The 144,179-nt window shown below is 35.7% G+C and overlaps 4 protein-coding genes across 16 annotated transcripts; 1 reads left to right on the top strand and 3 right to left on the bottom strand.

Moving 5' to 3' along the window:
- Positions 1-26,323: 26,323 nt before the first annotated feature.
- LOC128996790 (exosome RNA helicase MTR4-like) lies at positions 26,324-53,917 on the top strand. Its single transcript, XM_054422256.1, has 19 exons — positions 26,324-26,602; positions 27,206-27,316; positions 27,765-27,831; positions 28,592-28,767; positions 29,706-29,880; positions 30,713-30,802; positions 31,926-32,150; positions 32,761-33,007; positions 34,695-34,826; positions 35,667-35,827; positions 36,384-36,660; positions 38,609-38,781; positions 42,432-42,626; positions 43,141-43,251; positions 43,964-44,152; positions 51,090-51,253; positions 51,523-51,685; positions 52,766-52,928; positions 53,732-53,917. The coding sequence occupies exons 1-19, from the start codon at positions 26,493-26,495 to the stop codon at positions 53,887-53,889; spliced, it is 3,087 nt and encodes a 1,028-aa protein (XP_054278231.1). The 5' UTR covers positions 26,324-26,492; the 3' UTR covers positions 53,890-53,917.
- Positions 53,918-54,937: 1,020 nt separating this feature from the next.
- On the bottom strand, positions 54,938-66,880 carry LOC128997377 (trichohyalin-like). The gene is made up of 11 exons (XM_054423014.1): positions 66,741-66,880; positions 65,663-65,709; positions 65,366-65,490; positions 65,129-65,245; positions 64,678-64,785; positions 62,604-64,440; positions 60,345-60,395; positions 59,220-59,575; positions 58,145-58,258; positions 57,432-57,527; positions 54,938-56,928 (listed from the first exon to the last, which is right to left on the bottom strand). Exons 2-11 carry the CDS (start codon positions 65,687-65,689, stop codon positions 55,035-55,037), a joined length of 4,725 nt encoding a protein of 1,574 aa, XP_054278989.1. The 5' UTR covers positions 65,690-65,709; positions 66,741-66,880; the 3' UTR covers positions 54,938-55,034.
- A 1,281-nt stretch (positions 66,881-68,161) lies between these two features.
- LOC128996359 (DNA ligase 1-like) lies at positions 68,162-74,289 on the bottom strand. The gene is made up of 4 exons (XM_054421640.1): positions 74,205-74,289; positions 73,435-73,518; positions 70,500-70,601; positions 68,162-69,931 (listed from the first exon to the last, which is right to left on the bottom strand). The coding sequence occupies exons 1-4, from the start codon at positions 74,225-74,227 to the stop codon at positions 68,245-68,247; spliced, it is 1,896 nt and encodes a 631-aa protein (XP_054277615.1). The 5' UTR covers positions 74,228-74,289; the 3' UTR covers positions 68,162-68,244.
- A 7,207-nt stretch (positions 74,290-81,496) lies between these two features.
- LOC128996636 (serine-rich adhesin for platelets-like) lies at positions 81,497-124,046 on the bottom strand. Of its 13 annotated transcripts, none has more exons than XM_054422042.1 (18): positions 124,010-124,045; positions 121,295-121,462; positions 120,013-120,080; positions 119,132-119,200; positions 118,121-118,201; positions 109,344-109,424; positions 108,735-108,803; positions 107,700-107,780; positions 107,101-107,169; positions 105,896-105,976; positions 103,305-103,367; positions 102,774-102,863; positions 97,757-99,457; positions 97,122-97,208; positions 94,741-94,818; positions 87,450-87,604; positions 86,166-86,265; positions 81,498-82,410 (listed from the first exon to the last, which is right to left on the bottom strand). In XM_054422042.1, exons 2-18 carry the CDS (start codon positions 121,444-121,446, stop codon positions 82,331-82,333), a joined length of 3,105 nt encoding a protein of 1,034 aa, XP_054278017.1. In that variant the 5' UTR covers positions 121,447-121,462; positions 124,010-124,045; the 3' UTR covers positions 81,498-82,330. The 13 variants fall into 13 exon arrangements, with proteins under 13 accessions (XP_054278021.1, XP_054278017.1, XP_054278018.1 ...); XM_054422043.1 differs by having other exon boundaries at positions 94,750-94,818; positions 124,010-124,044; XM_054422046.1 differs by lacking the exon at positions 119,132-119,200 and having other exon boundaries at positions 81,497-82,410; positions 124,010-124,046.
- Between the last annotated feature and the right edge of the window lie 20,133 nt (positions 124,047-144,179).

Below are 144,179 nucleotides of genomic sequence, written 5' to 3'. Positions count from 1 at the left end.
AGCTCATTAATTCACTCTTTATTGATTTAAATTTAAATTTATGAACATAAATTTATTAAAATATTGAAAATAAAACACATAAAATTGAAAACCGGAAAATATGATTTAAAAATCTATATCTGTACATTTTAAGCGGAGTCAATATTGTCATAGTTCAGCAGCCAATCTTTCGTAAATACAAACATATCATTAGCTGCTTCCAAACAAAACGCTGTTACAACACCACTTGCAACGTTGCCAGTTCGAAGGCCGCGACCTGGAGTTAAAGGCGGCCGTGGCTACTGCCTCATCTATGAGGATGGACTTTAACTCCCTTCTAAATTTTACCCGCATCCTGTTCAGACTGTAATGGGAAAGGAAGGTTATTGGAGAGTTTCACAGCATTGCAGTGAAAATGCTTCACAAAATAACACAATAGCCTAAAACCATAGTTAAAAACTCTTTTTTTAAAATAATTATTCTTTTGAATTGTCCAATTAACTTTCTATTCTGTTGTAAATTTAAAACTTTTAAAGTGTGATTCATGTTTTTGTTTTTGTGGGCCAAATGAGAAGAACATGTTTTTTATCATTTTATTGTAATTTTCACGAATTGTGCTTCACTCTCTAGAACACATGAGCTTAGTGAAAAGGGATAAAATGTAGCCGCGGCATTGTGTATACATCTTCCAAAGTGTATAATCAATGGCAGTGATTTCGGAGCACGAAAGGTGGTCGTGTTTCGTGGTACGATGCCATAGCTTATAATGTCATAGCTTATAATTGCGAATATGTTGCATAGCTTATAATCTTGAAAATGTGGCATAGCTTATAATGGAAAATTTAAAGTGTTCCATAGCTTATAATCGTAGAAATGTGGCATAGCTTATAACGGTTTTCTTAAAATGTGGCATAACTTATAATGGCATAGCTCAAATGTGCTGCAGCTTATAAAATCTCGTTTGTTCTATAGCTTATAATTTTAAAAACGTGGCATAGCTTATAACGCGCGGGAATTACGTCATAGCGGATGGGACAGCTGATCGATCCTGAGTAGACAAAAAAATTATCGTGCAATGGTCCTCAAATTATCGTATGGACTAGCAGCCGCTACTCGGCAATAAGAAGTTGCGTTAAGTGCAGCCAACGTAGCAAAACCAAAAGTATTTCAATTTTTATTTACTCCTGGACGACATATGTAATAGATGTATATATTAAATGGTTTTTTGTTGAATAATAGAATAATTTTTTGTATCTGCTGTTTTACTTTAATTATGTAAGCTGAAATATATTATCATAAGTTTGATATTGCTCGTGTTGCTTATTTATGCTATGCATGATAACTATTGTATAATATTTATTTTGTAATATTGTGTAATACCGGTGTAAAAATACTTTTTCATAGATAAAACAGTAGACTATGCAACATAAGTAGACTTCTCATCCCATTGTTGATTTTTAAGCTTATTTTTCGTGTCTAGTTCATGTACATCGACACTGATCGCTAGTGTAAACGAAATCTTGTTTCTATTATATTAGGGTAATTTTAAGATTTGTGCTTTACTGTTTGGTTATATAACTAGGAGACCAGTTATTTTTTATGATTAGATAGTTTTATTTGGTTAAATTAGGTTTTAAATAACTGAAATAACAATTAAGAAACATATTGTAAAAAAACACAACCTCTACAGTCGGCATAAAATAGCAATAAAATTGGCTTCAGCTTTTCAACAAGAATGACAAATCTTCTAAGGGACTGTTTGATCTATGATCAAAACATATTTAGTAGATTTGTCATACTTATTATGGAACAGCTTAAGCTCAAATTTTAGTTTTATTTCTGTACGGTGCAATGTAGATTATCGAGGTCATGTTTTGTTTACAATTTGTTTCACTGTTTACGCCTTCATTTAGCCAAATAAAACGATCTTGTCATAATGTCATGTAGCGGTCAGTGTCACAGGACAAGAACTACAGTAGACACAAAAACCGAGATTTAAAATTTACAAATTTACAGTCAGAATTCTGTGTTTAAATTTAGAGTTATCTAGCAGGTGTTCACCTTTGAGATTAAAGTTAAATTTAACAAGCTGGCCTTCCTCTCTATGGAAAATTAGAACTGTGAGTTTTAAATAAGAAAGTGCAATGGTGAGATATGAGACCTGATTATGGTTGTAAAGTATATTTTTATGGGAGCGCGTTAAGGTGCCACCATGGCACACAAGGATAATAACGTCGATAAATCGTTGGTTAGTTTCTTTAAATGGTAATGCAGGGAGCCAGAAAGTAGTATTACTCTTCATGCAATATCAGGATGACTTTACCTTGCAATTTCTTAGCTATGGACCACTCTACTGTCCCATAAATGCAATTTTTATCCACTGACAGTTTATCACTCCTCCTCTGGAATGAAATTACCTTTGGGTCTACAATTTCACGCCACCCACACAACCCGTACAATATATAAGATAGTATCAATAAGAAATAATTTAAAAATTTATGTGATAAAAGGATTTCCCTCTGATTTCGTAATGAAACGTTATATTGCAAAGCATGACATGATAAAAGAAGAAAATCAATTTTAAAATCAGAAAATAACTTGCAAGTACTTACTTGGTAGAATTTAGTAGATCCCAATAAATGTGTTTTGTTTGAAATACAATTTAGTAAAACGGTATCAGCATTCTGACACATACTTCCTCCCATAAGTTTGTCAACAAATACATGTGTGTCGATTATCATGTGTAAGCGGTGAGAGTAAATATACGGAAATAGGATTTGTACAATTTTGTTCAGAATTTAAAGGACTATAACATACTAAATTTTTATCAAAATCGTTTGGGCCATTTTTTAGAAAATCAATTTCTTCCGTTATTTTACGGAGCTTTTATGGGAAAATAACATAATTTTCAATAACTTTTGAACCATAATTTTTACAGAAATGGGATTTGTACAATTTTCTTCAGAATTTAAAGGGCTACAACAAACTAAATTTTCTTCATAATCGTTCGGGTCATTTTTGAGAAAATCCTATTTTTCCAGTTTTTTTATGGGAAAATCGGAAAATCTCCATTAAAAATGAAAATTTCAAAAAATTACAAAACGCCTGGAGATACCATGGATTAGAACCTACATACCAAATGTCATCGAAATCGGACCACAGCTGTAGTCCCTAGCTCTGTACACATCCAGACACACAGACACCACTTCGAAAACCACTTTTTTGGGTCCAGGGGGACCAAAAACGAATATATCCACTCAAAACTCAAACTCAAAAATTTTGACGAAAACAATACTTTCTCCATATACTATGGTATAGGGGGAGAAAGTAAAAATGAACAGCTGTTTTATTAAAAAGTATTATTTACATGGCCAAAATGTAAACAACTCTATAAAGGCTTCTGGGATAGAGTCTTACCATAGTTTTATTTTTGATAACTCATCTACAGACCAAGATCTTTCTTTGGACACCTCTACCAAGTTTCTACGCCCAGCCGTTCTCTCAAATTAGTGGGGACAAAATTTCCAATTAAATATTTAGATTCCCCCATGTTAATCTTATGGGAGAAACTCCAACTTTGATGGCCTGTGGGGCAAAGCCCGAGGATTTTTATTACAGGGAAAGGGGGCGTCTACACAAATAATACTTTATTTTGACACGTCGTTTGTAAAAATCCGTCCATTATTAACGGAGGAGTAGTGTTTCGTAGAAATCGCCTTCACGTATTATATATAAGGATAGCTCAAATTTACGTATTTCACTAAGGTTTTTAGACCAAAACATATAGGGCAATGTAATTACTGCTGGAATACATTTTTAATTGAAGTAAAAAATAAAATTTATATTTTTTCGTTGAGTAGTACATTAGATAAATTAATGATGATGCTTGATGACAAATATGTGCTTGCATAGCTTTATTTGAAGACCAAAATTATCAAAATCGAGTGGGTAGAAAAGCCAAACGAACTCGAAAACACAAAATTTAACTCCCATAAATGTACTGGTAGTACACATTTTGTGCATATAACCAGAAATATACGTCAAAAAGAATGTCGATGCTTGATGGCAAATGTGGTGCGTCCATACCTTTAGTCATTATTATCAGTTGTAAGTTTAAAGGAGAAAAATAGTCTTAATCCCAAGAATATACTGATGATTTCATTTGAATTACCCTCTGAATTTAAGCAACTACAATTTCCTTTGTGTCTTGCTTTTGCAATTACCATTATTATAAAGGACTAGGGCAATCTCTGACTATGGTCGGCTTAAATTTAGAAAATTCATGCTTTTCACACGGACAGCTGCATGTTGCGTGCTCACGTGGTGGTAGTTAGGCATATGCCTAAAAACTTATATATATAAGTTGTATAAATTCATAGATATACAGGGTGTTTTTTTTAAAACTTGCATCTTTATTTATGTAAAAACCGCAATAGATAGAAATATGCAGTTTGCCAGAATCATCTATTTACGTAGGGGGCCAATTGTTTTGAATTCAACGTTACATTCACATTCCCCCCTGCCCCCAACTTATTTTTTTTTAAATACCATGGTACCCCTTGTGACATATCAAATGAAAGAGCATGAAAAAAGAAAATGTTTGATGATAAAAAATTGAAAATCGGTTCATAAATTTGCAAGATAGTCCCCCCCCTCCCCGGAACTTTTTTTTTTAATAGCAAGGTACCCCTTGTAATATATCAAATGAAAGACCACATGGTTAGGGTAGTTATCACCCAACCACAAACTGTCGCAGTGGTTGCAGTGTTGTGACATAGCAGACCGATGTGTTAAGGAGCAGACGATTGTCGGTGCAAAAGCGGATAGCTTGACCTTGAAGCCATTGATGGATATTTCTGTCTTGCTTCAATTTCATTTTTGTCAAATGAACTGCGATGACAATACACAAATTGTAAATTTAAAACAGTTCCAATTACTCCATTATTATAGTTTGATGTTATTTTGTATTGTTTTAAATTACTTTTCCTTCTATATAAAACATTTCATTTTGATTGTCAGCAAGTTTGGTTTTGTTTGTTTGTTTGAAAAAAAACCAAACAATTTTGATTGAAATTTGTCAGTAAAGGTCCTTATAATTCTACACAAAATAGTGCAACCCCCCATTCCTGTAAAAATTATGTTTCAAAAGTTAATGCAACATTTCTGTTAAAAAGTAACCCAAGCATGATTTTTTATTGCAAGAAAAATTAAAATATTCTTCCCAAAGATCGGAAACATACGTTTGACAATAGTTTTGTCCATTGATGTAATTTCTGTAATATCAAAAATGATATATCCAAGTATTTATAAACAGTACTAAAATTCTAAAATCCATACTGAACTCTACGTCATTAGCAAAACTTGACACAAGAAGGCACTTAGTAACCAAAATAGTCATAATGTAATAAGGAATAAGTAATAAGTTCATTTAAGATTTTATTTGTATTGATCAAGTGATTCAGTACTAAGTAAAAGTGTAAAGAAGAAAACGGATTTCTAACAACATATTTAAATATAAATATTCAAATATATTTTTACTGGTAAATACTCTCAAATACCTCTCGACTGACTGGTTCTTTACAAATTGGTTGCCCCTGGGTTGGAAGAACTAAGTGAACAAAAATATTACAACAGAGCGTTGGCAGTGGAAGCTTGATGTTAAATAAAAATTTAGTGGGCCCTGTGGAATAAAATTCCCCCCAGAAGTCCTTAGGGGACGTTCTTGGTAGTGTTTAGTTCTTCCAAGGCTGAAAACAATCAAAAGACTACACTAACCTTGCACACTACCACACTAAACTTAGTGTTGCACTCAAGGTGTACCTTTTGTAGTGGATTCTTATTGGTTATAATCACGACTCTTTGAAAGAACTATGTTTATGCTAGGATTGAAATACCAAAGGTTAATGATAATCAGCAAATAAATCACAATTCCATATATTTAAAAATAACTTCAGTGGAGAATATAATTATAATATAACTATGACAAAAGGTGATGTGTTATGAAATGTATGGACTTTTTACCCTAATATATTTGCCATTAATGTTATCACTACTATATATCGAACCTCTCGGTAGAAGAAGTGATTGGCGCGGTTACAATATAGCCGCAACAGTGACATTAAGGTGTGAAATTTTAATGTTTGAGATGATCCAACACTCACAAAATCCAAAGACGGCTAGTGAAATCACATTGAAAAATTCCCGACTTTTCCCTGACGATTCCATGATTTTTTTAAACATTCCCTGATCGACAAATACAAAATTAAAATTTTAATACTAACTAAATCTTCAAAAGGACTAATCTTTATCTGAAGAATATCTATGTTTGTTGACATGAAAAAAATACATAAAATCTATAGATACAGGCTTGTAGCTTATATTCAAACTTTGCAGCTTGCTTTAATAAAATTAAACAGAGTTTGATAAGATGATACACAGTTTATAACAAAATTTAATTTGTACAAAAACACAAAATTTATTCGTACAAACATATTTTTATAGTTTTCCCCGACACTGCATATGTACTCTCACCAGATCGACCTTCACTAACAATTATTTTAAACATTTTACAATTTTCCCTGACTTATGACAAAATTCCCTGACTTTTCAAGATATTTAATATTCTCTGACATTTCCAGGTTTTCCAGGTCACTAGCCACCCTGAAAGACTATAAAATTGAAGTGTAGATCTCGTTGTCCAATTTGTTACACAGTATAACTGTACGTAACTGAAGGCAATGGTATGAAAGATTATTTATTATTTATAGCTAAAGAGTGTTATGGCGGATACGTCTATATTGGAATACACTCCCACTAACTACAATCGCAAGCCAGAATCGAACCTGCAGCCCTTCCAAGTCTATTAAATTTTCAAATTAATTTCACCATTGGCAATTATACTCTTGTAACCTTTTGTTTGGAATAATACTGTGTTATGGGAACAATGTGTTTGCAATGACGATTATAATACAAACATTTTAATCAAATTACGTTAATTTTATCACAAATAATTGAACATTTATTTATTTTTTAGAATAATGATAATATCTATGACTATGTATCAATACCAATTAATTAGATCAAAATGGATACAAAATGTACTTATTAGTATCTGAATCTGAAAACATGTGCTCAAGAACAGGAAATGACAAAACATAACATAAAATGTAACGGATTGTACGACCCACTAAGAGTAATTATAACACTAATACAATAAATAATATATAGTTACTTACAATTGGACGTCAGACACAAAACACTTAAGGAATCAGAGAGAATACGGATGAGTTTTTTTCCAAAATGCGGAAAATTGAATTTTGGTTGAACTAAGACGTGAAATTTCGGGAGCGGTACGTATAAGTTGGTGAGGATGAAACGAGTTTTCCTAACTTAATTTAATTCCAAACGCGTGGCAATTATATCCCTGCAGGATATAGGCTTTAGGGTTTGTTGAAAATTAAATTTTTGCCATCTAACACTGCAAACTACGAATTGATTTGCACGACTCCACTTAACAACTCACCCCACGCATAGGAAGGTTGGAGACACACTGGTCACTGAGACAGACCCTTGGCTAGAAGCTTTCCCCACCACGTCGTAGGGCCGTTGGGTAAGTCGCCTATGTCTAATCAGCTGACTGGATTTGCGTTTCTAATTTGCTGTTTATATTGCATCACATTCGGTACAAAAGAATGAAATTTAAATTTTGCTTGTCGCTTGTTTTGGGCGACACACCAAGCCTTAGTTGCAACCCAAACTTGAGCATAAATGGGGCCTAAGGTAAATATCAGGGCTATCCCTAGGGTTGGCAGCGCCCGGAGCAAACGTGGTTGTGGCGCCCCCTCCCCCCCAGTAATAATAGTCGCATTCACATATTTTAAACAATTTTATGTATATATAATGAGAAAAAAGTTATAAATGAACATAATATTTGAATTAGCAAGCCTATTCTTTAAATATAATAATCTTAAAAATTTGGTTGTCCGGATGCAGATTAACTCCTAGGGAGGAATTTAGAAATCCATTATGTCTTACTGGGATAATAATGAAGTACTTTTATTTAAGGACTGGTCTTGGTTGTGTTACTTATTTTTTTTAAAGTTGAAAATCAATATGATTAGGCTCAATAATGGAGTGTATTTTAATGTTTCATAAAGAATAATAGGCGAACAGCATTAAACATTTTGGTTTATAAAATATTTTTAGATAAGGGTAGGGACCTTAATAAAACACAACAATGAATCATAATAGGTAGTCTATAAATTGGAGAAAGTTTTACTGTTTAAAAAATACTTCTTACAACACAATTGAAATAAATAAAGATTATAAGGCGAAGTTAATAGCTGAGCAACCCTTCTGCATTCTTCTGTCATGCTATCCTGAAACAAATAAACAATAACTCAAAATTGTAATCAGAACTAAATAGAGAAAGGGGTGTCTTGTTAACTTGGTGGTTAATTTGTCCTGGACTTTGCTGCAAGAGAAATTGAGATTGACTTAAAGGATCCTTGCACAAGAAGAGAGAATTCAACATAATTTTTCCATGGATATTGCACACACTTGCCCAGCACAGCACAAACCTGCTAACAGCAGGCTACTATTACTATTAACATTAAAGTAAAGTAAAGTACTGTAGAACCAAATCAGATTACGCTCTTGTGTCCACCATAGCATTATAGAACACCATAGAGCACTAAACGGTTTTCATAGTCTTTTATCAATTATGTATTAAATGTATCCATTCAAATACATACAAATTATAACCCAGTGAATGATTGAAATACATGTCATGATGAAACCATACAGCGGTAGCCCAAGTACGGCTTCATCATATAAAATCATATGCTAGTTGGTCTGACCATACTGGGCAGGAGTAGAGTGGCCAGCTGTGCTGCGGTTAGCGTATATTCCGGCGCCGACCGCCAGGGGTAATGTGTAGTTACAGCGCACACCGCTGCAGCATCAAGCGCTAGCGACCGTTTCTATAACAAATTGGTAGTTGGGAGTAGTGTTGCCAACTTTGGAGGAATCCCCTGGAATTCGAGTTTACTGACTTATTTAATAATAAGCAATAAGTTAATTTAAATGCCATCTTTTAGTGTATTTTTTTTAAACGTATATTTGTTATACTTTTGTAGTTTCATTACAATGATTCAAAGTTTTTCTTTATTAATCTATAATTTAAGAAGTGGTTTATTGGAAGGTTTTGTTTTATATTTGCAAGGTCAAAATAAAATTTAACCAGGATGTCTAGTAGTCGGGGAAAACGGGAAAGTCACGTATTAACTTAGTATTGAATTTCAAAATGGTCTTGAAAAGTTGGGATTTAGTCTTTATTTTCATATCAAAGTCGGTAAATTTCATGATTTTACCTCGATCGCGCTAGACAACGATCACGTTTCCATGACGGCGCAAGACGATGATGTGTCTACACGACCGCGGGAGATGTTCTTAAACCGCAACTGTGCTAGACGACGTTTTCGTGACCACGGACCACGGGAAAAATGATCACGTCTTTTCTGCGATCGCACACGGCGATTGTATATACGGCCGCTGAAGATGTTCACAATTTTGCCGCAATCGTGGACGACGATGACGTTTTGTGACCACGGCATTCAATGATGATGTCTACACAGCCGCAGAAGATGTTCATGATTTTGACGCGATTTTCCCCATTATGCGTAATTTTAATATTTAATTCCCTTATTAAATGTTCCCTACACTTAATTTGTCCTCACATATTTGTAATTTGTAAATAAACCTAATATTGACAAATATTCTTTTCAAGCCAGCACAACACCAACTCCCAAATATAAGAGCCCCCATAATTATTTTAAGAACCCCTGAACATCTTAGTAATAATCCTACAGTATATTAATTACTAGCAGAGTACCCGTCCTTCTTACGGGGCTGGCGTAAGTATGAAATGCTTATTGCAGTTATACTCGTAAATAATATACTACAGTATTTCGTAAATTCGGTAAATTCCGAATAGGTAGGCCTAAATATAATAACAGTTAAAGCAAAGTTGGAGAGGTTAAATTATAATTTATTTTTTACATTTTAAATTGACATGTTTGCTTTAATATTACGGTTTAAACTTCCGCGAGGGCCACGTACATTTCCTAATCATGTACTTTTCACTGCTTACGCTTCTTCGAAACTGACCAAAGTATACATTTCATTATCTAAATCATCGTATAACATCATAGTAGCCACTAGTTATCTCTCCCGTGAACTTATTTTACGCACCGACCATGTGTATTGTACGCAGTCTAGGAAACCACTCACGGCAGCTGCATTTTGGGACCTGGATAAAAGCCCTGCGGCACATCTATTACGCGTCTAGGAAACCACAGCCTTACGACTACGATCAGAAGGTGCAGTGTTTCCCATTTCGTTCGATGTTTGGATTTAACTTAACCTAAAAAAATGTTTGAAGGACTAACTATTTATATGATTTGTAGGGAAAATATAATGTGTAACACGAGTGCAAACTACCTCTGCCGCACTCGATAAACTTTCAACACTCGCCCACGGAACACGCGTAAACATTTCTCTCGCGTGCAACAATGCGCCACTTCGCCCACTAGTTACACAAATAGGAATAATAATAAGCCTATAAAATGATCTATCATCATGCGAAATTTCAAACCCAATTCGAGTCATTTCTTGATTGAGTCCTAAACAAATAACGAACACACACACTTACAGCTTTATAATATCAGTACGGTATATAATGATGTTTCGATTGCCAATGTACTAATGCTGCCCAGGTTCTTTAATAAAGTCCTATAACAAGTACAGTTGGATTTTTTTTAGCTAGAAGCAGTTAAGGTGTGGTGGAATATCTTTGAAGATGAACCTATTTGGCAGTAGTGTGATCATGTGTTCAGACCTGTCAAATTTTGAGGTTAAATAAAAACAAACAAACTGACACAATAATTCTTGGAATTGACAATAGTTAAATATACTTTAAACTTACTCTAGCCTACTTTTATATAACTACTTGGCAATATACAGTATAGAATATTAAGGCCTACTGTGAAATAGAGACGTGATTCCTAATTCCAAATCAGCTAATGAATAAGTTGATACTTAATTATTTCCGCCAAATTATAGGTGATGGTTGCTTTGATAATAGTTAATTATATGAGTTAGTATTAAAATATTGAATCTTCTTGCATAAGTTTATTAATTTCGATCATTATATTAATAGAATAATATGGTTGCTGTGACTGGGATACACATAAAATAACCGTTGGGACATACAGTAATTATGATTTACGTCTAGTTTTGAAATATCTTAACATCTAAACATAGACTCGCCTTTTGGGTTTCATGCTAGAGATCAGAATTAAATACTCTAGAGATGACGAGATGAACCTTTATAGACTCACGTTTTGACCCATTTAAATTATAATTAACAGCTAATTGTATTGCTGATAATTCATTAATGCAATCACTAATCAAATAAGTTCACCTCATACAAACAGGATAACATTATACAATAGGCCAAGGAAGCAAGCATAAATTAAACAATGAAATATACTAAATCATTTCATTTGATCTTAAATGGCAATTCTTTCGTAAGTAATACAAAACGGCCTCTAAATGCTTAATTATTAATTGCCAACATGCCAGTTTGTTTGTTTTGATTTAACCTCAAAATTTGACACATATAAACACATTATCGTACTACAGCTAAATAGGTTCATCTTCAAAGATATTCCACCACACCTTAACTGCTTCTAGCTAAAAAATCCAACTGTAGGTAAGAATATTTTTGTATATATACGCTTCATAGGCTACACATATATTTTTAAAATTATATAACAAAAAAAGATCTATAATTTTAGCATTAGTATTAACTTTCAAACGCCAATCAATAGATACTTTCTTGGAAGCTCTGTTTTCTGTTTAGAAACTACTTTGCATCTACTTGTAGTGCATACAACACACGGCCACGCTCTCGTGTTGTTCTCCTCTCGCCACAGCTCACATTCACCCTCTCTCTCCTTCTTCCACCCCTCTTTACTCGACCACCCCTTTCTCCCAGCGAAATACCCGGTATAGTACTGTTGGGGAGAATAGGCTTATGTCAGGTAGTCTTCTCCACTCGCCTCGACACTCTAATGACCCCTTAATTTACGAGTTCGATAAGCCGGGTCGCCAGCGCTCCTACACTCAATTTATATAATAGCAACTGTCGGTTTTGTTTAGTAGATTTGTACATTTTTGTGTATTTTATTTATATTTGTTTCTATCACATTGTTGACAATGACAGAACAAACATTTCCCTGAACCGGAAGCGCTCCGGTGAACTCGAGAGTGTTTATGATGGAACAGACACGTGACTTTAACAAAAAGCAGTACAAGAAGAGATTGTAATTAAAAACGTAGTACAGTTATTTTATTACGTATTGCTAAAACGCCGTAATGCCTTATTGCTGTACCGTAAAATACTGTACTCTTCACCTTCAGCACCCGCTCGTCCTGAAACCACCCCCTCCCCTCCACCGATAACTGATCACACAAGCCAAAGGTGATGATGACTCTCCTACTAGTTGGTATTATAATACCTTGTACAATAAGGTTTCTATACACCTAGAAACTATCTTGTAAGATTTATTAATTGGTAAGATTGTCGCTAGATGTACAGAAAAAACTTACTGTACATGCTTGTTGGTACTAGTGTATTGTCTTAAAACCTATATTAACGAATCTTAAAACCTATATTTAGTATTATTTTTAGTAATACTTCTTATGCTACAAAGTGTCAGTTTATTACAGTAAAACAAATATAATCAACAACAATATTTTAAGAGTCCTTGGAGGCTAGCGGCCATCTTGGATAGTTTTAAACAGCTGCTGTAGAGTTAATGATCCAAAAATAGTTTTTCAAACACCAAAGTGATCATTTAAATATCCTCAATACTATGAGATTAAAAATTGTCTTGTTTGTTTTGAATTTATTTTCATTTTTCAAGGGAGATCATGGAAGCAAACGGCCATATTAGATTTTCCCGCAATAAGAGCAATGTTAAATGCGTTATTTTTAAATAGCCACTGAAGAGTTATTTACCACCTCAAAATGTTTTCAAATACCAAAGTGATTGTAATTTAAATATACAGCACCCTGTTAAATGGAAAATTTCCCAAATTGTTTTATGAATCAGAACGTCTAGGCTCCAAGGACTCCTAGGCCTAATGAAATGTAAAAGTGGAGCTTTTCGACTGTCTTATCTTCCGAGTGTAGCCGCGATGTCAAACTGTAAGTTGACTCGTCCCTATCATTGTTTGAAGCACGTCCAAGTATGCCGGTGTCAGAATTGGTACTGTTGTCCGTTCAACGGTGAACCTCCGCCGCAACAGTGAAGCACACAGCACACAGTCTTGACGGGATAGGCAGGAAGACACATCTCCAATGTCCCCACAGATCAGCAGTAATCGCATATGTAACAATAATGACAAGTATTAAAAACAAATTATGTTATTGGTAAAATGTTATAAATGTTTTTCCTGCAAATGAAAATGTATCAATATCAAGTGCATTTCACTATTCTTCAGCTAGATTGCGGCTGCCGGCCGTTACCCTCATGGCAAGTGCTACTAAAAAGTTAATTGATATCATTAATAAGCTCAACAATATCCCTAGGCATTTTTTAACATTCCAGTAACCAATACAATAACAAAAAATGTAGTTATTGAAGCACAAGTTCTGACAAAATACATACTGTAATAAGTTAGCCCTTAATTTTATTTTATGTGTCCATGTTCTGAAGTTTAGTTTACTTTTTATTTTTAAAGCCGTAAGATGTTTTATTTCATAACAAGAGTAGAAAGTTATTAATTAAATATTTGAGATCACGTCTGAAGTGGAAGATTAATCGAGCACTTTAAATGGCAACATGAATAGATTAGCGACCACATAATTAAAACTTTAATTCTATGGTCGCTGGTATGGACCCACTTTCATTGTGTTTTTAACATTTCAAACACATAAAAAATTTCAGGCCATAACTTAAAATTAAAGTTATTATTTACTTTAGCAGTAGTAAACAATGTAATTATGAATTTTTGCAGGTGATAACCATGTAACGAAAACAGGTAATTTAACAGTATTGTAATGAAAATATTTTATCCTTATAGGAATACGTATAATAAATCTATAAAAAATCCAAATGTACTCGTTGGTATGTATTTATAATTGGTTCGGTTACAAATACTTGGTAATGAAATATTGCACTCATGAATAAAGCACATAGGCCTATACAACAACGCAGATCTCAATCGTCAAAGTAAGTTAATAGATTACCTAGTCTAGCAAACATCATACTATATAAGATTTAAATGTGGAAGTTTGTGTGTGTTTTTTTTTTTAAGTTCAATCACGCAAGGACTGGTCAGATTGGGCTGAAATTTGGCTTGATAATTGATCACATTCTATGGGGTAAAAATTGGTTTTTCTCATTTTTGACACTCGATATATAACTATTTCCCAATTTCTCTCTAACCCTTTTGGGATTATTAAACAAATAATTTCGTATTTTGAAGTGTAGATTTCCCATGTTATTCTTATTGAGAATAAGGAAACTGTTGTAGAGACTTGTTGTGAGACGACAATAGATAAAATCGGCTAAGAAATGGCGGAGGAGTTCAACCGAAAAAATTTCATGTAGCGTATTAATTATATAGACTAGTGTACATGTTGCTCGAATTCGAGCAATTCCAAAGTATTACAGGAGTTATTTAAAAACGAATAACAGTCATATTTACAATGAGTTTAAAAGAGTCAACTCAAGGATTAGGTACCGGCGTGTAACTCAGAACACGATTATCTTCGTTATTGATAAACCTAAAGAATTCCGGCCGGTTTTCTCCTTCTCAAAATGCCTCGATGTACAGGCACCACAGGTCATTGATAGATGGCCAATTGAAAACGAAAAGTCGTTTTGGATTAGTGTTAGGGTGCATTTGTAACCTAATAGTTGAGATTGTCCAGGGTCAGGTGCTGACTGTGATGAGTTAAGCCTATTACGCGTTACTGTTCTGTAGCTGCGGTCGTTATCACGATTACGCCTCCTGTCTACGTTTCGTTGTTGTCACGTCAGAGGCATTTAAAAGAAAAAAAAACAAAAAAACAAATTATAGCTACACAAAACAACGATAAATGCAGACATTTAAGTTACAATCGTGCTAACACGATCCGTCGTAGCGGCACAAAACGACGATAAATATTCAAATTTAAGATACAACCATACTAACACGATCCGTCTTGGGGGTTATGTTTACACAAACTCAAATAGTAAACATTGAATTGAAAAATAAATAACAGCAATTAAATTATACAGCTGATCAAAATGTAAACAATTATGTTCTTCATAAAGATAACATGGGAACTTTCTAAGCCACTGGGACAGAGTCCAAGGGATTTTTCAGAAATGTAAGGCCAGTTTGCAAATCTACGCGACACGCTCTTTCCAATGAGACATCAACGGATAAAATCGGTTAAGAAATGGCGGAGGAGTTCAACCGACAAAGTTTCATGTAGCGTATTAATTATATAGATACTCCAATTTGACAGGTATTTTAGTAGGTATTAAGGGGACTTGTAAATTGAATAATTTTCACTTTGGAGTCAAAAGTTAGCTTTCACTTTGGATGTTGAGGGTTATGTCTAATTGCACTTGGTTAATCTTTTTCAGGTGTTGTTGAGGCGTGTGCTCTCGCTATCCCCGGGTCCCGCCACCTCCGAACCCAAATCTGTTCCTTATCCTCTGAATTCTTGAGTGACCCTTGTAATCCCCTGTCACCCTACTGTATTCCATTTTATTTTTAAATGCTGAATTTGTGTCACAAACGCTGAATGTTTACAGCTGTTACGTTAAGCAAATGGAGTTATAGCAAAAGCTTTAGTCTAGAAGGTTAGCGTCGGCTCCTAGACTTTTTTTAAAATTAAAACGTAATTTCTAGAAAACTGAAACCCTAAACTAAAATTATGCCTTTGACATTCCCTAGTTCTCAAAATTATCTTTCTTTCGACACAAAAATCGTGTGGTTGATTCAGTATCGTGAAATAAAAAAAACCCTGTTACGTTTTAATATATACAAGCTATTGGCCCGTCATACGTACGGGAATCGAGTAGTCAGTTAAAATTGTGTTTAATTCAGAACAGCTCGTTATGCATTTTAAATTCGATAATTTGAAACCCCTGAAACAGTTCTCGGGAGCAGAGCATTCGATTTGTATATACATCAATGGTCTTACTTATCTCTGTGGTCTACTCATATCAACTAATCTTACTTGTTTCCTATAACCAATGACAAAATCATAGACTAAATCAAATAACCTCATAGTTCTATAGAATATTTTACCATACAAATATTTTTTAAACAAAGAAATTATACAAACTGGGTATTTTACTATCAATTCTTAAACAAAATAGTCAATATTGATTTTGAATTGAGTTTTGAAGATAAAAAATAGTACAGTTATTTTTAATGCGTATTTCAAAAAAATTCTTTCAAAACCCCTAACATGGGTACCCTTAAAACGGTCCCAGGGCTAGGCTAAGTTATCATGAAATCGATGTTTTATAAACACTCCATACACGAAAATACAGTGATCAAACCTTTCTGAGTTAAATTATTGTAATCAAACAAAAATTATAAATGAATGTGCAAGCTGGAATATGTTGCTACAGAGTTGTGTTTACAAACCTTATCAGTCTGAGTATAAAACTTATAAAACTGAGTTATATCGGAATTTTGGTAGGAACAGGAAGCCGGGTCCAGGCTGATTGCGAGTTTCTCGTTGTGTGTGTGATTGTGATTGTGACTGTGACTGTATGGCTGTGTAGGTATGTTGCCATGCCAACCGCCACGAGCCACGTGGACGTACAGTAGTTCAAACATGAACCAGTAGAGCGCGGCCCAGATCAGTCAGTCAGTGGCAATGGCAATATTTAAAAATATTATCCAACGGTCGTTTCAGAGCGATCTGTTGTGTTCTTGTTCTTAATGGTTCTAATGTTCCATTGTGAGTGACTGAATCACAGAATTGATCACTAACGTTGGCCAGGGTGCTATCGCAGCATTCAACCTTCACCCAAAAATGGTAGACAACAATTTCATTATTGAACCGTATGTTGTCGCCTTAAAAGCATGTATTGCTTGTAATGATTGGTAAGGATATATTTTGTATCCCGTTTCCAGTGATATGGGATACAAAATATGTCTTTACCAATAAAAGATATTAAAATAAAAATTAAACATAAAATTGGTCAGTCACCGTGTTGTTTATGATGTATTGAACTACTTTGAGATAAGTTCAATTCTTGATAAACTACTTGATTTTGATTTTTCATATACAGTAGTATCAATATTGAAGTTTACACATAGTACATCTATCTATATATATAATACGTGAAGCCGTTTTTTGTTAACGCAACTTCTCCCTTATTTGTGGACCAATTTCAACGTTTAAGGTGTCAAAAGGTTCGTCTCAATGTGTAGTTTTGCAATAAGGTTTTAGAATTTTAAAATTCCTACTCTTAAGGGCGTGAGACCCTCTCAAAGGTCGGGTTTTCCCCATAAGAAATACATAGAACAAATTGAAAAACAAAAAAACAGCTGTTTATAAAAAGAAACTCATTAGCTTTTTGGGAGTAAATTAATGTTTGTAATATTCAGTAGGTTAAGACCAAGTTAGTTAAACAATTAATCAGTTTTGTTGGAAGAACAGAAAATGCCTCAAGTTCAAAGAAGAAATGTTTAAAACGAGACAATTAATAATAAGATATCTTATGCGTATGAGGCTAGTTGAATTATATTTCAGTAACTTATTCCATATATATCAATATTTCCAAACGCAGCCTATTGCTACCGGCAAAAGTTACGTTGGCATTGTTTTCGTCAAAACCTTTTAAGTTAGTTTAGATATTAGTTACTATTCTGAATCCTGAGCCCTAAAAGTGGTTTATATACGAAGTGATGTTGGTGTTCACCAACCTAAATAAAACGACTTGATTGAATTTAAATAAATGAATTAGTTTTGTTTTTATTTAATTACAGTTAAATACGAGTTTGATCGTACAGAGACTGGTCAAATGTATTCAAATTGGGAAAACTGACAAATCTTATATATTAAAAAAATTTGGTTTTTCTTTTCCGAGTTCGTTTGGCTCTTCTACCCGACCGATTTTCATGATTGAGGTCTCAAATTGAAGGTATGCACGCTCAGATTTGCCATCAAGCATCGGCATATATTTGTCTATAATCCTACTCGGCTTATACGTAAAAGAAATTTGCTCCCCATGTTATTCTTATGGGAGTTAAATTTGGTTTATCTTTGCCGAGTTCGATTGGCTCTTCTACCCGACCGATTTTCATGATTGAGGTCTCAAATTGAAGGTATGCACGCACAGATTTGCCATCAAGCATCGGGATATATTTATCTATAATCCTACTCGGCTTATAAGTAAAAGAAATTTGCTCCCAATGTTATTCTTATGGGAGTTAAATTTGGTTTATCTTTGCCGAGTTCGATTGGCTCTTCTACCCGACCGATTTTCATGATTGAGGTCTCAAATTGAAGTTATGCACGCACAGATTTGCCATCAAGCATCGGCATAAATGTATCTATAATCCCACGCGGATTATACGTAAACGAAATTTGTTCCCCATGTATTTCTTATGGGAGTTAAATTTGGTTTATCTTTGCCGAGTTCGATTGGCTCTTCTACCCGACCGATTTTCATGATTGAGGTCTCAAATTGAAGGTATGCACGCTCAGATTTGCCATCAAGCATCGGCATATATTTATCTATAATCCTACTCGGCTTATACGTAAAAGAAATTTGCTCCCCATGTTATTCTTATGGGAGTTAAATTTGGTTTATCTTTGCCGAGCTCGATTGGCTCTTCTACCCGACCGATTTTCATGATTGAGGTCTCAAATTGAAGGTATGCACGCACAGATTTGCCTTCAAGCATCGGGATATATTTATCTATAATCCTACTCGGCTTATAAGTAAAAGAAATTTGCTCCCAATGTTATTCTTATGGGAGTTAAATTTGGTTTATCTTTGCCGAGTTCGATTGGCTCTTCTACCCGACCGATTTTCATGATTGAGGTCTCAAATTGAAGTTATGCACGCACAGATTTGCCATCAAGCATCGGCATAAATGTATCTATAATCCCACGCGGATTATACGTAAACGAAATTTGTTCCCCATGTATTTCTTATGGGAGTTAAATTTGGGGTTTCTTTGCCGAGTTCGTTTGGCTCTTCTACCCGACCGATTTTCATGATTGAGGTCTCGAATTGAAGGTATGCACGTACAGATTTGCCATCAAGCATCGGCATCAATGTATCTATAATTCCACGCGATTTCTACGTAAACGAAATTTGCTCCCCATGTATTTCTTATGGGAGTTAAATTTTGTTTCTCTTTGCCGAGTTCGTTTGGCTCATCTACCCGACCGATTTTCATGATTGAGGTCTCGAATTGAAGGTATGCACGCACAGATTTTCCATCAAGCATCGGCAAATATTTATCTATAACCCCACTTGGTTTATACGTAAAAAAAATTCCTCTCCATGTATTTCTTATAGAAGTTAAATTTTGTCAGGAAGTTTGGGAAACCTGACCTATTCATAACATTTACCTGCAATCCGGCATGGCCTGAAATAACAGGGAGTATTCATACTTGGGAGACGCCAAATAACAGACCAGACATTGTTGTAAGGGTATTTCATACTAAGGTTCAGGAACTAATACGTCTACTGTGTACAGTTGGGATATTTGGAGCAATAAAAGCATTTTTGTATACAGTGGAGTTCCAAAAGCGTGGATTGCCCCATGTTCATTTGCTTCTAACGTTAGATGATGATTGTAAGTTTAGGGGTCCAGAGGACATTGACAAAGTTGTTTCGGCCGAAATTCCCGATCCCATAAACCAAGATTTGTATGACTTAGTTAGTAAGCACATTAGTGCATGGGCCGTGTGGTATATTAAATCCTTCCTGTGTATGTATGAAGGATGGAAAATGCAAAAAAGATTTCCCTAAATCCTTTATTGAGGAAACGCAAGATAATGTTAATGGCTATCCGATTTACAAGCGTAGAAATAATGGGAGAACCATAACTAAACGTGCAACTGGAGACGATGTAAATGTTACAAATCAGTTCATTGTACCATACAATCCATTTCTTCTTCTATATTTCCGTGCACATATTAATGTAGAGATCTGCTCCAGTGTACGATCTATAAAGTACATCCATAAGTATGTATATAAAGGTCACGATTGTTGCAATATAGAGGTAGCAAGGGAAAACGATGTACTTGATCACGATGAAATTAATTTATTCCTGAATGCTCGATATGTTGGACCAAGTGAATGCACGATCAATCTCACACTGTGGTTAGATTGCCAGTCCATTTACCTGATTCTCAGAATGTTTACTTCAGAAACGATGCCCCGGAGGAAGGTTTAATCCAAGCACAGTTAAAAACTACCCAATTAGTAGCATGGTTCAAGTTGAACAGCAATCCTTCAACTAGAAGTCCTTATGTATATCCCGAAACACCAGTTCACTATGTATGGAAGAAAAATGAATGGCATAAACGTAAACACTATTCTAGAACGATTGGCCGAATGTATAATGTTTCACCTGCGGATTCCGAGCGATATCATTTACGTATATTATTACTACATGTAATTGGTGCTACCAGTTTTGAAGATTTGAAAACGTATGAAAATTTCACACATCCTACATTTAAGGCAGCAGCAACAGCACGAGGATTAATATTGGATGATATGGAATGGCAGCGAGCCTTACAAGAGGCCTCTTCTTTTCAAATGCCATACCAGCTTCGACAGTTGTTTGCCTACATCTGTATATTTCAGTGTCCATCAAATGTTCTGAATTTGTGGAATCTCTTTAAGGACTCAATGTCTGAAGATTTCCTTAGATCATACCCGACCGAAGTAGCTTACCAATTAGCTCTGAAAGATATTTCAGAAACGTTAAAATTACATGGTTTCTCTCTGAAGTCATTTGATTTAACATCTATTGATGAATTGCCTCAAAATACATGTATAGAGGAAACTATAGATGAAATCCAACATGATCAACTAGCGAAAATGATCGCTTCATCAAATGAAGAACAACGTGTTGTGATTGATGAAATTCTAAACTTACTTCTAAACAATGATGAGTCTGCAAGTGTTAAGGCATACTTCATAGATGGACCTGGTGGCACCAGAAAAACATTTGTATATAAATGCTTAATCCAGAGCTGCATTAATATTGGAATGCCAATCATATCCGTTGCATGGACTGGGATTGCTGCTATGTTACTTCCCTTTGGCCGCACAGTTCATAGCCGATTTAAATTACCACTGAATTTGAATGAACATTCTGTCTCCGGCTTAAAAGTCAACAGTAAAGAGGCTTCTATCATTCGTTCTGCAAAATTAATAATTTGGGATGAAGCACCTATGGCCAACAAATATGCTCTAATGTGTGTCAACCGGCTACTGAAAGATATAATGGATAACGATGTGCCATTTGGTGGGAAAATCATTATCTTAGGTGGAGATTTCCGGCAAGTGTTGCCGGTTGTGCCTCATTCATCTAGAGCCTCTACTGTTCAGAATTCAATTAAGTTTTCATACCTATGGCCACTATTCAAAATTTTTAAATTAACAAAAAATATGAGGGCTAAAACTAATGAGTTAGATTTTGCTAACTTTTTGCTCGAAATTGGCAATGGGGAATACCCAACAATTGATGACAAATCTGTGGACTTACCCCCACCACTTATCTCTGATTCAGACATAGTTTCAGAAATTTATGGAAAAAACCTACAAACGCCTATGGACTCATCGTACTTATCAAAATGTGCCATTTTAGCACCAAAGAATGAGCATTGTGAGGAAATCAATAAAAGAGTTTTAGACCTCATCCCAGGCTCAAGCAAAACATATATAAGTGTGAATAAACTAATTACAGATGATGACAGTGAACTATTGCAATTCCCTATTGAATTCCTCAACAGCCTTGAGATGACTGGTTTGCCTTCTCACAAATTAGTCTTAAAGGAAGGTGCCATTGTGATGTTATTAAGAAATTTAAACTACACAGCAGGTCTTCTAAACGGAACAAGACTTATTGTCAAGAAAATGTATGAAAACAGTTTAGACTTAGAAATCATAACAGGCACAAATATTGGACAACGTGCACTATTACCCCGCATTGATCTCTCTCCATCAGATTCTACAGTACCATTTTCTTTCAAACGAAGACAATTCCCCATAAAGGTTGCGTTCTGCATGACCATCAACAAGGCGCAGGGCCAAACGATTGATCGAGTTGGTGTGTACTTGCCTGAACCAGTATTTAGTCACGGTCAGTTGTACGTCGCCTTATCGAGAGGAAAATCTTTCGATACTGTAAAAGTAGAAACTAAATCAAAAGGTGGACGAACAGCAAACATTGTTTGGAAGGAAGTATTATAAAAGTCGTAATATTAATAAAGATTACCAGATGGAGGGAACTACTCCTGAGAATATGCGTACATGCAATTCTACCGACAGAGATGTCTATTTTACAAGAAATATTGTTGTTAATAAAACATTCTTAATAAAGCCTCATTCACGCTGTGTTACATATGAGTTAACAAATGTACGTGCTTTCTCTGTAGGTGCTTTTAGGAAGTGTGTGGATATTGCTCTGGATTAATTGATTTTCAAAACGGAAAAAAATACATCGGGACGATTTTCTCTGTGTTATATGGAATGTGTTATACTTTAATTTGGTCATAAGGCGAAATTAATCCAGCAGCCCTATAAGAGTTTAATTAAAGTTGTACCGCCCTTATTAAGTTTAGTATTTCATTTTTTTATTATTAATTTCAATGCTGCGGAGCAGCACGGGTCATCTAGTATTCTATTATTTTGTCATGATTGCAAAAACTGTAGTGACGAATAAATCAATGTGAATTTATATTTATAACCTTTTTACCGACCTCTTCTGATGGACTGAGAGCTGGAGGTCGTCTTTGGAAAACGCCGAAATATGTCTGGGGTTGTAAATTCTTGGCTAGCAGCTACGAAGGTCAACGAACGTCAAAGAGATGCCACTGTCTCGGGTTTTCCTTAAGGATTGGTTGGTAACAGGTGTTCGCACGGTGACACTATAGGGAGAGAAAGTAGGGACGGGAGCGGCACCATGTCGGTCAGCGCTAGATCAAAGCTGTGAGACGGCCCCGTCAGCCCATGTATTTCATACTTTTTTTGTAGTCTCGGGGAGAAATTCCAAGCCGGGCGTGGCACCGTTTTCAATTTCAACACTTCCTTATGAAGCCCCTGACCTTGGTTGAATTAAATCGTTTTTCCCTACGCTAAGTTTGTTAGTTTATGGTAATATGTTATAAACAACAGACGAATAAGACGTTATACCATAATAATATTACGATGGACTACCATTAGACATTTAAGGCTTCCTTGAGTAAAGTAAACTCACTTACTTACCTCAATGAACCACACGATCACAGGCGAGAGGATAGATGTATGTGTATTCATCTATCCCATCTATCCTATCGCCTGTGATCGTGTGGTTAGAGCATGATTATTGAATAGTTAGGTCAACCATATACATTTTTCCATATAACTTGGTAATTAAGGGGACTACCTCCATCATATTTATACTTACTATTCTACACATTGTATATTACCATTAGAATACCTCAAATTTGATGTGACGGGCTTAGGAAAAAGATTGTGCACTTTTCCTGACGCGAATTCCTATCAACCATATAGATTTTGCCTTATAGCTTCGTAATTCACTGGACTGCCGCAATCATACTTATACTGATTATTCTACACATTGTATATTACCATTAGAATACCTCAAAATTGATGTGATGGGCTTAGGAAAAAGATTGTGCACTTTTCCTGAAGCAAATTCCTATCAACCATATAGATTTTGCCTTATAGCTTCGTAATTCACTGGACTGCCTCAATCATATTTATACTGATTATTCTACACATTGTATATTACCATTAGAATACCTCAAAGTTGATGTGATGGGTTCGGGAAAAAGATTGTGCACTTTTCCTGATGCGAGTTCCTATCAACCATATACATTTTGCCATATAACTTCGTAATTTACTGGACTGCCGCAATCATACTCATACTGATTATTCTACACATTGTATATTACCATTAGAATACCTCAAAGTTGATGTGATGGGCTTAGGAAAAAGATTGTGCACTTTTCCTGATGCGAGTTCCTATCAACTATATACATTTTGTCATATAACTTCGTAATTTACTGGACTGCCGCAATCATACTCATACTGATTATTCTACACATTGTATATTGCCATTATAATACCTCAAAGTTGATGTGATGGGCTCAGGAAAAAGATTGTGCACTTTTCCTGATGCGAGTTCCTATCAACCATATATATATTTTGCCATATAGGCTAACTTCGTAATTTACTGGACTGCCACAATCATACTCATACTGATTATTCTACACATTGTATATTACCGTTATAATTCCTCAAAGTTGATGTAAGTGGCACAGGAAAAAGATTGTGCACTTTTCCTGATGCGAGTTCCTATCAACCATATACATTTTGCCATATAACTTCGTAATTTACTGGACTGCCTCAATCATATTTATACTGAGTATTCTACACATTGTACATTACCATTAGAATACCTCAAAGTTGATGTGATGGGCTTAGGAAAAAGATTGTGCACTTTTTCCTGATACGAGTTACTATCAACCATATACATTTTGCCTTATAGCTTCGTAATTCACTGGACTGCCTCAATCATATTTATACTGATTATTATACACATTGTATATTACCATTAGAATAGCTCAAAGTTGATGTGATGGGCTTGGGAAAAAAGATTATGCGCTTTTTATGTTAGGAGTTTTAATCGATCGCGTTATGTTAAGCCATAGCTACGTATAATGTACACTACGGTCTCAAATATGCCTTTTAAAATACGTCAATTAATTAGTTTTAACTTGTATACACGTTTTATCAATGTATAATTGACATTATATAAATAAAAAAACATCATTTCGCACCGTATTGTCATTGAATTTTCTTTCCGACATCCCTGCAAAACACGTTTGTGGCGTCCGCAGGCGTACCAACCCACATCTATTACAAACCGAAAAAGCGCCGATGAAAAGAGCCGCTAACTTCACGACGGTTACTCGTTTCTACTATTGAGTACTGGTACTGCTAAACCTTCAATCCAGTACCAGGACTCGTCTCGGGTATCAGTTCAGTAGTAGCCTACTCGTTTAAACTTAACTGAGTATTATAACTGAAAATACATAATCATTTGTTAGTAATAACAAATTCCACAAATATGAAAACTGCTTTCATTGATCACTATAAATCAATAAACTGCTTAAGAACACATAGTAATCATTATGTAAAGGAACTGAGTACTGTCAGTGGTATCACTAATGGTATTTGGTATTATACTGATACAGGAACACTCTACGGGTACCAAATCCCATCGGCCGTGATGAGTACTCATGAGTACAAAGTAATCATCAAAAGTAACTGATACTCGAGAGTACCAGTACCGGTAGTAATCAGTATTTCGATGTACTCATTTAGCCCATCTCTAGTATAAAAATCGTGTATAACATTTAAATAAATAAATGTTTAGGTTATAAAATACCATATTACCGCCGTTGTCAGTCGTCAGTACGGTGTCGGTGACGGCCAATTACAATTACAATAATTATCGTATCCTACCATAAAATATCGTATATATGGTAGACCTGACTGAAGCGAGCAGCTGATGCCATTCCCACAATGCAACATTCTCCTCAATTATAAGCTATGCCCCAAAATCAGAATTATAAGGTATGACTCAAAATCAGGATTATAAGCTATAGAACAGATTCGGAATTATAAGCTGTGCCACTATTTGACCATTATAAGTTGTGACACTGAAAATGTTTCATACCTTATAACGTTTTAGAGAAATTGTGGCATAGCTTATAATTTTTCGTGAAAGTGTGGCATAGCTTATAACTGATTATAAGCTATGCCACATTTTCAACATTATAAGCTATGGAACAAATTCACGATTATAAGCTATGACATTATAAGCTATGACACCCCACGTGTTTGGTAGGGTCTATTGGAAAAAAGAAAAGAGATGGTAAGAAGAAGAAATACGCCCTATTTTGAGGTTAGGGTTACGCTGCGTTACTTTTACTTATTTTGTTTACCTCATGTGAAAAAATTTAGCCCTAGTCACTACTCACTAGTGAGTGAGTCAAGTCTAGCTCATTTAGGCCATGCCATGTGTGTTTGAATTTAATTGAACAATGACTACACGACCAGACAATTTTGTGGTTTAGGTAATCTGCAGGCACAATTCAGCTGCGTTGGTAAAATATTAGTTATTTGGCCAAGTTATATCTCACGTAATCGTTAAATACACAAAACATGGCTGATTTTGATGACGAACTTTTCAATGTTTTCGATGAAGAAATTCAGTCTTCTGTCAAGGATGAAACTCTTGACTCTTCTAAGAGCCCTGAACACTACCCTCAAAGGTAAGGCGAACCGAAAATAGAATTTTTTTAGTCATAATAGAACACACTTTAGAAGCTTTATGAACTTGTTTAGGCCATAGGCAGGCCTGCTGTTGCATGTAAATGATGTGTGTGGCAGATCAACCTAACCTTACATGGGTACCGCACGTAAATTTGACGTAGGGCGAGTAGTTTTTAGCGTCCCATCCTGCACCCCCTCAACCGACGCTACCTACCCTCCTTTCAGCAGTCATTCGCTTAGTGATGGCTGCCTTGGTTGGGTCTTAGTGAATTTCTTTATGTTCCTTACTAAGTTAGTCGGTTTCTTGGAACGCATACGTCAAACTTACGTGTTAATACCCTTTGTGTATAGTAAAATGGCTGACTTTTGTAGCCTATAGTAAAATACCCTGCAGTACGGTTTGGTTGTAACTGCATAGGTACAACAAGTTACCATTTAAGTTAATGTTTAAACTAAAAGATTGACAAGCATTTTGCCTAGGTCTGACAGGTCTATGTAGCTGATTAGTGTAGGTAACTTACTACTAATTTCTATTAAAAGACTAAGGATAACTTGGTACTCGCAATTAGTGTAGTAAGTCTGGTTATTTTATTATTTTGCAGTTCTGGAGCTGACGAATCCTCTGATGCTGGAGTCAAAAGAGAACATTCTGACGACGAATCTACCATTGAGTCAAAGAAGAAGAAAGTTGAAACAATCCTTGATGACATCAAGTAAGTGTGTACTAACGTTAAATATTAGCCTAGTTCAAAATTAGTTGCATGTGTCAAAGTTAACAAAATTGCTAAATGTACACACCACAATCGATAAAATAACAACCTGTCTGCTTAGTTGCCTACCTCAAGATCGAAGTGAATTCCCTTATTGTTAATTTAAAATCTGGAATTTACTAAAAATCTGCAACTTATGTCTCCATTCAGGATAATTATTTATTGTTGTATTTACTTCCAGACAAGTGAGAATTTTTAGTTCGGACTTAAGTCTGGTCACAAGGCATCTGAAAGAGGAAAAAAAGTCAATTGAACGATGAGACCCTTTTGGATAAAAGTTAATTTTCTTATTGTGCTACCTACAGAAAAAAGTAAGATGTAGCTTTCACTAGCCTAATCAGTTACCGAGTTTTCTTCATTGAACCATTGATGAAACATTTTACTTTTGCAGCATTCAGCAAGTGTCCCATAGGATATCTGTTCACACCGTAGAAACACTGGAAGCCTGTCTACATGAGGTAAACATAATAGTGTAATAACATTTGTAATATGAAGCACAACAAATTGTTACATTGCCAAATGAAATGTTTAACTTATAAGGTATAGGCTAACTTATAACCATAGACTTTTGGATAGGCCTACTGAAGTTCCATCTATATGGGCCAGCTGCACCAAAAACGTTATCAAAAAGAATGTAGTTATGTGAGCCAGTCACCGGATGCGCTTGTGTCTAACATTCTATTTATAACTGTTTTTTGTTGCTGACATAGTTTTTGGGTTATAATAGTTGCTACAGGCCTAGCTGACAAGAAGTCGTTCAATCAGTTTGACTTGGTAAAACGTTTGTGTATTTGAAAGAAATCAGTAATTTACATCAGCAAAATCTGTTGGTGGCTCACTTCAACAATGACGATTTTGGTAAAAGAAAACTAGCAGCTTTAACATGGGGATGGAATGTCTAGTTGTATCAATATCAATATAGTCAAAGATAACAAGATAATGTAAAATCACTCAGTTTAAAATGGTATTAAGTTAAACTTCCATTGACATTCTCTCATCTTTAACTGGATTATATGCTCCATACTCCGTTCACAAAATTTAGACTTTTGGAGAAAAAAATCTATAGGCCTACCCCTGCACCTTTAAAACAATAGCTCAACAGCTGAGGTTTGCCAGAACGTCAATCAACCGCAACATATACATTAAGCAAAAATGGTGGGGGAACTTCACCTCAAACAGCCTAAATTTTGTAAACACTTAATACTTTCCTTTGTCTAGGTGGCTGTACCTCCAGGTCAGGAGTACGTGCCTCTGCGGGTTCTCACTGGTAAACCAGCCAAAGAATACCCTTTCATACTCGATCCGTTCCAAAAAGAAGCAATCGCTTGTGTAGACAACGGACGGTCTGTCCTGGTCTCGGCTCACACTTCGGCTGGGAAAACTGTGGTTGCAGAGTAAGTATCAGCATGTGAACTATTTTTTAGTGAGTTTACTGTGCCCTCCCTGAAGGGGACGTCTCTTGGTTCATGATCTAACTTTGTAATAAATTTAAGTGTTGTGTTTTTGCCATCAGTATGAACTAACAGTTTGACAGATGGAAATATTAAATATTTTTGTAATTTTACTTAGCCTACAAAATTAAATATTTTTTGTTATGTAAGAAGATAGGCTGTTTCTTCCTACATAAAAAAGGTTATTTTTTAATAGACCTCTGTATTATTTAACAAACTTTTCATTTCTGATATTTGCTATACTGATTTGTTGTTTTAAACATAAAAATTCATTTCTCATTTAATAATCACCAATTGTTGATATGAATGGCTTCTAGGCTTGTTTAGTGATGTATCTTTTTTATTAGCCTAATGTAAATATCAGTATACATTTTTGATTTAGTTGCTATGTGCACATCCCACCATGTAACGGCAAAACACCATACATTTTTAAATAAACAGCGGCTACAAAACATCACATGATCCACTCCACATAGGCCTACATCATTACGTCCTTCCCTTTACCACAGTAAACCTACAGAATTCCAAGTCCAACAACTTGTGTGTGGCTGGTACACATAAGTGAACTGTTATTCTGTTCACCCGGGTAGACTTTCTTAAGTGGGGCCAAAAACAACCAAATGAAAATATCGTATCGATTATTTCATTCGGTTTGTTAGGTTAACCTAGCCTAACCGAACTTGATATATTGATTGAAATAATCAAATTTTTCAATCAATATATTCATTCAGTTGTTTTTGGCCCAACTTATGAAAGTCTATCCTCCACGCTAATAATATAAGTGTCCTAAACTAAACTACAAACACAACAAAGTATTTAAATCTTTGTAATAGCGCGTTGTGTTGTTGAAGGACCCTATTGACTGTAGTGTGATCCTGTAGGTACGCAATTGCCAGATCTCTAGGAGATAAACAGAGAGTGATCTACACCACACCGATCAAAGCTCTCAGTAACCAGAAGTACCGAGAGTTCTACGAGGAATTCCAGGACGTGGGACTCGTCACAGGAGATGTCACTATCAATCCTGACGCCAGCTGTCTCATCATGACCACTGAGGTTGGCACCAATGATAATACAGTGTAGCCAATGTAACATAACTAGTTTACCAAACAGTAGCTCAGCACAGTAGCATTAAGGACTGGAGTCATACGTCACTGGTTCGAGAACGGTTGCTTGCTCTGAATAATATTTGCAAGCTGGGCTTCTGAATGGTTATAGTGTTCGTAGAAGGTTCAATTGTGAGAAAAAAGTCAAACTTTTACGGTTCAAAACTGTAACCTGGCGGTTTTTATTGGGTTTTTAAATGATCCTGAAAAGAAAGGATACATCGATAATCTTTTTTTAGGCTACATTTTTCATCTACCCTGAATTAATATTCTGCCTTATAAGCTTACAACTGTGTAGTGCCGTATCAAAGAATTAATATCTTGTTATTAAAATCACCCTAGTCTATAGTAACAACAGGCAATTGAGGTTTTTTATAAAGACATCTACCTAGAGCTGTTTGTTTGAAGTTTATTGTTGGTGATGGTCTAGAGTTATAAAAAAGGCATTTGAGAAAACTACAACTTTGTGTTGAGAGACGATTAGTTGGTTTTTGGTTGTTCAAGAATTGTGTGAGTATTTTTTCAAATGACTTACTTTTAGATGAGGTATAATTAATCAATTAGTAAATTTTTTGAACTCACAGTCATGGATATGAATGAACAAAAAGTTAATCCCTCAAAACATTTACGCAATTGATTGGATAGATAGGCAAAACCACAAATGAGTGTAAACCTATCTATTAACTGACAGTTTTAGGCCACTAGGTGTAGGTGTACCAATTGTGCAGTATTTTTCAACCTATATTTTTTGTAACACTTTTTTAACATGTTTTTTTTTCTAGATTCTTCGTAACATGCTTTACAGAGGATCAGAAGTGATGAGAGAAGTAGGATGGGTCATATTCGACGAGATTCATTATATGAGAGATAAGGTAAGCATAGAAAAAAATGTAGTCTACCCCTGATTCTATTGTACACATTTTTAACATAACTTAGTTTTATCTTTGATTATTGGATACTGAAGTAGACAACCCATATATATAGACCAGCTGTCACCAATTTTTTTATCAAAAAATAAGTTAGTTGTGTTAGCCAGTCACAGAATGTGCTAGTGCCTAAAATTCTATTTTCTGCCAATCTTTTATAGGTGACTAAGTTGTTGGGAGTTGCAAACTTTCCTTGGCTGCAAATGCTGTCAGTGAGTGAAAGTGAAATGTTCTTTGTAACTTAAATATTTGAGTTTCTTGCGTCAGAGTTGACTCTTTCACATCTAAGGTCTTCTAAAAAAAACCTTAGGTTTTCTTTCCAGGGAGGAACATTTTTCCCGAATACGAAGGAAAACCTTTAAAGCGGTGTATTGCCTTAATTATTCTGTCATGATAGAAGTACAGTACACTTTCGAATGTCCACTAACAAGTGGCTGAGCCTAACCTAAAACGCTTGGAAAATAACTACTAATGTCTTTGAATGCATAGTTAAGCTGTAATACAGGCTAAGGTAGTAATAAAACGTTTAAAATACAGTGTAGATAAGTTAAATTTAGGGCCTAACATTTTTTCACACAGGTCTAATAAAAAATAATAATAAATACGGTAAATAACAAAAAAATAAAAATAAAAAATAAAACACCCACACAAGAACTTATCAACTCATTGGTTCTGTGAGTGTTGACTCTACAGTGAAATAAACAATAGCAACTCTACAATCTGACCCCAAGATGATGGGCCTCCTCAGGCTAAACATTTTAGTCTTCTCTGGATGAGGAGCTCATAGATAGGATGCTGGTGTTCATAAAGCAACTTAGGTTTCCCGGGCTCTGTCGCACAAAGCGGGGAGCACAAAAAACCCATCTGTGGCTGGACTAGATCCGCCCCGACAGAATCAATCAAGTCTTCTCTGTAACGTACATTTAACTCTCATAGTATGTTTTTAATTTGTTTTTTTTTTTTTTGCAATCGTGGTTAATCCACAAAATGGTTAATCCACAAAATGGTTAATCCACTCGTAGATAATTGGGATTCTACTGTAGTTTTATCAAATGTCAACTGGTTACAGGAAAGAGGTGTGGTGTGGGAGGAGACGCTTATCTTACTCCCGGACAACGTCCACTACGTTTTTCTCTCCGCTACAATCCCCAACGCACGACAGTTCTGTGAGTGGGTGTGTTACCTTCACCATCAGCCTTGCCACGTCGTCTACACGGACTACAGACCCGTGCCTTTGCAGCACTTCGTCTTCCCTGCGGGGGGAGAGGGGATCCACCTTATAGTGGACGAGAAGGTAAGAGGAGTCAGTGTATGTATATTTTTCTGTAACATCACCGTGTTTTATGAGAAACTGCTATGACGGTACACATTCTTTTAACCGACCCTTATGGGACCGAGCATAGGCCTGCTCAAATTAATTTGAGGTTAACTTTAATTTTGTCTTGTGACTCCTTTACCTCCTCTAGGGTGAATTAAGATTGTTTCTGCGGATCCTCGTCAAGAATATCTATACATTTTTAGTCATATCTAGGTCGTCAAAACATTTAAAATGAACACAAGAACGAACATTGTTTAAACAGAAGATACAATTGAAATTTTTGACTACAACTGTGGCCAAGACAAAATTAAGGTGTACCTTAATGTACTCATTAACCTCTTTTATATGTTAAGTGACTAGAGACTACACAAAAATGTAACTGCTCAAAATGTTGGTTTTAAAAGGCAACTATGTTTTAACTATGTTTTAATCTACTTTTAAGATAAACACTTGTACCATCAATACCTATATTTTTGCCTGAGCACAAATGGTTGATCCAAGTGTCGATTGATCCAGGGTTCATTAAAAGATGGCCTGCTGGACTGAGAGGTTGAATTTGATAGGTAAAAATGTTTTTGTCTTTCAGGGTAATTTTAAAGAAGACAATTTTAACTCGGCAATGGCAGTACTAGCCAACGCTGGTGACTTGGCTAAAGGGGACAAGCAGCTCAGAGGCCGTAAAGGAGGCAGCAAGACCGGAAGTGATACAAACTGCTTCAAGATTGTCAAGATGATTATGGAGAGAAACTTTGCCCCCGTCATCATATTTTCATTTAGCAAGAAAGACTGTGAGCTGTATGCGATGCAGATGGCTAAACTTGATTTTAATACTTGTAAGTTAAATCCCTTTGGTTGATCACATTTTAGTGACAAGTCAATTCAAACACTCTTTATTCATTGAGAAGCGGATGATGAAATTCTTTTTGCTAATGATGCAAGATTAGGTTTAGGCTCACTTTAAGATTAGGGGATAGTAGGTCTACTTGAATGGAAATTGTTTCTTGGTCACAAGAAACTCAAATTCCCAACTAGAACCTTTGTTGGTCGAAAATACTGTCAGTGACAGTGAAGAGTGATATATTCATATTTGTTAGTATAATTTAAAGTGTTTGTGTTTATTGTGCCAGGATTTAGGTAAGCCTACGATGCAAATTCCATTATATCTTGTTACACAAAAAATTAAGCTTAGAAACTCAGAGTTTCAAGAAGTTGATCATAAAGTAATTTTGCTTTAATATCATTGTTATAATATCAATGGATGTAGTTCTATGTAGGGATGGACAGGTCCCGAAATTTCGGGAATTTTTCGGGAAAAAAATATTCCCGATTATCGGGACGGGATTACATTTGACTCGGGAATTTTTCGGGACGGGATTTGGTCCGATCGTCGGCGATTTTTCCGCTTCGCGAGTGCCGATAACGCCGTTATTGCGAGCGATAGGTCCGCGAACGCAGGAGACGACGTCATTTCGACGATTACGCCGTGACCGCGGAGTCCTACCGACGACCGCGCCGTGACCGCGAGTCATACCGACGATCGCGCCGTGACCGCGAGTCATACCGACGATCGCGCCGTGACCGCGAGTCATACCGACGATCGCGCCGTGACCGCGGAGTCCTACCGACGATCGCGCCGTGACCGCGAGTCATACCGACGATCACGCCGTGACTACGGAGTCCTACCGACGATCGCCCTGTGACCGCGGAGTCCTACCGACGATCGCGCCGTGACCGCGAGTCATACCGACGATCGCGCCGTGACCGCGAGTCATACCGACGATCGCGCCGTGACCGCGAGTCATACCGACGATCACGCCGTGACTACGGAGTCCTACCGACGATCGCGCCGTGACCGCGGAGTCCTACCGACGATGGCGCCGTGACCGCGAGTCATACCGACGATCGCGTCGTGACCGCGAGTCATGACGACGATCGCGCCGTGACCGTGGAGTCATACCGACGATAACCCCGTGACAGCGAGTCATGCTGACGATCGCGCCGTGACCGTGGAGTCATACCGACGATAACCCCGTGACCGTGGAGTCATACCGACGATCGCGCCGTGACCGCAAGTCATACCGACGATCGTGCCGTGACCGCGAGTCATGACGACGATCGCGCCGTGACCGTGGAGTCATACTGACGATAACCCCGTGACCGCGAAGTCATACCGACGATCGCGCCATGACCGTGAGTCATACAGACAATCACCTCGTGACCCGCGAGTCACAAGTTTCTATAGGTACCTGTAAATTGTTACCCATTTTTTGGTTTTTATAGATCAGTGCCACAAATGGTAAAAATTGATTTTGTATGTCTTTTTTGGTAACTGCAATACAGTACTTTCTTTTTATGCACAGAAAAAAATCCCATCCCGTCCCGTCCCGTCCCGAAAATCGGGAAGGAAATAAAAATCCCGTCCCGTCCCGTCCCGAACTAAAAATTCAATCCCGTCCATCCCTAGTTCTATGTATAGTCTGATATTTTTAATCAATCTCTATGTTCTCTTTGTTTATGCAGTGGAAGAGAAGAAGTTGGTAGATGAAGTGTTTAATAATGCCATGGATGTTTTATCGGAAGTAGATCGGACTTTGCCTCAGGTGGAGAACGTAAAGCCGTTGCTCAGAAGGGGTATCGGAATCCATCATGGAGGTAAGATATTAAACAAACAAATAGTTGTACTGATGACTGTAACTCAATCCATGGTCAACCTGTACTAAGAATACTATTTACCATCCCAAGACTACTGAATTTAGAAACAAAGTCACATTTAGTGTGGCCTCGCTAACATTTCTCAAATATTGTCAGTTGCAAAATAGCACAAATGGTTTACCTGATTAAATAAATTTGCTTAATGCAATTCATATGATTGCATTAAGCAAATTTATTTAATCAGGCATTTCAATTTGTGTAATCATCTTCTTCGATAGCAGCAAAATATTGACCATTTCCTACGATTGTGGTTACTTCAAGTCTCTTGCAGTCACATTGTGAAGTCAAAGTCAAAGTCAATCATTTATTTGAACTTTTGGCAATTCATTTAATTGTTTTCTGCACAGTGATAATATCTTGAGATCCCAGTAAAAAAAATAGCCTGAAATAATTCAACCGACAAAGTGTCTGGTTTGTTATTCCAAGAGCTTACCATTGAACTTTTGTGTAACAGTATTTATTTTTAATAAGTTCGGATTTTTGGCTACCAACCATGCTTTCTTAAGCTGTTAATTCTTAGCTGTCAATGTGTTATCTCAATGAGGTGTCAGGAATCCTCCATAAAAATGTTTTGAACCCTGAAAGATTCAAACTATTAACTATTTTGCAGCTTTAAAAAGTCTGCACATTTCCATATGCAGTTTTGATGCCACTTTTACTTTCGATGAAGAGCAAATGGGGATTCCCTATATTAAAAATTGTGTCAACTTTTTTACGCTTAATGAAATATTTCAGTGATTAATTACACCTAAATACTCATTCATAATCTGTGGTTTTCAGGTTTATTACCAATATTAAAAGAAACAATTGAAATCTTATTTGCTGAAGGACTTATAAAGGCTCTTTTTGCAACTGAAACATTTGCGATGGGTTTGAACATGCCTGCCAGAACTGTCCTTTTCACTGGAGCAAGAAAGTTTGATGGAAAAGATTTTAGATTTGTAAGTACCTATATTGGTTTATAATTGTATTTGTTTGTGGTATTGGGGAGGAATTTCTTACCTGCATTACACTGATTCTTGTGACTTTAACTTTTTTTCATACACTGGTTTGTATCAGAAAAGTCTGTAATCTATAATTTATTGAGGATTAATTTCTTGTGTCGTAGTCTTTTCCAAATCATTGTTTGACTAATGTTTTAAATAGTTGTTTAGCTGTGTTGTAGTTGTAATACAGCTGTTGTGTGATCTGTTAGAACCAACCAATAAATTATTGGTAATCGCTTCTGTTATTTTGAAATTTGATTGTCAAGTTTAAAAATTCAAAACTCAAAAGTATCAAAATTTATTCTGAAATTTGTCAAAACCAAAATCACAACAGTCCATCTTTTCTCTTTCCCTCTTTCAAATGATTGGGTAATATCCATTATTCAAGACTTGACATGTAAACAATTTAAATTGCTTGCTTTGCTATTTTACTATTCACAAACTAAATGTCGAACAAAATATTTACTAATCAGCTGTTAGCCTCTGGATTATTTTAAACTCTTGTTTTTAGGTGACCTCAGGAGAGTACATTCAGATGTCAGGTAGAGCGGGCAGACGAGGTTTGGATGACAAAGGCATAGTAATCCTGATGATTGACGAGAAAGTGAGTCCGCAGGAGGGTCGGGAGATCATCCAGGGTAAACCTGACCCGATAAACTCAGCGTTCCACCTAACCTACAACATGGTGCTGAATCTGCTGAGGGTAGAAGAAATCAACCCTGAGTACATGCTGGAGCGGTCGTTCTTCCAGTTCCAGAACCAGGCGGCGATCCCGGAACTGTATCAGAGTATGTGAAATTGATCAATCCGTAACTTGCAAGACAAAGGGCCGTAAGTACATATTGCAGGTTTTTCAGATGTACTTACTCCTCTTGCCTTCCAAGTGACGAACTGAGTCTAAATTTTCATTGTTAGGGAAGCCGAGTGACTGGCTTGGAATGAATTTGTTCAACCCACTCGAAAGAAATTTTATAATTGTAGTGTGAGTAGCCTCTGGATTGTAAAGAAAGGAAGTTCATATGAAGTAACCTGATCAGCTGTATATCCTACAGTATAGACGCAACTTCCGCATTACCAACACCGGTCCGCTCGTAGTGTTTAATGTTTCATTTTATTGGTCGTATGTATGTGCGCGCTAAGTGCTTGTGTGTAAAAAACTGTTGATCCTGATGACTTTCATTTGAAGTAATCATCCTTGTACTCACCTGATGATGACCTCTTAGTAGGTTTCCTCAGGCAAGCAAGCTGAACTATCCCTTGTGTCTTAGTTTGTTTTCTTTCAACAGAGTAAACCTTTTTTATACAGGGAGCGGCAAAATAATCTGACGGTTTTCTTTGCCTCCCTGTCGAGCGAGTGAGTGGCAGAGGGTGGTGGGAATAGGGGCATTACAAAACCAACGTGCGGACATTTTTAGGAGCCATAGAATTGTGGACGGCAAAGCACCATGAATTTGTAGTGGAAGTGTTTTTAAAGTGGCTATTCCTGTGTACCTGTTCAGCAGACGTTTGAATGTAAGTCAAGGAAGAAAAGTCCCAACTCAAAACACCATTTTGCTGTAGGTTTGTAAGGTCAGCCCAGACACCAGAGAACGTCAAGAGAGTGAGGAAGACTGTGTGGTGTGGTTGAAAGTGCGATTTGTCGCTCATAATGACAATTTTGTCACGTGTAAGCAAATCGATCACTTGTTCTGAAAATGAGATGTGCTTTGCATAACCACTGGGCTTCAACTGTTGCATTTTGTATGCATGAAAGTGCAGGTCGTATCGTAATACTCTTCCACCAAGCGGCCAGACATGTGCAGAGCTGCAGTTTATTTACGTGCTGGCCGCCGAGGACTAGCTTCCACAGCCTATCTCTCCACTCTCTCAACGTTCTCTGGCTTCCGGGCTTACCTTGGCCTGTTGATTATTTTTTCAATGCTGAACTAGTAGTTCTGAAGTTACCCACTCACGGAAAAATGGTATTTCGAGTTGGGAATATTTACCCTGGATCTATATTGAAACGTATACGGAACTGCCGCTTAACAGCTACATATAATTGCCACTTTTAAAAAACACTTCCACTAATAAACGGTACTCTGCCATCCACATCTCCATGGCTACTAAAAATGTCCGTACATTGTCTTTAAAACGCCCCTATTCCCACCACCCTCTGCCACTCACTCGCTCGACAGGGTGGCAAAGAAACCCGTCAGACCATTTTGCCGCTCCCTGTAGTTTGTGCTAGTGGCATTTAATGTGAGAGAATCACAAGTTTGTTGAACTAACCAGTCACTCTCAAACTAAAGTTTGTGACAATAGCTAGGCTAGCTTACACCCTTGGTGGGCCATCATGATTCTCAACATTTCATCTGCTTTGAATGAATCTTGTAGTAATATAGAATCTCTAGTAGTTATTATTTATCTTTTAAAACAATGAGCGGTTTTCCCCCTTTATAAACAGTAGGCCTACCTACCCCTGTTATTTTGTCACAAGAAGAAGAAATGTATACTCGATAAGACTGATCTGGTATTTTACCATCCAAAAGAATATTGCAAACATTTGGTATATTTGAGTTTTTGGTTTGAAATATTTAAAGATAACGCCAACAGCTTGCTCGCAGAAACCTAAATCAATTCAAAATAGTTTCTTCTTTGAAATTGTTCTTAATGTAAAAACAAAAACCACACCTAACATATCTTAGGATTAGCGTTTTTACCAGCAAGAATCTGTTGAATAATGTTTTGTTTCCGTAGAGGTGCAAGAGAAGCAAGACCTGTACGACAGTATTCAAATCCGCAACGAGAGCGAGGTGGCTTCATACCACCACATCCGCGACAGGCTGGACCAGCTCAGCAAACAGTTCCAGGAGTTCCTCACCAGACCGCAGTACCTGCTGCCGTTCTTACAGCCGGGCAGATTGGTCAAGGTATTTCAATGTTGAACAGTCATTATCATTAATAAAGGATGGAAATTAAAAAATTTTTATGGGATTTAACATTTCTGGGAGCTTGGATTATTGAATTTATCCTGCATCTGTGCAGTGTGTTCGAGATGGTTCACCATTGCATATTTCATCTCACTTCTAGTGGTGTAGTCATATACTGTTTAGTTTGGGAACACTCAATCGTCTAAGAACTGCCTAGTTCATATGGGATTAATAATATATAGGATTAATGGAAAAGGCAGACTCCACTACACCACTGCTTACTTCAATCCAATCCTAGCTGGGTATATTTGGTGTTTTTGTGATTGCAGTAATATAGGCTATAACAAGATTTACAGTCAAGAAAATGCATGAATTTTATCGAGTTGTGGTTAGTCGTTTGACTGTGTGTTGGACAAATATCAAGTTTTTCACCCCGAAGAAGCAGGTTGTGGGTTATGTGTGTGTATCTTTATTAGGGGTCTGCGGGTCCCCGATTTTTTCGGGTCGGGTCGGGCCAGCGGAAGGCCCGAGAGACCGGGTCGGGTCAGAGATTTGTTCGGGCCAAGATCGGGTCGGGCCAAAAAAAAAATAATTAAATTATTATTTTCAAAGTTATAATAAGTTATTTTCAAAGAAACACTCTTATATATATTATTACAGAGGAATTAAAACATTAAAATTCGAATTAAATATTAAGTTTGCTCACGATGGTTTAAGAACAAAGACACAACAGAGCAATTGCCGTACTGTCACTAGCCAGAGCCAGTCGTCTACTGACAAAAGCTGTGACGCAACAGTGCAAAGAAAACGAAGTCAAAAGAAAGACTATTTATCCAGAGGTACCAGTTTAATTATTTATTGTTTATTCCATACCTAGTTTAAAATATATTTTAGTATTTTACATAATAAATTATAAAAAAAAGAAATATCTGATATAGTGTACAGATCTGTATCTTGTTCTTTTATTTTCCTATTGTCCTTTTTGTCATTCAGTTACAAAACAAAACAACACTTCTGATCGTCTGGTTCTGCATTGTATGGTCACCATTTCATTTAAAAAAAAGTCAAGTATCAGCAAGTCTACAAAGAGGTTAGGGCTAAATATTTTATAACTTTTATGAAAGTTTTCATTAGTAAAATTATTTTTTCTTAAGTTAGATTGAGTTTCAAAAAGGATATTTCTAAGATCCAATACAATATTTACAAGACATAGACTACCATGAATTAATTTCTTTGGAAATTATCTGTAACAGTTTTATATTTTTTAATAAAGAAATAATATATCTTTTTGTCTCTACTTGCTTGTTTCGTTACTTGCATTTTGTCAGCAATTTGACAACCGGGTGGTGTAATAGGGCGGGGGAGGGGGAGGGTCTATGACCTTGAGTGTCCCCGAGCCGGGTTGTGCAAGAGGGGAGGGGAGGGGGAGGGTCTGTAACCTTGAGTGTCTCCGGGCCCGGACCTGGCTGTGAGTGTGATTCATGGTTTTTTGTTTACATTCTACTACCCTTCCTTCCGAGAAAAAGACCTTACAGTTTCAAAAACATTGACTTACAGTATAAAAACATTGAGTTGTGTTGCTAATTAGGGCACTATAATTTCTGTGCTGTCTGCTTATGTTACCAAATTAGCATTTAACTTTCTATTCTCTTGATTTAATATAATTTTCTATAATTATATTAAGAGTTCCTTTTCGGGTAGGCTACCTAATTAATTGTGATATCGTTTGACTTGAGTTTATGGATTTTTAATTCTTTATTATTCTTTATTAGCTATCAAAATCAGTTGTTTTAGGACTTTAATCTCTTGCAATACCGTAGGTCTATACTACTGTGTATGACATGATATGCAATTTTTACAGCCTTTACTATAACTATACGATAAACAATGTATGTGTGTTATTTACTGTTTTAGAGTGTTATAGTAAATTAGTTTACACAATATCTTTTCTTCAATGAGTTCTCCACTTGTCATGTTGCTTAGCCTATTACTATAAAAATTAATTCCTATGTAAAGCTGTAGGCCTAAATGCCAATAATAGATAATTCTTTATTTATGATGATGTAACTAATAATGCTATTGTAAATGTGAGGTTTTTATACTTAGGAGGTTAGGAGGCAGGGAATGAATGATTCATATTGCATGGTGGAAACATAGAATTTTTATTTTCTTCTTGCTTGCAGTCTTGAAGCCAGTCCACAGGCCCTAAACTTGTGATAAGGTTAATTGATTTGTTTATGATCCTTTTATATTAAGTTCCATTTCAAACTTGTTGTAATATAACTATTTAGATATTTAAACAGTTATGAAAATGGGAAAGAATGGCTTGATAAAAAAAATTATTTTCTTCTTTCTTGCAGTTGATTCAACTCCTAAGCTGTAAATAAGTTATGAACATGAAATAATATACATAAATACAATCTTTTTTCATATTTTATTTTCAAGTAATATTATAAACACAGAGTTAAAAGAAAAAAATCTGGTAATTAATAATTTTTGGCCCGACCCGATTTTGGCCCGAAACCCGAGGACCAAAATTATCGACCCGACCCGAACCAAAAAAGTCTGACCCGCAGACCCCTATAGTCCTCGCCACCCTAAGTTGAGGCAGCCAAAGGCCGCACTAGATATACGCCGTGCGGCCTTGGGCTGCCTCAACTTAGGGTGGCGAGGACTATAATCTTTATGTAGGTATATGACGAGTTCTGGATATCACCAGACAATAATTAAAGTTAGTGAAGCCCAGCAAAATATTTACAAATGAAAATTTACTAGATTGGTTGGATAGTAAAAATTCAATACCACAGATTTTAAAGTCATAGGACTATTGTTTTTGTACAAGTCTTGGTAAACTTAGGCTTATATATTTTTAGATAGTCTTCATACTCAAGGAAGAGAATATTAGAATTATTGTGATCGTCTCTCGTGATTGTGGCAAAATCATAAACTGAACATGGCGTAGAAAACACATGAAATAAAACAAAATAAAAACATCTTCCATGATGGTGGCGAAATTCCCACTCTCCACCTATGTACTAAAATTAGATTGAAGTGACTCTTGATCCAACTTGTCCCGATTTTTAGGACCCAATCCGGTGTCCACATTCTGGAAAGTCAGGGATAGTCATGGAAAAAAAATCTGGTCATTGAAAGTCATGGAATTTGGCAAAAAGTCAGAATGGAAAGTCATGGAAATCCCCAATGATGGGTGGATTTGAAGGGACCTTTCAATACTCTAGTCGGCTGTAACCCCGACTATTGTAGCATTTTTCAGGATTTTTTTGCAAATGTACGACAATTAAATTTATTAGAGTTGAATAGTTTATGAGTTTTGAGTTTCTATTAGTTTATTGTTGTACCTATTGTACTCCATTGTTATCTGTTAATACATATTTCAGTATTTTCTGTGAAATAACTTATCCAGGCAGTATTATTCGTGTGTGTATGTTATATTATAATTTTCGAGTAACGTTTGTGATTCATGGAAATCAATGGTAAATGGTCATGGAAAGTCATGGAAATTAATGACAAATTTTCTGTGGACACCCTGCAATCAAAAAAGTCTGTACCTATCTTGGTTTTTTTATTGGGGAAAAACTAGTTTAAAAATTCTTTAATATAAAAACTCACAAAATATGTTTTGGTCACAGGTGAAAAGCGAGCCATCAAATGAGGAGTTTGAATGGGGAGTTGTGGTGAACTTTGAGAAGGTCGGAGCCAACCAGAGAGGCAAGAACCCAGCGCAGGAGGACTCAGAACTGTTCGTTCACACATTGTTGTACGTGAAGACTGACGGAGGCAGCACTCCTCAACCTTGCCCACTGGGCAGTCATGGGGAGATAGAGGTATAATAGTACACTAGACACTACCCCAGAACCGTTTTTCACATTACTTCAGGCTAAACCTAGAGGTTGCTGCATTATCTACATGAAACCATCAGTGATTTGTCCTAATGGTTCCAAAACAAGCAGGCATCTGGTGTTTTTTCCTGTAAGATAAAAATGTGGGCAAGTTTCATTTGTTTGTCCATAGGCATTTGGCTCCCATACTAAAGTCGTTGACAATTTTACAATAAAAAAAGATCAGCTAACTTTCATTGTCTTTCAACGGAACCTTTGATTCAGAATGTTAAATTTTATGTTCTTTAGCTCTTGGCCTTTGTTTGGTATTATTGTAAACTATAGACCTAATTAATAGCAGTTACTGCAATCTACTAACATTGTTAGAAATGAAAAGAACTCCAATTCAATATAAGTTTAATATGCCCAACCATAATAGAGAACTACACGAAACACCATTAGGCCTATTTGTAGAGTGTTACTAAGATATACTAGCCATTTACCAATTTAATGTTTACAGGTAGTTCCAGTTAAACATTCACACCTCTGCCAGATAAGCTCTCTGAGAATTCACGTTCCTGACGATTTGACGTCACCCGACAAGAAAAAGTCTGTTTTAAAAACAATAGAGGTAATTGTGTACCACATTTGTTTTTATGAAAAAAGAACTACCCTCAGTCAGTACAACATGTAAAGGATTTGTGATTCTAAGATCACTTTTTGTTATTAAACCTAATGTTATTAAACAGTTATCTTATTTGTTTCCTTTGAAAAAAGAAAACTTTCAAGTAAATGCAAAATTGTACTTGTTACTGATACAAGACATAGACCTGGCTTAAGTGAAGTATGCCTGCTTCAAACTACTTAAACAAACACCCATATTCTCTTTTGTTTTTCTTATTCCATTTACTGGACGTCAACTAGACCACCATCTACCATCTTACTTGTATCTTTTTAGAATCCCTCTTTACATAATTTCTCCAACTTCAACTTATTTTCTCTCAGTTTCCATAATTCTAACACCACTTCCTGCAAATTCTATCTTCTTGCATTCTCAGATGTAAAAAAAACCATCATAGTCTAGTTTTTTCCACTCTCCTTTTTAAAATTTCTTCAACCAATCATCTACCCTTCTTACGATCTCTTCAATTTCATCCCTAATTCACCATATTTTACTCATTATGGCCCTTAAACAACGCATTTTCTCAATGTATTCTGCTTAATTATTTTTCATTTAATTTAATATTCCTTCCAATTAGGAACGTTTAGAACTATAATATTTCGTATAACCTGATTGGCCACTTATTATCGTAGGTGGTAAAACTATCCATCTGTTTTTCCAGCAAGTTGGAAAAAGATTTCCTGACGGCGTTCCTCTGCTCAACCCTGAAACGGACATGAAGATAAAAGACGCGGCTTTCAAAAACATTGTTTCAATGATAAACACGTATGAGCAGAGGCTGTTCAGCCATCCCATGCACGAGAAAGAGGAGTTGGAAGATGTTTATGAACAGTATCTCGAGAAAGTTAAGGTAAACTATGTTTTAAAGTTTGAGACATAATAATAAACTAATTTGAAAGCACATTGTTGAGTGTGTATTGTGTTAAACAGTAATGTAATTACGCACTACGTAGTAATTTACGTCTACTTATCTGTTGCTCATTTACTAGCCTGCTTGTCCCCAACGTCGGGCCTTGACGTCAGCTGTTGTCGTCATCAGTTGTCAGGGCAGCCAATTCATAAAACTAAATTTCCTCTTGTTACTTTAATAATATATTTACTACAATTACTTTTAGGACATTTTTACATGTTAGATTTGTAGAATATAAATTCCTAGTTGTTTGGGATCTGGAATCTCACACTGTCGGGTGTGAAGTAAGGGGGTTTGCATCTTGTATCATTCTGATGTGATTTACGATTTATCATAACTCATAACAATAACGAGAGTTTTCTGTGGATAGAGTCCATCTTTCTGGCAGAGCTTGGTAAGAAAGAACAATGGATGGCTCAGGATGAAACTTGACAATATGGGTGAATAATTTGTATATGCCTAAAATCAGTATTTTTGTAAATTTTTTTCCTAGGGTGTAGTCCTACTGTGTGTGGTCTCCATCGAGAATTGGTTTGAAAGGAATTTGAATTTTTTGTGTAAGAAAAAATATTATGAAATATTAGGGATGGACGAGATTGGATTTTTAGTTCGAGACGAGACGAGATTTTTTATTTCTCATAAAATTTAGAGACGAGATCGAGACGGGATTTCCCTTCTCATACACAACGGGAAATGCATGTTCGGAATTTTTACCTGATTTTGTAACATTGTTAGATGACTGTTTAAATACAAAAATAATGATAATAGGCAAGAATATTTACAATCTTTTATTAAAAAACATCAGCATAACATTTTTTTATTAATCACGCCTAACTTATTAAAAATGCCTACGATTAGGAAACATAGTGATATCAGTTAGGATAGAGTTCAACTTATCCTAAAATAAAATAAATCATAAAATAAAATAAATCATAAAATAAAATATTAATTTTTATAAAATAGTTACTTGTTTTGACTTTTTTTATAGTAATAAAACATTCCTCACACTGCTAACACTTAACAAAAAACTCTTCAAATGTTATTAAAATAATTAAAGTAATAGTCGTTATCAGGCAGCCGATGAGGAAGGAGCTCGCTATCTGATCGTCCTTTGCCCGGTCCTGAGCGTCGCATACACCGTGACTACATGCTAGAATATCGTTACAAACTGATATTCCGAGTTTTCTGATATACCTTACTTAAAAATATTGCTTAAACTATGGCCGAGAAGTGTGTGAAGTGCAACGTGGAGTGCAATGTGGACGGGTCTGACGCTGTGAAGTGCTCGGAGTGCGGCGATGTGCTACACGTGGCCTGTGCGGGACTGAACGTGCAGAGGAAGACAAGAAAAAATAATCAGTTCAAGTGCGACAAATGTAAAGAGTCGGCGGTATCCATTTCAAGTGCTAGTGACAGTGAGGAGTCGTCGCTACTTAAAGCAATAAATAGTTTGCGCGCCGATTTCACTGATACACTTGGTAAAAAACTCTCAGAAATGGAGAAGAAGATAAATGAATCGATCCATGGTAAGCTTAACGAAATAAATGATAAAATTAATTCGTGGCAAGAGACAGTAGTAACGTCAATAACAGATCTTAAATCTGAAAACGAACTGTTAAGAGAGGAGTGTGGCGTGCTCAAATCACGGTGTGATGACCTGTCCAAGCAGGTCGGCACTTTGACGGGAGACCTTCAGGATCTGCAACAATATAGCAGAATAGACAATCTAGAGATCGTCGGAGTCCCCCTGACTAAGGACGAGGATGTCTACGCAGTGCTGCAAGCAGTCGCCAACGCTATAAAGACGCCATGGAGGCGTGATGACATCTCTATCGCGCACCGAGTACCTTCGAGTCGCCAGCGCTTCCCCAACATCATCGTGCGCTTCATCAGACGGACTGCCAAGCATGCATGGATCAGCGCAGCCAAAGATCTACCAGAGAACCTGACAGCCTTCATGGTCCACCGAAGCTTCCCCAACTCACCTGTATTCATAAACGAACACCTGTCAGCTCACAGTAAGGCAACTTTAAGCCACGCCAAGACATTAGTTAAAGAAAAACGTTTAGCATATGCATGGGCGAAGGAGGGTAAAATCCTTGTGAAGAAGACACCGAACGAGAAAGCAAAGCGAGTGAAGAACGTCGAGGAGGTGGAGGCGGCAGCGGTGGCGGCAGCGGGGGCGGCAGTGGGGGCGGCGGCTCAGCAGCAGACCAGCGACAAAGACAATGGTGAAGCAAAGGGACCAGTGTGAAGATCGCCAGGAAGTTTAAAAACAATATCATGCTGTAAATATCTTAAGGTATATATCAGCCACATTAACAATATTAACTTATTATATTTTTGCATGCACCAAGTTTTATTTATATTCTAGGTATCTGTTTATTTATTTATATAAATTATTTTCAATCTAAATTTTTTACTAAGATCATTGCCTGTTCATATATTTCTTGTTTACTAATTTATAAGCTAGGGCAAAAGAGAAATATTTTTGGCATTTTAACCATTTAATTCTGAAAGTTTTAATAATGTAATACCTTAACTCAATCAATTTAATAATGTAAATTAATTGTTAATGATTTCAATTCAGGAAAATATATACAATTATTTTGCAAGGGCATGAAACAATTATTTATAAAAACAATTCATTAAATTTAAATTCATATTTAGTTTTATACAACAAAAGAAAAATGAATTGCACTTATTTATTATATAAATTGCTTTATTATATTAATATTAATATTTTATGACCTATTATATTTTTTGTATTATATTTATTATATTAAATTTGCAAGTGATGAAGAATGCAGCTGATAGGTAACTTTTATTTGTGATTGATATTTAAAAACAGACATTATGGGACGGAGGGACTGGGTGGGGGTTTTTCAGGGGCGAATAGGGTTTTGTTTTGTTTCAATCTTAAATAGCACACAAGTAATTTGTTTATATTTTTCCCATAAGGAGACATGGATGATTCCAATTTGTTTTTCGATCAATATAGGCAGATAGACTGTACAATAGTAGATAGGTTTAAGGACATAAGTTCTGTTTTTAAAAGTAGTTCATTCAAATGTTTATACATGAATGTTCGTAGTTATAATAAAAATTTTGATACACTTTTATTAATGTTACAGTCAATCGATGTAAGGTTTGATTTCATAGCGCTTGGGGAGACATGGCTGGGTAGGGATGGGGGGTCGGGGTTGGACATAGAGGGGTATAAATTGTATTGTACAACTAGGGGGAAAAATAAAAATGATGGGGTCTTGATGTATGTGAGTGAGAGAGTGAATGTGTGTGAATGCAAGGAACTGGAGCTGGGTGACGTGCATGGACTGACTTTGGACTTTGTCCATCAAGGAACTAGATCTAACGTTCTGACTGTGTACCGTACACATGACAGCGACTTAGACAACTTTACTAACGCTCTTAGACATTACTATGAGAACAAAAATGACTGTAACACATACGTCTTCATGGGTGACACTAACGCCAACTTACTAGAAACTGACTACAAAACTGAACGCTACTTGGACGTTTTTTACGAACATGGTTTTATATGTGGCATAAATACACCTACTAGAGTAGTAGGAAATAGTCAAACAAATATTGACCACATATTTGTAAACCACAATGATTATACTGCCTTACAAACTGCTGTGGTGAGGACGGACATAACTGATCACTACAGTATCTGCCTACAAATAAGTCACAACCCCTACACTAAGGACACGTCACACAACACAAACACTTACATTGACAAAACATCTTTGAGCTTAAACATTAAAGAGTGTGATTGGTCAGATGTCACGCACACGTGTGACGTTAACACATCTACAGACATTCTTTTTGGCAAAATTAAAGATTGTGTAAACAAATCCACAAAACAAAGATCTGTTCTCAAACCGAGGCTGAGACCTCTCAAACCATGGATTACCCATGACTTAGTACGAAAAATAAGGGATAGGGACAAATTGAGCAAGTTAGTTAGGAGACAACCGTTTAATATGGAATTGATTTCAAAATTTCAAAGAGTAAAAAATGAGTTAAATCAAGATACAAAACTAGCCAAATACAATTACTTCAGAGAAAAACTTTCACATTCAAAAAATAATCCAAAAACATTCTGGAGTACTTTAAACGAATTAGCGGGTAGAGGTAATAAAAAGGACATTTTCCCACTTACACAATTTACAGGAAACAGACTGAATGTTGAAAACGACTGTAGATTACAGGTAGCCGACGAATTTAATGAGTACTTCGCCAACGTTGGTCCCAACTTGGCAGCAAGTGTGGATTCGGGCGGTTTACCTGTGGTCGATGACACTGACCACGCTGTTGACTCCATCCTCACGCTTCACACTGTCACTGAACAGGAACTGTACACTTACGTCACTAGACTGCGAGGTGGCTCAGCTCCAGGGTATGATTGTGTATCAGCTGAACTACTCAAAGACAACTGGGAGACACTTAAACAACCACTGCTACATATAACTAACACAAGTATCCAAAATGGTATATTTCCTAATGCCTACAAAATTGCCAAGGTAATTCCCCTCTTCAAGTCTGGTGACGTCACCAATATCTCAAATTTTAGGCCAATTTCTTTGCTAAGTGTGTTCACTAAGATTTTAGAAAAAATTATCAAAGATCAAGTTTGTCATTACCTTAATCAGCACGATATTTTGACACCCCGCCAGTTTGGTTTCAGAAAATCAAAAAACATCACAGATGCATTGTTCGAGGTTAATAAAGATATAAATTTGGCCATCAGTAGAGGCAGACGTGTTATTCTGGTATTTTTTGACTTGGCCAAGGCTTTTGACTCAGTTGAGAGATCATTTCTTTTAAAAAAATTAGAACTGGTAGGTGTTAAAGGTGTGGCTCTAAAATGGTTCCGATCTTATTTTGATGATAGAAAACAGTTTGTAAATATAAATGGAATCGATGGGAATCTTGGTAATGTAGATTTTGGTGTGGTTCAAGGTAGCACGTTAGGGCCTTTACAATTCTTGATATACATTAATAATCTTGTGAAATTGGACATTGAAGGTGAATTTTACCTCTTCGCCGATGACACCTTAGTTTTATTCCAAGGAGAAACTTGGGACTCAGCTTTTGCCAATGCCGAAAGAGGTGTATCGAAAATTAAAAAATGGTTTGATCAGAATATTTTAACGCTAAACGTCACCAAAACAAAATTCATTCCAATTTCCTTAAGAGCTCGAAGTGACACACTTCGCAACGAAATCAAAATTCATTCATGTGGTCAAGAAACCGGAAATAACTGTAATTGTCCAGTAATAAATAGAGTTCAAAATTATAAATATCTTGGAGTTGTATTTGATTCGAAATTGTCATGGACAGATCACGTGTCATATTTAAACAAAAAGTTAAGAAAGTTGATATTTGCTTTTCGTCAACTACACCAATTCCTTGAAAAAGATGAAATTAAAAATGCATATTTTGCTTATGTACAGTCGCTGCTTGAGGGGGGGATAATTGCCTGGGGTGGTGCTTACAGCAACATTCTACAACCTCTCGTTGTAACACAAAAGGCAATCATAAAAGCGGCACTCGGCAGGTGTAGGCAATACCCTTCTGAAACTCTGTTCACTGAAATGAATGTGCTTGATGTAAGACAACTTTTCATCAGAACAGTTTCACTGTTTATTTACAAACACCATGAGACGCTCTTTGACCGTCCACAACATGACCATAATACTCGACGTGCACTAGGCCAAGGTATACGCTTACCCAGACTTACAAAGACATTTTCTACCACTAACTGTTATTATGTTGCACACATCATTTATTCTAACCTTCCACTAGACTTACGAGAATACGGCAGACACTCAATTTCAACGTACAAAAAACACATTGTTCACTGGCTTAATCTCATTGGTAGGGATGGAGCTAATAGTTTATTAGTTTCTATATACAGACAATAGGTTGACAGCTGATACAGGTGTGCGTGACATTGCTGTGTGTGTGTGAGTGCGTGTGCGTGTGTGTGTGTATGTGTGTGCAGTTCTCGATTCTGTGCCACAGGGACAGAGCATTGACGGCCCTAGTACCCTAGGGCTACCAGCCGCTTGTTGGTGTTGGGACCGAGGACAGCTGAGTGTATCAGTGTGTGGATGTGTGTTGGTGTGTGTGTGTGTATGTGGGGGGAGGGTGGGGGGGGGGGTGTTCGGGTTGGTTAGGGATGGGGTAGGTCATCATGACACTGATAGTTGTTATCTACATGGTAGATTAAAAGTACATAGTGGGCCTAATTTACTATGTCATGACTCCGCTGGCGCTTTGGAGTCTTGCCCGCACTTTAATTATTAGAAGTACCTGTTTTTTGTTATCAAACCTTTTAATTCTTTCTAATCAAACATCATACGACTCACTCCCACGCACGGGTTATCCCATGTGGGATTAATTTCGTTTATTTTAGTTATACATTTAAAACCTATTTCTATTGCATGTATTACATTTTGTAAATATTGTCTATTTTATACGAAATAAAGGATTTTGATTTGATTGATTTGATTTGAATATTTACATTTGAAGAATTAATTAAATAAGAACGCCTTCGCAAAGGAAACGCAACTACAACACGCTCCTGTATTGCGGGTATTGCATTGACTTTCTGCAGGCGTTTTAATTTTTTTTTTTTTTTCTCGTCTTGATAAAAATCTCGGCCAAAAAGATATCTCGTCTCGTGTAACAAGATTCAAAAATTCACGAAAATTTCCCGAAATTTCAAGACTTGACCATCCCTATGAAATAGGCATGGCTAAATATTATCAAATGAAATCACAAGAATTTCAAGGTTGGAATACATATTATCAATAATTAAAATACTTTTACTGTTCCTAATATCTAGGTAGGAGCTGAACTAAAGCTAGCAAAGGCGGAACTGAAGAAGGCGATGTCCCTGTTACAAATGGACGAGCTCAAGTGTCGCAAGCGAGTGCTGCGCAGGATGGGATACTGCACGGCAGACGATGTCATTGAGATGAAAGGCCGTGTCGCTTGTGAACTCAGCAGGTGTGTGTGGTGATTGGAATAGGCTATGTTAGTTGGTAATGTTCAGCTAGTTTACCTGATAAAGTTAGACCAATCGGATGAAGTTGTACACTAGCACAAAATGTCAGTGATCTTTGAGGACCTTTATTTGTGTATCTATTTTCTCCTGGACTATAATTTGCTCTGGTAAGCTAACCAAGCTCTTTCCACTTAAAAACATTATAATCATCCTCTTGGCTTTCCTTTGAAATTCCTGAATGAAGTTTTAAGTAACATTGTAATGATTGCAGTGGAGAGGAATTGCTGATGACGGAGTTGATATTCAACGGTGTGTTCAATGACCTCTCAGTGCCCCAATGTGTGGCGTTGCTGAGTACGTTTGTGTGTGACGAGAAAAGCTCATCGAACCCCAAAATGTCAGAAGAGCTCGCCGGTCCCCTCAGACAGATGCAGGTGAGTTTAAGCAATGCTTCATAGTTAGCATTGAGTCGTTTGACCCTTAAGATGTACGGTAGAACTCCAATCATCCGAATTAATTAGGAATGTACCACATTTACTTACTTACTCTTACTCTTACTCCTGTGGCCATTGGAAACCTAGGTGGTTTTTGGCCTCGCCAACCATGTGCCTCGAAGCTCTTCTATCCTCTGCCAGCTCCAAGTCTGCTCCCATTCCTCTCAAGTCCTTCGTCACCTCATCAACCCATCGCATTCTTGGTCTACCTAATGGTCTCCTTCCTTCTGGTATACCTCTGAGTACCATCTTTACCATCTCTCTCTCACAAATGTACCACATTTGGGTTGTCAAAAATTGAGATAGTTGGATTTTTACTGAAAATAGGTTGAGTCAAATCCGAGCTTTTACCATCATGATTGCAGAATGAATCTGCAAAACCTTTTATAAATATCACATTATCGCCGCGATTTCGAGGGACAATCGGCATGTTTTCTGTTACCACGGGAGTAGATGACAATGTCTAAAAGACCGCAGAAGATGTTTAAACATTTTCTCCGATTGCGGAAGTCGATGCTGATGTTTCTGTGACTGTGGGAGGCAATGACGATGTTGACTGGACCATGGGATGTATTCAAGATCCGTAATCATGAAAGACGTTGATGGTATTTCCATGACAGCTGGAGACGATGATGAGCACAACTGTAGGAGATTTAGCTGTGATGCCTTCTTTAATAACGATTGTCATTACTGTGATTTTAGGGTAAATGTCCGCAATAATCCTTCAATGAATTTATGCAACAAATGACGCACTAATAAGCAAATTAGCACCAAATGCGCACTAATAAATGCAAATGAGCGCTAATAAGTGCTGTTTTTTTGTTAGCTTATTAACTCTTCTGTCTTTGTAATGTTTCTGTTTAAACTTCCCAGTAGGAAGAAAATAGGTTTATGTGACCTTTGTAGTGGTCCATAATTTACATGTTAAAAAACCCCAGTAGATCTGCAATTTGTTTAAAAAACAACTTGGTTAATTTACATAATATTTAATTCTTTGTAAATAATGAAATTAAATTGCAGGAATTAACAAGAAGAATAGCTCGAGTGAGTGTTGAAGCTAAACTTCAAGTGGATGAAGACTCGTATGTGGAGCAGTTCAAACCTTTTCTGATGGACGTTTGCTTCAGTTGGTGCAATGGAGCGAGTTTTCTCGAAATATGCAAAATGACTGACATCTTTGAGGGTGAGAACTTAATACTTTAATAATACTTTCTTATTGAATGGGGACCGCACAAAGTAGGTATTTTAAGCCAAGTATGAATGGTGATGAGTGTAGGATGAGTGGCACGATATTGTAGTCTTGTTAGTGACTAAGGCCGACATTCCTTAGACACAGCTGTTAATTAATAGCCCATACAGCTAATTGCAACTAAGGGACCTACAGTTTATAGTGGAATCCAAACCACATTTTTTGCCTTGGTATATACGAATTGGTCTAATTATCAGGATAGTACTGCGGATTAGACGTAGTACTCACTTGTGCAGACATTAATCCACACCAGGGAGTATCGAATCTACACTGCATGCCTATAAATATCCACAATTCGTGACCTCCTAGTAGCTGGATTACAGGATGACGCCACCCGTCCCAGTGTTTATTTATGTTAATTCCCAATAGTCAAATATTTTAAGTTTTGCCTAACATTGAAATAGAGCCTGCCAGCATAGCTGAAAATACATCTAAAAATTATTAATGGTGTTATGTCATAGTTTAGTTACATGATTCATTATGATAATTCTTGTCACTAGAAAATTTAAACCCAGTGTTAAGCTTTCAATCTGCTGTCCTCATCAATGTGTGCTGTTGACTAAGTAAAACTGCAACAAGTAAATTCCTGAGAAACTAGGTTAGGTACAGCAAAATAGTGATGTTTACGAATATTATACGCAGTTTCTTAATGGCACAAGTCTTAAAGGTATGTTACTCATCAAAAACTGAAAGGGGTTTTACTCATCAATTGTTTATTATGTACTTTTTGTCCACAGGAAGTATAATTAGGTGCATGCGAAGACTAGAAGAAATGCTAAGACAACTGGTTCAAGCGTCAAAGAATATAGGCAACACGGACCTAGAAAATAAGTTCAGTGAAGCCATAAAACTAATAAAGAGGGACATAGTGTTTGCAGCTAGCTTGTACCTGTAAATAGCACTGTAAGTTGCATGAAATTGAAGTCATCATTTATGTAATTTTATATATACAAATGTAAATAAATTGTTGTTTTATAGTAAATTGTGTTGTTTCACAGCCAGATATAGATCATTTTTGAGAATACTTTCACCAGAATGCAATAAGAAATACAGGCAAGAAATACATACATTAACAACACTATTGTCAGGACCACGTAAGTTTGCAGTTGAGGGAGGAGCCTATTTACCATATGGTTTTGAATGAACCAATGAGAACCGTGCGGTGTTGCCAAATCTGTTAATACCAGCTGATTTTGATATATTGCTTAGTATATTTTAATTAGTGTTGTCAACGGGCGGTGTGGCAACGTCGCACTAGCCTTGTCTTGTGATTGGCTGCCACCAACTGCAAACTTACGTGGTCCCGACAATAAGGAACTATCTGTATAGGATTACCAAGGTATATTAATGAAAATAGCTCCTTGTGGATTAAGAGCGCAAAGTAAGTCATTGCCGTTAGAGAACTGTAGATGGACATTCTGAGATTGACAATGACTTTTTGTGCTTGTACTATACACAAGATTTTTCCTACCACCATAATTAATTTATCATAACACACAGAATAACGTTTAGTTGTATGTAAAATATCATTTAAGTTATGCTATTTGCTTATTGGTGGCAAAATAAGTTAAAATTAGTTTTACTAAGAAATCCCGAAGGAAGACGTCCGAGAGGAAGGCCAAAACAAAAATGGTGGAGCCAAGTAAAGAAAGACATGGAGCAACTAGGAGCAACTGAGGAGGATGCAGAGGATAGAGCAAGATGGAGAGGCTTTGTTGGTGCGGCCAAATATCTTCTTAGATATGCATGGCCCTGAGAGTAAGAGTAAGTAAGTATTTGCTTACTGGATGTTAAATGTTTTATAGAAAAACCAACAGTGAAATCAGCTGATTTAGCGAGCGGGAATGAATTCAGCAGATATTGACTATTTTGCTTACTGTTAACAGGCATGGCAACGTGATCATTTCCATTTAGTGGTAGGAAAACAATATTTAAAGTAACAGTCCAAAACTATTAGGTAATTATAAGCATACATTTTTTATTTTTAAATATTACAATTGTACACCTGCGTAATAATCAATATACAAAACAATAAGTGTGTTAATTATGATATTCTGTGGTCCTTATTTCTGTTTCAGATTTATTCTTAAGCTGTTCATCAATCTTTTTGTTCCATATTTTGCCTTCTTCTTTCATTCTACTTTCTTCTACTCTCCATTTCAAAGCCTCTGTGTGCCCCTCATCCCTCCATGCCTGCCAGTGAGTTTTACTTCTGCGCAGATCTGATATCTGTTTTTCAGCCTCAGTTAACCTGCTTTCCAGCCAATTTCCCCACTCCTTAGCTGTGTTTGCAATATTTTCTGCCCAATCAGCCCAGTCCTCTGCAGATTTCAGATTCAAAGGACTCTCTGTATCTGGTACTTTGCGCCTCCTAGGAGGTGCTTCCACTCCTCTCACTTTCGCTGTGACCCCAGCAACTGTGCTTGAACTTAACTTTTGTACTTGTAATTTGCTTTCTGTTTTAGGCTTAACTTCAAAAGCAAACCCAGGGCTCTTCCTTGGAGGTAATACTTCATGGATTTGCTTTTCATCTAAGGTTTTTTGTTTGATCTCTTCTGGACTTTTGTCCTCAACATGTTTTTCCTCTAGTATTATCTCTTGTTCAATAAGACTTTTCTTATCATGCTTTGGTAGTTGTTCATCTACATTGGTTGCCTGTTCTTCAATTAATACTTTCTTGTCCTCTTTCTTTTCCACATCCTCCTCTCCTTTTGTCTCAACTGGTTCCTGACTTAACTTTCCGTCTTCTTCTTCTTCTTCTTCTTCTTCTTCTTCTAGTGTTTCTTTCAGTTCTTCAGGCTTCTCTATTTCATCTTTATTTTCTGGATCTTTATCTTCCTCCTTTTCCGGTTCATTTTCATCAATCCTTTCTGGTTCCTTTTCTTCTTTCTTTTCTGGTTCCGTTTCTTCTTTCTTTTCCGGATCCGTTTCTTCTTTCTTTTCTGGTTCCTTTTCTTCTTCCTTTTCAGGTTCCTTTTCTTCTTTCTTTTCCGGTTCCTTTTCCTCTTTCTTTTCCGGTTCCTTTTCCTCTTTCGTTTCTGGTTCCTTTTCCTCTTTCTTTTCCGGTTCATTTTCTTCTTTCTTTTCCGGTTCCTTTTCCTCTTTCTTTTCTGGTTCATTTTCTTCTTTCTTTTCCGGTTCCTTTTCTTCTTTCGTTTCCGGTTCCTTTTCTTCTTTCTTTTCCGGTTCCTTTTCTTCTTTCTTTTCCGGTTCTTTTTCTTCTTTCTTTTCTGGTTCCTTTTCTTCTTTCTTTTCCGGTTCCTTTCCTTCTTTCTTTTCTGGTTCTTTTTCTTCTTTCTTTTCCGGTTCATTTTCTTCTTTCTTTTCCGGTTCCTTTTCTTTTTTCTTTTCTGGTTCCTTTTCTTCTTTCTTATCTGGTTTCTTTTCCGGTTTCTTTTCCTCTTTCTTTTCCGGTTTCTTTTCCTCTCTCTTTTCCGGTTTCTTTTCCTCCTTCTTTTCTGGTTGCTTTTCCTCTTTTTTCTCTGGTTCCTTTTCCTTTTTCTTTTCTGGTTCTTTTTCTTCAATAGGTTCCTTTGTCTCTTCTTCTTCCTCAAGCTCGCTCTCATGTATGTCTTCTTCTGGAGTTTTTCTCTTCCACTCAGTTTTGTAAACATCATCTATCCATAATGCTAAACGGTCTGCAATATGTACAATTATTTTATGACTTTTTTTCTTGGGCCTTTCCACTTTGATTTTTTCCTTTGTTAGGTCACAAACACGGTCTACTATAACTTCTGTAATTTTTTTTATTCTTGGTGTCCTTCTTTTGGTCAGCATTGCTTCTAGGTACTTTTCTAATAGATTTGAAAACATTTCACAGTACTCTTTTGTCCATTTATATTTCACCATATTTTGCTTTGTTTTTTTCAATTGTGATGAAGGTTGTTTAATATTAAAAGTTTGTTGGACACTATCAATGAAGTCTTGAGCTTCTCTGCAACAAAATGACACAAAATAACAATAGAAAATAATTATTTGCCAACTACCAAGCTACAAATAATTGATCTGTCACTTTCAGTTAAGTGTTAGCTATGATCCACTTTTGAAAACGGACCCACTCACACACACAATGTTGTAAACAGTGATCAATATACATACATTTTTATTTAAGTGATATGAAGCAGAGTATACCCCTGCAACAGCAAATCTGCAAGCTCGAACAAGTTTTTAATTTTCTGATTAATAACATTTTACCAAGCCTTATACACACTGAGAAAAAAAAACCCATGAACTTACTTTTGTTAGGCTAACATTGAGACAGATATTCCTAATTATACATCATTTTAATGTGCAATGTGAAAACTATAAAATAATGATGTCCCACATTAAGTGTGGTATTAACTAAGATATCTAGAATAAAAAGATCCTTTATATTACAAGTGAGTTATCCTTTGTACGTCTGATAATACCTGATTGTGAGATGTTAGTAAAACTTACTCAAATGACATTCCAAATTCATTCACCAGGAAATTGATCAATATTCCTGTAGTTTCTGGAGTCACAATATCACAAAAGGTTTCTTTTTCTTCGCCACTAAAACAGAATATTTATTTTTAGACTTTATGGTGCTTACTGCTTAGATCTGTTAAAGCAATTCAAAATACAATAGACGTTTTCATAGCTAATCATATGTTAGTTGTGAGGGTGACTCGTTTGTAGGGACTCGCATGTAGCTTGACTCCATAAAAAGCATTGCCTCAGATCTACACAAGTCAGTCGCTGAACCCCAAGGCAGATTTGATCAGTCTTGGACCAGAGCAACCTGCAGGCGGATTTTGGTCTTGCGTATGTCTTGGTCACGTTGCGCCCGTGTGTACACACACCCTCCACAACACTGCATATGAATACAATGTTTCAGAACAACTGTGCATGACTAGAGGTCATCTAAGGTTATCGTTGTCGCGGGAGCAGACCGAAGTCGCCTGTAGGTGTACCAGGCTTAAAGACAGGGTAGTTCCGTTATGGTTGAAGTCCATAGGCAAGCTTACATTAGGGATGTTTGAAGTATGAGGATAGTGAAAAAGGCTGGTATAGACCCAGTGATGTTTTGATTGCGAGCTTCAATGCTATAACTATGCTACCGTGTTTGACATTCAAAGCGTCGTCTGACAATTGTTTTATTATTGTGGTTTTTCATTTTAGATACTTACTCTCCAGCCTGGGATTGTACAAAGTTATCTCGTTTTCGCTTTGCTCTCCTTTTCTTTAGTTTATTGATCGCTAACTCAGGGTTGTCGCGGTCCACTTCACCTGCCCATCGGTAGCTAAAAACCAGGATACTGAAAGTTAGCAGCTGCTCCATGTTAATTTTAATACTAACAATATCAATTTTATTTTAAAATTAATAAATAAACGGTAGGCCTATTAGCAATCCGACACATACTTTCTCCCATTAGCTTGTCAACAGCCTTATCATGGGTAGGTAGGAGTAACTATGATATTTTATCGGGCAAAACCACAAAAGCTGCAATAACTTTTAAACCGTAATTTTACAGCTGTAGGGGCTGTTCCATTTTATTTAGAGTTGAAAGGACTATAACATACTAAACCAGAATAAAAAATGGTCAAGGTGTCGGGAGAATTTCTTCTTTGTGAAAGATATTTCACTAAGACTAGCAATTTAAAAAGCTTTTTCAGAAAATTGTTATATTATTTTAAAAATATTGTAAAAAAATTTTACATAGTAATAAAATGTAATTTGTAAATCTTTTTGGGGAATAAACAATATTTTGATTTAATAGATTTTTTAAATCTGATTTTACCGTGTTTTTATGGAGAAATCAAATAAGCTGTAATTATTGTTAAACCGCGATTCTGACAGCAATGTATGAGGATTGTAGAGTTTTAGAGTTAAAAAGAGCTGTAAAATACTAAGTCTTAATCAAAATATTTCCGGTGTTTTTTATATCATTTAGTAGGAAAATCACCATTAAAAATATAAATTAAATAAAAACGCTTAGAGGTAGCATGGGTTAGCATAGGACCAACATCATTTAATCAAAATCGGAACACAGGGACCCAAATGTGATAAACCCACCCAAATGTTGACCTTCTCCGTATACTATGGATAGAGGGAGAAACTAAAAATCCGAATAGTCACTTTTACAATATAAAACCATCACATTATGCAAATAGTAGCCTAGCTGTATCCAACATATTTAGTTAAACCAGTTCAACACAAAACTACATTAGAAAAACAGGAGAAAGCTACACTTCAGGACATACCCTCTTGGTGTAGCCAGCATTTCCAAGTACTGTTGGTGAGTTAAAAACTCCCGTTCAATGGATTCTGGTTTAAAATGTTTGTGGACACACGGATCATAAGTATCAGTGACAAAAAGTTGAGCTGCAAGCTTTTTCTTTCTGATTTCTGCTTTCTTTTTCATTTTCTTTGTGATTTTTTTTACTTTTGCTTTTCCACGGGCTTTGTTTGTTTCCATCTCACTGCCAGGATTTTTACTATCCTTTGTCGTGTTCTTTTTGTTTTTTTCCAAGCGATCAGCTGTGTTTTTCATTGTTGTTTGCGGTTTAGTTTTCTTCTTGTCTTTTTTCAAACTTTCTTCATTAAGAACATTGGTTTTCTGAAAAAAATAATTTATTATGTATTGAAAACCTTTATAGGCATATGCAAAATGCATATATTTGAAATATCTATAGTATTTTACATGTAAAGTGCAATATACATTTCTGTCTATAATGTGTCAGCGTTAGCAAAAATGTTTGACCTAGCTTGTTTAGTTTCTTATGATAGCTTATGATCTTATGATATAGCATAGATAGACTAACCAACACAAGTAGACTTCTCATCCCATTGTAAATTTTGAAGCACGTTTTTCGTGTCTAGTTCATGTACGTGACACAAAGGCGATAGTGTCGATGAAACTTTGTTTCCATTATTTTAGGGTTAATTTCTTGATTTGTGCTTTACTGTTTGGTTATATAACTAGGGGACAAGTTATTGTTTATGATTAGATCGTATTATTTGGTTAAACGAGGTTTTAAATGGCTGTAATAACGGGAAACAAATTGTAAACAAAACACGACCTCTACATAAACCGTACATGAACTAACAATAAAATTGTCTTCAGCTGTTCCATAAGGATGAGAAATCTACTAAGGGAGTATGTTTTATCTATGGATATAGTTACACATTTGAAACAAAATTTAACACATTCAAAAAGGGGGGAAAACAACTTTTACCAGTTAAATACTGTGCAATTGCTTAAGGGGCTTACCTACACCTATTTATAATTTTTTTATATATAAAAATGTATAAATAAGTTTGTTTGAGGTAGGCTATATAGTAATTTAAAAGGTAGACTACTTACAGAAAAAAGGTATGCTACTTACAGAAAAAGTCACTGTCATGTTTTTGATATTTTGTTTAAATTTCTGTCCTTTTTAAGTCCTGAAAAAATTAGTAGTTTTTCATTATAAACGTTAAACGTTGCATGTTAGCACAGTTGTTGTCATTGTTTGTTTCAAGATTCAAAAATAGAAATATTTCCTTAATTTCCTAGGAAATTCTTATTATCGGATAATTTTCTACTATTAGTTCAAGGAAGTAATAATATGTAAGGTAAGAATTCAAAACTCAAAGAAGATTCAAACAATATCCAAACAACCTCTTAAAGTCCCAAACAAACAAATAGTTGAGTACAAAATGTTAACAGTATGTAAATTAGAAAATTTCTTTGGTTGGGCATGGACTATTTACAAACGTTTGATTACAAACAAATATTCTCAATTCCATTGGTAGTAAGGTTTTAAGATTACTTGCAGATGTTTGGGTTTTGGTTTTTTGCCGCTCTACCAACAAATAGTTTCCCTTTCATAAAAAAATCAAAATTAATAATAATACAGAGGGGCAGGTATGAATAGAATACTTTTTAGGATATTGTAAATTAAGGGGTAAGTTAGATACTTAACTCTTAATTATAGAGGTAAAGATTACCAACACTAATACAGTGAAAAGCAGATTATAAGCAAGTACAAATCTAAAGGAAATGAACAAACATTTACATTTGGAACAAAAAGTAAAAAGTACTGTACACACTTGACAATAAGAACTGTCTGTACATTATACAGTAGGGGGTCAATAATTTTCTGTTGGACCTAAACATTAAATGAAGAGAAATAAAATGTATATTCACTGTCAAACTGTTAGATACCTTTGAAAAATTAAGAGAAAGGGCTGCACTTTACTTGACGTCCTACACTCATTCGAATGAAAATATCGATCGATATATCGATTAATCGATTGCTTCATTCGATATATTGTTTGGTTAGTTAGGTAAGGTTAACCTAACCTAACTAACCAAACGATATATCGAATGAAACAATCGAATGAAAATATTAAATCGAAAAAAACAATCGAAAGAATGTAGGACGTCAAGTAAAGTGCAGCCAGAGAAAGTTAATACATCAATAGTTTTTAACGTTTAACTGTAAATCCACAAGGTAAAATGATCAAATGTAACCTCCATTTCCTACAAAACCTTTCATTCATTCACCTTAATTTATTCAAGAAGAAAATACATTCTTTAACGGATTGTAACCAAAATATAGAAAACAGAGTACTTACCACTCAAATCCAGTTATTTTATAAATCAGAGTATAGTGTACGAGTTTGATAAATGAAACTAAAATTTGTGATGTGCTTGAAACCAAAATTGTTTTGTTGTCAAATAATGTTTTCAATTTTAAATAGAGTCAACTCTATCAGGTGGTATTATTTATTATCATGTGGAGGTTATTATACAGTTTGCAGTAATTAGGAATTTTTTCCTATACATTAGGTAACGTATATAAATCTTTGCCCCCTAAACATACTCCGTTAAACTTCCATCTTCCATCCAACCATGACCTAAGGTGACTAAGGTTAAGCATCCTCAAATCAAAAGCGACTCAATTAATTTGCATACTGCTAAAATTTTCTCAATCCAAAAAAATCACCAAAAATATCCCAACAAATCCTAGAAAAAATTGTGTACCTCCAAGAAATAAACAAAACACACTCTAAGCACAAAATTCCCCGATTTCTCACCAGACCTTTTTAAGGAGCTTAAAAATAAAAATAATTTAGTACATCAAAGTGTTTTTGTACAATTATTAGTTACGGAGGTTTGCTGCGGCGGGGGTATTTTATTTTATAAGGGTAATCTTTCCAAATTCCCACATGTTTTCCCATTAAAAACAATGTTCATATTCTTACTACATTTAAACACTATATGTTAATGAAATTAAAATTTCCATGGCCCGTAGGTAACAAAGCAAGCTTTAAGTCAAGAAGATTTGTTTTGTAGGCAAAGGCTAAATAGGCACAACATACGTTGTTACTCTGGCCTTATAATGTATGGGGATTGTAAGTCTGTGTCATCCTTTTATCTCTGGATAAAAGCAGAGTTCATTACTCAATTATGTTACAAAATTCAAATCCTACAAATGAAAAAATTGCTCACACAAAAAAATTGTTTATTTCATCTACAACGTTATCATACAACATGTTTTTCATTATTAGAACAGTACACAACAGACAAGTCACAACTTGTATACACAAGGTTAATATACGTATTCTCAATCCAAAATTGCTGTCTTCACTAACCTCTATGTCCGACTTGTTTGCTGGTCAAGTTTTCTATCCCACCTTTTACCTTCATCCTTGATTCTCTCTTCCTCAACTCTCCACTTTAAGGCTTCAGTTCGTGTTTGATCGAGCCACGCTTTCCAATCTGAATGTTTGCGTTTATCAACTAGTTGTTTTTCACCTTCAGTAAGCCTGCTGTCCAGCCATTTTCCCCACTCCTCACCAACACTAGCGATGCTGTTTGCCCAATCCACCCATTCTTCTGTTGATTTCAAATTGAGTGGACTTCCTGATTCTGGGACTCTGCGAGGAGGAGGGACGTCAACTCCTCTAGCCTCAGCGGTTTGCTTCACTACTGTGCCAGAGCTTAATTTTTGAATATGCAACGTGCTTCCAGTCTTTAGCGTAGCTTCAAATGCAGGCAAAGCAGGTTTATGAACTGTTGAGATGGGCGACTTTGTAGGTTCGGGAATTGGAAGTGATTTTTCTGATTGTTTTTCAGAAAGTGATTTTCTTTCCGGCTCCTCCTGCGGAACATGTTTTTCTTCTGGAAGCTTTTCGTCACTCTTTTCTTTTGGAACCACTTTATCCTCAGATGCCTTCACGTCTTCCACTTCTTTAACTGATGTCTTGTCTTCAGCTTCTTCCTTTACTGGTTCTATTTCAGGTGGAACTGTTTCCTCTGCTACTGATTCAACCACTTCACTTTGTTCAGCCTCTTTAATTGCTGGTTTATCTTCTTGAGGTGTAACTACTTCTTCCGGGGGCATTTGTTCCTCAAAAACGGTTTCAGATTTTTCTACTTTACCTTCTTCCTCTTTGACTGGGATTTCTTCAGTAACTTCTTCTTTAGCTTGTTCCTCCTCTTTAGGCTGTTCTTTCTCTTCTGGAGGGTTTTCATTTTCTTGAGGCTTAGCCATTTCTTCACTTTTGTCTTCAGCTGGCTTATCTTCAACTGGATAATGTCCAGCTGGCTTATCTTCAGCTGGCTTATCTTCAATTGGCTTATCTTTAATTGGTTTATCTTCAACTGGCTTATCTTCAGCTGGCTTGTCTTCAGTTGGATTATCTTCAACTGGCTTATCTTCAGCTGGCTTATCTTCAACTGGCTTATCTCCAGCTGGCTTATCTTCAACTGGCTTATCTTCAGCTGGCTTATCTTCAACTGGCTTATTTTCAGCTGGCTTTTCTTCAGCTGGATTTTCTTCATCAGGGACTTTTCCAATAGTCTGATCCTCTTCTTGTGGTAGTTCTTCATCTTTAATCTTTGTATCTTCTTCTGCTACTGGTAGTTTGTCTTTTTCTGTTTTAGAATCCTCTTTAGTTTTAGATTCTCTGTATGTAGTTTTCTCATCTACAGACTCTTCAGCTTCATTTATTTCTGTTTCATCCTCTATTGACTCTTTCTCATCTTCCTTAGCCGATTCTTCCTCACTCTCCTTTTCTTCTTCAGGCATTTCTTTCTCATCATCATCTTCTTCTTCTTCACTCACTGAAGGCTTATCTTCCTTGGGTTTATCCAAGTCATTTACAATCTCCTCAAACCAAAAAGCCAAACGTGTAGCAATAAGAGTCAATGTCCTTTCACGCTTAGTTTTAGGATATTGCAACGATGTTGTGTCCCCAGTAACATTACAAATATCATTAAGTACCCGTTCGGCAATCCTTTTTATTCTTGTTGTTTTTTTAGTCATCAACAAACTGACAATGTATTGTTCAATCCTACTAGCAAACACATCTGAAAACTTTTTTACCCATTTATGTTTTGGACCGAGATTAGTTATTGCTTTAGATTGTTTTTTTACACATGGTGTTGGTTTTCCCACAGTGCTTTTGCAGTCGATAAAATCTTCAGCCTCACTGAAACATATTAAATATTTCAACTTTATTCAATATAATAATTACCAATTACACAGTATTTACTTTTACCACAGAAAAATAAAAAAAAGTCTATGTTTCATATTTCTCTGTCCTGTCCAACCATTTTCTGTCCAACCAAATTGTTTAAGGCTTTGTCATAATTGAAATTAGCTCGAAAAAAAAATTCAAGGTGTACAGTGCTATAATATTAATGAGATTAAAGTATAGATTACTTACTCAACAGTCATTCCAAATTCACTGACAAGAAGGTCTATCAATCTATCAGCAACTTCTGGTGACATGACGTTCCACATGTCGTTTATAAACTCTTCAGCAAAGCTGAAACTGAAAGATTTTTGTTATTTCTTGTGGACTAGGTAATAGTAATACAATGGCAAGTGTATTAAGGTGGTCATTACTTAGACTAAAAATTAGTTAAAACTTGCTTTAGCAACAACAACCTTGTTTTTTTTTTTTTGAACTTTTACCGCCATTTTTTAATGTAATCACTACACTAAAGGTGTTTGCGATTGTGGCCATACTCAGATAATTGTATATTTTTGGTTCTTAATTTTTTACCAATAAGAAAACAAATTGAACAAATATCTTAAATGTAACCTGCCAATTTACACCCACTAAACACAGCTGGAAGTTGAAATATTGTGAATCTTAACATTACAAAACATACTCAATACAGCGTAATTCTTGGCTTGGCACCTCTTCTTCACCTCTCTTGTATTTCTTTTTCTTTGACTTTTTACTGTGTTTTTCATTGTATTCCTGAACGGCTTCTAGCCACGGGTGTCTGTAAAAAGGTTTAAAAAATTAAGACAGTTCAAGATAGCAAAAAAAATTCAGTTAAGTAAGTATTTAGTAGGATTAACCACATAAAAATAAATATAATTCAAACATTTATCTAACTTACGCCTTTGGAGTAGACAGCATGTCCACATACTGTTCAGGAGTTAAGCACTCTCGCTGTACCAACTCAGTTCGGAAAAATCGGTGAAGACACGGCTGAAACCTCGGTGGTTCATAAACGTCTTGCTTCTGAAATATTGAAATACAGTGTTGGAATTGTAAAACTTTTGTAACTGTAAAACCAAACAAACTTTCAACCATGATTTTTTTTTAATTTCATCCAACATTGAAATTTAAAAATGGTAAATACTTTTTTACAACAGTTTATAACTAAATAGGAGTGCAGTGAAATGATACTTACTGGGGAATACATGCTTTGTTTTCTCATTGAACTGGTACCAATATTTCCTGAAAACACAATCATTTTTATGTTTCTTATAAATATGATTAAGATTTAAAAATCACAAAAATTTTGAAAAAAATTATTTATATAATTTTACAGTATGCCAGTATGTAATTTTATAATTTTACTAGTACGCTATGAGCATAGGCGGCTCTAGGCCCCAAAATCTGTGGAGGCTAACCCAGGAGTTGAGGGGACAAAATTTAGAAAAAAAATGTTCACGGAGAGGGGGGCATATGTCGGAAGCCTGCCCGGAGGTCTGCCCCAACGAGGACGGGGGCCAACGGTGCTCCCCTGAAAATATTTGAAAAATATAACCTCCCACAACTTATTTTAGGCTATTTCAAATTTAACATAAAAGGAATTATGGATCCCACTGGATTTCCTATTCACTGTAAGGATCTTGTAATGGGCTAGTTTGCATATTCCATGTAAGAATTTCACCCTTACATATTAAAAAAAATAGTTCAAATAAGGTAAAAGAAAGGAACAGACTGATTAAAACCCTAAATTTGTGCCTAGGATGAATTGCTGGTTTGTAGCTTATAACTCAGGTCTACTCACACTTTTACGTTATTATTTTTTTCAATACTTAGGTACCCTACCTATGTAATAGTATACCTATTTAGTTTCAATTCTTGAAGTCATGTTGTGTTGCTCAGTATCTTGGCCATTATTTTCTACACCCATTATTTTTAATTTTATACTTAATTTCTTTATACTAAATTCTTTATACTTTATTCCGCTACCAATATATTATACAAGACTAAGCCTCATGAGAGCTACAGTATTTTTTACAGTTGAATTGTCATAAGAAATCATTTGATGAATTAAGAACACAAGCCAATATTATGGATTATAACTTATTACACATACTATAATATTTTTTAAAAGACATTTTTCTTACTTGACTAAACAGAAAATGAATTTTATTGCTGGGTGCCCCCCTGCCTCTGACACTCTGAGACTATTAGTAATATTTCAAGAGTAAATGTAACTGATTATCACTCAATTGGATAAAGTTGATTTAACTAACCTGTTTACGATGTTTTTTAGGTGTAGAATTATGTTGCAGTTGAGACTAAATTGAGAAATATAACTAAAATTTGGAACCTCTGTCTTGAAATGTTAGTAATTGAGATTTACAAAAAGTTGTATTGTTGTGGAACTTGTTTATTCTATCAGCTGAATTAACATAGTAAAACTAGTCTATTCTCAACTTAAAAATAATATTTGAAAAAATTTACAAAAATATGGCTAAAATGTGTATATAACAAAAAAATATTAACTTTAAAGGATTTTACTCAGGTTACAAACATAGATAAACTTGTCTGTAACAAAACAACAACTAAGAAACACTGTTTGAACTTGAAAATGTTATTATCCTTAACACCAGATGGCAAGCCTTTTTTTTACTAAGGCCCACACCTTTAACTCCAGGCTTTCAAAGTTGTTGCAACACTGTCAGTATTACATTTTAATAATTAACATGATGTTTAACACACGATTACATGAGAGGGTGCCACCTGTTCGCCATGTTAGCTTATGGGACGTCTAGTGCTTAACACCACTATTTGCAACGTTGCCTCTACCAGGCCGTGGCCTGAATTTAAAGGTAACCGCACTTTTCACTCAAAATACAGGAACTATGTAACCTATGGCTATAAAATCTCGATTCACTTTCAACCAGTGTTTCCACGCTATTAAAACCATAACCCCGCTTGCTGGGCCAAGAAAATCTCGTTTTATCCCTCCTGAATTTCCCGTTCAATCCAAAGTCATAATTTTTAAATAGCTATATAACCCTGTCCTAAAAATGTAATCAATTGGGATAGTTTGGTTGGTTTTTATCTAAAAAGCAAAATAACTAAGAATATTAAGAAATCAGAGGTCAGGTATAGCCTGTTGTGATAGTGTGCATATCCAAAAAAATCCTGTATATGGAATAGTGGTGGGAATCACCGAATGAAAATAACCGAATCGATCGGTTATTGATGCTGAATAGACTAATTCGGTTATTTTATCCTGGTTCGGTTAAATTAGTCTTACCGTGCGATTCGGTGATTTAGTTGATTTAGTTTGTCACATTATCAGGGAACTAAAATTTATTCGGCGATTCGTTCGACTAAAAATTGCCGATTGACGCTAAAAGACTAAATGCCATTCAGTTTCCCATAGGATAAAAATTAGTTGTGGTTTGTGACAGTGAATAATGACTAAAATTGATTCGGTGATTTATTCAACTAAAAATAACCGATTGACGCAAAAAATGACTGATTGATTATTCGGTCATGGAAACCATTCGGTTATCCCATCACTAATATGGAAACACTGCTGCAAAACCTAAACCCAAGTTCTATCATTGACTTCGGATACTGCAGTAGATGGGATGTCTTGATGTCTACTTCAGTATCCTATTGTCATGGTAGTACACTTTAAAAAAATGGTCATACAACATCTTCATGAATGGGATATAATTATTTTTAAGACACAGTATAAGTTATACATTGTTTACAAGTATAGTATGCATAAAAGGAAAGTCAATAGTTCACAATATTTGTCTCTTTTTCTGGCCCAGGGGTTTTGCCACTGACAATTTTCTTGTTCCATAAGTAAGCTTCACCTTTTATCTTATGTTTTTCTGCGCGCCACTGTTGAGCTTCATGTTCTAAAGAATCTTTCCAGGTTTTCCATTCATTATGTTGTTCAATCTGAGCTTTATCCTGAAGCAAACGCTCCTCGACACTGTCTAAAGCTTTGTCTAACCACTTACCCCATTCTTCTCCAACATTCGCTGCCTCTAAGGCCCAGTCAGCCCAATCTTTCGTAGTTTCACTATTTATTGGAGACATTGAGCGGGGAAGTTTCTTTCTTCTAACGGGAAACTCAATACCCTTCACGTCAGCCACCTTTGCAGCAACTGTGGTTGAACTCACTTTGTTCACTTCATATTGACTGCCTTTACCTACTGTGATTTCAAACGCTGAACCTTGTTTCTTTATGAGTGATGGTACTAATGACAGTTTAGCTGAAATGTCCCCTGATGGTAAAATCTTTTCCAACCAGTTAGCAACAATAGAGGCGGTTTCTTCAATATCAAATCTTACAATGCTATCTATTGATTTGTCGAACTTTTCTATGGCTATTGCTTCAAATCTCTTTTCGATAATATTTTTTACTGCCATTTGCCGGTCAGTTTTACTTCCATCTTTTGATGTACGCTCAATGTCTTCTTTCAATAGTTCTAAGATATCTAAATGTGTCCTTGACGGTTCTTCTAATGTATCATCGACTTTTTCTGCGCTTTCTTTAGATTCCACAATGTTAGGTTCCACTCTGTGCTCCTCTATTTTTTCCTCTTCAACTGTATCTTTATCACCATCAAGTTCACTTTTCTCCCCTTCCTCCTCCTCATCTTCTTCTTCTGTCTCTTCTTCCTCTGCTTCTTCTTCCTCTGCTTCTTCTTCTTCTACAATTTCTTCTTCCTCTTCAACCATTTCCTCTTCTTCAATTGCTTCCTCTTCTTCAACTGCAGACGATTCTTCATCTTCTGTCTCTTCTTCATCCACTTCTTCCTCTTCTTGTACAGACACTTCACTTTCGTCTTCAGTTGTAACTTCTTCTGATTCCTCTTTGCTTTTTGACTCGCTTTCATCACTTTCTTCATCACTAGTGATGTCTTCACTTAAAATGTCTCCTTGTTCTTGAATTTTTACTCTTTTCTTTTCGTCATGAGTTAACAATCTTTCGATTTCTGACTCTGACATTTTATCCAGTTCATCCCTTTCTGAAAGGGTGGATGTCTCTGTAGACATTAAAGTATCCAATGACTGTCTCTCCCAATCCCCAAATGATTGAACAGGTCTATAGTGTTTTTCCATTTCTCTTTCCATATCAGTTATCGCTTCATCAAAATAAGTTGCCATGCGATCCGCCACAACAACTAAAGTTTTTTCTATTCTTGTCTTGGCAGAATTCACCGTAGTGTTTTCCCCTGTTAGATCACAAAGTCGCTCTAGAATTTTTTCTGTTATTTTCTTTGTCCGAGCTGTCCTCTTGGATAATAGAATTCCAACAAGGGCTGAAGCTATTGGATTAGCAATATCCCTTGAGAGCTCTTTAATCCATTGATTTCTCGGTCCTATCCTTACAAATTTTCTGTCCTTTTTCAAACAAATGCGCTGTTTTCGAATTGCTCTTTGACTTTGAATAAATTCATCTGCATCTCTGAAAAAAATATTACATAGAGGTTAATTACCGAAACCAAAGATATTAAGAGTAACACTAATTGCAAAGTTATAAGACTCCATTCAAATGTGTTGACTTTTTCCTCGAATAAAAAAAATTATAAAAACTTCTACAGGATTAAAGTTTTTCTGTAGAAGATTTTAAAAAATTTGTTGTGTTTATGACCAAATCAACCAAGTCATTGATTAATGATAAAATTGAGGACAAGTGGAGCAGTGGACCTTTGTCCAATATTTTTTTTACATTCTAAATGTGAAAATTATTATGATGTATTGTTTTGCTTCTTTTAGATTTTACTACAAGTTTTAATTCATTTCATAATGTATCTTTATAAGGTCCATAATTTGTGACTGATTGGTGTTCTGGTAGGCCTACCTGTATTTATAGAATTTGAAACAATTTTCAATCTTTAATTCGTAATTTTTAATCATTGATGTGTACAAAGGAAAGTACTAAAATAAAATATTAAACTATTTTTTACTTCTTTAGTCTACAAACTACTTTGTTTGATGACATAAAAACTACCGTATCTTTTTACAAAACCTACTTTTTTGACAAACCCATATCTTCTGTTAAAACACAACGAAGACGTTCAAGCATTTCTGGAGTCATAACTTCCCAAACATCTTCAATAAAGTCAGCGACGACACTGAAACAACAAGTAATTTATAACAGGATTGGAGACTGTAGAGTAATATACAAAAGTAAACAACTTTCTAAAACCTTGATTTATTTTGCCACACATTTGGCAGCCAAAAGCATTTGCTTCGACATTGGTTTGTGTATTGCTATATTTTACTATATTAAAAAATTCAAACTGATTTATGATGATTTAATTGAACAAAATCCTTTTTTATGATTGATCAGGAAAATATTTAAGTATTACTTTGAGGTAGCATTCATAAAGTACTTTCAAAACTGAAAAACAAATGCAAATCAGCTCAAAATGTTGTGCTTTTTATATTGTAAGTAATTGAGCTTACATAATCAAAAGCGTATGGACTCTCTTGGAAAACAATTGAGTGAAAATTTAAAAACGTACGTTTTCATGTCCCTGGCCTTTTAATTCGTAGATACTGGATTTGTAGTTTATTATTATGTGTTTTAATATTTTTTTGGACGGGGGCAACATGTTACACACATTTATTTGGTTTTAAATAGGTTCTAGGTATTTTTTTCGTATTTTTAAAGTCTCGAAATTCACGACCATGACGTGTCCCTAGGGTACATTTTCCAACTTCCACGCTGTTTTTAGAATAATTATTCATGCCGAAATATATAAAGCCATATTTTTATGTCATCAATGGTTATTAAACTAACAAAAAAGGAGCATATTATAATTTTATTGTCATTGCAAACTGACTACCACGACAAAATAAGTCTGTCCCTCGATTTGGCGTCACGACCATTTGGGAAAAATTTTCAACTTTGGAGCACGACAGTGGCAAGCCTGGCGTCGATGGAGTCAGTTGGTTTTAGAGACTAGTTCGGGGTGTACGTCAGGATTGTAGTGCCGGTCGTTTCGAGTTGAAAGGAGGAATTACAAGATTAATAAAGAAAAGATTGTGTTTTTTGTAATTTTGGTGTGTCCATGACCGTACGTAGTCATTCGATGAAGTAGACATGGTGTTAATTTTTGTTTATAAGATGTTTCAATTGCTAGATTAACCTAGAAGTCCACTTTGTATCCTTGAACATGAGGTGCAGGGCTACCGCCAGAACAGAGCCAAATAACTTGTAATTTCACGACCAAAGTTTCACGACCATCGCGGGTTTTTTCACGACCAATCCATTCTTATGGATTATAGTGTGTTTGGTCGTGACAATAACTTTAATATAATTGTAAATTAAAAAGTTTAGTTCAATTGAAACACATATTTTTATTATAACTAACAGTATAATTGAAGGATTGTTTAGAAAGATTTAGATTATTCCAGACAATTCACGACCGTACCGCTTGTCCCTGACCATCACGTTTATGATTTCTATCATAAAAATTTCAAAAATTAAAATATCGTCATATTTCAATGTTTTATACACAAACGAAGCACATCTCTATACAAACATAACGATTTTTCGGGTCTCAGGTAAGTTTTTTCGGAGTTATACAAACTTAAAAAGATTCTATTGGCTTTTTTTCAATTTTTTGAGTTTTTTTATTTTTTTCTACAAAGACCAAATATACCAAAAGCTCAGTGACCTTTTTATTGTATAATGGTCATAAAAGTAAATTACTTTAAAGCAAAACATAGTTATAAAAATAATATTAACTATTTTTAATATTCATTTAAACATCCGTTATGGTCGTGACAGGATTTTGTGTTTTTCCACTAAAGATGCTCTTTAAAAAAAAAACTACCAAAGATATTGCGTTACCATGAACATTTTATGAAACTTCAAATGTTAATGAATTAAAAAAAATAATAAAAGTTTTGAGAAAAGGGGAAAAAAATTTGCAAGTGCTTTTCCAGAAAACGTACGTTTTTAAATTTTCACTCAATTACAAAACTACCAAGTGCACTTGATATTTAAATTAGGCCTACAATCACTTTGGTATTTGAAAAAAATATTTTTGGACGATAAACAATTAAAACCTTTAACAGCTGTTAGAAATAATCCAACATGGCCGCTAGCCTCTAAGGACTCTCAACTTTAGGAACCTTAACAATGTTATGATTGAAGTTACAGGTTTATGAACGGTGGTTTTTTTAAAATGAAGCTTCCTGCCAAGTACGAATCTCGTTCTGCGATTAGATTTCTGTGGTCTCAGTCCTCATAACCGCTATTGAAAGTCCATTTCCAGTCGACGTGAATCGAGTAAGCTGTTTGGACGAAGAAACTGTGTGCAAGGAGCGGAAGTGTTTGAAAAGGTGGTTCAACAATTGCACCAAGTTTTCCTTGTGTCAGGCGCCTGTTGTTCATCAGTTTTGTTTGATGCAATGACTAAAGTTAAGGAAATTTTGCATGTGGATTGTGGTGTTACTGGACAAGAGGGATTATCAAACTAAGGGGACATATTTATAAGACTATCAAAGCCAATGGTGCTCTTCAAGTCTTAAACCATCAATCGGCAAATAAAGTTTCCTCGAGTTAAATTAGTGTTTAAATGAAAACTGATCAACACCCACTACCGGCCGTTGTTGAATTTGTGCGTGTTGTGCATTATACTGTGTCTTTGGCTATGAATGCACAGTTTATACATCAAAACACTTCAACTGGCAACTGTAACTAACCGATATTGGCCCCCTTTCCTCAGAAACCTAATCATAGAACGAGATACATACTTGGCTGGAGCTTCAATTTTCCTTCAAAACATACTTTGACTAGGCAAATCGTCCTTTGTGGATGGGAACGAACTAAAAAAAAGTCGATGAAATAAGGAACACGGTGTTGGTCTCAAATTTGATCTAGCTCTTTTGGGTGTGACAAGAGCTTGATGGAGAACTATAATTGATAAATGATTGTTGAACATCTATACTTACTCCCCAGCTCCTCCACCTTCAGATTTACAACCATTGTTTTCTCTGCTTTTATTTTTAGATGTTTTATTATTGGTGTTTTCTTTCCTGAAATCCAGATATAACTACTAGTAAGTTACAATGATAATTCATACGGTACTAATAAGAATAAATACTTCAAAAAAAGTTTTATATCTATGTGGGATTGTTTCTTGTGATAAATGAACTAGATTTCAATAATCAAAACATAACAAAGATATTTAATTTAATTAATTCAAAATTTAAGTCTGAAGCATTGTTTTTGGAAATAATCATAGGTTACAGTTTGGAAGAGGGATGAATTCTTCATTGAGCTCCTTGAATTCTTCTGTGCTGACTGCTGAATGTATTGAGATTGTATTAGATTTGTTTAGGATGCCGAAACCTAAGGGTATGTATTTTAAGGCAGAGATGCGTGAAGGATAAGCATATGAGTAAATGAGGTTACAGCTTTGTCCCTATTAGATAAGCTACTTCTTTATCCAGGTCATTTATAAAAAGCTCTTGATAATGGAAAACTGAACCTAGTTTCAAACTATCAAATAGCTTTTGACTGAATGTTCTCAGGACTGAACAGGCAACCACTGTATCCACATAGCTTTAAACCTAAGTTGAAACTTAAGTACCATTAAGATTAGTAGGCGGTTCATGGAGAAAACAAAGAGGAAACGGTCCTCACAAAATCAATGTATTTTGATACAAACTGCTTATGAAACTAAACAAACTCTCTAATCAGATAAGTAATAAAATCTAACCTGTTATCATGTTCATTGACCATTCTGATTATTCACAAAAAATTTTGGATGAATGATTTCAAAAAGTGTTGTTTATCTTTCAAAAGTTGTGTTTGTTTCTTACAACACCTGGGTTTAATATAATTTGGAACACATGTCTACTTTATCTTTAAATAGTAAAATGGAGTAATCAAGTGCTGGTTGCTAGTGATAACTTGTTAGAACTATTCTCATTTCATATACTTGTTGCCCTGATTTTGTCCAGTTGCCCACATTGTAGGTACACAGTAAATAATAGATTAATAAAACTTACTACAATCGGGTGCTTCTCTGTAGGATCTCTTTTTTGCCTGTCCACAATTTTAATTAAGGTGTCATTTGGTACCATCTATCGTATGATCTTGAGGGACGAATGGTTATTGGCCTCACCCCTCTAGCCTTTGGTTTATGTCTCAAGGGGACTTTCTAGGGCCCAGTGTTGTTGACAAACTTTCTACGTAACAGTTTTAGATGTAAATTGTAATTTAACATTGACTACCTTCAGTTAACATTTAACCAGCCAGATATTGTAAACAGAAGACCAAATAGATTTTGAAAATGAATTTAGAATACACAACGTGCATTGATACAGTTTTGGTCTCTTTTTCTTTTGTTTTTGCAACAAATTACAAAAAGATTTTGTATAGTTGAGGTCAATATGAGAGTAACTTAGGCTAAGAAGTCTCAGTAATCTGCAATGATAAAATGTCCAGTGGTTAGCATATCAATTAGGGCCTATAACATTCAATAACTTAGGCTACTTTAAATAATTTAAACAACAAAGTAAGTTATCAGCAGTCTCGTTGAGGTAGGTAAATTATTCTTTTAAATATTGAAGAATTAATAAGGGTGGAAAGGACACACTAATTCACCTAAAGGAAAAGGTCGTAGACAAGTCACAGAACCAATAAATTTATACACACTAAAGACTTAAATACGTATTGGTGCTGTGACTGCAATTTTTCCTCCGGTGACACTCTGCCCTATGCAATTCTTTAATCCAAGCTAAATGCTTTTTCCTGAAAACATCATCTTTTAAGCGTTGTAAATAAGTAGTGTTTTTATTAAACTGGGTGTTTCCGAATTTGTGTCGGATATTTTAGGGCATAATTCCCCGGGTTAGAAACATATCCAAATATCATATTTAAATTGTCCGGAAGTCCTTAGGTACTCACACAGCCGCCATATGGTTTTCCACTTATTAATTTTTTTTTTAAGTGGTTAAAGATAAGAAATTGAAACTTTGCACAAACATTCATGTCACCTAGACAAAGCTACAACAAAATCATGTAAATTTTTAAAATTCATAAAACAAAATGGCGGCCATAAAAAATTTTGCTTCTTAAATAACTCGCACGAGTATCTCATTTTCATAAATTTAAAGTTATTGCAGTATATAGAAAAACTATTCATCTAAATATATATAAGGCAAAGCCCTCACTGACTTACTCATCACTAATTCTCCCATTTCCCTAGTAGGCTGAAATTCGGTACACCGATTCTTTGGGCATTAAGAAAACTAAGTAGTTTTTTTTTTCATGCGTAGGCTTTTGCGGCCATTGTCACTGAAATCCATGGTGATGGTTTTCGGCGTCAACCGTGTCTTCAGTTGTATTTCACTGCCAGACGTTTCGCCCTTACTATGAAGTGGCATCCTCAGTGGCCTAGCCATAAAGTAGTTTTTATTCTGATCGGGCTTTCGGGCTCCGCCACAGTGGCTCTGGAGTTTCCCATGTTAACCTTATGATTTTTCATATTTTAAAGGAATTAATGACTCTTAACAGCTGTTTAAATTAAACAAGTTGGTTCTGTTCTATGATGTTTAATAGCATTAAAGTTACAAGGATTACCAACAGGGTGCAGCTCTATTATTTCTTTTAAATTTATGACAACAGCTAATTTCCAACCAAAAGGTGAGTGAGCGTAGCGAACGAACTTCAACCTGGAGGCGAGTTAGCGTATCGAATGAGCTAACCAGAAGGCAAGTGAGCGCAGCGAATGAGCTCCAACCTAAAGGTGAGTGAGCGTAGCGAACGAACTTCAACCTGGAGGCGAGTTAGCGTATCGAATGAGCTAACCAGAAGGCAAGTGAGCGCAGCGAATGAGCTCCAACCTAAAGGTGAGTGAGCGTAGCGAACGAACTTCAACCTGGAGGCGAGTTAGCGTATCGAATGAGCTAACCAGAAGGCAAGTGAGCGCAGCGAATGAGCTCCAACCTAAAGGTGAGTGAGCGTAGCGAACGAACTTCAACCAGAACGTGATTGAGCACTGTGAATATGAAGTTAAACGGGGCAAAGTCCTCGGGTACAGCTAGTAAACTGTAACTTAGTGTCCTCTAGTATTCTAAAAAAATAATAAAGTGAAAATTATACACTTTACTGCTTAAAGCGAAGCTCACTTTCCCTCACTTTGTAACTTCTTTGTAAGAGCATCAGAATGTAATGGCTTGAACAATTGATATGAAATTTGGCCAACAGCTAAATAATACTGAGCACAATGTTTTGGTAAAAAAATATTTGCAAATTTCCTTCTGGATATAATGTTACAGGTCACGCAATTTCGCTTGTTATTTTAATGTAAGTTGAAAGAAAAATTATATTGGGCTTATGACATATGGGTTTATCTTGTTTCATTTAAATAAGATAAACATATGTTAATTGTTTGTAACTGTTTTGTTTACATTTCAATGTTTACTTTCATCCTAGGTTAAAGTTTAAATGTAACAGTTTATCAATGGAAGTAACAGTTTTGCTATATTTGTTTTGAGCGTGCTTTAAAGGCCACGTCGTAATATTGGTCGTCGCACCAATAATGCAAATATTGTAAGAGAGTGGCCTCGTGAACAAGAAGAACCAGACGAAGCAGTGGCGGAAGAAGCTGATAATGATAGGCAGTTAGCTAATCAATTCAAACATGAATTAGATGCACTAAAATTTTACACTTGCACTAACTGTCATCGCCAACAACTAACAGCTTCAAACCAATCACCGATTTGTTCGCGTAATATGGATGTGTCAAGTGTCCCGAACGAATTAACTGACCTGACTATTGTAGAACAAATATAAATTCTACCGCATATAGTAGAATACCGCATTCCGATGTCAGAAATTCCGTTATGTATTATGGTGAAATTTGATAAATATAATGGACCCACATTAAATCAAGGCAAAATACCTATTGTTATCCAAAGTTTCAAAAAAACCAACGTAGCCTATCTTGTGTTAGGAAACAATTTCCACTCAAAGTAGCGTATGCATTAACAATACATAAAGCACAAGGTATAACTGTAGACCAAGCTGTTGTGGACATTGGATCTTCAGAATATGGCTTTGTCCTACGTAGGCCTATCAAGAGTTAAGACATTTGAATGCCTGCTTCTGGATCCACCATTTTCACTAGACCGATTGATGTCAATTAACAGACACGGATCTTGGGCAAAGAAGAAAGAAGCTCTTGACCGTTTAAACGAAATGTCAAATACACATGTCTAATAACCTTTTGTCAATTCTTATCCTTATTCTTAACTAAATAAATGAACTATCAGATAAATTTGTCATTCTTTAGAACTTAAATAATATCGGGCAAACAAACGGTGAATCTGTTGAAAGGGAACATATTGTAGGTTGTTAGCTGCTTTAGCCATTGACAATCTTTAAATAATGCTTCGCTCAGGCAGACCACCCTAGTGTATGTTGCAGCTGATTGAGGTTTTGACAAATTTTTGCTGTTGAGCTAAATGGTAGAATTAAGACATGGAGGGGCGACTTGAAAGAGATTGACTTTTGGTGTCTCAACAGTGCAGCTGGAATGGTTGTTAATGTTATTCCAGGTTTCCATTTAAAGTGACAAAATCTTTCCATGTTTTCAACAGCTGATTTACCTCAATGAAAATATCACTTCTATATGAAAAAGTGGTATAGTGTTCACATTCAAAGGGGAGCAGGGTAGTTTTGGCCACAGAAACTTTTAAACACAATATTCTATTTATCTATAAATAAAATTAGAGTTTTGTCTGTACATTGCTCAGAATTATATACTTTTAGGTTATTTTTGCGTTTTATACATTAAAGAAGCAGAAACGAGTCTTATCTCAATTTCTGTCTGTCTGTCTGTCCCTTTGTCTGTAACACTCAAGATGGCATTTTACGCAATCTTCTCCGTGAAAACCAGAGTACATATCAAGATCTAAGTCATTTTAATGTATTCACTGGATTGGCGAGAGTGTCTTTAGTGATTTAAATATAGCCTCACTACTTTGTAAATAAAATTACGGACGTTCAAAAATGCAGTTTTGTGCGATTTTTGTCAAATTTTCGTTTAATTTTTATCACATAATCGTCTATGAAATAACGAACAGCTGTTCGGATCAAGATTATTTTTTCTAGCTGTCAATGACATGTTTACAAATGTTGTTTACAAATACCGCAACTATTTCGAATCACGTTTTGAAAGCAAATCCCAACCAAGTGAGATTAAAAACGTTTTTCTTACATAACGGATTTAATTAATCGCAAGTGCAATAATATAGTCTAATAGTGTAACCGTAAATGAAATAAAATAACTAGACATCGTCCAAATCGGAACCAAAAATTCTTTGAGTATAAAATGTTTCTTGAGTTTTGACAACCAGAAAGAAGAAGACCTTGAATCAGTGTTGTATAGGGCTGTGACACTGAAATGATCGTCGCCAATAGCTTACAAAAAAGGTTTCCACTCATTGACGGCGCTTCAATGGCGGTTGTGTAAAGTGTAAAGTAAAAAATCACAACTGCAGTGGGTGATTGTAACAGAGGTTTAACAGAGGAAGTGCTAAACTCGCTTTTCCAATGTGTCACTTTCTGTTTCTACTCACTGTGTGATGCAATCGCTAGACCATACAGCCAATAGGCCCATAGCAGTGTTTCCATTCGCTCTAGCACTATCAGGTTTCTACTTTCGTTCTATTATACAGGAAGCCTACAGCAACAGACACAACCATCCATGAAACCTCCCACCACCCCCTAGCACATAAATTAGCAGCTTACAATAGTTTGGTACATAGATTACTATCAGTACCACTTAGTACCGCAAACTTCGAGAATGAGAGAAATGTCATCAAATATATAGCTGTCAATAATGGATTTAATCCTAACATCATTGACACATTAATCAGCAGACATAGAAAGAAAATTAGTAAAGAGACTACAGATCCAAGGCCTCAATTAAAAACAGAATTCGTCTCAGTTGAATACGGAGAAAAAATCACCCAAACTTTGAAAAATGAATTTAAAAAACACGGAAAAACTGTAGCGTTTAGAACATCTAATAAAGTCCAAAATCTCCTCAAACCTAGAGCCCAACAAAATGTTAAAAACCTGAGTGATAAATCCGGAGTATACAAAATAACATGCAGTGACTGTAATAAATTCTATATTGGACAGACTGGCAGACCATTTATTAAGAGGTTTAAAGAACACCTTCCCAAAAATAGTTTAAGACATAAGACATGTTTATTTCCAGTAGACATATTACAAATGTATTGGAAGAGTCAAACATTTTTCATGCAGAGCAGTTGTCAAATTAAGAAGTAAGTTACAAGTTACAATACATTTGATGTATTGTATCCACGGTTCCAATTTATCCGTGGATTAACACAACAATCCAATTTTGCCGAACACCTAATTGACAGCAATCACAGTTATTCCAGCCTGAATGAAAATTTAAAACCTTTACACATTTGTAGAAAAAGTCGAATAATGACATCACTAGAGCAATATGAAATTTATAGAGCATCTAAAACAACCCCCCACAACCTCCTGAATGATAAAAGTACACTACAATCCAACATATTATTCGAAGCATTGTTAAAGTTGAATGAAACGCCACCTGTAGCTACAAAGGACAGAGACAGGACAAAGGTCAACTCTGCAAGTAACGTCTGACCCCAGTCAAGACTCGACACACGACCGACGCGCGTCTACATGTCCGTAATAGCTCAATAAAAGTAGGCCTACCGTGTTTTATGTTTTATTCGTAATGTATTTAAGTGTAATATCGTTCGTGTACGTGTTTCAAAACTTCAAGACGCACCCAATGGGGAAGAACAAGGACTTATATTAGGACTGATGATGGCAGTTTATTCTGCCGAAATGCATATCCTGTAATAGGACACAGCACAAGGATCGACTGGCGGACACAGGTAATTTAACCTTTTATTGTACATCATGAATTGTTTACGAATTGATATTGTTTATGTATCAATAGTTCGTGGCCTTTTTTGGATTGTTGTGTGTATGCCTGTTGGTAACGCATTAATGTCCTTATTTCTCAGTGTTTCACGGAATGGACAAGAGCACCTTTGATACTGAAAATGTCAACCGGAATAAAGTGTTAAATGGTGAGGTTGAGGTAGTACTTTAATTACGTTTAAGTTAACCGATGTGGAAAGTAACTTTCAATTATAGGCCTACTTTAGGGCTACGCTTCATGGATCTATAAAACATTTTTTAGTTTAATCATTGGACATCGGACCCACACGATCCGGGTGACATTTAATTGAGAAGCATTTATTTTGGCTTGAACTGTCAGATACTGTATTTGCGAAGGTTTATATATAATAGTTTTGCCAGCATATCTGCAAATATGCAAACTAATTGCTGTTCTTAATCTTAATATAAGAAGGTTTCAACTGACTACTATAAGATCCCCGTGCGTAGAACGGGCACACAGCTAGTGTTTTCATATATTTCAAATGAGACTGCATAGGGTATTGCTTAAAATTAGACGAGTAAGATAATCTTGAATATATCCAATAACTATTTTGTCAATAGTTAAAAAACAGATAACTGATCAGTACCTTATTCAAACAAAAAGTGTCACTAATTTTTACTTAAGGGTTTTCAATCATTATAATAAAATTCTTGTATACCTATGAACTATGAAGATAATTAGTTTTACAAGGGAATTTAAAGTAAATAACTTTTTGATCAGCATCGTACGTGTTATTAAATTACCTGAAAGCACAACAAATAGTCAAATAATAACACTTATTCGCCTATTGGGTCTGATGATGATTGAAGTATCCAATCGAAATCGATCACCACTTCGCATCTTGTATATCTATTTACCGTCTTGTGAGTAACAGTAAACGTGTAAATATATTATTATAAGTGCTATTTGACGTATTTTTGTGCTTTCAGGTAATTTAAAGTAGAAAAACTTAGAAGGATTACAGTATAAAGAACATTACAAAATATATATCTTTGTTAAAGAGTTTATAAGCGTTTAAGAACTTGAGCATAAAAAAAACAGCGACGCAAACTGTGTAAAAGAATTAACGGCATTATTATATAAAAATATTTAAAAACATTATATTTTCAAATGAAAAGTCACATCTTTTACATTAATCTGTTCAATGTTATTATTTTGTTTAAAGATCCTAAAACTACGATGATAAAATTAAAACTTTACAAATTTAACATTAATACATTGATAACGCTTAGCTTTTGTACTTACATTTCATAATAAAGCTACCGCATTCTAACAACAACACAATATTAAACCTATAACATTTTCCCAAAACTTGTATAAATCTATCAACACAACAAACTTGTTTGTACAATTTTTCATTTAGGTTATTTCACCTCAACTTAAATTTAACTGGTTCAAATATTTGTGAGCATTGAATAGCCTAAACAAATAGAACGATGGACAAATTTGCACAGCTATACAGCAAATAACAAAACTATAAAATGGAATAATAAAAATGGTCTGTCACATAGCTTATTCAAGCCTTCCAAAACCACACAGACTAGCAACAATTTTAAACAAGTACAAGTATTTCTGTTTTGTAGAATATCATAACATTTTTCACAAATACTGACATATACATTTTTAGCACGATACAAACACATCTCAAACATAGAATCGAAGTGAGACTTGACAAATTGAAATTAATTTCATTGGTTACAAAGTAATAAAAAAAGTAATACTTAAAGTATTACAAACACGAACAATATAACTATTCTAATTTATAAATACAGTTTTTCATTTTAATACGATTTTAATAGCTTTACACTACAACATACTAACACTACTTACAATATTTTACAGAATACAAAAAAAGACAACTAATAAGGCTCTCCCTTAAACTTTACAAAATCCATTTTCAAAGGAACTTCCTTCTCGTTGGTGATGGAAACATCAATATCTGAAAAATAGAGCAACTAATTAACAAATTAATTACTGAACAGCTGGAAACAATTATGAATTAATCGAAACACACAAAATGCAAAGCCCTCACTGACTGTCTGACTGACAGACTCATTCACTCATCACTAATTCTCTTACTTCCCATTAACCTAGGAGGCTGAAATACGGTACACTGCTTCTTTAGGCATTAAGGAAAACTACGTAGTTTTTATTCTGACCAGAGTTTTGGGCTCTGCCTAAGTGGCTCAGGAGTTTCCAATGTTAACATTATGATTTTTCATATTTAACCCTCCCAGTGTTACTTGACGAAAATTCGACAAGCAGCACACTTTGTGTAGTGTTACTTGTCGATTTTTCGACACGCAGACATCGTTTACGGCGAAGGCTCTATGACTGACTGAATCGGATTGAACTGGATCGAGTTAGGTATCGTTCTTTCCGTAATATTCTAAGCTTTCTCCAGAGGTCTGTCTCAGCGCTGTACGTTCTCTGAGCCGATCGTAATTGTAGCAGACAGCTGACGTGCGTGTATTTGTAAACAGCTAGGTTACTCGGACCGATGACTGATGTGTTTTATTACGTTTATCATTGTTTTAGTGTTAAAAATCAAAAGTAGTGATATACGTGTTGCATTATAAGAAGATTTAAGTGGTTTTGAAGTGCTGGTTGATGATCCTGAAGAAGTAGGTAGTGATATTGATGTAAATTATCAGCCAGATTCCTAGCTATGGTTAAGGCTATGCATTCTTAGCTAAACGCTATGTACTGAAATCTGTTTTTTGCCCATAACTTATTTATTTGCAAATCTACTTCCTTATATTATTATATATTTGTAATCCTCATAAAATTTAGAACAAAGTGGCTATTTTCAAATATTTATAGGCCTATAATTTATTCAATTTCATTGAGCGCGAACTTATTTTTTTTTTGAAAATTTTCGAAATTATATTTTTTTTACCTAAAAATTTTTTTTTTTAATGTTCCTTATGTTTTATATATAATATTGAAGCCCATGATTTTCCAAACAAAATGGTATATAGAACATTAGAATTAACATTGTTTTAAGCTTCTCAGATCCGTTTTAATAAAACCTTGCAAATGCGCCAAAAATAGGTGGACATTAAGGCCTAAACTATGGACACTTGGAGGGTTAAAAGGAATTAATTAATCTTACCAGCTGTTTCAATTAGTAAGTTGGTTTTAAGAAGTTCAATAACAGCATTATTAAGTTACAAGGTTTACCAACAGGATGCAGCAGCACTATTACATTTTGGTTTGAATTTATGGTAACAGCTAATTTGAACAATGCAGCAACAAAAAGCTGTGATACACAAGGAGAACTGTCAAATACTAAATTTTTGTTTTAAGTTAACCATCAAAAATTTGTTAACGCATTACTATTCTCTATGAATTATGTAAATAAAGAAATTGTCTATTGTCTATTGTTGTGGTATTGTGTGAATAGGGTAATTTTGTTTTTAAGTGCATAATTCATGAACTTATTGACTTTATTTTTTTCTAATTTTTATAAAAAAGTATCGTGTCCAAAATAATGTCTGGGAAACAAAGTAGGGAGTTAATAATTTGATTGCATTACTGATCAAGTCAACGATTTGGATGAAAGATTATAGATATGAAATTTAGAAGTAAGTCAATAACGTGAAAACTAATTGACCAATAGAGCTGATTTTTTCCATGAATATAGCCAATATAACACCAGGCTTAGTGGAGATAGTCATTTTTATTTTAATACTCTCCTAGGGCCCAAATACTCTCTGACAGCTTATTAATTCCAATGTTGTTCTTCGAAGTAACCATGAAAAGCCACTCAAAATTCAACCCAGACCGTTACGACAATAAATAGTTTTATTAATGCTTATGAAGTCAAACAGGTCAAAGCCCGTGGGACAGCTAGTCATTAAATATACTTCAATGCTATTTATACGAGGATATATCAGGGTGTCTACTACATTCTGGATAAAAAATTCATGGACAATTCCCGTACATTTAAGGACACTTTGCCGTAACCTTTGTTGGTGTCATTAGGCCTACCGAATAATTTTCCTGATTTGTCAAACTGTATTAATCTTGTTATTCACTGTAGTTGTACGAGAGAGAAAAGTAAATAATGATAGATAAGAGTTAAAAATTACAAAATAGAAATTTATTGAAAGTAAACAAACATAGGCCTACCTATACTTTAGGTAGGCCTAAAGCTTTTATAGTGTAACAGAGAAACGCAATCATTGTCTCCTGCGATAGCGACAAATATCTCCATCCGTCACGTAAACTTCATAACATAGCTTATCCGATCCAGGCGGATTAATTTGGCATGATCCGCCCTGGCACAACGTTAGGTTCTCGACTACTTTTGAAAAAAAAAAATCTTTAATGCATATTGTTACTCAATTCTTAGTACAAAATCAAGGTATGGTAAGCGGCTATTAATAAGCAATAAGCACAGAGTAAGGTTATTGTATTTTCATTTGTAAAGTTAATATCGACACATAGCAATCATTAGTTGTTTATCTTGGGCTCAATTACATTTTCTTAATATATTTTACAGCTCTTTCAAGAATCAAAATACCCAGGCCTAAGCCTAATTATTTAGGAGGGCCTATATAAACTGAGTAACAAACAATGAGGTTATAATAGCAGCAAAGTTACTATCATCATTCTAGTTCATAAGATTTTGATTGCTTAAAGCATACAACTCAATAAATAAATATATGGGAAACAAAAAACATTGAAACCTGAATAGCCAACAATATAAGACAAAGATACAGAAAATGCAATGACATAATTTGAAACCAAGCAGGCCTTAAAAAGGGGGTTAACTTACAAAATAAGACTGTAGATTATTTACATGTTTAATATGAAACCATAAACAGTTTTATGGCACTAGGCACTGGCCGCGGCAAATTGAATCTTCAAGCCAAAAGTACAAGTAAGAAGTGAAATTTAACAGCCATTATAAAGCTATTATTTTCATGATAAAATAGGTTTGGGATCTAATAATAATACCCTAGTAATAAAAAAAGAAGTTGTAAATGAATAAAAGTGATATAACTTTTATGAGCTAGCTGCTGAGTCAACAGTTCTTAGAAGTACTTGACTTGACCCTTGATTGTCGTGATAAAATATTAATGGGTTTGAGATTGTTAATGGGATTTTTATTGCATAATTACTCTAGTAATAAATTATGAAAATGTAAACAAACATCTGATAAACCTTTTATGTGCTCCTAACCAACTAGCGATCAATAAAATTATGGCCCATTAAAAATTTAAGGACATTGTCTGGCATTTAAGGACAATTCCCGTACATTTCATGGCCAATAAAAATTTAAGTACAATTCCCGGTTTTCCCGGATTTCCCGGTTGGTAGACACCCTGTATATAACTGAAGCATTAGTTATTATAGGCCTAGTGGGCATTTACTCATACTGTATACATATTCGAGTTATTACGTCATGGTCAGTGGTCTGATTTATTCAGTTTTAATTGTATTCCCAGTTAAAAAAAATGTATCAGCTTTTTTAGCTTACTAGTACTACCTATATTTTTCATATCTTTCATCGGACAAATAAAATAGTTTCCCGTTTAGTTATCAATATTAAAGATTTGATATTTAAAATTTTGGTTTGGGTTTTGAGATTTTGGCCATCCATCACTATTAAACTAATTATTATTATATGATTAGATTATATGAGAAATCTACCTAAATCAATACTACAGATATTGTACTACTCACTTCTAGGGATGAAGAATCTTCTATTTACATCCTTTGCTTCAAAATATTTGGTGACTTTGTTGATGGTTACACATGCGCATCCATCCACCACGGTGTATGCCTGAAAAACATGGATAGAACTGAGATGTAATTTTACCATAAAGAAGTTACTTGTTAGTGCCTAGAGAACAAAATACAACGGGTTTCTTTTAATCAACGTACAGGGCGTTTATAAAAGAATCATCAGGTTTAAATGGCGTGTACCTCAACCAATTCATGTTCCACATTAATATTTTAAACATGTGCTTAATAAGCATGTTTCCAAGTTTTATAATCAGCTGTTCAATAACAGGTCTTGGTTTTTTCTTGGACGTGTTTGCATGGTTTTCAAAATGATTAAAATTCCAGAAAAAAACATTTTGTGTTTTTCATTATGACTCAAGTTTATCTTTAATAACTGCCCAGCGTGAGTTTTGGGGGCATTTTAGACAGACTCCTCCTACACAACAAAGCATTTTAAGGTGGTATCGCCAGTTTAAGAACTCTGGAAATGTATTAAAAAGTAAAATCAGTGGCCGCGCAGAGTTCTCTTAAAAACTTAGGTGGATTGGCAAATGTAACGATAATGACTTTACCCTTCTCAAATGCCCCCCTAGATCCCCTGATATTTTGGCGTGTGATTTTTTTCCATGGGGCTATGTAAAAGACAAAGTTTATATACCGCCAATGCCTCAAACACTTCAAGAGCTCCGTGGACGAATTCGCAATGCCGTGTAGAATCAATCAACCTAGCGATGCTAGCCAGGGTATAGGACAATTTACAGCATAGATTGGAAACTTGCTCCACGGCTTATGGACGGCACATTGACAAGTTGTAGGGGTATCTATGAAAAATTTAAGAGTCCTCCTTAATGTTGATATGTTTTATAACCATATTTGTTAAACATTAGCGTCAATAAAATGTTTTAAAACCTGATGATTCTTTTATAAACGCCCTGTATTATCAAACACATTTTGTAAAAAAAAAATCAGTTTGACAAGTGGCGATAAGCACTAGCGCTCTCCTAGAAGTGCACACAACCCGCTAGTGGTGCGCCAATTCACTAGGGCTAGTATTATCAAACATGTTAAGAGCGACTATCAGTGAGTAAAAACTTGCGTGCTAGTTATTATTTTTGCTAATGGAGCGTTTACATGGGGCTAATTTATAAGCGCCAATCAATTAGCACTAGCCTCGTGCACTCGTCTGACACTCTCCTAAACTGGAAAACCTCGTAGATATGTATACAGTTTAGAACAATTTACCGTGTTGGTGGATATCTTGCGAAGGACTGCTCCAGGTTCCAATGTGACCACTCCCATCATCAAGAAGTCAGCGATGTGAATGTGTCTCAACGCTGTCACTCCCTCCGTCAACTCTTGTGTTGTCGGCTTTTGATTCCCAAACAAATTATTTATGTCTGTAAAACAAAATGTGTTAAAATACGCTTAATAGGACTAATCAGTACTAGACATGTACAATTCCTGGGTATTCATAACAACTAAGGGTAAATAACAACTTTTCATTCATACTTATTTGTAATTATCAGCTACAGTACACGCTACACACAAGTTATTATTTGTATTTTGATTTTAAATAGAAATGTAGTATCTGTATTATGTGTATTTTTTGGTTCATCAAATAATTGCTACTAAACACATACATATACATACACTTATTTGATTTGATATTTTAGGGAGCCAAATTCATACAGTTTAAAATGACAGCTATTAAAAGATGCATTGAATTTGCAATGATACTTTAACTTCCCGCTAGAAGTTGTAAGAAAATAAAAAACCTATGCAAAAGTTCGACATGCACATCTAATTAAAGGCCTCTACTAGTATAACACAATGCCACAAACTTAAACTCAAAATAACAACTGAGTAAAAAGGGCAGCTGTCCAATTCAAAATGGCAGATACAAGAAATTTTTTTACAGCTGCCATTTTTGACTCGGTTGTCCGTTTGAGTTCAAATCTGCGGCATTGTATTCTACCAGTAAAGGCCTTTAAAATGATGTGTATACCAACCACATAAAAAAAAGAAAACCATCATGATCATGATTTTGGATAATTGGTTTTTCCAAAATTTTAATTTTTGTTGAAATTGAGAGTTGTTTGCTATCTCAAGTAGTGCTTACATTTAAGATTTTCTTCTTACTCCTTGCGGGCCATCCCCATGAGGAGGTAGTGTATCACTGAATAATGTGTTTAAATGATTTTAACGCCCAGTAACTGTGTACCAAGTTTTGAAGCTCTATCTTTATTACTCTTTGAAATATTTAATTGTCCTGGGACTTTTTTCCACCCTGTACATGTACACTTCTGTACAAAATTTAAACCTTTTTAGGCTATGCTGATATAATTTTTCTTTTAGTTTCTTTCACTGAATACTATTGTTGGTCTTTGATAAAATCTATAAAAACCGACGGTTAAGTATTATCAATCCTAACCACTTTAAAATGATAAATATTCAAATGTTAGTGCATGCGTACACTTTTGAAAGGTGGGTTTTTAATTCACCATATTCCATGATAAATTGTACCCTAATCAAACAGTGATGGAATGAATGAATGAAAAATTGTTTTTATTTACAAATATTTGTACAAAAATAACTTCTTAGCACTAAATACAACAATGGACAAAAAGCCCGTCTGTTGCGGCTGGCGTACAATTGACTAACGTAAACTGTTCTCATAAATCAGATTAAAAATCAAATAATAAAAGGATTAATTTTTTGACAATAGACATATTTCTAAAACGGATTTATACATATAGGCTATGTATATTTGCATAAATTAAAAAAGAATAATAATGAAAATATATGTAAACTGTTTAGAAACTTTTTTTAGAAACACAATAAGAGCCTACATTCTAGCAATATTTAGCAATATTTGATCAAATTAATATATTGTATATAGATTTCAACAATTCTTGGGAGATTATATGATACATTTATATCTTAGAACTAATGCAATTTTGATGCCTTAATGAAACTAATAAATAATGATAAAAAACATTTTAAAAGTAATGAAATTTGGGAAAATGATTCTCACAGATTGAATTCTTATATTAACCCCCATCATTTAGACCAAGCATCTTTTAAAACCCTAATCAAACAGTGATGGCCACAATCTTTTACTCAATTAGATTATCAATCAATTATCAATTATTTAAGATGGGGACGCCACTATGTGCGTATTTTAACCCAAATATGAGTGAAGGATGAGTGTAGGATGAGTGGCGCGATCTTGTAGTCTTGTTAGTGACTAAGGCCGACATGTTCCTTAGACACAGCTGTTAATTAATAGCCCATACAGCTAATGGCAACTAAGGGACCTACAGTTTATAGTGGAATCCGAACCACATTTTTCCTTGTAATTTACGAATTGGTCTAATTATCAGGATAGTACTACGGATAGTCGTAGTACTCACTAGTGCGGACGTTAATCCACACCAGTGAGCATCGCATCCACAGTGCATCCCTATAAATATCCACAATTCGTGACCTCCTAGTAGCTGGATTACAGGACGACGCCACCCGTCATGACAAATCCAATGAACTATGCATAACAGTGCTGTTTATACTTTTTATAAATACCCACACTTTTGGGTATGATAGTGTTTGATTGTTTATGAAAGTGTCTAACTAACTCCAAACCATCGATGCCAATTTGTAGGTTTAAGAGCGTTACTACAGTAAAACACGCAATTTGATACCAGGTAGTTTTACGTTGCTACATAACCACAAGAGACGTAGGAATTGGCTAACTCAGGAGCTCGCTAACTCGGTCGTGTGTCGGAACTGGCTAACTCTGGAACTGGCTAACCATCTCAGTCAGGAATTGGCTAACTCCGGAACCCGCTAACTCGATTTTGTCTCGCGGCGGAATTCGCTAACTCTGGAAGTCGCTAACCCGGCCGCACCCACTGCTCGAAGCGTTGCCAACCTTGTACGACAAAATAATCGTACACTGCCGTATTTCAAAATGTCAGTGTCTATAAAGATACAGTAAATGTTATTGTTTTTTGTTATCAATTCCACTTTTAACAGATAACTAGCCCAAAGTAATTAAAAGACAATTAAAAAATCATGAAAAAGTGTTTTTTTACTAAACTGTACAATGGCCAGTTAAATGTTTATGATTTCGATCTTAAATATAAATGCCATCAGTATAAAATAAAATAATAGAATATGAAAAATATTTAAAATTTAGTTTAATTGGTACTAAATAATTAAACCTCTACGAAATTAAGCTAAAATACACGCAAGTTCTTAAACACGGAAAACAGATTTAATTGTAATGTCGTAATAAACCAAAACCATTAATTAATACAGCCATCAACCATCGTAACTTTCATAACTAATTCATAGATTTTAAATTAAATGTTCGTCGTTGAAATGTCCAACTTACGTGTACAAATATGATGACATAGACTAAGTTTTTATCTAGGCCTAATAGTTTGAACCAAAGCATTGTAGGCCTACTAGTAAATAGTTGCATAATTCTAAAATGTGTTGAATTTTTTAGCAATAATGTTACATGTTTTAAAACCGTTTTTAGATTGTACACCTAAGCACCACTAGTCAAAAATAGGAGAAGATATAATATTCATATAATAAAACGTGACAGGGTTATTTTAATTCACGATTCTTAATAAACAAATTGACGGATTTTCCTGATTTGAGTGTTGGGTTTCCTTTATATTGCTTTCACAATCGATATAAACTATACCATGCCATTGCTCGGTTCACCGTTCCCCAGTACTGAGCTACACAATAGACAATAGCTTTGTTTTTGGATAAGATCAAGTAATTTTAGCTATGGCCACCATTCATAAGAATTAAGTCATAAGTCGTTTATTCAGCAAAATTAACATAAAATGCATTAGCTACCTCAACAAAACAAAATAAAATACAATATTTACATAACAAAAAAAACTCTCTTGTATAAATTAAAACGGTCAACTATGCTACTATATTTAGGCCCCACCAGTTCTAGGGCAAAGAAATTCACGAACGCTGCAGAAGGCATTATCCAGCAAAAAATTCTTTAGTTTTTTCTGAAATCTATTTAAATCCTGTTCGGTCTTTAAGGAAGGAGGAAGGTTATTGAAAAGCTTGACGGCACTGTATTGAAAGTTTTTTTTTGGAAGAATGAAGTTGAGTGCTTAGGAATTGCAAGGTCGGAAGAATTACGAAGTGGATATCTATTGTTGAGCTGTGAACAAAAAGAAGATATATTTTTTCTGGTGAAGGATAGTGTTTCAAAAATGTATATGGATGGGAAGGTTAGAATTCGGAATTTTTGGAAAATGTCTTTGTAGGACTGACGTTTAGGTAGGGAAAATATGATGCGGATGGCTTTCAATTGTTGTCGGAAAAGAAACTTCGTCTTTTCACTTTCACTACCCCAGACAGGGACAGCATAGGATAAATATGGATATACAAGACCATAATAAGCAGACAGGAGGACTTCTGAATTTACTGTTTGGCTAAGCATACGTAGCATGGAAATACCAACTCAACTGATATTTTTGTTGTGACATGTTTGATATGTTTGTGGTAGTTAAGATTTTCATCTTAAGGACCACACCAAGGAACTTAACCTCTTGACAGGGATGGATCTCATTTTCACCCAACAGTAAGCTAAATGTTCCTTGTTTTTTGTTTGTTTGATGATTTGAAATGCTAAATTGGAGAAGTTGGGTTTTTTTTGCATTTAGGACAAGATGATTATCCTCACACCATTGGAGCAGGCTATTAGATTCAAGAAAAATCGATTGCTCAAGTGTTTCTGTAGAATGACTGGATACAGTAAGAGATGTATCATCGGCAAACAGACAAATGTTTGCCTTGTTTGCGCAAGTGGGCAAGTTGTTTATAAATAGAAGGAATAAGGTCGGTCCAAGGACGGAACCCTGGGGCACACCTATCGTGACTGAGGCGTCAGTAGAACGATGATACTTTAGAAGACCTGTTTCATCGATGGCAGGGATTGCTACATACTGCTTTCTTCCTTTAAGGTATGATGTGAACCAATCAAGAGCAATGCCTCTAATGCAAGCATCATGCATTTTTCCCAGAAGAAGACCATGGTCAACTAAGTCAAAAGCACGACTCAAGTCAATGAACATGCCAGCCACAGATTGTCCCGAATCAATGTCTTTGACTACTTTATTTATGAGGCTGAGTATGGCCTTTGTTGTCGAACTGTTCTTTACAAAGCCGTACTGTTTTCCAACTAATATATTGTGTTTCTCTAGGAAATCGCACAGCCTACTAATTACTGCTTTCTCAAAAACCTTTGAGAACGTCGAAACTAGACTTACAGGCCTGTAGTTATGGCAAGAACTTCTATCTCCGCTCTTAAAGATTGGCCTTACCAAAGACAATTTTAGCTGGCTAGGAAACTTTCCCTCGGCAAACGAGCTATTTATTATGTGACTTAACGGTGTTGAAATTAAGTCTGAGATTGACTTTATTAGTTTTGGTGGTATCCCATCTACTCCAGCAGACCTTTTACTCTTAAGGCTTTGTATAATTTTTATTATTTCATCTGGATTAATTGGTCTTAGGAAAAAAGAGCTTGTATTTCTATCTATACTATTGTTTTGGACGTTGTTTGTGACACATAACGGACTTCCAACCGTTTTAATAAAGAATTGATTGAGTTTCTCACAAACATCCTTGGGTTCAGAATCAATGCCACCAAAACTAGTTTTTAAATTAATACTTTCTATACCCCTTTCACCTTTTTTCCGTCTGTTATTATTTATAACTTTCCAGATTCCTTTGGTTCTATTGTCGGATTCCTCGATGATATTTAATACGGCCTTTGATTTCTCTTCTCTTATTATTCTCCTGAATCTATCTTTTATTCTAAAGTAGTATTGTCTTAAAAAGTGATTCGAATGTAAATGTTTTGTTTTTTCGTGGTATATGAAACATTGCTCCTTTAAGTTTTTAAGTTCGTCAGACATTTTAATGTGTGAATTGGATTTGTAACAAATTGTAACAAACAAGAACGCCTGGGTCCATTTAGAACCAGCCTGGAGCAAAACTCCAGACTTTTAAAAAGTAGGCCTACTGAAAGACGTAAAATTAATAATAATTCAACAAAATTAAGAGGATGACCCGGGTTCTACACCAATAGCCTACGATAAAAGAAATTTACAAGTTGTATTTATGCATAGACTAACTTTTAATGCAATCCATGAATACATTAGGCCTACCACTTTATAATGTATTGATATATATTTATTTAAATTCAGTAGCTCTATTTAAAAATGCGTTACCACTACAATGTAATTCTGTAATGACGTTTAACGTGTAAATTTTATTATGATTTATGATTTAAGGTTACAAGCCCAGTATATAAAATACGAACTCAATAATTTTATTTGCAGAAGTTCACAAAATGGTATTTATTCGAATAAAAGAAACAAATGGCGGACTACGAAAATAGATATTTCATAACATATAATAGATCCAAATTAAATGTGCATTTTTATCTTTTTGCATACCAATAAGCTACTATTTAAGTAAGAAACCCACATATAAAACATATTCCCTTATATTAGTAAATTTCTCATCCTTATGGATCATCTGAAGACAGTTGTATCACTAAGGGAGTATGTTTTATCTATGGTTGTATTGTTCGTTTCGGTGCACTGTCTTTAGAGGTCGTGTTTTGTTTACAATTGTTTCTTGTTTTCAGTACCTAATTTAAAACCTCGTTTAACCAAATAAAACGTTCTAATCACAACTAATAACACGTCCCCTAGATATATAACCAAACAGTAAAGAACAAATCATGAAGTTAACTATAAAATAATAGAAACACAATTTTGTTGACACTAGTGATCAGTGTCACCGGACATGAACTAGACACGAAAAACGAGCTTCAAAGTTTACAATGGCATGTAAAGTTTACTTGTGTTGGTTAGTCTATGGTAAGAGTATAATGCATTTTCCACCCTAATAATCATAAGAATAATGTTAAACATACTTCTAAATATATTTATTTTATCGACTACGTTGCTCTTACTCCTAATTAATCGTAGGATACGACATTATGGTACCGATACGATTTAGGTATACTACACTTTCGGCAACACTGGCCAAAAATATTCGTGCTTGGCTCCTATTGGACTCTGATTGGGAGTTAGCGAGTTCCGCCGATGGACCGAGTTAGCCACTTCCGTACGAGGACGGAATTCGCTAACCCGGCTCTAGAGCGGGTTAGCGGGTTCCGGAGTAAGCCAATTCCGAAACCGAACAAGTTAGCGAGTTCCTCTTATCGACCAAATTTGAAGATAAGGGCGTTTAACATGAGGTTAGCGAGTTCCGGAGTTAGCCAATTCCACGGACCCAACCACAACCGTCTTAGTTGTTAGTTGTTGTTCATTCAAATTGAATTGTATTAAAACGTAACCACACAGTTCTCTAGCTCTAATACATGAAAATAAATTTATTAATAGGGTTCTATAAAAATAAACCTAAAAAAGCTTTAGAAAACTTCTACCAATTTAAACTTGTGGAAATACATTACCAAACTTACTGTACTTTGGGTGCAAGTTATTGAGATTCTCTTCTGGTTTTTTTCGTTTTTTAGATGACAATAGCTGACCTAAAAAATGTGATAAATTATGTGATTAAAATTGCAATGCATCAAGTGTTCATAAGCGATTGTTCTGAAATAAAATATACTAATTATTGCAATTAAAAGCTGCTTAGTAAGAAGAAATCACCAAGGATAATTTAATTACATTACTATGGTATTTGCATTTCAGTCTTTATTAGTCTATTGCTCCTTTCACACTATATAATTTCGCTCTTGCGAGTGTTAATCGTACGGGCAGATGATCCTGGGTCTGTTGCTTTCACACAATATCTGATTTGTAATCGGAAGATTAAAAAATCCGAACCCCCCACGCACCAGAACAGAGTATATTGATATTTCAGTGGAAGGTGTTGAGTAGTATGGATCACAAGCAAATTATTGCTGCTTTGATAATTTACCGGTGGAGAAAAAGATAGAAACGCGACCGTCTCCACTGGGTGTATCAAATAAATTTGGAACATGAGGAGTTGACAATGTTTAAAACATTTATTTTAAGACCTGAGGAATGACGAACGAAAGTTTATTAACTATTTTGTCCCGTAACACAACTTTTGATTCAACAAGTGAAATAACAACTTCAGAGCCAATCACAGCCATAGTTTGGATTATTATTATATAAACAAAACTGTAATTAATAACAAAATTAAATAGTAAAATACAGTATGGCCCAGTAATTCAACTCAATAACTAAACAATTAAACTGTAAAACCAAAATATCTTAATACTACAAGCAACAAGCTGCACTCGGGAAGGGCTCCCAGATGACTCAGCAATCGAGTAGGAGCGTCAAGGGAAACATTCTCATGCACTTTAACCTTGTTCCCATGTTAGTAAAAGCCAGTTTTATATTATGAGTATTATGACCATACATACTGTATTAGACTCATTGAAGAGAACTGCCATCTGGGATAGATTAAAAGGTATTGGAATTTGGAATGGAAAAAAAATAACACAGGGTGGATTACAGAATTGTATAGGATTCACAAGTGACGTGTTAGGACAGTTGCAGAGTATACCAGTTGGTTTGATATAAGGAAGGGACTGAAACAGGGAAGTATTTTGTCACCGATTTTGTTTAATGTGGTACGGTACAGTAATGGAAATAATGTGGAGAGAAGTCAGAAACGTTGGGAGAAATGTGGGAACTATGATGTTTGCAGATGATAAAGATAAAATGCTGTGGGGAAGAAATGAAGGAGAGTTACAAAGACAACTGAATAAATGGGCGGAGGTTATGAGAGAGAGAGAGGGGGGACTAAGAATAAGTAAGGAAAAGAGTGAAGTGATGGTGATTGTAAGAGATAAGGTGTTGGAACAACCTTTAAAAGTAGGACGAAAACCACTTAAGTTGGTTGAAAAATTTACATTTTTAATGACGGTGATTTCGAACGATGGAAGGATGGCGCAAGAGGTGATGGCGAGACTGAGGAAAGGTGCAGGATTTTACCAAAGTATTGGACATCTAGTCTAGGATAAGGATATACCAAAGAAAGCTAAGTTACCATGTACAAAACGTACTATATACCGATAGTTACCTATGGTGCTGAAGTTTGGGACATAACAGAGAGGGAATAGAGTAGGGTTCAGGCAGGGGAGATGAAGTTTATAAGAGGGATAAAAGGTAAAACAAGTTTAGACAGAATGAGAAATGAAGAGATGAGAAGAGGAATAGTTGAAGGAAATATGAGAGAACGAGTAGAGAAGACGAGATTGAGATGGTTTGGCCACATAAGAATTGAGAATGAAAGAATCTCGAAAAGAATGAGTGAACTTTGAATGGATGGAAGAAGACTAAAAGGAAGTCCCAGAGGAAGGTGGTTTGACGAGGTGAAACGTGTTGTGGAAGGAAGAGGAGCGCAATGGCAGTATGTGGAGGAAGTGGAATTGTGGAAGGACAGAAGATGAAGAGGCCTAATGAACACCCAGACCCGAAGATAATCGGAGTGGTAGAGGATATATGTATGTATGTATATTAGAACAAAAAACTTGGTTAAATTTAGCCACTAACACAAATTTTCTGCTGGATAGTACTGATTTCTGTCGTAAATAACTCTACAATCATGCCAAACTAAAAGGATTCAACAACCCTACAATTATTGTAGAAAGCTTGCATCTTTTTGATATCATCGATTTTAGTAGACTTGGAGAAAAATAATCTTTACAGTAGCACACTGAGTGAAGAAAGACTCATAACAGTTACTATGTTCTGCTTGAAGAAAATATTGGAAATTTTTTTCTATAAATGGGACTTTTAGCTACAAAATTCTACCATGCTCATACCATGCCTAAAATCATAAGTAGGTACTAACGACTTTCGTTTGATGTTTGACTGAAGGTTTGGGTCTTCCAAAACTCGACTGGGTGTTGTATTCGTTTCCGAAAATAGAAACGAGACTCTATAAAACCAATATTTAATGAATTCTCAATAATAATGTAGACCTAGGTTGCTAGGTTACTGTAGTCCTGAGAGTAGAATGGCTAACTCGTAAAATGTATCCTAATAAAAGTAAAACAGAATAACTTGCATAATTGTCTGGGTAGTTAAGTGGATATCTTGGCAAGGTATTTTTTTAAGCTTTGCAATTCTATACTTGGCTAAAAAATCATCTAAATATAATTGCATATTTGAAACTACGAGATTGTGTCAAATGAACCTTAAAGCTTCATTAATTTCAGACCAATTGATTAAGCAGTCTCTTTACAACGAATTACAAGAAGATACAATTTGCACATTTTAATAGAGTTGAAGGCTGGTTTCCGAGGCATAACGAATAACGCAATTCCCTTTTACCATAGAATTTTGCAAAACATACAAATTACAAACCGAAACCTAAGATAAAAAGTTCAACAGTAAAAACTGCCTTTAAATAATAAATAGAAATCCCCATTTGCTAGTTCATCTTTACTTATGACATAAAAATTGCCAGAATAAGATTAGGTCTACCTGAATGAGAATCGCCAGACCCTGTATCTTCGGTGTTTTGTTTTGTCCCAGTGGAGGAAGAAACACAGGACTGTGTTTCAAGGACCAGCTTGTTGGTTTTATCATCAGCACGTTCAGAAACACTTCCGCTCTTTGGTTTTACTTTTGACTGGTGTTGAGAATTTTTCTTTCTTCCGACAGTTTTAGGACTAGTTTCAACTTCGTATTCACTTTGTTGCTTGCCCACATCACACTTTGATGGGCTGCTAGCTAAATTCAAATCTTCACCAGTAACTGCGGCAGAATGTTTTTTGGAGACCGATGTTTGTACACGTTTCTTTTCAGAAGGTAGAGATGTTTTCACTTTGTTAGTAAAAGCAATATTGGACGAGCTTTCGCCATGCAAAATAAACTCTCTGTTTTCAACATCTAACAAAACATGTGCAGCTTCAATTTCTTCATTTCTTTGGTTCAGATCATTTGCAAGTGAGGTTTGTTTTTTGGATTGAGTTTTCCTTTTAACAGATGTAGTCGTAGACTTCACAGCCGTCACTCCCTGTGTAATACCGCTCGGTTTGGAAATTTCTTTTTCTTTTGCACCCGCTTCTGAATTATTTTCATCTAAAGTTTTAGAGGCTAATTTATTATTAGTTTTGGCAGTTTTTGTGTTCCCCACATTTTTTTTACGACCCTTGATCTTGGGTTTTTCTTCTTGAGCATCAGCATTATTATACGTTTTCAAAACATCCTTTTCATCATGTTCTTCTTCAAGTTCAAAACTTACTTCACTATCGTATGTTTTGGTACCAGTTTGTGGTGTGTTTTCTTTGTCTATATTGTTCTTCTTTTGCTTATTCTTTGCAGAAGGCTTAATGACAGAACTTGCTGCAGGTTTTGCTTCTGTAACTTCTTGACTGGACTTTATTGTTGGTTCTCTTTTCTTACCTCGCATATTTTCTTTTTCTCCTTGAGCAATAACAGAATTATCTTCATAATTGATATTGGGCTTTCTTTCACGCAATGTTCTCTTGGGTCTAGTATTTTCCAAAGATTCAACATTCAAGTCACGATTGGATCTCTTAACAGTTTTCTTTACTATTTTCACCTTTTTTTGGCCATCACTCTTTGAAGTATTGATTTCAACCTCACTTTTCTTACTGTCTACGCCTGATACATTCTTGCCTTGGGATAGCTGCTCCTTTGTTTCGACAAGTTTACTTTCTCCTGCAACATTGTTAGATAATTTCCCTCTTGAGTTTGTTGCTACATCAAGTTCCTCTTCTAATTGGTTTCTAGAAGGGGTTTTCTGTGAGGTTTTAGGTACAGTTTTTTGTGATTTGACCTCTAATCGTTTTTCAACAGTATCAGATGCAGTGTTTTTAATTTTATTTAGATCATCCAACGCAATAATACCATAGGTTAAACTTTCTCGGTGCTCTTCTAGAATTTCAGGGGTTACAGGTTTCTTTTTTAGGACATGTGTCTTCCTTCTGTTTACCAGTGATGAAGTTTCCAAAAGGTTAGGAAGTTCTGGACTGTCAAATAAACTTGCATCGTCCTCTTCTTGATTGGTTTTGGTTTTCTTGGTTCTTTTAGTGATCGTCACTGGAACGCTAGATTTCCTTTTGAGAGATATTCGGCTTTGCGTTTCTTTCGGGATTAGCCAGCCACTCTGAGCTTTAGAATGTTTAAAAATGTCTTCTCCGGGAACTTGTGAAGTGCCTGCAACATAAGTTATTGCTTTTTATTCATCTACTCAGGTTAGAAATTTGTATTTTAAATAAAAATCAGAGTGTTTCTGTTGTTTTGTTTTTCTTATGTATACAATTCTAAGATAAATACAAGTGGCAAAGTGAGATGTAAAAATATATTTTTTTTTATTATATGAAGTTATAGTTAAGCATTATTTTGGATAAACAAACACTTGACTAGTTGTTATTGTACTAATTAGCACAAATAAATCCAGCAATACAGCACAAAAAAAACATTACAAAAACAACTTCTTAAATATAGGCCTTTAGTTTAGTTTATATCATGACGATCAATGGCTCACTACCAAGTTACTATCAAAGGTAAAAAAAGTAATTAATAGAAAGTCGGATGTAGTTGTAAGTAAATATTTTAAACAGCCTAATCGGGATGTAGTGTAATGATTAAAACGAATAAAATAAATACCCCCGCCGCAGCAGACCTGCAGACTTAGCGAATTTCCATTCCTTAAAAATATCACATTTATTCCCAATTTAAACAGAATTAGTTTAATGAGTACTTAGGTTTGCTGCAACAGGGGGGGGGGGTAAAAAGTTTTTTTTTAATGTAAAAAAAGGTACTGTGGTTTAGTAAGAAATTAATGAATTTTCCAAATTTGATCAAAATATGTTCATAAACAAGCAAACAACAACAGTTGACTTATTCTTCATAAGAATAACATGGGGATTTTAAAATTACAATTTTTTGGAATTTTCTCCGTAACAATTAGGCGCATAATAACGCTTCAATATACTAAATTATTTGTTTTTTTTTAAGCTCTACAAAATGGTTTAAAAAGAAATTGTGAAATTTTGTGTTTTTAGGGTCAAAAATGGGAAAAACCTATTTTTACCCCATAAAACCCCCCATAAACCCCCGTTCCCATAGTCCGATCATGCTGGTTCGCGAACTCATTCAAGTTAATCCCGCCTTACACCTTCAAACCAAATTTGATCAAAATCGGACAAAAATTACTCAAGTTATCGTGCGGATGGACACATATATATATATATATAGATATATAAAAATTTGAACGAATGGTGTTTTTGGCCTCTGGGGACATCAAAATGAAAAAGTAAATCGGTCCCGGGCTTAGGTCTTACCATGAGACCTACGGTAATAGCTACTTCCCTATAGGGAAATTCGCTAAAAAGGGATGGGAAAGTACTTGAGAGTGATTAATTGACTTTAAAAGAGCGGGAGTTAAGGAGGTATTTCTAGCTTTATTTCAAAATTTGAGCAACTAAGCTCTCAGTAATAGCTAATTTCCTTTGCTAGGGATTGTTAAAAAATAGTTAAATTCCGTTCACAAAATTTAGGCCGTTAGAGGGGAAGCAATTCCATTTCCCTCCAATTTTTGAATTATTTAAATTTAGCATTACACAACAATGCATAATAAACCTTGATCAAACTCGGCCAGAGGTACAACAGGAATCTCATATGGTGAACTCAACTTCTTATTCTATCATAGTAATTAGGGATGGACGGGTCCCGAAATTTCGGGAATATTTCGGGAAAAAAATATTCCCGATTATCGGGACGGGATTACATTTGATTCGGGAATTTTTCGGGACGGGATTTGGTCCGATCGTCGGCGATTTTGCCGCTTCGCGAGTGTCGATGACGCCGCTATTGCGAGTGATAGGTCCGCGACGCAGGAGACGAAGTCATTTCGACGATCGCGCCGTGACCGCGGAGTCCTACCGACGATCACGCCGTGACCGCGGAGTACTACCGACGATCGCGCCGTGACCGCGGAGTCATACCGACGATCACGCCGTGACCGCGGAGTCATACCGACGATCACGCCGTGACCGCGGAGTCATGCCGACGATCACGCCGTGACCGCGACTCATACCGGCGATCACCCCGTGACCGCGGAGTCATACCGACGATCACGACGTGACCGTGGAGTCCTGCCGACGATCGCACCGTGACCGCGATTATTGGACCGACGACGATCCCAACGTGACCGCGAGTCATAACGAAGATCGCAACGTGACCGCGATTATTGGACCGACGTTCGCACCGTGACCGCGAGTCATACCGACGATCGCGCCGTGACCGCGGAGTTCTTCCGACGAGCGCCGTGACCGCGGAGTCATGCCGAAGATCGCGCCGTGACCGCGGAGTCATGCCGACGATCGCGCCGTGACCGCGGAGTCATACTGACGATCATGCCGTGACCGCGAGTCATACCGACGATCATCCCGTGACCGCGAGTCATACCGACGATCACCCCGTGACCGCGGAGTCATACCGACGATCACGACGTGACCGTGGAGTCCTACCGACGATCGCACCGTGACCGCGATTATTGGACCGACGATCGCAACGTGACCGCGAGTCATAACGAAGATCGCAACGTGACCGCGATTATTGGACCGACGATCGCACCGTGACCGCGAGTCATACCAACGATCGCGCCGTGACCGCGGAGTTCTACCGACAAGCGCCGTGACCGCGGAGTCATGCCGACGATCGCGCCGTGACCGCGGAGTCATGCCGACGATCGCGCCGTGACCGCGGAGTCATGCCGACGATCGCGCCGTGACCGCGGAGTCATATCGACGATCGTGCCGTGACCGCGGAGTCATGCCGACGATCGCGCCGTGACCGCGGAGTCATGCCGACGATCGCGCCGTGACCGCGGAGTCATGCCGACGATCGCGCCGTGACCGCGGAGTCATGCCGACGATCATGCCGTGACCGCGGAGTCATGCCGACGATCATGCCGTGACCGTGGAGTCCTACCGACGATCGCACCGTGAACGCGGTCATTTTGACGATCGCACCGTGACCGTGAGTCACAAGTTTCTATAGGTACCTGTATATTGTTACCCATTCTTTGGTTTTTATAGATCAGTACCACAAACGGTAAAAATTGATTTTGTATGTCTTTTTTTGGTAACTGCAATACTCAAGACTTTCTTTTTATGCACAGAAAAAATCCCGTCCCGTCCCGTCCCGAAAATCGGGAAGGAAATAAAAATCCCGTCCCGTCCCGTCCCGAACTAAAAATTCAATCCCGTCCATCCCTAATAGTAATACATGTGAAAGTTTTTATTTACATGTAGAATAAAAATTAATTATACAGTTACAACTCATCAAAGCAATAAAAAGGAGTATAAATGATAAATCAATTGTTTTAACTTTCTCTTTAAGATCACTAGTCAATGGCTCTGTTTGATTTTAAATTAACAAAAACAATATTTTCTTTTACATTTAGCAAAAACTTGGGGTTTTTTCAAGTAGAATACCTGTACAAGCCAAACAAACCTCTACATACCTTGCACAGCAGTTTCCTCCGGTACAACTGGTAAAGTAGATGGCCTTTGGGAGATCTTAGACACTCTACTGGTCTTTGTTCGGGAATCATCTGGAACAAATTTCCATGTTAAATCTGAGCACATTTCAAATAACTCATTAAAAATTTAAACGCTCCTACGCCTCAAGGTTCAACCTTTATGTTTCCCAGCACCAAAAACATGGAATTAAGATCTAGAAATTCTCGATAAGCTACATAATTTCTTATTTTTGTAAAAGAGTGATCGGCTGGTTTTTTGATTGTGTTTGGTAGCCTACATTTTGAATCATTTTAAGCCTGAGTGGATTTTACCAAAGTGATTTAATTTGTGTTCAGCATGGATGTGCTGTCTAAAGTCACCTAATCTTATGGAACAAAGCTACACAAGGTAGCTCATTTCATTCTGTGCTCTTGTTTGGGTTGAGTTGTGCCCCCATTTAATAAAATCAAAATAAGTACTTGTATCAGTAGCTAACTGATCATTTAGAAATTTGAACGTCTCAAGCTACTTACTCAAACTGGTTGAGACTGAAGAGCGTTTGACGCTTGAGGAACTTGGTACAGCTTGGTACAACTCTGAAACCAAAACACCAATAAGACTTTTAAGGCACAATTACATTTGACTACTAAAAATAATCAAATGTAGCTTGATGCTACCAGCCGTCAATATTATAAACGTTTCAGAATGAATACAATAAAATTAATTGGGGAAAGAAAATAAACAATATTGATTTGACAAAAAGTTTGAACGTTGTTTACTAGATCCTTTGGTTAGTTGATAGTGTTACCACTTGTGACAACTGACAATGTCTATTTCATTTTGTAATTGATCAACAACAATAGTTTCTGATTTAAACAATGGCGGCACTTGTATGATGTTAGTGAAAGAGGTACCTTAGACAACAGTGATTGTAAGAACTTGCCAACCCAACACCATTGTAAATCAAGAGTGAAAAGCGAGGGAAGAAATTTGTCTTCATGTATTTACGATCTGCTGCTTAAAAATAAAACATAAACTTGTATACATGAACAAGGTTAGGAACAATTTTGCCACCTTAGGACAGTTGAATTGGTTGAATAACTGCAGTGCTCAAAATAAATAACAAAAGAGTAAATTTTTTTTATCAAACAAATTTAAGAAGCTTGTAAATAACAAACCTTGAGAATTTAAATCCATGGGAGAAGTGGTTTCTTTTTGAGGCTGATGTCCAATAATGCTTTCAATCACTAAAACGGAAATTAAAACATTTGTGAGGTACCAAATTTTAAGGGGGGTAAAAAACGTATTGCTAGTCAACAAACACCATAACTTACCCGATTTTTATCCACAACATCCTAATCCTAGGCCTATGTGCTGGCCCTAGCTTGGGCTATGGGCCAAAGAACGTAGGCCTACTTTTAATAACAGTGAAGTACACAAACACACCCACAACGATATATTTATTCATAATAGCACTCCGTTTCACATAATAAAGTTAAAACGACCGATTTTACGAATATTTAACGCCGATTACAACATCACTTAACCTCAAAATGGTGTTTGTTGACCAACGACAGACGACAACTAGACCGGCTCAACAGGCGAATCCCCGACCAGCTGTTGGCTAGTTTCCGAAATCGCCACCGCAGCGCTTGAGCCGCGGCCGAGGAAATCGGGATTTGAGCCGGACAAGGATTATTCGCTGTTCAACCGTCGACTTGTTCACGAGAAGCTCTTGCGAAATTACGATCACGCCATACGATTCTACGTTATTGATTCAGGTTAGCTAACTTCGTTGTTAGACTTTCTAACGTTCATTTTATTATTCTTTTAATATACGTATACTCGTCTGCCACTCATTTTTACCCGTTTAAATTCGATTTAATTTTCTAAATTTTATTAACTTAGTTTTCGCCGACTTGCATAAAACCCGCCAGTTCCTGCCTGCCAGTGACTAGCGGTGGATATCTTTCGGTTCGTTTAAATTAATTTGCTACGAAATTACGTTTATTCTGTTCGTTTAACGATTATTTATTACTTAAATTTATTCTAGTCGATTCGACGTTTTAATACCCCGAGACTTGTCGTCTAAGTTCTAAACCCCGTCTTTGGCGGGTGAAAGAACCAAGTCTTGGGAGCGGGCTGATTTGAACAACCAGCTACGAAAATTAATATTAAATTTATTTTAAACCTATCACGATAAATTATCCGCCCAATTATATTAATTAGGCCCCGACGACTCTGTAGGGATTGGGTTTTACATTATATTCGATCTTATACTATTTACCTAGGCCTTTAGCTAATTATTTTAAAGTTCATTACGAGTATTTATATCACATTGGCTTAAGATTGGATACTCGTCGGCCCTACAGAGTCATTCTAAAAGTTAGGCAAAATTCTCCAAAACACTTGTACGAAGGCTGGGATGATATAGCTCCAACTGGGCGTCTGCAGGATTTCCTGAGCGCTTCTAGAGCTCTGAGCCTTCGATTAAATTTAAATAAATTGATCAGTCAAAGCCGTGACAACTTCGTATCGACCCCTGGATTTTTCTCGGCTCCTTCTGAGCACTCCGGGGAAGAAATTTGAGTGTGGCCGATTCTAGGGTAGGCCTAGCCTGACTTAGGTGAATACTAGTTTATTCCCCCCCTAGAATTTTGCGTCACACATTGAGTGCTTTCACATTTTGTATTTAATTTTTAACTAGGCCTACATATCACAAATAGGTTATTGTTCAAAATATAAGACGATTCTTAATGGGTTTTGTCTTAAGCTTGAGTACAAGAGATTAATGTGTGGGATTTAGGTGTTAACATCTAGCCAAAGTTTTTAAAACAAAGGTTAGGACAACAGTTTTACTTGATACTAGCTGTGTGCCCGTTCTACACACGGGGATCTTATCGTAGTCAGTTGAAACCTTCTTATATTAAGAACAGCCAACACAAATTACTTATAAATTGACATAGATTAGTTGGAAAAGTAAGGAGTGGATAATTTATATTAATTTGAACCCACATTATATTCAGAAAACAAAGTATGTTATATAATAAAAATATTAAGCAATACACGCCAAGTGATTGAACTAGTAGTCTAAATACTTAAGAAAAATATATATCAAACCCACCATCATCAACACTGTTTCTAGATTCCATGCTCGGCCCTTTAGGTGTTTGTGGCTTAGCTTGAATTATGCTTTTTGTAAGAACTGAAATAAGAATACCTTTATTAGTGATTTGTCAAAACCACGTCTGCCGATTGTGAGGACAGTATCATCATCTTCCGCGATGGCGGCAAAATTCTGATCATCCGTTATACCCTTGTAGGCATCATTACCGGCTTGCGCGATCGCTGTAAAATCATGAACATATCCTGCGGTCGTTTGGACATCATTAACATCTCGTGCGATTGCAGCAAAATTCTGATAATTTTCTGCGGTTGTGTGTACATTATCGTCTTCCAAGATTGCAGCATTATTCCCATCATCCTAGCGGCTGTGTGGACATCATGGTCTTCCTTCGTAATGAAAACTTCATTGTCGCAATACGTGATCGCAAAAGCCTGAATTGAAAATTTCCGGTAGAAATACAAAATTCACGCATAATTCCTGGTTTTCCCGGCAGGTCCTCCTGAATTACATGTCAGAATGGCAGGATGTTCGAAGAGGGAAGATATTCGTCAAGATGTATTTATGATCTGATGCTTCTAAATAAATCATTAAGAATTGACAAGTCCCAAAATTTTGGGAAATTTTTGGGAAAATTCGGGATGGGATTACTTTTGATTTGGGTATTTTTCGGGACAGGATTTGATCCGATCGTCGGGGATTTTGCCGCTTCGCGAGTGACGATGACACCACTACCGCGAGAGATGTTCACCATAGTCCCGCAAACGCAGGAGGCGAAGTCATTTCGACGATTGTGTCGTGACTGCGGAGTCATACCGATGATCATGCCGTGACCTCAAGTCATTTCGAACGCAAGTCACAAGTTTCTATACCTGTAAATTTTTACCCATTTCTTGTTTTTATAGATCAGTGCCACAAATGGTAAAAATTGATTTTGTATTTTTTGGTAACTGCAATACTTTATGCACAGGAAAAAAGCCCGCCCTGTCCCGTCCTGAAAATTGGGAAGGAAATAAAAATCCCGCCCCGAACTAAAAAGTCAATCCCGTCCATCCCTATAAATAATAAAAATCCAAACATCTACGGATGGCTAAGGTTAGGACATAATTTAACCTTAGGACAGTTTAATTGGTAGCTGAAGTGTTCCAATTTAAAAAATCAAATTGTAAAAAAAATATAAAAAATTAATAGGTAAGCTAACAAACCTTGAGAATTAAAATCCTTGGGAGGAGTGCTTTCTTTTTGAGACTGATGTCCAATAACGCTTTCAATTACTGAAATGGAAATTAAAATATCTGAGTGTTTTCACATGCATTTTATTTTTAATTAGGCCTACATATAACTTAGAAACAGGTTATTGATTTAGAATATAATATGAATCTTATTGGGTTTTCTGTTAAGATTAAAGCTTTGTGTTAAGCTTGTGTACAACAGATTAGTGCGAGTTATCATTTAGTCAACATTTTCAAAACAAAGGTTAGGGCAACAATTTTACTTGATATGACATGAGTTAGAATCATAACAGGCCATTGCTGGGTAAACATTTTAATAACAAACTGGGTTGAACGAGAAATTCTTTCTTGTTGTTCATCCCAACACAAATTACAATAGGCCTAAATAATAAAATAAAATGACAAAAAATATTAATCACAATACATGGGAAAAGTAAGGGGTGGATAATGTATGTTAATTTGAACCAACATTCAGAAAACAAAGAGTGTTATATAATAAAAAACGTATGCAATACATGCAAGTTATTGAGCTAGTTGTCCAAATACTTATGACAAATAAATGTTAAACCCACCTTCATGAACACTGTTTCTAGATTCCATGCTCGGCCCTTTAGGTGTTTGTGGCTTAGCTTGAAAAACGCTTTTTGTAGGAACTGAAAAAAATTAATACCTTTATTAGTGATTTGTCGAAACCATGTATGCCGGTCGTCTGGACATTATCATCGTCTTCCACGATGGCGGCAAAATTCTGATAATCGCTTGTGCCTGTGTAAGCATCATTATTGTTTCTAGGGATTGCGGCAAAATTCTGATCATTGCCGCGGTTGTGTGTACATTATTGTCTTCCGTGATCGCAACATTATTCCCATCATCCTCCCGGCAGTGTGGACATCATTGTCTTCCTTGGTAATGAAAACTTCATCGTTGCATTGCGCGATCGCAGTAGCCTAAATTGAAAATTCCAGGTAGAAATACAAAATTGCTTCATAATTCCTGGTTTTCCTGGCAGGTCTTCTGAATTGCATGTCAGAATGGGAGGATGTTCCATTTTGAGTGTCTCAAGGATAAATTCTTGGTCCATGTTTGTTCCTATTGCAGATGACACAGCAATCGTTTGCAAAGAGAAAAAAAAGACATTCATCACACCATCACCGGAGAGCTCCATTCTCTTGAGGACTGGTTTACAGTCAACGACTTTTCCATGAATGTATCCAAAATATAGCTGATACAATTCTCTGTCTACAATATAAAAGGCAAGATCACAATAAATTCAAACTAAAATTTGATAGTTTCTAACGCCTTTTGCTATTTAGGGATACAAAAAGACTCACAATTAAATTGGCAAACTCACATCGAAGATTTATCGAAAAAACTTACCTTAGCTATATGAAGAGAGAAAAGCGAGTTAAGAAATTTGTCAAGATGTATTTTTGATCTGTTGCTTCTAAATAAATAAAAAAAATCTAAAACATGTACGCATGACTAAGGTTAGGACACAATTTAACCTTAGGACGGTTTAGTTGGTAGGCCTAACTGCAGTGTTCCAATTTAAAAAATCAATTTAAAAAAAATAAAAAAATGAATAGACAAGCTTGTAAATAACAAACCTTGAGAATTTAAATCCTTGGGAGGAGTGCTTTCTTTTTGAGGCTGATGTCCAATAACGCTCTCAATTACTGAAACCGAAATTAAAATATCTGAGTGTTTTCATATGCATTTTATTTTTAATTAGGCCTACATATCACTTAGAAATAGGTTATTGATTTAGAATACAATATTACGATTCTTATTGGGTTTTCTGTTAAGCTTAAAGCTTTTGTGTTAAGCTTGTGTACAACAGATTAATGTGTGGGCTTTAGGTGTTAACATTTAGTCAACATTTTCAAAACAAAGGTTAGGGCAACAATTTTACTTGATATGACATGAGTTAGAATCATAATAGGCCATTGCTGGGTAAACATTTTAATAACACATTATGTTGAACGAGAAATTGGTTTCTTCTTGTACGTCCCAACACAAATTACAATACAAAATTACAAAAATTAGTAATCACAATACATGGGAAAGTAAGGGGTGGATAATATATCATAATATATGTTAATTTGAACCAACATTCAGAAAACAAAGAGTGTTATATAATAAAATACTTAAGCAATACATGCCAAGTTATTAAGCTAGTTGCCCAAATAGTTATGACGAATAAATGTCTAACCCACCTTTATCAACACTGTTTCTAGATTCCATGCTCGGTCCTTTAGGTGTTTGTGGCTTAGCTTGAATTATGCTTTTTGTAGAAACTGAAAAAATGAAATTATTTATTAGTGATTTGTCAAAACCATGTCTGCCGGTCGTGTGGACATTATCATCGTCTTCTGTGATGGCGGCAAAATTATGATCATTTGTCATGCCCGTGTAGACATCATTTCCGTCTTGCGCGATCGCTGTAAAAACATGAACATCTCCTACAGTTGTTTGGACATCATTAACATTTCCGGCGATTGCAGCAAAATTTGGATAATTTCCTCAGTTGTGTGCACATTATTGTTTTCCGTGATTGCAGCATTATTCCCATCATCCTCCCGGCCATGTGGACATCATTGTCTTCCTCGGTAATGAAAACTACATGGTCGCACTACGTGATCGCAGTGGCCTAAATTGAAAATTCCCAGTAGAAATACAAAATTCACCCATAATTCCTAGTTTTCCCGGTAGGTCCTCTTGAATTACATGTCAGAATGGGAGGATGTTCCATTTGCAGTGCCGCAAGGATAAATTCTTGGTCCATGTTTGTTCTTATTATTTGGAAACGACCTTGGAAGTGCATAAAAAATGCCAATATTTCAGTATGCAGATGACACAGCAACAAGGGTGTCCACAAAAAATTTGTCATTAATTTCCATGACTTTCCATGACTATCCATGACCATTTACCATTGATTTCCATGACTCACAAACTTTACACGCAAATTATAATATAACATACACACACAAATATAACTGCCTGGACATGTTATTTTGCAGAAAATACTGAAATATGTAATAACAGATAACAATGGAGTACAATAGGTACAACAATGAACTAAAACAAACCGAAAACTCATAAAATAATACAACTGTAATAAATTAAATTGTCGAACATTTGTGAAAAATCCCCAACAGTCCGGGTTACAGCTGACTAGAGCATTGAATGGTCCCCTCAAATCCATCCATAATTGGAAATTTCCATGACTTCTTGCCTATTTCCCTGACTCTCAATGACCAAAATTTTTTTCCATGACTATCCCTGACTTTCCAGAATGTGGACACCCTGAGCAATCGTTTGCAAAGAGAAAAAAGACATTCATCTCACCATCACCAGAGAGCTCCATTCTCTTGAGGACTGTTTATCCAATGTATCCAAAATATAGCTGATACAATTCTCCGTCTCCAATATAAAAGGCAAGATCACCCTAAATTTCAACTAAAATTTTATAGTTCCTAACGCCTTTTATTATTTATGAATACAAAAACTCACAATTAAATTGGCAAACTCACATCGAAAATTTATCAAAAACACTTACCTTAGCTATTGAAGGGGGAAAGGTGAGGTAAGAAATTTGTCAAGATGTATTTATGATCTGCTGCTTCTAAATAAATCATAAAAATCTAAAACACGCATGGCTAAGGTTAGGACACAATTTAACCTTAGGACAGTTTAATTGGTACTTGCAGTGTTCCAATTAAAAAAATCAAATTCTAAAAAAAATATTAAAAATTGGATAGGCAAGCTTGTTAATAACAAACCTGGAGAATTTAAATCGTTGGGAGGAGTGCTTTCTTTTTGAGGCTGATGTCCAATAACGCTCTCAATTACTGAAATGGAAATTAAAATATCTGAGTATTTAATTTTTAATTAGGCCTACATATCACTTAGAAATAGGTTATTGCTTTAGAATATAATATGATTCTTATCATGGTGGAAGTAAATAAGGTGTGCTACTCAGCCGGACGAGTTTGAGACCGTTCTGCGCATCGCGACGTGACGTCACCTTGGGGGCAAACCGCTTCGCGCGCGTATATAGCTCAGCGTGACACTGCTCTATTAACATCAACATTTTGAACTGTTAGAATTGAGGAAAAATTATGAAACTTGACATGGACATCAATTATAAGTGGACGATGCGTGTTGTGAAAAAATAGTTTGTAATTGTTAAAAAAATAAGCGTGAAATCACTCTTTATACTTGGCCTTTCTTAAAACTAAACATGTAAAATTTAGTCGGCTACCAAATCACGTACTATTTGGTTAGAAGCATTTGGCCAGCGGGAAAGTTTTAGATAAAGATCCAAATTTAACTTTCCTTCAAACTATATACCGTTAGAGGCGTTATTTCCTGAGATATGCTAAGTTATATGAGCGCGTGATCGGAGCGCGTGCTGCGAGTCGAGTCAGTTGCCAAGTATTAATCACACATTGCCATCCAACAAATAATGTAGTTTCATGAATATAGTATCATTGATATTTTATTCCTGTATTTATATTTTTATGTGAAAAATTGTTGTTCTGTTGACTTCAGTGTGTTTTTCCCCGTTTGGATATGGGTTATTTCGTAATAGTTCACAGAGAATATATTAAGGAACGCGGCAGCGTTCCGCCCCGCCAAGTCCCCCAGCGGTACACAGCTGCTGCAGTGTATATATACATGACGTGACAAAGTGGCTTTTTTACTCGTCTATAGCTCTGAAGAAACAAAAGCTATTAAAATAATTGTTCATCTACTGGATAGGGGCAATCATTCTCAACAAAATTAAAAAAAGAATTTAAAAAACGGTTGTGTTTGAGCCAAGAAAAACTAGTTTGAAAATTCACAAATTTTCCGTGTTCTCCTTCTTCTCCTTAAATGTTGACGGACCTACAGCCCAAACCACTGGCTCGATTTTAATGTTTTTTATGTTGTTTGAAAGCCCTTAGCGTGTAGATGTGCCTTTTGAGGGTCTCAAGTCGGTGCGTTGACCCATAAACCCTTGGCAAGCCCTCAAAGTACGAGTTTGGCCCATTTAAATAACATGGGATTAAAATCAAAACAAAAGAAGGACCAGCTGCGATTAAATCTTAATTAATTAAATGTTAGATAAATTCATAGGAACAGCTGAAAAATTATTTTAATACTTTTATAAAGTATTTTTTTCAGGTATACTGAATGATTTGAACTACTTACTATATAAAATTACTTAGAGCAGTGATATTCCCCGATACTTTCCATTGAAAAATGCAGTGTACCGATGGTACACTGGTACAGCAGCTCGTCATTTTTAACAGTTTAATACTACTTATCAAAACATATGAAACCTAGGAACTTGAAACTTAGTACTAGTACGCTAGTACTAAGGTTTGTTCTATGTTTTGATACACTAAAACAAATAAAACGATCGGGAAAATCACTCTACATATGTTAAACAAGCAATTAAAAAGTGATATGTAAATGTAGGATAAATGAGTTATTCAATATTTGTTTTGCCTTATGCTATTTCTAACAAACCTAATTAGTTTGATTACATTTTTACATCTCTAATAAGGGCTCAATTTACACTAGTCTTTAGATATACGGGTTTAATTATTAGAACACTTATGTAACATCAACACATTTTATGTTGTTCAAGATGAGCATTGATGAAATTTGAAACTGAGTTTAAGCCCAGTGGGTTTGTTAAATAGTAATTTTGGTACGTGTGTCAAAAAGTTTTTAATCTGTTTAAAGCAGATAAGACCAAAAATGTAGAATTTAGTTCTACATTAACAATATTATTGAAATTAAATGAGATGTAGTTGTGCCGTGGTCTATATATCAGAGAAAAGAGGATTTTTATTTTAACTGTTAATTTTCTACAAAAATAAATAAAATCTAACAAAAAACCACTAAGTGGTAACACTTTCCCCGCCAAGTCAGCAATCCAAAAAAGTTAATAAATCATTACTTTTTCCGCCAAGAAAAACAATGTAATGTATGTAAGTTTGGCAACTTGGCGGCAGACTTTTGCTCGATCCCTTTAAAAAATACCATAAAACTAGTTTCATTGAGCAAGTATCCCTCCCATTGGTACATTGCTAGGTGAGAGCTTATTTTACAAAATTTGACCTTATTTGTGCCACATTTCATAAATTATACTTAGTTGGACTATTTAATTAGAGAAGTTGATTTGTGAAATTATCCACGAACGTAACTTAAATGAAAAAAACCAAGCAAAAGTCTGCCGCCAAGTTGCCAAACTTACATACATTACATTGTTTTTCTTGGCGGAAAAAGTAATGATTTATTAACTTTTTTGGATTGCTGACTTGGCGGGGAAAGTGTTACCACTTAGTGGTTTTTTGCTAGATAATATATTGTCTCCTCGGTGAATAGGGTCAACGTTGCCAAATTGCATTTTAAGTATTGCAAATCGTTGTTGATTAGTTAAAACCAAAGTTTGCAAATAGTGGTTTAAATAATAAATGATCTTTAACGCAAAGGAATGTATTTAACGTAGTATATAAAATAAAATGTACTCTGTTAAAAAAATAAGTTGGTGATTAAACATTGTATTTATAATCAGGTTAAAATATAAAATTGTTTCACTCTTGCAATACCATGATAATAAAATGTGATATTCCAGTTTAATTCGACAGCTAGGATCCTGTTTCACTGGGGTTGTTATCTATGTCGCAACTTTGGCTCGGGTGCGGGGGTGTGTGCGGGGGATGATCACGTGTTGTTTGTTTTGTTTTCGTTTCTGTGTTCACCGCGAGTTGCAGTAGATGTCAGTTTTCCACAGGGCACACATCTTTCTACAAAAATGCCCCATTATGCAGTGTACGGTTGTTGTAATACTGTAGTTCGAAAAATAAGAAAACGCAACCAAACGTGCGATATTTTAGTTTCCCTCAACAAATCAATAGGAGGCTAAGACAATGCAATTTTGCTAGTGGCAAAAAAAGAAAATGTCTAAAGAAACTTAAAAACGTTTAGAAAAATCCAGAGATGATGAAATGTTTAATTTTTTAGATGTTTACTTTCAGGTCGTAAATATTTTTATAAGATTGCAAAATGTAATAAACTATGTTTTTGGTTAAGGAAATGTTATTCATTCCCGATCCTACAAATTTTATGACAACAGTTATCAAAGAGAGTTAATTTTACATATTTCATTTAAAATGTAGAATACAATGTATATCCTTATAACATGTAGCTACAGTGTTTTGGATAATAAATGCGTGGCCTTATTATCCAATAAACGGTGGCATCGGCTGAGCGTGCGCTCCGTTGCCGCTTGATATAGCCTAATTCTCCGTAGCTAAAAAAGTAATTCTTTTATCAAAATCCAACTGACACTACAGTTAAATTAGAACCTTTCCCTAAAACTTTCCCGCAGGTCTCATAAACCTGACCAAATAATACGTGATTTGGTATACCTCTCGCCACCCTAAGTTGAGGCAGCCCAGACGGACGGGCAGGGTCATTATCGGCCGGTCCCGCCCGACCCTTTATAATCCGATTAGTGACACTTCCGTGAACGCTCTAGTTCCATAATTGTCATTAACAAAGTTAAAAACCAATGTATAAATTTAGTCTTTTACATTAATAACGTCGATTTAACAAACATTTCCGTTTTCGTCCCATCAAAATCGGACAATGTTTACGGTTTTTGGATTTTGGGATCTACACTACTTTGTTTAGCTCACAAACCGTAAACATTGTCCGATTTTGATGGGACAAAAACGGAAATGTTTGTTAAATCGACGTTATTAATAGGGGTCTGCGGGTCAGACTTTTTTGGTTCGGGTCGGGTCGGGTCGGGCCGATAATTTTGGTCCTCGGGTTTCGGGCCAAAATCGGGTCGGGCCAAAAATTATTAATTACCAGATTTTTTTTTCTTTTTTTAACTCCTATCTGTGTTTATAATATTACTTAAAAATAACATATGAAAAACAATTGTATTTATGTATATTATTTCATGTTCATAACTTATTTACAGCTTAGGAGTTGCCTCAACTGCAAGAAAGAAGAAAATAATTTTTTTTATCAAGCCATTCTTTCCCATTTTTATAACTGTTGAAATATCTAAACAGCTATATTACAACAAGTTTGTAATGGAACTTAATATAAAAGGATCATAAACAAATCAATTAACCTTATCTCAAGTTTAGGGCCTGTGGACTGGCTTAAAGACTGCAAGCAAGAAGAAAATAAAAATTCTATGTTTCCACCATGCAATATGAATCATTCATTCCCTGCCTCCTAACCTCCTAAGTATAAAAACCTCACACTTACAATAGCATTATTAGTTACATCATCATAAATAAAGAATTATTTATTATTGGCATTACTAGGCCTACAGCTTTACATAGGAATTATTTTTTATAGGGCCTAAAATAGTAATAGACTAAGCAACATGACAAGTGGAGAACTCATTGAAGAAAAGATTTTGTGTAAACTAATTCACTTTAAAAACTCTAAAACAGTAAATAACACACATACATTGTTTATGGTATAGTTAGTTATAGTAAAGACTGTAAAAATTGCATATATCATGTCATACACAGTTATAGACCTACGGTAATGCAAGAGATTAAAATCCTAAAACAACTGATTTTAGCTAATAAATGAAAAGAATTAAAAATCCATAAACTCAAGTCAAACAATATCACAATTATTAGGTACCTGAAAAGAAACTCTTAATATATAGAAAATTATATTAAATCAAGAGAAAAGAAAGTTAAATGCTAATTTGGCAACATAAGCAGACAGCAGAGACATTATAGTGTCCTAATTAGCAACACAACTCAATGTTTTTATACTGTAAGTCGATGTTTTTGAAACTGTAGGGTCTTTTTCTCGGAAGGAAGGGGGAAGGGTAGTAGAATGTAAACAAAAAACCATGAATCACTCTCACAGCCGGGCCCGGGACACAAGGTTACAGACCCTCCCCCTCCCCTCCCCGCCCCTCTTACACAACCAGAGCCAGGCCCGGGGACACTCAAGGTCATAGACCCTCCCCCTCCCCCACCCCTATTACACCACCCGATTGTTCCAATTGCTGACAAAATGCAAGTAACAAAACAAGGAAGTAGAGACAAAAAGATATATTTTCTTTATTCAAAAATATAAAACTGTTACAGATAATTTCCAAAGAAATTAATTCATGGTAGTTTGTGTCTTGTAAATATTGTATTGGATCTTAGAAATATCTTTTTTGAAACTCAATCTAACTTAAGAAAAAAATAATTTTACTGATAAAAACTTTCATAAAATTATAAAATATTTAGGCCTAACCTCTTTGTAGACTTGCTGATACTTGATACTTAAAAAAAAATTAAATGGTGACCATACAATGCCGAACCAGACGATCAGAAGTGTTGTTTTGTTTTGTTACTGAATGACAAAAAGGACACAGGAAAATAAAAGAACAAGATACAGATCTGTACACTATATCAGATATTTCTTTTGTTTATAATTTATTATGTAAATAAAATACTAAAATATATTTTAAACTAGGTATGGAATAAACAATAAATAATTAAACTGGTACCTCTGGATAAATAGTCTTTCTTTTGACTTCGTTTTCTTTGCACTGTTGCGTCACGGCTTTTGTTTTGTCAGTGACTCAGTAGACGACTGGCTCTCGGCTCTGGCTAGTGACAGTACGGCATTTGCTCTGTTGTGTCTTTGTTCTTAAACGTGAGCAAACTTAATATTTAATTATAATTTTAACGTTTTAATTCCTCTGTAATAATATATATAAGAGTGTTTCTTTGAAAATTACTTATTATAACTTTGAAAATAATATTTTTTTTTTGGCCCGACCCGATCTTGGCCCGAAAAAATCTCTGACCCGACCCGGTCTCTCAGGCCTTCCGCTGGCCCGACCCGATCCGAAAAAATCGGGGACCCGCAGACCCCTAGTTATTAATGTAAAAGACTATGTTTATACATCGGTTTTTAACTTTGTTAATGACAATTATGGAACTAGAGCGTTCACGGAAGTGCCACTAATCGGATTATAAAGGGTCGGGCGGGACCGGCCGATAATGACCCTGCCCGTCCGTCTGGGCTGCCTCAACTTAGGGTGGCGAGAGGTATAGCCGACTAACTTTTTTGTGTTAGTATGAAAAAGTTTGAAGTTTGATGGGTGGTTGAATGGTTTTTAATTCAAATAAATTAATAAAATTTAAATCATAAGCATCCTATGTTAATAGTCAAAGACTATGCAAAGTTTCAGGAATTTTTATCGGTTCTTACTATTAAAAATTACAATTTTATTAGAGCGGCGTCACTGCTCGATATGGTCGCGAGGCATGTTTGCCCCCAAGGTGACGTCACGATACCCCTCCCCCGCACCGCCTGCAGCCGGCTACGATGCGCAGTAGCACACCTTATTTACTTCCACCATGATTCTTATTGGGTTTTCTGTTAACCTTAAAGTTTGTGTACAACAGATTAATGTGTGGGCTTTAGGTGTTAACATTTAGTCAAAATGTTCAAAACAAAGGTTAGGGCAACAATTTTATTTATTTATTTATTTATTCCAACGGGAAACCCATTACATTGAAACATTACCAAGAAATAACAATAAAAGTCAAAGCAAGATGTGATACAAATACTACAAATAATCAACAACAACAGCAGCAACGTATTAATACAATAGTCTAAATTCAACAGCAAAAAATGTGTAATATTTTACTTGATATGACATGAGTTAGAATCGTAATAGGCTATTGCATGGTAAACATTTTAATAACACATTGTGTTGAACGAGAAATTGTTTCTTCTCCTGTACATCTCAACACAAATTACAATACAAAATGACAAAAATTAGTAATCACAATACATGGGAAAAGTAAGGGGTGGATAATGTTAATTTGAACCAATATTCAGAAAACAAAGAGTGTTATATAATGAAAAACGTAAGCAATACATGCCGATGCCAGTTATTGAGCTAGTTGTCCAAATACTTATGAAAAACAAATGTCAAACCCACCTTTATCAACACTGTTTCTAGATTCCATGCTCGGCCCCTTAGGTGTTTGTGGCTTAGCTGGAATAACGCTTTTCGTAGGAACTGAAAAAATAAATACCTTTATTAGTGATTTGTCAAAACCATCAAAGCTAAGTTTCAATTTCAATCCGTCACAAGCCCCTTGTTAACAGTTGTCTCTTTACTAGTAACATTGGGGGGTAAAAACGTAAATTTATTTTCCCTGCCTGCCCTTAAAATATTGTGCATTATCCATCAATGTATTTACGAGAAAACAAGTTGAACTAGTTTGGAATTTCATTCCCCACAAATCTTTAAGATAAATTGCCATTTAGATTCTAACTTAGATTCTCGATACATTTTTAAACACTTTTGAAACGTTTCCTTGGAACTCCGTTACAACAAAAAGTGTATGTAAATAATCTGGCAAAAGCTCAGCGTTCACACACAACATGACAGCAAGTTAATCACAAGGTGAACTAAAAAAACCAGATTACAATAAATTGCTTGGGTTGTCACTTTACAGACTTGTATACCAATTGAATACACAAATAACATTCCAACAAATATTGGCCTCTATGGATATCAAAATAAGAGATTCAAACTGTCCCGAGTCTAGTAGCTATTCTACCTATGGTAAAACCCTCTTCCCTAAGGAGAAATTCGCTACGGTAACAAAACAAAACAAAAAACTGTTTGTGAGCTGCTAACAAAGATTTGCATATAAAATCATTCAACATATTAGGACCAGTGTTGCAGGAACATCTTTCTCATCCTACTTTTTTAAAGAACTTACAGGGTGTGTGCACTAGTGAATGACCACCCCCCTAGTGAATGTCTTCGTATAAAAAACCATGTTTGTACAAGGTTGGTTGTATTTGTCACGGTTCTTTGATTGTTGATGGAAACTACAGTTCATTATGCAATTCACAGTAAACTTGTAAAGGTACGATTTCATACTCAATTTAAGATTAAAATCCTAATTAATTTGAGAAAAAAATGTAAAGCTCAAACCTTTTGCTTGAGTCTTGATCTCAAATGTTTTCTTGCCTGATGCTGTACTTGGACATGATCTCGGCCGTCCTAAACAATTTTAAATACCTACTGAGAATCAGGATTACAATACAGCCAAATTTGGAAAAAAAATACGGGGGATTAGCTAATATACAAACATGATAACCTATTGAAGCACAGACAGTGGACTCACTAAACGGACCAATTTTGTAACAAGATGGAAGATGGGTAGTGCCACCCCTAACTATTAACTATAACAAACCAACAATAAGCTAGTTCCTGACAGCATATTTGTGGCATACTTGGTTGTGTTATGGGTGGTTGCATGGCTGTCATTGCATGTATAATAGTGGAATGCAATGGAGAAAATGAAAAAAAAAAAAAATATATTCATGACAAAGCGATCAAGGTGAAATCATGCAAATTTTGCTTGGTTAATGGTTTTTAATCACTATCTTAGTATCCTGCGATTCTGGCAAAAAAAAGAACATCCCTTGCAATTGCAAAATTATTGTTAATTTTGGATTGCAAAATGTCTGCGATTTTTTGTGAATGCAATGTTACGGGAATCTCGACTCTACTTGAATTCTAACTTGATGCTTTCACGGTTTGTAAATGAAGCCACACTTGCACATCTCTTATCTTTAACCTCTTATCCTTTCATTACTTCACTGCAAAAGGAAGTAACTACTCACACACCAAGACATAAACATTGTTAAAAATAATAAAAATATACTAAAACATCTCAGACAGGGGCATACCCAGGTTTTACAAGTAGGGCTACCTAATTAGGTTTGCTGATAAAGGGGAGGAAAAAGTTTTTGGTAAAATATTGACAGTATAGTATGACAAATAATATGAAAGTGAACAATTATTCTTACCAGTGCTAGTGTTACTAGATGTTGATACTTGGGACTTTGCACCACTGGAGCTAACCGGTCCATTTGACCTAAAATACACAGAGTATGGATTATATATCGGCATTACATGGACGTCAAAAAAGATAGACAAATTCCACCTATCTTATCTTATTTTGCAGAGCCGGGCCAAAAGCCACACTTCGTCAATTTATTGCGCACTCCACTAAGTTGTTTCATTGAAAGACCTTAAACATCCAAGGACCAGATAAATGCCTGTAGACTCCCTCTTAGCAGATAACCAAGAGATGTCCTTCTTCCCTCAAAGAGCTCTTCACAGTCAAAGAGCAGGTGATTGGCTGTTTCCTACCGCATTTTCTACAGAGTGGTACGCCATCATATAACTCTTACATTGCAGATGTTTTTCAAAACATCCATGGTCGGTGATTAGTTCTACTGTTTGTCTAATTCTTCGCCTATTCAGCCTCAAAATTCTGAAGTAACCCGATTTGAAGGCGTTTGAAGACTAAGCTCAGAGTGATGTGATGAGTCGAGTACTTGACTCAGTAAGTATCGAGTCCACTCGATACCTATCTGCGATACTTGAGTACCGTACTATTACTCATAAACTTAAGTTTATCTGCCTACTAGAACAATCGCTAAGAGTCGACAACGCTCGCTTGCTTTACAGTTTGTACACTGTTGACTGCTAGATGTACCGGTAGTTCCAAAGCCATCTGCCATGAGTAGATAGCGCTCGACCAAGTAATTGGCTTACTCGAGTCAAGAATTAAATATAAAATATATCATACATAACTTAAATGCTATAAATATCAACCCAACCTAATGAATAAACCGATCCATGACTCTTATCTCAAATCCATAAATAGGCCTAGTACTATAAAACGAGCCAGAGTCCGTCTGGTACTACACGGGTTGTGACTCAGATCAATTTCAGCGACTCTAGACAAGATTCATTTCTGGAATTTGCCGCTGCGAATCAACAGATTTTCATTGCTATAACTTACAGGTAAGAATTGAGTCCAGTACTCGAGTACTGACTCTAGTAGTAACAGTAGCCTATCGAGTCAAATTTAGGCTACTCGAGCCGGTAGAGTACTTTGACCCATCACATCACTAGAGTACCGTAAGTGCTTACTTAGGCTACTCAACTTAGAAGGGACAAATTACGCCTATGAAAGGTAGGCATGTTAAATAATTTCTGAGAAAAATTGGAAAATTTTATCTTTGTAGTAGGCTACAAACCTACAAAAAATGTCTTGTTTTTTTTTTTTGAAACACTCACCTATTATATGACAAAATCGGGATTGATGATTTCACTTTTCTCACAATTTCCGTAGAGAATATTGGAGAGACATCATTGAAGTTTTGTAGAGCATTGGCGGTGTCTCGACCAGCACGAGGAGTACTTGTGTATCTGGGAGGTTGCACACTCATGGTTTAAAATTTTCAACTGGAAGAAGAGAAATTTAAAATTCAGAAGACAATTGAAAAACTGAATAACCTGAGTAGGAAACTTAGGCCTATTCGAACAAAATTCCACTAAAAATGTGGAAAATAAAGCAAGATAGTAAGTACGGTAATTTACCATGAAGTACAGGTAGGCCTACCCTCAGAGGCATTGTTGTTTTATACAGCGTAGTGCAGTAGGCCCTACATCAGCACAAAAATAGTGGCTGAGCTATCGATCTAGATGTACGGTACCAAGATGCACACTTTGCTAAATCGTTGAAAAGCTTCCCAGTTTTGGCAGTGAGACTATTCAATACACTACCAGTTACATCTTAATGAAGCAGGCCAACAATAAGTTACCCAGTTAGTAAATATTACCTGAAGTTAATAATAGTGAGTAAGCTTAAGTTAGGCCTAGGCCCTAGATGATGCCAAGTGACTTATGAAGCAGAATTTAACTTAATCGTTGACTGTAAGCTATATTTTAAGTAGGGTAGCCTCTCTATAGGCCTAAGTTTACTCATTTATGTTGGGTGGCCTAGGTTTCAAAGCCTATCTCTACGGTACAGACTAACTTAAGTCCATACTACTTACCTGAACACAAAAATCTCTCCAGTTAGACAACTTGTTTAATAGTATAGAATTTAGCATATTGGACGGGTAAGACTTCCGTATCTGTTGTCAAAAACAACCGAATAAAAATATTGATCGAACTATGTAACCAATTGATATATCGAATGATGAAACAATCGAATAATGGATAACATATTTTCTTCGGTTGTTTTTTACAACAGATAGCCTACGGAAGTCTACCCTATTGGGCTAAGTTAACTTAACTTAGGCCTATACCGGTAGGTCTTATGTTATAGGCTGTCTTTAGGCCTATAGGCCCTACTTAGGTGAAAATGGCGGTAATTATATCGACCTCCGGACCTCACGCGAAATTAAAATTTTTTTTTTTCAAAATGGTCGAAATTTCACGCTGATTTCAAAAATGATTGTCGTTTTTTGCGGAAACGTCCCGTTTTCCCGGAAAATGGGAAAAACGGGAAATTTTTTTTTTGCTCAAAACCCATGTTGTGGGTACTCAAATTGTGCAGAATTTCCTCCTGAACAAGAATATGTAATTTTTATTACGATCGGACCACTATTAAGTAAAATATCACCAGAAAAGTGGGCCATATTTAAATAACAAAGGTTAGGTCAGGTTACTTTAGGTTAGGTTAGGTTACTTTAGGTTAGGTTAGGTTATTTTAGGTTAGGTTAGGTTAGTTTAGGTTAGGTTATGTTAGGTTAGGTTAGGTTAGAGGTTAGGTTAGGTTACTTTAGGTTAGGTAAGGTTAGGTTAGTTTATCAATAACATGAGTATTGTAACTATGTAAACTAACCCAACCGAACCCAACCTAACTTAACCTAACCTAACCCAACCTAACCTAACCTAACCTAACAACATAGGTTAGGTTACTTTAGGTTAGGTTACTTTAGGTTAGGTTAGGTTACTTTAGGTTAGGTTAGGTTAGGTTAGGTTAGTTTATCAATAACATGAGTATTGTAACTATGTAAACTAACCCAACCAAACCTAACCTAACCTAACTTAACCTAACCTAACCTTACCTAACCTAACTTAACCTTACCTAACCTAACCTAACTTAACCTTACCTAACCTAACCAAACTTAACCTAACCAAACTTAACCTAACCTAAAGTAACCTAACCTAAGTTGTTAGGTTAGGTTGGGTAAGGTTAGGTTAGGTTAGGTTAGGTTAGAGGTTAGGTTAGGTTACTTTAGGTTAGGTAAGGTTAGGTTAGTTTATCAATAACATGAGTATTGTAACTATGTAAACTAACCCAACCGAACCTAACCTAACTTAACCTAACCTAACCCAACCTAACCTAACAACTTAGGTTAGGTTACTTTAGGTTAGGTTAGGTTACTTTAGGTTAGGTTAGGTTACTTTAGGTTAGGTTAGGTTAGGTTAGATTAGTTTATCAATAACATGAGTATTGTAACTATGTAAACTAACCCAACCAAACCTAACCTAACCAAACCTAACTTAACCTAACCTAACCTTACCTAACCTAACTTAACCTTACCTAACCTAACCAAACTTAACCTAACCTAAACTAACCTAACATAACAACTTAGGTTACTTTAACTAACCTAACCTAACCTAAACTAACCTAACCTAACCTAAAGTAACCTAACCTAACCTAAAGTAACCTGACCTAACCTTTGTTATTTAAATATGGCCCACTTTTCTGGTGATATTTTACTTAATAGTGGTCCGATCGTAATAAAAATTACATATTCTTGTTCAGGAGGAAATTCTGCACAATTTGAGTACCCACAACATGGGTTTTGAGCAAAAAACAATTTTCCCGTTTTTCCCATTTTCCGGGAAAACGGGACGTTTCCGCAAAAAACGACAATCATTTTTGAAATCAGCGTGAAATTTCGACCATTTTGGAAAAAAAAATTTTTAATTTCGCGTGAGGTCCGGAGGTCGATATAATTACCAAAATGGCAAAATAGGTGACACAATACTTACCACAAAAGTAATAGCCTAGGCTAGGGCCTATTTAATTTCTGTAGCTCCAATTTCAGAAAGTCCTTACGATTCCTAAACAAGGAGAGGCTAGGGCAAGCATACTCTTGTTTGCACAGGAAAATCAATGTCAGACTGACTGAAAACTAATGAAAATTAAGTTATAGGCCTACTCAACATAAACTTCTGCTTGTTCTAACACTCGACAGTCGGATATCAAACTCTCGAAACGAAACAAACCAACAAAAATTCGTGATAATTAATTAATTATTCGTATTGTATTGAATTGCATATGCATATCGTTCTTTACGTTCATCATGCCGCGCAAATAGAATAGTTAACTATTAACAAATTAGTTGAAGTTGAAGTTGAAGTTCGTTTCGTTCGTTTGAAAATCTGAATCTGATTGGATCTGTTTTTTTGTTTTTTTTTCTCGATGAACTAGAAACAGGAAACAAGGGTTTACTGCCGGAAATCTAAATAAATAAATACAATGGAACACTCATTGATTATAAGAAATAAAATAATAATTTGTTTTAAGAGTGGTACATTGATGGTTATAATTTTAAATATTTCAGTGTAATATACTGATTTTACCTTAAAAATTTTACTTGCGCCATTGATTTATATGGGGTAATATATATATGACAAGCAATATATACAGGGTGGCTGAAAAGTAACTTGCACCCCCCTTTGCTTTTCAACCATTTGAGATATTTGAAATCGGTTTGCGGCAACCTTCTTAGATATGAGGGACTACAATAATTATGGTCAATTTTGAAAAATTTTCCCTTAGGGGTAGCGGGGGTAGGGGGTAGCTCAAAATTTTCAAAAGACAAGTATAGTCGATTTTGGTATCATTTTATAGGTCTTGACAAAACATAAACATTGACATAAAGAAAACCAAAATCGGCTCACTAATAACGAAATGGCGCCCTAAAACGTTTAAAATCCAAATAACCATGAGGGTGGCAGAAAAATTAACTTGCACCCTTTTTAACTTTTTAACTATTCGAGATATTTGAAATCGGTTTGCGGCAACTTGTTTGAATATGAAGGGCGACAATTATTATGGTCAGTTTTGAAAATTTTGCCCTTAGGGGTAGCGGGGGTAGGGGGTAGCTCAAAATTTTCAAACAGTAAGTATAGTCAAGTTTGGTATCATTTTGTAGGTCTTGACAAAACATAACAACTAACATAAAGAAAATAGAAATCAAATCGGACCATTAATAACAAAATGGCAGCTAAAAATGATTGAGACAATAGTTATTTTAAGTAATTTTGAACTGCCATTTTGTTATTAATGGTCCGATTTCTATTTTCTTTATGTTAATTGTTATGTTTTGTCAAGACCTACAAAATGATACCAAACTCAACTATACTTGCTGTTTGAAAATTTTGAGCTACCCCCTACCCCCGCTACCCCTAAGGGAAAAATTTTCAAAACTTACCATAATTATTGTCGCTCTTCATATCCAAACGAGTTGCCGCAAACCAATTTCGAATATCTCGAATAGTTAAAAATTAAAGAGGGTGCAAGTTAATTTTTTTTGCCACCCTCATGGTTATTTGGATTTGAAACGTTTTAGGGTGCCATTTCGTTATTAGTGAGCCGATTTTGGTTTTATTTATGTCAATGTTTATGTTTCGTCAAGACCTGTAAAATGATACCAAACTCGACTATACTTGTCATTTGAAAATGTTGAGCTACCCCCTACTACCACTACCCCTAAAGGCAAAATTTTCAAAATTGACCATAATTAATTGTAGCCCCTCATATCTAAGAAGGTTGCCGCAAACCGATTTCAAATTTCTCAAATGGTTGAAAAGTTAAGGGGGGGGGGGTGCAAGTTACTTTTCAGCCACCCTGTATGTACTGCTCAAGGGAGCAATATTTTTCAATAAATTACCAAAGACAATAAAAGAACTGAAAGGTAATTTATTTTTCCTACAGTTACCTAACAATGTACATGTTCTCTCACTGATTTGAGAAAGCTAAGTGGCCAATTCGCTCATCAGTGAGACAATGTTAACATTGTCTCATTCTAATTACTTTGTCTCACTCACTCCAGATTTGCAACGTGAAGGCACGAAATAGTGAGCGCATAACATGCAGACAAGGTCGTATGCGCGCGAAATACGTTGGCAGCACTGGCTGTAAATCAGCTGGTCAGCTGTTGTAATGTTATCATTAAAAATATAATATTAAAAGATCACTTCTGTGTAAAAATATGTCACGTTTCTTTACCAATTTATTTGTTTTATGGTAACTGTATGAAAAATATAATGTGCAACTCGAGTGCAAAGTGCAATTACCTCACTCGAGAAAACATTCCTCACTCGCCTACGGCTCGTGAGTAAGTATTTCTCTCGAGTGAGTCAATTCTCCCTTTGCTCATTATAGTTGCACAAATAACTATTTCATTTTTGGCTATATGTTTAGCCAGCCTTGAGGATTCCGATTTAAAAAATGTATGCCTATTGTGTGAGTGAGTAGAACTTTGTAGAGTAGAACGCATGGTTTTGTACTCAAATCTGTATTTTTGCATGGTTTGCTTTGATAAGTGACTATAACATTGACGATTGCAATGCATGTTTTTCATGTTAAAAGCGAATAAAGTCATTTCATTTTAGTTTCAAGTACATTTTTCATAGGTACTCTGTTAAAATATTAACTCTCTGGTTTGATGTTTGTGACGTTTGATATAGACTACCCTAATCCTAAATGAATATTATTTCAGGTTAAAGTCTTCAGTGTACACTTTACTGTTTGTTAAAGGGAATAAGCAGCAGTTTTCCCGATACATTTGTCTTAGTCATAGTAAAAGTAACATTGCGGCAAAAAATTGAATATAACACAGGTGTCCTCATGTATCAACGATTTGGGAGGGAAGCCAGAAGTAACATGATGACGTAGGCTACTGGCATCTCATTGGTCCTCTTGGTTGAGGTAAGGTATGGAGGTTTATTCGAATGATGGGGTTAAATTAGGCTGGTTGGGTAATTTCAGGGGCGTCTTAAAGGGGTGGGCAGGGGCCACCTCCAAATCATCTTTGAAAAGTGTAGTGTAAATGTTTTGAATTTATTTATTTGGTCGTATCTTTAATTTCGGAGCGATTGAAATTAGCTGTTCAAGTTTGGCCTAAACATTTTTGAATGAAAAAAAGAACATACTATTGTGTTTGGTGTACTTATATCCTTCAACTTATAGACGAAGAATAAGCTGAAGTGTAGTACGAATCCCTTTAAAATCATATTATTATAAAAGTGGAAACGGATTTTTATTGGAAATTGATATTCAATCCTATATACTGTAATACGAGCTATGTCTGTTTGTTTGTCTGTCTGTAATATATATCTTTAAGTCCAGCGGTAGGATTTTGAAATAATTTTGGAATTAGGGACTATACTCTAATAGATCTATATGCCTGTTTGTCTGTCTGTCTCTCTGTAAAATGTAATACATCTTGAAATCCAGCGGAAAAAATTGAAAACAATTGGAATTAGGGACGTATAACTTAGCCCTAAAAATGTGATTGGCAACAGGCACTACCTCAGGAAAATTCATATTTTATTATTTTGCTACACAATTCATTTGAAAATATAAAATATTTAACCCTGGCCTTATGGGTTGCCAAGAAACTATGTTGGTTGAACAAATTAACAAGTAAGTAAACGAAAGACATGTAAATGTGTTTTATAAACCATCCACAGTATACTAGCAAATTACAAAATACAGTACAAAGTGAAAAACATCAGTTGTAACTATTGAGCAAAGATTACACTAAAGATTACTCGATATAGGGGGAAATAGAGCAAGTGTTGATGAGTGTTTCGTGTTGATGACGTTTGAGTGCACTGGCGTCGACTCAATGTTTCACTCTTATTAAAGGGTAGATTTTTCAATCAATTTATATGCACTCTTTTTTATAGTTTACATAATTTTGCCAGCCGTATTCAGTGGAACCCGTATTAAAATTGTATTACAATAAATTTTATAGTAAACAATATACGCTTGAATCGGACTTATCTGTCTTTAGATAATCCCTCATACGAGAGTATTTTACAGAGTATGCTCATTGCTTATGCTGAAGTTTCCCCTTTATATTGCTTTTACCGTAGAAATAAACTATACCAAGCCATGGCTCGTCCCCGGTACTAATACTAAATAGATTAGCTCTCAAGAGAATTAATAAAATATATATTTTTTTTTTGCAAATCGTTTTTCAATCTTTGGTTGGAGTTGTATACCTACCGAATTCCATAAAGAATATTTTAATATCATTTAAGATGTAAATCGTAAATACAAAAATAAAATGGTGAATAACTAAAAAAACAAGGTATTTTGAAAGAAATGTTATTCTTGAGTTTCTTTTTGAGCGGAGCGAGCGAAGCGAGCGAAGCTCTTATACGTCGACTTTTATGCATTTCGTAATACGCAAACTCCTCCTAGACGGCTGAATCAATCGTTTTCAAATTTTGCATGGTGATAAAGACCATATCGGTGAGTGCCAACATCTATATGGCGTTAAAAAAGTCTCTCAGGAATCCGTAGAAAAATGAAACTGAAAATCACATTTTCTTAACATTAGTCTTATGGGTTGCTAGGTAACCATGTTGGCTGAATTAAATAACAAGTAAAAAGTAAACAAAAGATTTGAAGTTTTAGCATGTGTTCATAATAAGCCAACTACCCACAGTATACTAGGAAATTACAAATACAGTACAAAAGGAAAAACATCACTTGTTAATATTGAGCAAAGATTATACTTAAGATTACTCGATACATTGTAGTCAAGGGTAGCAGTGCGAAGTCTAGGATCTGTTTATGACGAATACATTAAGGTATCTGCAATCCTAAAATGCTATGGGAAGGGAAGGAAACAGGTCCGTGACGTAGGAAGTAGTGAAGGAAGTAGTAAAGGCAATCATAAAATGCTATGGGAATAGAGGGAAACAGGTCCGTGACGTAGGAAGTGATATGAAGGAAGTAGTAAATGCGAGCAGTCCGGAGTGTGGGGACTGTTTATGACGATAAGATTAGGGTATCTGCAATCCTAAAATGCTATGGGAAGGGAGGACAAAAGGTCCGCGACGTAGGAAGTGGTGAAGGAAGTAGTAAATGCGAGCAGTCCGGAGTGTGGGGACTGTTTATGACGATAAGATTAGGGTATCTGCAATCCTAAAATGCTATGGGAAGGGAGGGAAACAGGTCCGCGACGTAGGAAGTGGTGAAGGGAGTAGTCAAGGCGAGCTGTCCGGAGTGTTGGAACTATTATGACGATTAGATAAGGGTATGGGCAATCAAAAATGCTATGGGAAAGGGAGGGAAACAGGCCCGTGACGTAGGAAGTGGTGAAGGAAGTAGTCAAAGCGAGCTGTCCGGAGTGTGGGAACTGTTTATGACGATAAGATAAGGGTATGGGCAATCCTAAAATGCTATGGGAAGGGAGGGAAAGAGGTCCGCGACGTAAGAAGTGGTGAAGGAAGTAGTCAAGGCGAGCTGTCAGGAGTGAGGGAACTGTTTATGGCGATTAGATAAGGGTATGGGCAATCCTAAAATGCTATGGGAAGGGAGGGAAACAGGTCCGTGACGTAAGAAGTGGTGAAGGAAGTAGTCAAGGCGAGCTGTCTGGAGCGTGGGAACTGTTTATGATGATTAGATTAAGGTATTTGCAATCCTAAAATGCTATGGAAAGGGAGGAAAATAGGTCCGCGACGTAGGAAGTGGTGAAGGAAGTAGTCTAGGCGAGTTGTCCGGAGTGTTGGAAATGTTTATGTCAATTAGATTAAGGTATCAGCAAACCTAAAATGCTACGGGAAGGGAGGAAAACAGGTCCGCGACGTAGGAAGTGATGAAGGAAGTAGTCAAGGTGAGCTGTCCGGAGTGTGGGAACTGTTTATGACGATTAGATAAAGGTATTTGCAATCCTAAAATGCTATGGGAAGGGAGGGAAACAGGTCCGCGACGTAGGAAGTGGTGAAGGAAGTAGTCAAGGCGAGTAGTCCGGAGTGTGGGAACTGTTTATGACGATTAGATTAAGGTATCTGCAATCTTTAAATGCAATGGAATGGAGGGAAACAGGTCCATGACGTAGGAAATTGTGTAGGATGTAGATGTGTGGATTTATGTATCTCCAATACTACGGTGCTTTCAGAGTGAACTAATGATTTTCCCCGAGCAAAGCTCGGTCCCCAGGTACTATAATCAAATGACGACACTAGCTTGAGGTTCGTGACGTATGAAGAGGTCAAGGAAGTAGTAAAGGTGAACAGTCTGGAGTGTGGAAACTGTTTATGACGATTAGATTAGGGTATCTGCAATCCTAAAATGCTATGGGAAGGGAGGAAAACAGGTCCGCGACGTAGGAAGTGGTGAAGGAAGTAGTCAAGGCGAGTAGTCCGGAGTGCGGGAACTGTTTATGATGATTAGATTAAGGTATCTGCAATCTTTAAGTGCAATGGGAAGGGAGGGAAACAGGTCCGCGACGTAGGAAGTGGTGAAGGAAGTAGTCAAGGCGAGCTGTCCGGAGTGTTGGAACTATTATGACGATTAGATAAGGGTATGGGCAATCAAAAATGCTATGGGAAAGGGATGGAAACAGGTCCGCGACGTAGGAAGTGGTGAAGGAAGTAGTCAAGGCGAGTAGTCCGGAGTGTGGGAACTGTTTATGACGATTAGATTAAGGTATCTGCAATCTTTAAATGCAATGGAATGGAGGGAAACAGGTCCATGACGTAGGAAATTGTGTAGGATGTAGATGTGTGGATTTATGTATCTCCAATACTACGGTGCTTTCAGAGTGAACTAATGATTTTCCCCGAGCAAAGCTCGGTCCCCAGGTACTATAATCAAATGACGACACTAGCTTGAGGTTCGTGACGTATGAAGAGGTCAAGGAAGTAGTTAAGGTGAACAGTCTGGAGTGTGGAAACTGTTTATGACGATTAGATTAGGGTATCTGCAATCCTAAAATGCTATGGGAAGGGAGGAAAACAGGTCCGCGACGTAGAAAGTGGTGAAGGAAGTAGTCAAGGCGAGTAGTCCGGAGTGCGGGAACTGTTTATGATGATTAGATTAAGGTATCTGCAATCTTTAAGTGCAATGGGAAGGGAGGGAAACAGGTCCGCGACGTAGGAAGTGGTGAAGGAAGTAGTCAAGGCGAGCTGTCCGGAGTGTTGGAACTATTATGACGATTAGATAAGGGTATGGGCAATCAAAAATGCTATGGGAAAGGGATGGAAACAGGTCCGCGACGTAGGAAGTGGTGAAGGAAGTAGTCAAGGCGAGTAGTCCGGAGTGTGGGAACTGTTTATGACGATTAGATTAAGGTATCTGCAATCTTTAAATGCAATGGAATGGAGGGAAACAGGTCCATGACGTAGGAAATTGTGTAGGATGTAGATGTGTGGATTTATGTATCTCCAATACTACGGTGCTTTCAGAGTGAACTAATGATTTTCCCCGAGCAAAGCTCGGTCCCCAGGTACTATAATCAAATGACGACACTAGCTTGAGGTTCGTGACGTATGAAGAGGTCAAGGAAGTAGTTAAGGTGAACAGTCTGGAGTGTGGAAACTGTTTATGACGATTAGATTAGGGTATCTGCAATCCTAAAATGCTATGGGAAGGGAGGAAAACAGGTCCGCGACGTAGAAAGTGGTGAAGGAAGTAGTCAAGGCGAGTAGTCCGGAGTGCGGGAACTGTTTATGACGATTAGATTAAGGTATCTGCAATCTGTAAGTGCAATGGGAAGGGAGGGAAACAGGTCCGCGACGTAGGAAGTGGTGAAGGAAGTAGTCAAGGCGAGCTGTCCGGAGTGTTGGAACTATTATGACGATTAGATAAGGGTATGGGCAATCAAAAATGCTATGGGAAAGGGAGGGAAACAGGCCCGTGACGTAGGAAGTGGTGAAGGAAGTAGTCAAAGCGAGCTGTCCGGAGTGTGGGAACTGTTTATGATGATAAGATAAGGGTATCTGCAATCCTAAAATGCTATGGGAAGGGAGGAAAAATGGTCCGCGATGTGGGAAGTGGCGAAGGAAGTAATAAAGGCGAGCTGTTCGGAGTGTGGGATCTGTTTATGACGATTAGATTCAGGTATCTGCAATCTTAAAATGCTATGGGAAGAGAGGGAAACAGATCCGCGACGTAGGAACAGGTGAAAGAAGTAGTAAGGTGAGCAGTGTGGAGTGTGGGAACTGGAAACCGTTTGTAGCAGTTCGATTAATGTAACTGCAATGCTGAAATGCTATGAGAAGGGATGGAAGCATGCCCAAGACATAGGAAATTGTGAAAGAAGTAGTAAAGTCTAGCAGTACGGACAGTGGGGATGTTTGTTGCAATTAGATTAACGTATCTAAAATACTAAAATGCTATGGAAAGCGATGAATACAGGTCCACGACGTAAGTGGTGAAGGAAGTAGTAAAGGCTGGCAGTGCAGAGTGGGGGAACCGTTTGAGCAGATGGATAAGTGAATTTGTAATACTTAAATGCTATGAGAAAGGAAGGAAACAGGCCAATGACGTAGTAAATGGTGAAGGAAGTAGTAAGGTTAACAGCGCAGAGTGTGGGAACTGTCTTTGGCAATTACATTAATGTATCTGCAATCCTAAAATGCTATGGGAAGAGAGGGAAACAGGTCCACGACGTAGGGTGTGGTGAAGGAAGTAGTAAATGTGAGCAGTGTTGAGTTTGAGAATGGATTAATGTATCTGCAATGCTAAAATGCTACGGGAAGAGACTGTAGACTGTAATATGTTAAAAATGATTACGAAGCACAAATCGATACATATTTTCGATACATGCAATCGTTTACAATCGAAATTTACAACTGAGTTGACAACAGCTGATTTTTACTCCATAGAGGCTAAAAACGATTTTTACTCCCTAAATATTAAAAATGCTACTTTAGACCCGCAGCGCATTCATGAAAAAATACTGTTTTTACTGCAGTAAGACAAAAACAATATAATATGAAACCTTGATGACTCCGCTCAATTTTGTGGATGCCTCTGCGAACGCCACCTAGTTATTTTGACACATTAAACGTACCTAGTCTCAGCCTATCCACTATGCCACTTCACAAGGACGAAAAGTTTGGCAGTGATCTTCAACAATCGAGAACACACTCACAATACCACGTATCGTACTCACTATGTTTTCTATGTCTATAACTGACGACGCGGTTGACGCCGAAAAGCATCACTATGGATTTCATAAACGTTTTCCTAAATTCTTTTTACTTACGGAACATTCTGTATAACATAACAAATAATGTGGGAAAAAGCAATGCTCTACTTGAAGAACATAAAAATTAATGCTATAAAATGGAAATATTTACGACTGTGTGTGAATTCTCTTTTGGAAAGCAGAAAGAAGTGCTAAAGTTATTGGCCTGTATTGGGGAACGAAACCACTCAAATCCTTTTAGAAAACTCTTCTTTGTTAGTTTGGAGTTCCCCAATTCTATCTACCAAACGATATACAAAAGAAACATTCTTTACTTAAGTAATGTAAATACAGTACATACACTTGTTTGGTTTCTATATTGCATGCATATTTCCATAGATGAAACATACCCCAAACACTGTGTTGGTTAGTCTATGCTATTTCCTAAAACTGTTTAGTTACTAATCCGTCTTTTAATCGCGGGTGATTGCATATCAAATTTGTTGATTATAAAGTGGTGGCAATTACTTTAAACCTCTCCTAAATAACTGTCACCGATATGATTTTGCGAAACAGATTGTCGGCTATCTGTCCAATTATGCAATTGTGCAATTATGCATTTAATAATGACTAAGAAGTTTTTTAATATAACAATTTATTAACCGTTCAACATTATTTGTAATGGTTTAAATACCTGCATTCAGTAATCCAATATGCTGCTTGTGGCAACTATAGTTTCGGTTCACAGGGAACCATCTTCAGGCCGTACAAGGCGTCGTTATTCACTTCCATATATGAAGGTCGTCATTTAATAAATAAGTACATAGAACACGAACACACGAAAACGCACATTGACACGAACATTTAACATTAAAAATACCGAGTACTCGGGAACAAGAGACAGGTGACGCGACCGGGTGGAAGTTGTAGCTCGAACTTATGTAGGAACTTATGTAAATACTCGAGCAGCCCAGCGTGAACGAAGTACGTGCACCGTGGTATCTGAAAAGTTAGGTTGTGTCCTTAGAAGTCCTATGTTTTAGAGTTAGCCACATGACAAGTTCAACATTAATCTATCTGAAAAAATTATATGTCTAATAACACTAGTAATAATATATTTACACTTATACTGTATATTCACGGTAAATACATATGAAAGATGGTAATTGGTGAGCGATTTCGATTGGACACTCCAATCATCATCAGACACAACAGGCGAATGACAAGAATCAAAAATGGCGTCCCTTATATACTATTGGCTACTGGAAGTACCGGCCAGTAAATTTCTATAGGTACAACTGGAGTCAAAATTCACTTGTTACAAAAAATTGTTGTTAAAATAGAGGCTATTTTAATTATTATTTTATTTGTTTTATAATAAGATATTAAGCTTTGAAAACAAAATATCGCCACCATATTGAAACTGTTATAAATTTTGTATTCATATTTTACACAAAGGTGGTCAAAACGACAAATATATTTACTGAATTTCAACGCTGTATCTCAAACCGTTAAGGAGTTATGCATGTTTTTTTTTATTTTTTTAAGCACCTACAGACAGACATACGCTTAACATTTTTAATATAAATATCACACATGTTGTATTGCATTTTTTGCTTCTTTTGACCTCCCGAATAATACGGTAAAGACACCATGTAGATAGAAGATATTTAATTTTACTCAATCTTAGATTCATCTACTTTTTTCAAATTAACCTTTCTAAGTTGAACTCCCCTTTTTGTTTGTTCCAAGATTGATGTCGCTTTGATTTGAAGTTATAGCTTTGTTTTGTAACTCTTTTAACAGTAAATCTATCTATCTTTAAATTTCCTGTTTGAAATTGTTTACTCGTATAGTATCTTGTGTCCCTTTTGCCCTATTGCCTCTCAAATACAGCCAGGCGAGTTATTTATTTCATGCTATGAATGGGATTCGTAATATAGAGATACATTTAAAGAAAGTACATATTTTAGGTGATAAGACTACAACAGTTCCAGTTGCCTAAAAAACTGCACCATTAAACATTACAATACATCACGTTGGTTGGGAAAGCAATGGAAGGGTTAACAAATTTTTGCTCTAACCATTACACCTGGCGACCCTATATACGGATGTGCATTTTGCAATGGGGACAGGGACTGAAATAATAATCACGTTTCATTGGTTAAACACAATTTCATTCTGTTGGTTTTCACTTTAAAAGGCACTTTCCAGTTTATCCGCTATTTTTGCTTCCACAGCCGTTTCTTCAACTTCGATAAGGCCACATCTAATTGCAACTTTCTCCATTGCCACGTTGAAATAGGTTTGTCGGTAGGAGCTTTCTTCTCTACGACTCGCCCATAAGAAGCTGCCTCTGCCAATTTCTCTTCTGAAACCACAATACACAAGAACGATTAGTTGTCATCAATATCCTTTCCACTGATTAATTCAAGGGCGACCTATATGTTTTTAAAATAGCCCCGCAGAAAACCTGCAAACTAAGTGAAATTCAATTAGTCTAAATGGAATTTTAATAAAGTATTGCCATAAACAAGACCGTTGACTAACCAACACGAGTAGACTTCTCATCCTATTAAAAAATTTAAAGCTCGTTTTTCGTGTCTAGTTCATGTCCGGTGACACAGTTCGCTAGTGTGAACGAGGTTTGTTTTTATTATTTTAGGGTTAATTTCATTATTTGTGCTTTACTGTTTTTTTTATATATATCTAGGGGACAAGTTGTTGTTCATGATAGTTTATTTTGACCAAACGAGGTTTTAAATTACTAAAAAAAAACAAGACACAAATTGTAAACAAAACACGACAACTACAGTGTACCAGACAGAACTAACAATAAAATTTGATTCAGCTGATCTATAATGGATGAGGAATCTACTAATGGAGTATCTTTTATCTATGATAAGACATATTTGTTCCCTATTTAAGTAGCATTAGATTTGATGAGAGTTTAGATATGCTGCTAAAGGGAAGGTAAGAAGGGGTTTTTTACCAAATGTTTATATGACAGCAATAGTATCATGTTTATAGGACGAAATAAATAAATTTGCCAAATTTGAACAACAAATATCTTTAACAAAAGTCAACTAACACCGTTTTCTTTTTCTTTATAAGAATTGTATGTTACATTTGCGGACCGGGCTATTGCGGACTCAAAGGGATTGTATAATAATTTATTTCGCCGTAATGCTGCAAAAACAGCAGTTTTTTGTACATACTTTGCGGGTCAATACTAGCATTTAACTCCCTCCCTTTTCAATAGTTCGTCATATTGATGGTATAATGTACAGTAACACAATTTTAATAGACGAAATGATTGAATCACCTACTAAACAGCTGCTTATTTACATTAACAGAATTGAACACAATCTGGAAGTCATTTTGAGAGGTGATTTTTACAAGAAACGTATTTTCGTTTTCTATCTTAGTTCTAGTTGATTAATCATCGCACGGTCAAAAAGTGTCTTTAAAAAATGACAAGAAAAGAGTCACTTTACGCCCTAGTGATGGAATATACTATTTTGTGTAGAAGGGCATTTGATCTATTTATATATGTTTGTATATTCTATAGATTTATGTACATTCCTTAATGATTTTAAGCAGCTGTTTGTCTAGAATCGTGAGGGAATCGGAAAAAGTGATCGTGTTAGTAGGGTTTTGTTTTAGGTGTTTGGCTACCATTGGTATTATTTACCGTAAGAGCCTGATGATTCTGCGCTATGTTACGGTCGCGGTGATGAAAACTCTTAATAGGGAAATCATTTGCTCTAACATTTTGTTCGTAGTAGAGTTATGTCAACAATAGTTACTTACCAAGTGATCGAGATGGAGTACTTGTCTCGTCATTCTTCAGTGGAATGTCATTTGGTTCACCTTTGCTTTCGTAGAAACCCTGAAAAGTGTGAGTCTCAAGTATATAAAATGTTTATGTATGGGTACTGCACAACTGTAGTACTCATTGTACATTTACTTTATATCATGCCCGTAAAAGATAAAGAGGATTGGGAAATCAGAAAATAAAACAGAGAATAGATATCTATCGCCAGATTTAGCTCAGACTTAAACTAGAAGGCTGAAATGTGTAGGATATGGTATGGAGGCAGGATACTTCTTCCACATGTGGACAGACATACTCCAGAAAGCAGGAGACAAACCACATGGCAGACCAAGGTCTCAAGGCTGAGATAAGTTTGCTAAACGATATTGAAACACTCGGGACAACACATGAAGTATCGGAGAATATAAATACGAAGGTTTGCTGTTTGCGAGGCTAAAAATCTGCTGGTTTCCTGTGACCAAAGATATGAAATGAAATGAAATGAAATGAAATGAAATGAAATGAAATGAAAATACTTTTTTATTGAGGCGAACATTAGGACCACATGGTCCTTTCTTACAGTTAACCTCTTATTTACTAAATATATACTAAACAATGTATTTTTATGAAACTTTTAAAACTATTAACAAAATAATAAGTAAGAACTAAAGTTATAGCCTAAATCTTTGTCCCTAATATACGCATACACACACACATTCACTCTTTGCCATACCTAGGCCTAACGCACGCCATCCCACCAAGCCACGGTCATCCGATCGAGATAGTACGCCTTCAGCGCCGCCGTCAGTTGGGAACGGGATTCTATGCTCCTGATAGTGAATGGAAGTGAGTTCCAAAGGCGACATGCTGTTACTGTAAATGATCTATTATAAACTGTTGTCTTATGGTGAGGAATTTGGAGAGTTGATGAGCCAGAGCGGGTATTTCTTGCACCTCTTTCATTTAAAAATCTAAAATTGATCGCGAGATAATTTGGAATTTTGAGATTGATGGCCGAATGAGTTATATTAATAATGCGTATTTCTCTAACGTCAGACAGTTTTAAAAGAGAAGAATTTACATAGTACGGTGTGACGTGATCATCTCGTCGAAGATCATACAAAAATCTTATACAGTAATTTTGAGCTCGTTGCAATTTTGTTGCCGTTTTGTCTTGTAGATATAACGTAAGATAAGCTATAATCTATCCAAATCCGTATAAAAATGTTAACCACACGATTATGGAGTTTCTTAAAATTAGTTATAAATTACTGACACAAAACAAAGGATGGATAAGTAGGAATGATTTTAAATGCATCCCAAGCTATTTCATTAACTGTGAATTTTCCTTTTTCATTTTAGCGAATTTCCCTATAGGGAAGTAGCTATTACCGTAGGTCTCATGGTAAGACTTAGGCCCGGGACCTATTTACTTTTTCATTTTGATGTCCCCAGAGGCCAAAAACACCATTCGTTAAAATTTTTATATATGTATATATATATATATATAGGTATATATATAGATTTATATATATATATGTGTCCGTGAACACGATAACTTGAGTAATTTTTATCCGATTTTGATGAAATTTGGTTTGAAGGTGTAAGGCGGGATAAACTTGAATGAGTTCGCGATCCAGCATGATAGGACTATGGGAACAGGGTTTTATGGGGGGTTTTATGGGGTAAAAATTGGTTTTTTTCATTTTTGACCCTCAAAACACAAAATTTCCCAATTTTTCTCTAAACCTTCTTAAAGAGCTTAAAAAAACAAACAATTCAGTATATCAAAGTGTTTTTGTACGGTTATTGGTTACGGAGAAAACTAAAAAAATGGTAAATTTAAAATTCCTATGTTATTCTTATGGAGAATATTGTAAAATGTTGTAGTTTGCTTGTTTATGGATATATTTTGATCAAACTTGGCAAATTTTTTTATTTTATAGTAAGCTATTAATATTTTACTAAAAACACACTTTATTAGTTTCCTTGTAGCAGCAAACCTAGGTACTCGTTAAACCTAATGTTATTTAAATAAATCAATTGAAAATCAATTCAGCCAAATAGAAATTCGCTTAGGTTTGCTGCGGCGGGGGTATTTAATTTACTAATCAAGACATCTTTCTTTCTCTAACTAAAGTAAACTTAAATCTATGGCTGCAATATTTACCAAGATCAGAATGAAAGAAGAAACTAGAACCAAACGAATCATTCGTGTTTGGCGGATCCAAGAATAGTAATTGTTTAAAAAATTAGGTCGAACTCCATTACCAATTTGCGCAAACGAAAACTTGTACTGCTCCTATTGGTTGTTCGAAGCAATCAATCAAACTTATTAATAGTCAAACTGTACTAGTAACAACTGTTCTATCATTTGCAAGCCACATGTCGGTTTCAACTGGCTGACTATATACTTTTTAACTTTTCATAAATAAATAAATTTAAAAAGTGAAGATGTGAAAAGTTTTTTTGTCATTTTGCACTTTAATTTTATTAATAAAGGTAACAAAAAGTAAATAAAAATACCATAGCCTCGGGAAATCTGCAGACTACGCAAATTATAATTTGTCTAATTGGATTTCTTCTAAAATATTTTCATATAAAGACATATTCTTTCCCAATTTTAATATCACTAGGTTTAACGATTACTTAGGATTGCTTCTGTGGGGAAGGAAAGTCTCCTGGTAAGACCTTCACCCGAGACCGGTTTAATATGTTAGGTAGTCCAGCTTCAACATGAGAACCTTGAAGGGTTATTTGGTAAAAAATTAGGGGAGTAAGTACAATTATTTAAAAATGCTTTACCATATGAACAAACGGTGGCACGTTATCCAGCATGTCAAAAGGAACAAAAAATGCAACATAACATGTGTCATATCTCATTCCGTTTTGGGTCTATCTGTCTGTATGTGATTTTTACAAAGACATTCATAACTATTTAACTGTTTGAGCTATAGCATTGACATTTCGTAAAAAATGTTTATCTTATTGATTAGTTATAAATTACTGACACAAAACAAAGGATGGATAAGTAGGAATGATTTAAAATGCATCCCAAGCTATTTCATTAACTGTGAATTTTCCTTATAGTGTATAGTATAGTGTGTGTATAGTATTTTCCTTTTAGTGGTCTTGACCACTATGTTTGTACAAATTATGAATAAAATACCCCCGCCGCAGCAAACCTGCCGACTAAGCGAATTTCCAGTTGCCTGAATTGATTTTCAATTAAATGTATTTAATTAACATTAATATTTATGAGTACATAGGCTTGCTGCTACAGGGAGGGTAAAAAAGTGTGTTTTTTAGAGAAACATTAATAACTTAGTATAAAATAAATAAATTTACCAAGTTTGATTAAAATATATCCATAAACAAGCAGACTACAACATTTTACAATATTCCCCATAAGAATAACATGGGAATTTTAAAATAACAATTATTTGAATTTTCTCCGTAATTAATAATAGTACAAAAACACTTTGATATACTAAATTATTTGTTTTTTAAGCTCTTTAAGAAGGTCTGAAGAGAAATTGGGAAATTTTGCGTTTGGAGGGTCAAAAATTAGAAAAACCAATTTTTACCCCATAAAACCCCCCGTAAAACCCCGTTCCCATGGTCCGATCTTGCTGGTTAGCGAACTCATTCAAGTTTATCCCGCCTTACACCTTTAAAACAAATTTCATCAAAATCGGATAAAAATTACTCAAGTTATCGTGTTCACGGACACACACACACACATATATATATATATATATATACATATATAAAAATTTGAACGAATGGTGTTTTTGGCCTCTGGGGACATCAAAATGAAAAAGTAAATCGGTCCCGGGCCTAGGTCTTACCATGCCACCTACGGTAATAGCTACTTCCCTATAGGGAAATTCGCTAAAACTCTTGAACCGTTAAAAAATGGCTGCTTTAAAAAATATTTGATGCCAAATTCCATGAAAATCGTTCTTTTACAAAATATTTGCAAGTTTTGTAAAATTTAGTAAATTTTATGTTGATTACAACAATATCGTATAAGCTTAGTTTGGACAAAGAATAACGGAGAAATTACTTTTTTCTTGCAATACCTTCAGTGTAAACCATTCAAACAATGTAAATACCCCCGTCGCAGCAAACCTGCATACTAAGCGAATTTCCATTTACCCGGCTTGATTTCTACTAAAATATTCCCTAAAAATTTACAGATTTATATCCTATTTAAATAACATTAATTTTAGTGAGTAGTTAGGTTTGCTGCTATGGGGAAGATGTTGAGATGTGTTTTTTTCAATTGAAATATTGATAGCTTAGTATGAAATAAGCCAAATTGCCAAATTTGATTACTTAAAATATATCCATAAACAAGCAAACTAGAACAGTTTATTTATTCTCCATAAGAATAACATGGGAATTTTAAATTTACAATTTTTTGAATTTCCTCCGTAGTCAATGAACATTCAAAAAAACTTCAATATACTAAATTATTTGTTTTTTTAAGCTCTTCAAAATGGTCTAGAGAGAAATTTAGAAATTTAAAGTTTTTAGGGGCAAAAATGAGAAAAACCCATTTTTACCCCATAAAACCACCCATAAACCCCTGATCCCATGGTCCGATTATGCTGGTTCGCGAACTCGTTCGAATAAATGTAGGTTTACACGTTTGTACCAAATTTCATCGAAATCGGGTCAATTTTGCTCGAGTTATCGCGCTAACGGACACATATATATAAATATATATATATATGAATTTGAACGGATGGTGTTTTTGGCCTCTGGGGACCTCAAAACGAAAAAGTAAATCGGTCCCGGGTCAAGGTCTTACCATGAGACCTACGGTAATAGCTTATTCCCTATATGGGAAATTCGCTAAAAGTAATTTGATCAAGGTATCATTGTTTAAATGGTGACAATTAGGTATGTAACGGTTTTCATAGAATTTGACATCAAATATTTTTTAAAAGCCGCAATTTTTTTAAGGTTCAAGAGTTTTTATTCATATTTTGTAACAATATATTGGTTAATAATATGAACATTTTCACATAATTTTAATGCTGTAGCACAAACAGTTAAGGAGTTATGAATGTTTTTGTAACAATCTTATACAGACAGATGGACCGAAAACGGAATGAAGTAGGACACATATTGTAATATTAAATTTTTTTCTTTCGACATGCAGAATAACGTGACAAAGTTTGTTCATATAGTTCCAAGACACCCTGTATAATTGCGGTCGTTCACTGGTGCAATGATTTATTTGCAGTAAAATATATTTTTAACACTCTGTTTAGACATACCACACAAAGTTTTATGATGTTTTATCATGAAGAAGTACAGGGGGTTACGAGCAATAAGTTTAATGTATTCCAAACCAGTATAGCTTGTTTTTCCATTTACGAAACAATGGAAACTCAGGCTTGAACTAACAATTCCTGGTGCACTCATGCTAAAATGTTAAAACATTTAGTATTTTATCAACAGAAGTATATAAAGAATAAAGATACTATGTAAATCAAGAAAGCAATAGTCAATCCTTGAAAGTAATATCCCACATAATGTTAAAGTGATGTATTGTCAAGGGATAAGTGGCACACGTAGCTTACTGATGGAGTATAACATTATTGATGTAATTTATTGACAAAAATCTTGAAACGTTTGCAGTTTACGAATTGAGCTTGATGAAGCAGTTCCCCATACTGGACAGGCGTACAACAATAGTGGACGTAGAGAAGAGTTTTGTATAGAAGGGTTTCATTTTAAATAGACATACATGATTTTTGTTGATTGAAGGAAACAATTTTGATAATCTGCCATAAGTCAAATTTAATGTTTATTAATATGAAATTTCCAATTTAATTTTCGGTCGAAGTATACACCTAAATATTTTATTGCTTGGTCCGTAGGGTTCCATACGATCTGTTCATATAGAATTTCAATATTTGGAGGATCTGACGGTTTTCGGAGGGTGAGAATCTTCAGTTCAGTAGTTAACATCTTAAAACTAATAAATATCAAATTTCTATTTACAAAGCCTAACATGTATATTGCTTATGGTCAATAAAAATTCTAGAATCTTGAACATAAACATATTTTTGGTTTTTATCATGAAAAGTATTCCTTGCAATCATTCAAAATTCATACAACATCTCCTTTGACAAAAATAAGATATCGAAATGGAGGAAAAGGAGGATGTATTATTTATATAGGATTCGGAGATAAGAACGACTTCACATCCAATGCAATGAAGAACCGATAGTGATTGTAACAATAGGACTCAATTTCTTACAAAAATGTCTTGAAATATGTGATATTCCCCTGGCAAAGTGTCAAGATTCGAATGTTGCACTTCCATTTCTTAACATAGTTTAAGGTTTAAAAAAAATGTGAATAAATTAGTTTTGTTATTTTCTCATACAAAAGGCATAAAAGATTAAATGGTCAATTAGACAGAGTAATAAGTTAGTAGTTTACGCAACGTTCAATAGAGGTTATGTTTTGTTTATAACCACTCACTGCCACATATTGTGAGGTAACGACTCATTGTCTCAAAACCACTCACTCATTAAATTGGCCTTAACAGCTGATAAGTTTACGTTCAAAGTAATAAAATTTTACTTCTTTTCTCTCAATTCTCAAACCTCATTGGTCTAAACCTACACTCATCTCCATTCATACTTCGCTTAATATACCTATGTATGGTCGCCATTTCATTGGACAGTAACAGTATAAACTTGTACAGTAAACTAACAAAACAAAGCTTTTAAGTATATAAACAATACTGTTAAGTGAATCTTTTCAATTCTAAGAACTGAATAGAAAAAAGCTAGTTTAAAAAATGGTCGTGGGTAAACTAAAAAACAAAGGCCTACATGATCAGGGTTCAAATCCCGTTAATCACTAATGATTTTAATCCATACAATCCACCAACAAAAATTTTACGATGTTTAGTTAAGAGAACTTTCTATGCATCGCAGAACCACCTCTTAAAAAAAAAGTCCATACTTTTTGCAAATTAATAGTTTGTACAACCCACTCACTTAAACTGTATCTGGCAGTTTATAATTAATATACTTTTACTAAATTAGGAGATAAGTATGTTAATTGTTATTAATTGTTTTACTGTTAGTTTTTACGAGCATATTAAACAATTATTCGATTCTGAAACTAAAATTTTAACATTGACTCTGAT

This window comes from Macrosteles quadrilineatus, unplaced genomic scaffold (genome assembly GCF_028750875.1).
Source record: "Macrosteles quadrilineatus isolate MER2022 unplaced genomic scaffold, UCM_ALF_1.0 Scaffold_6__1_contigs__length_79288215, whole genome shotgun sequence".
NCBI lineage: Eukaryota > Metazoa > Arthropoda > Insecta > Hemiptera > Cicadellidae > Macrosteles > Macrosteles quadrilineatus.
Note: the sequence above shows the minus strand (reverse complement) of the source record. Positions and strands in the feature narration are given on the sequence as shown.

What these genes read in the sequence shown, in the direction of transcription:
- LOC128996636 (XM_054422042.1), bottom strand. Translation starts at nt 121,446, where the DNA reads ATGAGTGTGCAACCTCCCAGATACACAAGTACTCCTCGTGCTGGTCGA. An exon ending in TAGAAACAGTGTTGATAAAG is followed by an intron (nt 109,425 to 118,120) that starts GTGGGTTTGACA and finishes TCATTTTTTCAG; the next exon opens with TTTCTACAAAAAGCATAATT. An exon ending in AAGATTCTTCATCCCTAGAA is followed by an intron (nt 82,411 to 86,165) that starts GTGAGTAGTACA and finishes TCTATTTTTCAG; the next exon opens with ATATTGATGTTTCCATCACC.
- LOC128996359 (XM_054421640.1), bottom strand. Translation starts at nt 74,227, where the DNA reads ATGGTCAATGAACATGATAACAG. An exon ending in GTCAATGAACATGATAACAG is followed by an intron (nt 73,519 to 74,204) that starts GTTAGATTTTAT and finishes TCTGGATTTCAG; the next exon opens with GAAAGAAAACACCAATAATA. An exon ending in GAAGGTGGAGGAGCTGGGGA is followed by an intron (nt 70,602 to 73,434) that starts GTAAGTATAGAT and finishes TTGTTGTTTCAG; the next exon opens with TGTCGTCGCTGACTTTATTG.
- LOC128997377 (XM_054423014.1), bottom strand. Translation starts at nt 65,689, where the DNA reads ATGAGAAAACAAAGCATGTATTCCCCA. An exon ending in ATGCTGTCTACTCCAAAGGC is followed by an intron (nt 65,246 to 65,365) that starts GTAAGTTAGATA and finishes ACCTTTTTACAG; the next exon opens with ACACCCGTGGCTAGAAGCCG. An exon ending in GAATTTGGAATGTCATTTGA is followed by an intron (nt 56,929 to 57,431) that starts GTAAGTTTTACT and finishes ATTTTGTTGCAG; the next exon opens with AGAAGCTCAAGACTTCATTG.
- LOC128996790 (XM_054422256.1), top strand. Translation starts at nt 26,493, where the DNA reads ATGGCTGATTTTGATGACGAACTTTTCAATGTTTTCGATGAAGAAATT. An exon ending in GCAGTCATGGGGAGATAGAG is followed by an intron (nt 42,627 to 43,140) that starts GTATAATAGTAC and finishes TAATGTTTACAG; the next exon opens with GTAGTTCCAGTTAAACATTC. An exon ending in CTGTTTTAAAAACAATAGAG is followed by an intron (nt 43,252 to 43,963) that starts GTAATTGTGTAC and finishes CTGTTTTTCCAG; the next exon opens with CAAGTTGGAAAAAGATTTCC.